A 105,804-nucleotide genomic window follows, 5' to 3' on the forward strand; every position below is an offset into this window, starting at 1 on the left:
GTTTGGTTGACATGGATGGTTTTTAATTTTTTTTTTTTAAATTATCATTCAATATTAGATTGATTGTGCATTGAGCTTTATAATTTATTTTGATTTACTTTTTAAGGGTTTGTCTCAATCTCATAATACAATTTTAGAAAGTTAATATGAGCTTACCCAACTTACTTTTCTAGTTGAATTTTGTTTTCAATTTTATTATTCAATATTGAGATAAATAATTTTTTTTATTTACTTTTTATAGGGTTATCAAGGTCTTCATGATCCGAATAATAAATTTGACAAGTTAACCTGAGTTAATCTAAGTCAATCTAATATATTATTATTTTAATAATTAAAAAATAACATTGTTTTTATTTTTTAGTCAAACTATATTTTTATTAGTCATTCGAATTGTCTTTCAACCTATTAAGTCAACTAGAATACATCAAGTTAATTTTTATATAATTTTAAATTTTTTCTATTAAAAACAAATTAACAACACCGAAATAATTTTTTTTTAATTAAAAAAATTTAATTCAACACCTTACATGGTGCTGATAATTATCTATTTCATGTTCTAAAAGTCTAAAACTATATTATACCTTTAGTAATTTTAACATTTATATCTGTTTGGGCAAGTAAAGAAAAAGAAAGCTAGTGAAATGACGCTGTATGCTGGTCGTTCATTCAATCCACCGCTCAAAAAACATAACGTGATTGCCATAAATAACGTCACTTCAGATGACACCCTGTTTATCAGGGCAATTTATATTAGAATCCCAGACCTTTATTGTACTGTGACCGAATCCGAATCAGTCAAATTTCAATGACCAATCTTTGAGTGGAGTGAAGATCATTTGGCAATCTGAGTCATGGGGTTTTTAGGGTTCATCAAAGGGTTCAGTAGCGTGTACAGAGCTAAACCAAGAATCAGAGTATACCCATCATTTTGCCAATATGGTTACTGCCACATTCAATGCAGAACCTTTTCACACTTTAAAGATCACGACGATTCAGTGCTTCCAGTTTTGATAGTTGGTGCAGGACCAGTCGGTCTCGTTCTCTCCATTCTTCTTACAAAACTAGGTGGATCAATAATTATAATTATAATTATAATAATAATCTACAACTTCAATGCTCTGATATCTCGTGTGTCTTTGTTATTGGCTTCCAGGCTGTGATAAGAAGCGTAGTACAGTAAGTTGTAAAACATATGAAGTTGGCTGTTAGGATGGATCGTTTGGCGGAACATTGTATGTAAATTAAGTGCAGGGTGCAATGATAGGATAGTGTTTGATGCGGGGTTTCTGAGAGGTTATGTTTTTTGTATTCAAAATCTTTGGTTCATTTTTTTTCTTTGAAATGGGATTCTAAATTGCTTAAATAATAGAGGGTTCTTGGTTAGTTTGCTAGCATGGAGAATTCTGTTCTGTGTTCCCTTTTCTTTCTTTCTTTATTTTTCGGCCTTTTTTGTTTTTTTTTTTTTTTCCTGTTGGTAAATTTTTGTTCTTCGAATGCTCTATGCGCGGTAAATGGTTCATGCATTTGCCGTGTTTTTTTTTTTTTTCCTTTTGTTGTTGGCGTAGATGGAATCAGTTTTGCAATATACATTTGCTTGATGGCCTTTTGCAGGGGTAAAATGCTCTGTTTTGGAGAAGAGCAAGTCCTTTTCACACCATCCTCAGGCACACTTCATCAACAATCGGTCTATGGAGGTTGGTTTTTTTATGGAATAGACGGTGAATTGGGTTGCTTAAAAGAATTCAAGATTTATGGCTATGCTTTGGTTGGCAGGTGTTTCGCAAGTTGGATGGCCTTGCGGAGGAGATTCAAAGGTCACAACCACCTGTAGATTTATGGAGGAAGTTCGTATATTGCACTTCTCTCACTGGTCCAGTTCTTGGGTCAGTGGATCATATGCAACCTCAAGGTCTGGCCAATTTTTGCATAAATAGTGTTGCCATGTAACATGCAGCTTTTTAATTATTACATAGTAGGACGACTGCATAGACTTGAGCAGAGGGCATGTTATTCATCACTCCTTGATGGTCACCATATTTATAGCATTTGCTGGTGTTGGAAAACCCCAAGTCATAGGACCAGACCAATGAAGATGATTAATATGCTTTTCATGGCTTTCCTGATTTTTCTTTAAAGGTTTAGAGAGATTGATTGATGTTGTTTGTCAACAGATTTTGAAAAAGTTGTCAGCCCAGTGTCTGTCGCACACTTCTCTCAGTACAAATTAATTGGATTACTGTTAAAGAAGCTAGAAGACCTCAACTTCCATATTTGTAAACCTGAAGGGCTTAATGGTGAGCCCTTCAGGGGTGGGGAATTATTAATGGGGTACGAGTGTGTAAAGATCAATGCCACTGGTCAATCTGTAAATGTAACTGCTTCTCATCTCAAGGAAGGGAAGTACACAGAGAGAAATATTAGCTGCAATATCCTTGTTGGAACAGATGGTGCAGGAAGTACTATACGGAAGCTTGCAGGAATAGAACTGAGAGGTGAAAAAGACCTGCAAAAGCTTGTCAGTGTTCATTTTTTAAGTAGAGACCTTGGACAATACTTACTTAATGAGAGACCTGGAATGTTGTTCTTTATCTTCAATACTGAAGCTATTGGAGTCCTTGTTGCTCATGATCTCATGCAAGGAGAATTCGTATTGCAGGTATACAGGCTCTAGTGAAAGTTTTGAATACGTTTTTGTCAGTTTAAATTGCTTTAATGTGCACAGTGCATTAACATTCTGGTTATTATATCACAGATGCCATTCTATCCACCCCAGCAGAGCCTTGATGATTTCAGCTTCGAGGTAAATGTTAATTCATTTAAGATGGGCTTATGGATGAGATGTTTTCATTGACCTCATTGTTTTCTTAATGAGGTCAAGCATAAAGGAAAATTTAATAACGTTAGTTTGATAATAAGTAGAGCTTCACTATGTTGGTGCTGGACAGCTAGAATGATGCCAGGAGATTAGTTTTTGCGGTAATAATATTTAGGGTGTAATTTCAGGGTGTCTTCTCCATGCCAGTAATACTTCTTTCAAATGTTCAACTTGCAGACATGCAAACACCTCATCTTGAAATTGGTTGGTCAAGAGCTTTCAGACATTGATGTGATTGATATAAAGCCATGGGTGATGCATGCTGAAGTTGCAGAAAAGTTTGTGAGCTGCGACAATCGAATAATACTTGTTGGGGATGCTGCTCATCGATTCCCCCCAGCTGGTGGTTTTGGTGAGTTCCCATATTTTGTGAAGTATACAAATTCAAGTTTTTCACCCTGTAGCTTGTGGTAATCTTGCTTTATGGTACTTTTGTCAGTGGATGAAAGAGTAAAAGACCGCAATCCCTGGCCATAAACTTATCTCTCCTGACACTAGGATGATTGGGAGGCATTAGTTATAATTTCGTGATGCATGTCTTGCTAATAGTGATCAGGAATTAGTACCTGCCAGATTCTTTTTGTGGACATGCACCAGTTATTGTGGTCTAACATACACAGGTTCTTTTGTTTATTGCAGGAATGAATACTGGCATTCAGGATGCTCATAATCTCGCCTGGAAAATAGCTGCTCTTGTAAAGGGTATTGCACCATCTTCGATACTTCATACTTATGAAACAGAACGTAGGCCGGTATTGCTTTTGTCTTTGTACTTCTGTCCCATTATATGTTTATTCTGAACTTTGGAAGGATCCTTGACCTTCATTTTTCTTCTCTCTCAGATTGCAATTTTTAACACAGCACTTAGCGTCCAAAACTTCAGGGCAGCCATGGCAGTTCCTGCTACACTTGGTCTTGACCCAACTGTTGCAAATTCAGGTAACTAGAACAGCTATCCCCTTTTTTCATGTTTGGCATATTAGCAGTGGTATTTGGTCCTTTTGATCAATGTAATGAAAAACATTTTAACGTCCATTCATTTTTACATGATTGACTTGATTTCTTTTCCTCCTTTTTTACAACTCTCTTCAGAAAAAGAAAAAATCATGCTCATTGATGACATATTATTTTTTTTGTACCTTTTTCTGGTTTTGCAGTGCACCAAACCATTACTGATGGAGTTGGTTCCATTTTGCCATCTGGATTACAGAGGGCAATTTTGGATGGAATTTTCACAATAGGTCGTGCACAGCTTTCAGAATTTCTTCTAAATGAGAAAAACCTACTGGGGTCTTCAAGGCTTGCTAAACTAAGGCGTTTATTTGAAGAGGGAAAGAGCCTTCAGCTGCAGTTTCCTGCCGAGGATCTTGGCTTCAGGTATCCCTCATCAATCATCATATCACTATTGAAATTGTAAACTAGATGAAATTTCTAAGTAGATGTGCATTGCAGGTACTTTTATCTCTACCTTATTGTCTTTAAAAGTATTCGAGAATTTCTAAAGTTGACCATATCAGACAAGTTACAAGCTTCACCATTATTTTCCAAATTTTTAACTTTAATATCCTGCCAATTTAATTGACAATTAATGGATGCTTGTTATTTGACGTCATTATTCCATATGGTGAACTTGAAAGATTGATAGTTGGATCATCTTGCTTGTCCCTTGGCCAGTATATATGACCATTGATATAGGCAAAAGACTGACAAACAATTCTCATTTTTCAAAAACTCAAATTTCTTTCATTTCTTATGCCTTTTCTTTTCAGGATAAAATGTATTTAACCAGCCAATTCAACAAAGTTCTTTTTTTACCTGTCTGGGTTCAGGTACCTTGAAGGAGCACTCATTCCTGACAGTGACGGTGTGGGTGCTCAAGAGCAACCAACTGGTCGTCGGAAGGACTATATCCCTTCTTCAGATCCAGGGTCAAGGCTGCCTCATATGAATGTGTGCATGTTGTCCAATTCTTCTAGTGAGGTATGTGCTTCTTTTTGTAATTAGATGCAATTACAATGACACTAGAAATGCAATTTTACTTTGGCATTTCGACTTCCTGCATTCTGTCTTTTTGTGTCTCTGTATAATAATAGTTGCAAATTTAGGAGCTCTGGAACTGTATCCGTTAACCTGAAATAAATTTTTTAGCATGTTTAAGTGTCAGCTTGTATTTGCACAAGTATGTTTGCATCCGCCTTTTTATATGGAAACACATACTGTTTCACATGTGGGTGTCTTAGCATGTCTGCGTGTTTTTGCAGGCATGCATTTCTACACTTGATCTTTTGCCTGGGGACAAAGTTGAGTTTCTACTCTTCATAGCACCACTTGAAAAGTCCTACCACCTTGCTGTTGCTGCCCTGAAGGTGGCTGAGGAATTCAAAGTTTCTGTTAAGGTTTGTATACTGTGGCCTACTGAAACCATTAAAGGAGCTGAAGCGAGGAGTAAGACAGCACTGGCGCCATGGGAGAACTATATAGATGTTGCAGAAGCTAAGAAATCATCAGATTCATCTTCATGGTGGAGCATGTGTCAAATGACTGAGAAAGGAGCAATTTTAGTTAGGCCTGATGAACATATTGCTTGGCGTGCAAAGTCAGGTCTTGATGATGATCCAATTTTAGAAATGAAAAGTATTTTTTCTGCAATATTGAAGGTATAACAACTCAATATATAAGAAACATGCGAAGAAGACATAGGATTTCTGTGCATGTGGGGCGAAGTCCTCCACTTGAAAGCACAATTACACTGGTGCTGTGTATATTTCCCATTGGAATGCTATGTGGTGACCTCCGCTTCTTTATGGAAAGATCCTTTTGAGCAATTGAAGAGACATTGGTTGTATGCAGAATTTGTTATGCCTCCCAAAAAGCTCTCATTAATGAATCTGCCTCAGCATTTTTTGATTTCGGTAAGTTCAGTGTGCAATGTTCTCGATTTTAAGCATCAAGATCTGTCCTAAACCTTGCGGTTTTCTAGAAAGTCTCATGTGCAAATGGACAATAATTGCTCTCACCGTGAAACATGTGTTGGAGTTTGTGCCTCCCTTACAAGAAAACTATGGAGGTAACATATGAAACAAGTAGAAATTAGGGTTTCATTCACACTTTTTCTACCAGAAAGCACTTTGAAATCGGACGGGATTTCAAGTAAAAATTATGGCACCTGGGCATGGCAAACACAAATCTTCGCATGCCTCACTGATATCAACCTAAAAGACAAACCAGTTTACAATTATGTCACCACCGCAACGTGGTGCTTCTTACAAATAAATTGGAATCAACATGAATGAATTGGCGGTGGTCCATGCAGCCCTTCGAACACAAAAACTATTAGCAAACAAGCACTTGTCATCTTTCCATGCAGCTGGAGAAGGTAGCAGAGTCACACAACGTGATTGAAAGATTCACATTATTGTGCAATTGCACTTGGATTCCAGCTTCGGAGGCTTCATACTGTCCATCTCATTGGGAAGCCCAACATTACGCACCATGGATTCAGTGGAATTCTCATCGTTCTCAGTCTCGTTGGCAGAGTGTTTGGCATCTGTTTCTGCCCGCCTCTGCCTGACTTTTTGGGATTTTGAAGTTCGTTTTCCGGCAGGTCTTCCACGAGGATCCTTTCTGTCAGCAGTGGACTTTCCGAGAATTGTAACTGTTGGCCGAGAACCTTCCAATGGTTCTGAACTTTCCTTTTCGATGGCTATAGTTGCAGCATGGTAGGCCAGATCATGAACAACGGAGCTACAGAAAAGTGTTGCATCGGTTACTTCGTCAAGGGACAGGCTTCTTGCCTTGCTCCTTCCTCGACAGTCGACCATTATGGTTGACTCCTCTGTCAAAAGTTAAAAAACTCGTTAGAGAATCAAACAACAACATTCTAGTCCCATCTCAAAGCTGATGTTAGATTAAAATATGTAGAAAACATGTGGAAACTGGAAAATCATTTTGTAAACACAGGAATGGCAACTAACATTGCATTAATGTTTAAACTTTACCAACTGCAGAACATGACTTATATTCTCACCAGAAAACAAACCACTTTACATAAAATGTTTAGATCAGGCTGTTAAAGCAAATAAAAAAGGTCTCAACTTCATCAACTGGAAGAATATTCCGGTCAACTGTGTTCAAACCTACAAACAGATACGTGACCAACGTGAATCACAACACAGGATTAAACATACCTGATATGCCATCTGCATGATCTGGCATGTTGTGTTCCAAAACAGAAGCAGCTGTTTCCTTATCTGAAGATGCTGGGACCGGGTAATCCTGAACTTCATTTATGGTGCTCCTTGATTTTGTCGATATATCACCATTCTCTGACCCAGTACCATAACAATTGTTCTTGGCTTCTATTTCTGATATTGAAGCCAAACGACTATGAGTAGTAACCTCAGTAACATCCAATCTGTCAAGACTAGTATTCAGCATGCTATGTTTGGCTTCAACAGAAGGCTCTAGAGGAATAGCTGATGCTTCTACATCAGAGACATCCCCTGCATTGTTTGGCAAATCTTCACCGTTTTCATATGATACTACTGAATTTTCCTCCAGGTGAATGCCAACTGTATGATGTGGCAAATCTGAGGAAGATATATCAGTTTTCCTATTACTGTCATTTTGCTCAAACAAATCTTCTTCAGGAACCTTTGCACCAGTAAAAAATATACGGGAAACATCCAGTTCTTTATTTTCTGAAGCCGGCAATATCCTTTGAGAAGCTACAGGAGTTTCCTCCAACCTATCATATTTCATATTGCCAACAGTAACCTCAACATGTTCTTCATGTCTGTTTGTTGCAAGACCTAGAGTTTGGTGACCATCACTTAAAGTTCCAGAAAAAGATGACGAAGTGCTTTGAGGTCTTGAGTTTAGGTCATATCTGTAGTTCTCCAGGTCAGATTTCCTGCCACTTAACTGTCGTTGAACACGTGTTTCCACGTGTCTGCCAGAGCTGAAATCAATGGAGGATGATGCAGATGTACTGCCATAACCAATGAAGCTTCTCAAACTGTTTGCACTGTCTCTTGCATAAGACAAATCATCATAAGTAATGGTAGAAGCAACTAAAGTCCTGCCTTGAACAACAGGCCCCTTGCTGCTGCTAGACCTCTTGAGTAATACAGAAATGCCAGCACCTTCTGAAACACCAGCCTTCAAGCTTGGATAGTTATTTGAGTACGGCAGTTGATGATCTCCAGCATCTCCACCAGGAAGGCTATAACCAGCAGGTGGCTGTCCTGTTTCATGATGGCCTGTGGTACCATGTTCACTTCCCTCCATCAAAGACCTAGTGAGAGAACTTTCTCGGGAATAAGATCGCTTTTGCTCATGGTGTGAAGTCTTGCTTTGCTTAACTCTGTCTTCATGCCTGGAAACCCTTGCATCAACCATATCAACAAATTGTGATTCAAAATCATTAACTTGTGGCTGAAATTCAGGCACATCCACCTGGGTATCTGGCTCATCAGATTGCTTGTATTCTTTAGATATCTTGATAGATGGCACTGGGAGGCTCTCATCGGCTACTATTAGTGTGTCTGGAATGGCAGCACCCACAAGACTGTCTTGCCTACAGCAATCAGGACATAGATTTACATCCTTTTCCAGGGTTTCAATAACACGATACCTGCAACCACATTTTGAACAAACTTTTGTGTTTTCTAGACTATCAACTTCTGAAAAATCAGCCTTGACACATATAGTGTCAGAAGCAGAACTGATTTCAATGTCACAGTGTCTGAGCTCCTCACAGTCACCAGGCTCATGTTCAATTGTGGTGTCTCTGTCAAAGTCACGCAGCCGAGAATGAAGACTATCATCTGCATCATGCCTGACATCCTTATTTAATGCATCTGCCTTATCAAAGGCAAAAACCTCTTCCAGAGCATCAGGGTATGGTACCTTGCCACTTTCAGTTGCCATATCTTCCTGGTGGCAGCAACTTCCCTTGGTATCTGGTGCAGCACTGGTACCTTGATCAGAACTCGCATTACTGCTGGTTGTAACAGAAGAGTTCCTCAACATCAAAGAACGATGTGCAGAACTTGCTTTTCCACCATATAAGGTAGTGCTGGGAACACTAGATAAAAGTGGTCTGAACATGTTCTGAGGACTTTTCCGATGATCCTACACAAAAACATTGATGAAATAAAGGATCCATGCACCAGACTTCTAAAGAAACTATGAATGCACAAGAGAGGAGAGTGAAAGCAAGCATGCCTGGATATTTTCACAGGAGCTATAAACTACTCAAGGTTTCTAGGAAAATTCCATAAATAAACTGGCTGAATACACCACTTTAACACATATAATCCGATTCATAAAATACAGTAACTAGTGATTTAACTGTTATATGAATTCATCAATCTATCATCATTGTTAAACTTTTTCTCACTCATCAAACAGGATACTTTATACCTGCATTATCGTAGTAATGATAACAGCACGATCACACCAAAAATGTTTCAACTAATTACATGATTTTAATTAATAAACAAGTTGGTGGGACCATTTCAAACCAGAAAATGCATAATTACAATTGACTCCAAATCTGCAATTTGAAGCATTTATGCTCAGAGTATACAAACAATAAACGCATGCCATTTTATCGCGAAGCATTTATTTCAGTTCTGCGCAGAAGCTGACCACCAAATACAGAGAACATTCTTGTTGTACCGGGCGTGGTTACCAAATATTAAAAAATGAAGAAACAATTTGCCAAACTACCAAGGTAAAAAAGGACATGATACTATTTCGTCATCACAGTTTAACAGGTTTGTTTTTTAATTCATTTGGATAAGATTATAAGAGATCTGTTTTATTCAACATCACTTCAAAATACATTCTCATTTCACCTTTTCTTTTGTTTTGTTGAGGGGGGGGGGTATGCATGCAGAATGGTAAACTCCTATAGGATTGGTTGAAACCTCACATGCTTTTAGGAATTATGATGGCATCCCACATAATTTTAGGCACTAGAAAAGGGTAAATTCTTGATGGTAGGGCTTGTTACTGATAAAAATCTTACAAATTTTAGTTATCGAGATAGGTCATAGAATGGTGTTCATGACAATTTTAAATATTTATAAATCTGAGGAGATTTTTGAGCTTAGCATCATGAGCAATTAGAGATCTTTTTGTATAACCTAACTCTAGAAAAGGCAAATTTGATTTTTCCCAAAACACAATGGCATGTGATTTTGTGAGAATCATGTGAAGTAATGTGTACTGCACCTACACGAGCAATATATTCACTTCCGAACAAAATTCCCTTCTTTTGTGAAAAGAGAAGAAAGGGACCACAAGCAAATGAACTACTTAGTTTTCAAGTGTGAGTTTTACTACAAATTAAATGATCAATATCACACCATTAAGAGCCAAGCATGTTGGGTGCGTATTGTAGGAATATTCACAGAAAATATCATTGGTAAATATTTAACAGAAAAGAGTGTGATTAAGTGAAATAGGCATCGAGATACCATTTGACGAATAGCAGAGTCGGAGAATCTTTTTGGAGCAGAACTTGGGGAAAATATTCTAGTTGAGTTCTTGGAGAATGCAGGAGCTCTATTATTAGGAAAGCCACCAATTCTCTTCGAAGCCAAGCGGTCTAAGCTACCCCCATGAATGGATTGTAGAGAGTCCACATCATCATCACCAGATGATGCCACAGAACCTTTGCTGTGTGAGCTGATTGGGTCTCTATCATGACTGTGTGATGAACTAACACTTCTAGAGCCTGGAGACATTGATTGCCTGCCAAATTTTGAGCCTGAGTCCCTACTATTTTTGGATGCTGGAGAGGAACCCCTTACATATGATGCTGGCCGATCAGCTACAGAAGTGTGAAGATTTGGTGGTGCTTCAGAGGAGAAACCAGGGATATTTGACTGCCATGCCCTTATTTTTGGTGAGGCAGAGTTCCCTCTATTTGTCCTTATGGGCGAAGTTCCCCTCGCCCCTGATCCTGTGCTCATTCTCCCTGGAGTTGAAGACCTAGGAGCAGATGTTGAGGCTTTACTTGGAGGGGGAGATGGCCTTCGTGATGGAGTGGCAGGCTGTTGAGTGGGAGTTGGACTAGAATGAGGTGCTGATGACGGCCTTCCTCTTGACTGAAATGTGCTGTTACCAGAACCCAGGGAAGGGCTTAAGCGATTTGGACTTGCACTGCCCCTACTGCTCCTGTGACTCTTCTCCATCTATATATGGATGCACACATCTCACTTACAGGCAATTGAGAATGGATAGAAATGTATTCTTTATCCAAACCTTAAGGGGTAGTAAAATAAATAAATTGTATTCCATAAAAGCAGTCAATGACTTACTGTCGAAGATCTTGCTATGGAAATGGGTTGACTACGTGGTCTGCCCCTGGATGCAACATTAACTGGTGGCGGCTCATCATCCAAAGAAGGAAAAAGTGGGGTGTCAGGCGGAGTTAATAACCTACAAAATTATTACAACCAAGCAATTCATTAAAACCAAAAACAGCTAAGAGCACTCTCAACAGCTTTAAAGCAAGATGCAAAAGAGAAAATGTGAAATAATTCCTATAAAATTATTGTTTTTCAGCTTGTCTTTGCAAATTAATAATTCAATCAATGGCACTAGTAGCTTGTACATTTAGAAACTAGACTCGTTGTATACCTAGAAAACTTGATACTTTTAGCTATGATAAATTTATCCATATAAATCGAACACGTGAGACATGAGCGGACTGTGACACAAAAACTAGTTTCCCTTTATGAAAACTTAAATGTTTCCTTCTGTTTGCTAGAGAAACAAAAAATTAGGATGATGTGGTAAAATGTTTCCAAATAGGAAACCATAACCCACCAGTCATAGTCATCCTTCTCCCCATCTATATTAAGAAGTTCGCTATTCTCTCCTCGAACAGGGATTGAAACTCCAAGTTTGAAGTCTGAGAAGTACCTCAACTTTGAAGCTGCGTAAAAATATTTAATTCAATCACAAAGCAAGCAGCATGATTAACCACAAGAAACATTTATAATTGGGAAAGGATAACACAATGAACCAAATGAAAGAACAGAGCTTCAACAGAAAATTACAGAACGTGTCTTCAAAGTCACCAGCTGACTGAAGCAAGAAACTCTCTCTTTCTCTAGACCGCATTTCATTGAACAAAGCAAGATCGTCATCTTTCTCTTTGAGGAGCAATCCACCTTCAAGGCTACGCCCTCGCTTATGATTGTCAGCTCTTGGCTCTCTCCCAGGAGAGTATCTCAATGCCGGAGAAGACGGCATCTCCTCCACTACAAATAAACTTCCAGACTAATCACTTCAACCTCTCCTCAACACTAATACCAAAACAACCCCTTTTCCGATCAAATTTCCCATAAACGAACATCCAACGACGAACCAAACAAATGAACTAGCCAAAACTAGCTCCACTTCTAGCAACCCGAGACAACGAAAATCAATCCCCACGCATGCAAATTTAACACCAAATCTTCAGAAACAAATGTCACAGCATAGTATTTACCATCACATTAATTAAAGCAAATGCAACATTCAAAAGTAATTAGCTCAACAACCATATGACAACAAGAATAAAACAGAATCCTTCATCTCGAAATACAATTTCAAAACCCTAGATTTCTTTCCATCATGATCCCAACACACTGATACTACACTCCATCACACTCAAAACCCTCCAATTCAACTCATCCTCCACTTCTAATACCCTTCCACCGAAGAAATAAAGAAAAAACTCACCGTTTCAAGTCAGTGAGGTGGAGCAAACTGAGCAAAGTAGCAGCAGCAGCAGCAGCTTCACTCACCAGAGACTGAAAAAATATATATATATTCAAGTCAAAATTTCTTCAAAGAACTCGAATTCCAAGATTAAATGCCAGTTTACAACGCCTAAAATGCTTCCTTTTCTGGATCTAAACGCATTTTATGCTCCAGGTAATTCACAGCCAGATCGCGCGTCGCTTTCCTTCGAATTTTTCCAGCATTTGAAATTTCATAATAATAATAATAATAATAATAATAATCGTGATTTCTTTTAGGCTGTTGTTGCAGAGCTACTTGGATTTGCTTCTTTCCTTCCTTCCTTCTCTCACCAACACCAAAATTTCACATATATTTTTTTCTCTTTCTTTCTCAGTCAATTCCCTTCGATGGATATTTCCTTTTTTCTTCCTTTCTAAATTATTTATTTCTAATTATTATTTTCTTTATCTGTCTTAGTTCTATTTGTTTTAAGACAGTATAATACAAGAATTCTTAACACACGATTTATTAATTTAAGGATAAATCTAAGTGGTCACTTGCTTTGATAGGCATTTTTTAGTGCTTTAGTTTCACGTATTCTTACCATGATCTTTTTTTTGTTGTTATAAAATTAAATTAATTAATTACATAATTCCTAGGATTTATTTTTTCTCGTATTGTACAGGTAGAATACGTAATAGCTACTAATTGAATCGTTCATTTTTGGGGGCCACGAAAAAATAATAATTAACAACAATAAATTTAATGTGTGATCCCAGATTCTGACGATTGAAACTGTCTAGTGGGACAAATATTTAATTTTCACATTAAATTTTTTATTATTTTAATGTATTAATATAAAAAAAACTATAAAAAAAAACTTTAAAATATAAAAATATACAGTCACGATTTGGGTATTAATAAGAACTGCAAGTAAAATCTTTTTTTTAAAAAAATAATAATAATCGAATGACGTGGACCATTTATTTTAGAAGATACAAACAGTGAATCTTCCAGGGCTAATAAAATAATAAATATAGTAGTTTTTTTATATATTTTATCGGAGCGAATGCATTTTGAAACACGTGGCATGTACAGCGTAGAAGATGATGTATGAAGTCAACACAACGACGAAATTATCACTGGCCATGGCCACTGATGGAAAAGATTGAGAATGATGTCGTTTTAATTGGTAGGTGACAGAGAAGACTTAAAAGGCTTGAGCAATCATGAAAACAACTCTTTACTGCCAAGATTTGGCTGCCACAAGCCTTGCATTCAAGCATTGTCCACATAAAGCAAAGCAAGTTAAATTCTGGTTACCATGGAAGGAGCTGCAGTAAAGCTTTGATGCTCTCATGCTGCCCTTTCTTCTTCTTCTTGGCCATCCCAAGCAGCAAACCCTAGGGCCATGGATCTGGGGAATCTGTGGTATTGATCCTACTGTAGCAAAACCAGTAATCAAACCCTTGTTTTCAGCTCAAGAAATTATCGATCTTACTGGCTGAGCTGCCCACAAGGAGCCACGCCGCAACTTTTTGGCCGAGGAGACGGAGGTGAACGGTGAAGGCCGGAAAAGTTGAAATCTATCTTCGGCTGCGATATTATAACCTAATCAGGTGGTGTTGTGATGGTTAACCCATCACTTTGGATAAGGACCAAGCTTGGTTAGAAGTCAATATCAGAGTTCTTGGCCCCTGATTAACTCGCTTTCTCTACGTTGACTCACCATCTATTACCATTCCCCGATGTATTGATTTTAGAAAAGTCAAACATTTTTTTAAAAAAGAAACTTGAAGAAATTACATCAAAGAGAGGCGATCGGAGAATTGCTAGGTTTGGAGTAAAAAATTATTGGTGTTGAACTCGGTTTAATAAGTTAATTTAATAATTTAAATTATAATTCATTTTAAGTTTTAAATTAAATTAAATTAAAATTAATTTAATATAATCCAATTGATATGGCATGTTAATTCATAAGCTAATAGGTTAATCCATAACTTGATTAACTTAATCAAAATTAAATGTAAACTCTTAAAAAAATTAAAATAATATTATTTTAAATTAATCCATATTAACCTATAATATATAATTGGAGTAAATCTTTCACTTTAATAACTAAGCTAAAAAGCAAATAACTAGGAAGCTATAAAGGAAGGTGAGGACCTTACCTTGGTAATTGATACCCACTGCCCCCCAAAAGGCCGTCCGCCGTCTTAACTTTTTGACACTTGTTTTTTTTCCACCTTTTGTATACAAGCGAGGCCAGTAATAAGTAATAACTGCTCCGTGAGAAATAATGCCGTGATATTAATTAAATAAATCATAAATAGTTAACTATAAATTAATTTCTATAGTTTTCGAAAACGAATTATCTAATCCATCTAGTTTATCAAACCATCCCATGGGCCTGTATAGAAAGGCAAACCCGTGTACCGTAAGATCATAGCCCAATCTGACGTGTCGTGCCAAGCATGGCCCATACCGTGAAGTTCATGGGTGCATCTGTTCCTCTTAAAAGTCAACAAAAAATGGTGGGGAAAAAGGTTAATTATAAATTAGTCCCTTCAGTTTATCAAACAAATTAACTAGCTCTTCTATAACGAAAAATTATTTAATAATTCATTGACCGTTAAATGGATAAAAGATCCGTCAGTTTTAACACCAGTACCCAAACTACTCTTTGTTGCATGGATAATTATTGGCTATTAAGGTGAGAAAAAAACCGATAAACCGAAAAAAAATTGAATTAATCAATTACAAGATCATAAAAATTTTCAAGTTCGGTTTGATTTCTATTTTTAAAGTCTGAAACCGATTAAACAAGCTCAACCAACCAGTACTTAAAAAAAACAAGTATAAATAAAATGTTTTTTAACTTTAAAATAACTTTCAGCCATTAGCTTGTCCCCCTCTTTTCTCTGCATATCCCCCCTTTACTCTCATTTTACTCTTTGCTTTGGTTTTTCTCCTTTTGCTCCATGCTTTGCTTTGATTTTTCTCCCCTCCCTGTACACTCTATAAACCTAAAGTTACAAGCTTTATGAGATGCATGCATGATGTGGGCAAGTGCCAAGTGGTGGAGTTTTTTTCCCTTTCATTCCTTTCCTTTTTTTTCCTATTATGTTTCTTATCTTTTGTTGACTTGCGTGGTTAAGGGTTTGGGCATATTTGTTCATACAAGTTTCAGCTAACAAACATAATATCTTTTCTTTATTGTGCGTAGCATAAGCTTTGGATTTGGAGGTTCTTGTTTTCATTATGACCAATCGGGGCATAGAGCATCAAAAGGCTCAAACAAGAAAGATTTTTAGTTGCCTTCTTTGATGTAGGGATTTTTTTGGGACTGTGAACAAATTGGAATAATTTTAGTTTGAATAGGTTTGAAAGGGAAACAAACCGAATCGAACCGAAATTAATCAGTTTGAATCGGTTTTCAATTCGGTTCAAAAAATAATAAAAAATTTTGATTTGATTGTTTATTTTGGTTCAAAATCAGACCGAACCGAAAATGCTCAGTCCTAATTGGCTAACAACAATTTAAAGATTTCATACAATAAATGGACTAAATAATTTATTTCCATAAACCATAAGGACTAATTTATAAACTAAAAAAACTCACCTCGTGTCGATCGCACCAAGGAAAAGTGGGTGGGAATTAGTTTCCGCGGATCAACCGAATTTGCCGTCGATTAATTGTCAAAAAAAGCGCTCCTGAGGTACCTAATTTAATTGTTTGCCATCGCAAGCCACTGCCAGCGTCATCTTGTCTCCATGGCAATTGAAACATGCTCTCTCACTGGCTTCCTGGTAAATAATGAAAAAAACCATACCCAATTAATCTAGGTAGGGACCAGCAGCAAAAGTCAATCACAGATCAACTAGCTTCGAGTGTATCGCCGCTCTAATAACATTCTCCGGAGCAAACAAAGCAAGGCAAGGGCAAGCCCTCAGCTACAAAACAAACGATCACATTTCTCTATAAAAAGCGAAGCAAATCGTTTTGGTTTCCCTGGCTGTCTTCTACCCTTCCAATTCCTCTTCTTCTATTCTAAGGAGACACTTTGGGCCTCTCATGGCTGCTGCTGCTTCCCTTGCCGGATCCAATGTCGTCGCCTTCAAACCCGCCGCTCATCTCGGCACCTCGGCTGATACCAGAATTGCTCACTTTCGGCCCTTGTCTCCTGTTTCCCGTGGACTCGGGCGTCGCATTTCTCTCCAGTCTGGATCTAGGAGCTCACTCGCTTCTTCTGGTATCTATTTTACTTTTAAAATTAGGGAGACAGGAGTGTGTCGCTGTTATTTATTGAATGGTAATTGATTGATTGTAATGCGTGGCAGGTGTAAGAGCTCAGGTCGCGACTGTTGAAACAGCGAGCGCGGAGGCGGCGCAGAAGGTGGAATCGCCTGTAGTGGTTGTGACTGGAGCCTCTAGAGGTATTGGCAAAGCAATTGCTTTGTCTCTGGGAAAAGCAGGTTGCAAGGTTAGTAAAAAATTCCTCTGTCTAACTTTATTGTATCTTGGAAAATGGTGAATTATAGATATATCTTGTTTGTCTGATATTGCAGGTCTTGGTAAATTATGCTAGGTCATCAAAGGAAGCTGAGGAAGTTTCCAAAGAGGTAGGTGACTGATACTTGCTATAAAACTTAGGAGTTTAAGGTTATCTTAGGAGAACTTCTTGAAAACTTGTATTTATTGATGTGATTTTATTGATATGTATTCGACAACATAAATGTTATCTCTCTGATTTTTGAAATTTTAATACCAAGGCGTTGTTCAGTTTTGCATTTAGTGTCTCATGGTTCGAGGTCTTGATAGTGTTTTTTTTTTTTTTTTTTTTTTTTTTAAGCGTTAGCTGACCTCTGATGATTTCTGGCCATACGAAAATTAATCCTGTTTTTGCTGCCAATCAACTCTTTTCCACTAAGTGTTAAACTGACATACTTTAAAGAGCTCAAAATGTGAATTAGCTCCTTTGTAACCAGATGTGGCTGGCGAATAATGAATCCATTGCTTTCTTTCTTTTGTTGCCGTGCCAAATGTCTACCCTTTTGTTGCATGGCCTATGCTCCATGACCTTTTTGAAATGGAAGTAAATAATTACTAAAAATATAATATGATTTACTTTTTTGAGATGAAATTGTTTGAGATTGTGATGTTTAGTTTAACAACTTCACCAAGTTTGTTCATTTTTTTTTATCACACCTGTAGATTTCAGTTCACTTCCTGCATGTGCAGTTGTCCCTTCTGTTTGCCGGAAATGGAGTTGTTACTAATTCATATTGCATGATTGAAATGACCACTGAGTTTATTTGCTAATTTTGTAGATCGAGGCTTATGGTGGCGAGGCCCTCACTTTTGGGGGTGATGTCTCAAAAGAGGCTGATGTGGAATCAATGATGAAAACTGTGAGCAAATGTTACCTTCTGTTTATTGAATTTAATCATGAATATTATTTATAGTGATGCTAATTATTTGTCACATTTGTAGGCTGTTGATGCATGGGGAACTGTTGATATACTGATAAATAATGCGGGTTAATAATAATTCTATCTTTCCTTATTGCTTTCTGTTTTCATTTTCAGTCCTCATAATGCCACATACCTCTATTTCAGGAATTACACGGGATACATTGTTGATGAGAATGAAGAAATCTCAGTGGCAGGAGGTTATTGATCTGAATCTCACCGGTGTGTTCCTCTGCACGCAGGTGCGTGCATTAAGATCCAACTAGTTTGATTTATCTTATGCTTGCGATTATCTTAATCATGCTGATATTGTGTGCTCTTTGCAGGCGGCAGCCAAAATTATGATGAAAAAGAGAAAGGTAAGCTCATACTCCCATCTTCAAGTTATTTGGTCTACATTGCCCTTTGCTAATTTTGTCCGGTGACATGTTTGTGCCCTTAAATGCCCAATTTGTTACAGTGTTGAGCCTTTTTTCCCTGCAAGTTTAATTTTCTTTCATTCATCATGCACTTCTCTTATTAATAATTCTGCTTCAACAGCATCAGATTGGTGTTGAGAAGCTATCATAGACCGGAATTCCATTTCTTGATAATGAAAGTTGTACCGAGAGCATGTAGTTATGTCTCGAAGTTAAAAATAACTTTAAGACTTGCCACCATAAGTGTTTCCAACGGGTGTATGCGTGCACGCGGACTTCTCGAAGTTTAAGGATACTATCAACTAATTCAGCTCCTTCGTAGCTAATACCTCATATATAATAATTCCCAGAAATTAAATGATAAACAGAATGAGAACATTATACAAGTTCTGGTAAGTAAAATTTTTTAATTTTGCAGGGAAGGATTATTAACATAGCATCAGTTGTTGGTTTGGTTGGCAATGTTGGGCAAGCCAACTATAGTGCTGCAAAGGCAGGTGTTATTGGCCTGACAAAGAGTGTTGCAAAGGAATATGCAAGCAGAAATATTAATGTGAGTTTTCAGGATTTTTTTCTTTTTGTTAAAGTTCTGCACTTTACAAGTTTTTGCATGAAAACCAGGTCTAATTAAGATGATTTTCCAGGTAAATGCTGTTGCCCCGGGGTTCATTGCATCTGATATGACTTCCAAGCTTGGAGATGACATTGAAAAGAAAATCTTGGAAACAATACCCTTGGGTGAGAATATATTTTTCCTAGTGTGTAACTTTTTATCAAGTTTCATATCGATGTTGGCCTTTTAAGTTTCTGCTGCAAATTATTCAAGGCGTTTGAGAAGCATTTGTGTGAAACCCATATGAAAGCCCTCATTATTTTTGCTTTTGGCAATGAGCTAATAAGGCTATGTTACAGAGTTCATCAAATCTATGTTTGTTTCTAGTAGTATATGTGAATATTTATCCAGCTCTATACTTCAATTGAATGACGAGTCAGTATTAGTTTAATCTCCGATTCAACAATTTGAACCTTAATTAGCTGAAAATAATTTCATGAACATCTCATGGAATTTTGTTCGGATGAGACTCATAATGATTGCCATGTTTTCAGGACGTTATGGCCAACCAGAAGAGGTTGCAGGACTAGTGGAATTCCTGGCTCTTAACCCCGCTTCCAGTTACATCACTGGACAGGTTTTGAATCTTTTCTGTTTTGTTTTCCCTTGTTTTGTAAGTTTTAACTTGCTTTTCTAAATTATTATCGGGGCTCTTAACTTGCTTTGTGTAAGCACTTACTTGCCATGCCATGCCATGGCCAAGAACTGACTGTAACGAGTTCCATTGGCTAAAACCAAGTGTTCATAAGAGCTCCGGCATGGCTCGCCTCACCCTGCCTTTGGCATCCATGGCAAGGCTTAGCCGAGGGAAGGTCATCCTGCCCCTGTTCCATTTCCATGGTCGCTAACTTAGATATTACTGTCTTGCAGGTGTTGACTATCGATGGAGGAATGGTGATGTAAGTGACATGCCATGTCTGGCTAAACCGTGAAATCTCTGCACTTTGAAGTTCATACAGGTGGTTTTGGAACCGCGATTCAAGTTAGGGCATGATTAGCTTGGGCAAGACAGTTTGTGGCATAATATAACGGTGTAATAAATGAGCACTCCCGACAAGTTTTGATAGAATCAACCATGAAACGGAAAATTAGAGAACATGCATCAGTTTTCCTAGGCATTGGCTGGCACATGGAAGTGTAATTGCTTTGGTATTAGTACAAAATATGGTGTTTATCAGCGTATGTTAAAAGATAAACCAGTGAACATGATTCGTTTTTTATTGGCTATTTCAGAGAATGAAAACCTTAATCTTGTTTGGTTTTCCGTGTAAGGAACCGTTTTGGGAATGCGACTTGAAATCGTGTTTTCATAAAATTAAAATGTTTTTTTGTTAAAATTTAATATAGTTTTTTATATTTTGGATCGTTTTGATATGCTGATGTTAAAAATAATTTTAAAAAAATAAAAAAATATTAATATATATTTCAGTATGAAAAGTTATTTGAAAAGCAACTCTTAATACTTTGTTAAATATACTTCTAAAAGTATTTTAATTTTAATTTTTTTTAATTTTAATAAGTTTTTAGTATTTTTAAATTATTTTAATTCCTGATGTATAATTATATTTCCACCAAACAGTCAGATAATATTTAAACAGTAATGGGAGTGAATATCTCGGATTGAATGGGGTGGAATTTAGCCATGAGAATTTGGATTTTGGAAAATCTCCTTGTGTCTTGTCTTACTGTTGAGGAAGGCGTTAGGGTTCAATAAGAGTTTCAATTTACTCAATTTCCGATTGATCATCAAGCCCTGCCTAAATTCTAAGAGGTGCAATTCCTACGTGGAAAATATCCGAATATGCTCGAGAGAATAAAGAAGAAGGTAAGGTAGGGCTCATTACACCCTAAGCCAGGCACCGACCTTACTTTACTTTTCCTTGTGGAACACTAACTTTATTCTTCTTATCGCCTGTCCTTTTCCATGTCTAATTCATGACGCCTGTGCTTGCCCTGGTAAAAATCATGGCATCACCCAACCTTGATTGTTGCTTTGTATTTATGGCATGGTAGAAAACTGACAGTGACAGAATTGAATTCAGGGAATACACGCTAAGATATTATTCTAAGATATTATTCACCCTTAAAGAGACTCACACCTCCCTCGTTTCCTTCCCTCGAAGCCCTCCTTCTTCAAAGAATTCCCAGCTCTCTATTTTCTTGTCAGCAAGGATTCTTTGGTGATAGCAGAAGTCTCAAAAAGCATCGATCCTGTGTTAATTACCTGCAACCGGGTGATATGGATGCTCTAGTTCTCGTGTGTCCAACCCTACTCAGATTCTTTGCTGGGTTCATCGCCATGTATTTTTTAGGTTATTCTGTGTTTTTTCGAAACTGGGAACTGAAACATCGAAAGGAAGCTTCAAGCTGCCTCATGTCCCTAGCTCATGGCAGTCCTGCGGTTATTATGGCTGTCCGTGCACTACTACACAGCCAGACCTTAGGTGCCTTTGCTGATCCCGACTCTGCTTTAGAAAACACAGTCCTTGAATTCAGCATGGCTTACTTCTTGGCAGACCTTCTTCACTACATGGTATTCTTCCCTGATGAAACTCTCTTCATACTTCACCATTTAGCAACGTTATATGTGTTTGTCACTTGTCGTTATATGATCCATCATGGAGCACACGGGCTTCTTCTGCTACTCATACTTGCCGAGGTTACAAGTGCTTGCCAGAATGTCTGGAGCATTGCCGGTAGCCGGAAAGCTGATGTTCCTGCCGCTGCAAGATTGCATGAATTTTTGGCGGCTCCGTTCTATGCCCTCTACTCTGTCGTTAGAGGTATTCTCGGTCCTGTCTGTTTGTTTAAGATGGGGGTGTTTTATCTGAATGGAGGAGCTCATGGTTTGATTCCTGCATGGGCTTGGATTTCTTGGATGGTTGTGATTGGAAGTGCAATATTGGTTAGCATATTGTGGGTTTCGAATCTCTGGGCAGAATGGATTAGAGAGAGAAGCCATCGAGCACAGAAGAAAGTTGGGTAGAGCTCGGGGGTTCTCTCGGGGGGTTGCTGTATTGTCTGAATTGGCTTTCGCAATTGTGGGTTTATCATGTGTCACGATGCCCTGCCCTGTAATTTGGGGGTTTGTAATTATACTGATAGGTGAGCTAGGAGGAGATAGAACATTTATCTAATCAATGAAATTGTTTAGCAGACATCAAGTGATTACTAGGATCTGTGTTTGCGTGATTACCTTGATGATCTATTGCAGGGATGAAAGTGGTTGAGATGCTTGACAAAATTATACTTTAAACTTAAGATAACTGCATGGAACATTGAGAGGTGAAGTGGATGAATATAATACAGTATGTATTTATACCAAATATGCTGAGTTTGATTGTTAGAAAAGAACAAGATTGATCCCGGTGGTCATGAATCACTCAACCCATGCAATTAATTTACCAACATGCGGAAATCTTCTATCAAAACGAGTTTCCAGAATCCACTGTTGTTCCAATTAATTGAACATTCGGTGTGTTGGATCTTTAATTCTGATCTTGTGCTCCAGCTGCCATTTCGAGTTTGGGACATCCCTCACTGAGTTTAGGTCCAGTATTTGTATGCCTATAGTAATTGAAGCATTCATCTTGTCAGGACTCCCATGGTACTTGAGCTCAGCAAAGGTGCCACCTCCTTGTCCCTTTGCCTGTGTTCCTGGGTTTATGCAAATGGACTTCCTTTGCTCTTCCCCTTCAACCAGGAAAATCACCTGCGCCAGAGAGCACGCAGTTAAAGGGTTTGAAGAAGATGAATCCATCATCCACCAGCCAGTTACATTTTGGAAACTATTTTGCGTTTTATTTTCTTGAAATTGAGACTAGAACTGTAAAGAATTAGGTATTTGGCATTATGTTTACCTTTATGAAGTACTTCATGTCTTAAGGCAGGACGAGAAAATCTGGAATTGAGGTGATGTGAAGAGCTTCTGGAGACAATTCACCACTTTTTGACTAGTTACCCTTCTCATTATTTCCAGACAAAACAACTCATCAAAGCTCCTGCCTACAGTCCCTTTCTTAATCTCTGAATTTTCAGAATCAAGTAATAGCCCCATCTAAGAACAGCGCCAATAAGTCTGGCGTGATATTTCCAGAGACAGCAAGGAACCCAAGCATGATATTAGATTCAAGAATAGAAAAATCATACTAGTACAAGTAATTAAGGTAACTTTCTGCCTGCGTATGCTTGCAGCTCAGTCAGTTACTTTGATAGATAAGTGGATTATTGTCTAAAGTAGTTAATTAAATCCCATGTTTTCTGTCAAATGCTCTACAATTTTAATCCCATGTAAGTGAATCATCTATACCATCCACGCCAGCAACAGCTATGAAACATGGTATGTGTGTCGTATGATCAAACACAAGAAACAGTGTTATTCTTGTATCCCCGTGTAGTGCAGAAGACAAAGCTACATACAGCTGATATTAATATTGCAAAGATATGGCACACATAATCAGGATTAGCATCTAACAGTCGTCTCTTCCCTGTGACCATCTTCGGATGACAAAAATATCCAAGAACACCTCGTCTGTCAGATCTTTTGACTACAAATCAAGGGATTGGGAAAACTTGGTCCTTCTTTATCCTGGACATAACCCCTTCAGGGGCAAACTTGGCCAAGCAGGGACTTTGGAGAGGCCAATACAGTTATTTTATCACATTGCCTGACACACAGATTTCTCCCGAAGAGACCATATTTCAGACCATCAATTGGCATCGTTGCAGTATTGCTTAAAGATACCAGCAAGTAAATGTACTTGATCATGAAATTCCTAATATACATGTCCCTTCCAAGTTGATTGATGCATATGAATAGCATAAAGGGAGAAGGCCAATAAAAGAAGAGGGTGTAGGAAGAAACCTGGATACAAGAAATACTAACATAATTGATATGTCAGGGTCCCCCGGATACAAGAAATAATAACATAATTGATATGTCAGGGTCCCTATACAGTTATTTATATCCATCAAAGATAAGCAAACCATGGCATTAAATGCTGAAATGATTGTACTCATCTGAATGCGAATAAATACATAAATATCATTAAAGCAAACACCAGCCAAGTTACCTCAACTGTGGGGTCCTTCGGTTCCTCATCAGCCCAGAAGTGAAAAGTGCGGTTGCGTACTTTCTAATCCCATTTTCAAGTGCATTAAACTAAGCAATGAGGAAATTATGTTAGTGCAATACAGGAAAAGTGGAGGTAAGACGAACCACTTTATAGTTTATGCAGTAAGAAGTATCATATACCCTATCTTCAATCCTCTCATACATGAACCTTCAACCAGGATCTGGTAACAATCCATGGACTATCAAGAACACCTCTTGCGAGGGTTAAGCCCTCTTAATAATTTCATCCTCAAGTTTCCCATGGCCATGCTCATCATCATCGATTTCCACATCTGAAAGGTTATCAATGTTGAATTTGACCACAAACTTATCAGTACATCGTCCAAAGGGTGTCACATGTTCTGATGGTTTCCCAAAAGAATAGCCATTTACACAAAATTTGGATGTTGAATTCAGATGGCTCCAAGTAGAGTTTTAGAGATTTGTCTGTTGGAGTGCTGGAGATTTTCTTCTTTCAAATCTTCTTCATCATAATTCAAGATCCTAGACATTTTCAGTCCACGTCGAAACAAATTAATAGCAAAACAAAGAAACAGCAATCAAATAAACCACTCACATGTCCACATCTTTGCTTGGATTAGATATGCAGATTGGGTTCCTCTTTAACAACGGCTTCTTTCAGTTCATTTTGCAAGCGCAACAAAAGCCCATCCATTTCACCATTTTGATCTGTCGATTCATAGAGTTGCCTGCGACGTATTCACATTCCGCTCACACGGTTAAGATTGAAAGAAATTTTAATTGTTTTTACTTATGTGAAAATTAAAAATATAAATAAATAATCATGAAAAATAATAAAGAAGAAAAAACATAGAGGGGGAACAAAAAATCACCTATTGAGATAGTAAATCTCCCAGCTTGAGACGATGGATGATGGCTTCAGATTGTAACTTATACAGTAAGAAAGACCTAATAATAAAAAAAAATATGATCAGGACCTGAACCAGTGGCATTGCAAGAAAATTAAGGGGGAGAATATTTTTTTTTCTATATTTTTTTCTAAATTTTTTCATGTTTTCTCGGATATAAAATGTCAAAGTTTTAAACTTTTAATAAGAGAAAGGAGATTCTCTCTCTCAAGACAAGTTGACGGTTAATGCCTTTCATATGCTTTTAAACTGTGTGTATTTACCTTTGTATGTTAAAAATATTTTTTAATTAAAAAATATTAAATTGATATTATATATATATATATATATATATATATATTTTAAAAACATCAATTTAAAAACATCTGAGGTTCTTTAGGATCAGATGAGAAAGTTTACTTCGAAACAATTTTCACCTACTGTTGTGCTTTTATCATAGATTTATAGAAACACAAGAACTCCACGTTTGTGCTGTTCGTTCCTTTTTTTGTGCATGGTACATGAGCCATACAAGCGATGGACAAACAACCTTGAAACTTTAAGAAAGAAGATCGAGCTACACCTTGAACTTCGAACCAGCTAATCTTGAAAGATCAACACATGGCTAGCTGCAAATCTCATATCAAAATCTATTTTGATGCTTTATGTACAACTTTTTTTGATTTTGTACATAAAATTAAGCAACAAAGTGTTGCTTAGCATAACAGAAAATCACTTCTACTAGACCTAGGCAATGATGGATTTGCATATCATGTTGATGGTTATGAAGAGAAACCCTAACATAAATTCCAGAATTGTTAAATTCGAGTTTCCTGCCAAGGGCACAACCAGCAAAATAATTGTTGATACCCTCTCTCCGAATTTGCCCTGCCCCTGTGATCGCTTTTGGCAAGATGTTCATGAGAAGAATTCGTAGTCCTTGGCTGTAAGGATGATATGCCTTAGGGCACCAATGGGTGACAGTATCATCAAGAGAACGCCAAGGATAACGCAGACCTGGAAAATATTTTTGAATTAAAATCAAATTAATCAGCTCAAGCCTCAAGGTAATATTGTGTTAGGAAAGTTTAGGATGAAAACAAATATGGAGTTGACTTAGAGGTATGTAAACACTATTTTTAAGGTGTTTATTTGTCCCACATAGAGACAACACCTCTAGGATACAACTAAACTCTCTAAACCTCTAAAAGAATGAAAAGATAAGATCAACAAAAAAATATATGTATTTGTTATGTATCTTTTCTTTGTAGTAACATGTTTTTATAGACTTGAAACATAATGATGAAACAATATGATTATTCATCAAATAATATGATTATTGATGAAACAATATGATTGTTCATTAAACAGTATAACTATTCAAATTAAGTTTCAAGTTTCAAATGCTATCTTTTGATATTATAAATACCCATATAATAGCATTAGAAAGCCAAATAGAATAGTTTATCCACCATGGCTTAATTTATTACACAATAGAAACTCAAAACTTAAAAATATTAAGAACATCTTTTCTTTATTCATTTATAAACTACACCAACATATTAATTACTTGTGCGTGAAGCATGCAGTGCAGGTGGTTAGAGATTACATACCCAATTTGCTGTCCAAGAGAAGCTGAACCTCTTCGGTTTGTAGATGGAAAGCCACATGATGCAGGGGAGCTGCAAACAGTAGAGTTTTTCAAGTAATTATAACATAAATATGCAGTAGGGTTGAGAGCTTACAAAGTATGTTGTTGGGGCAAAAGCAAATCCTCCGAAGAAAGAAAGCAGGCCATTGAAGAATGGAATACATATACCAACAAACATTGTGAGCCCTGAAGCAACCAAGTCGAAGAAAAGATTTAGCACCCAAAGTTGCAGATACAGACTTACAGAGGTTTTCAGAACAGTTAGCTTGCTTGCTGACAGAGAAATAGAGTGGCCTGGAAGCTGCTGCACTTACCAACATATACCGTGCGAGTAACAAAGCGAAGCATGAAAGAAGGAGAAAAATGGAGTTTCTTCACCAATGCAGTTTCCAGCAAGTCGAACACTGCAATTGCATATATCTGCAGATTGGAGCATAGAGACGAATATATATATTAAAAAGAACTGATGATTACTAATAATATTAAAAAGAAAGAGCACCTGGTAGCTTCCAATAACATGAATGACAACAAACATGTTAGCAGCTGCAATAAGCCAAGATGGTTTCTGCAGAGAGATTAGAATGTTGTCGTCCACGCTGTTGCCATAACACCAGTATCCAATCAAGGCAACTGGGAAGTAGCAGAAGGCGACGACGAGATATGCAAGGAAAGCTCCTCTCCACATGGGTTTCTTGGAAGGATTCTCTGGAGAAGAAGGGATTGTTGCTTGAATCTCCAAGACCACATTGTGACCAGCATATGCAAAGGCTACATCACCCAGGGCAGTGATGAAGTCAAAGAAAGCTCCTGTTCTAGTTCTTGCTTTGTAGCTGTAGTCGACATCAGGCTGAACCCCCTTGTTGAGCGTGGAAGCCCAAGCAATTGTAGAGTAACTGCAAGCAATCATCATGATATCCAAATTAAGAAGGGTCTTATTGGATTATGCATATAGATCTTAAACGGATGGTAATTTAAGTAATTATGCTTCCATGGGAATTGTAACATTGTTAGAAAGATATTAGTTACAACAGCCATCTGTACGTACCTTAAGGACATGACTGCTGCAGCCAGCGAGATAACACTAATGGAGTTGAGATTGGGAAGATGAGCCAGTACCATCTGAACTGAGGCGAAAATCATGATGAAGTATGTTAGCCTGATGTCTTTGCAGTTGGGGCAAACCACATCATGGAACTTCTTCAATGATTTTCCTCCAGTAACCATGTAGACAATATTTACTCCAACTTGTACAATTAGTTGCTGCGGTACAACAATCCAGAGACCCAGCTTGTCTCCAAACACATGTTGCCCTAGCTCATGGTACCTGTCAAATCGCTTGCCAGGCACCATCTCATGCATTTCGACCATTTGCCACAGAGTGTACAACGTGATCACCCATGACAAAAGAAGTATGGCGATTCCTGGTCCCCTGTAATTTCATTAATGCAGAACAAGGAAGTGTTAGACAATTAGCTCCTACACACACACATATATTGATCTACGTATATATACCGATTAATTAGCAGCCAAATTAATTCAATATCTTTAAAAATGGTCCGATCATGATAGAAAAGCAAGCATATATACCATCCAAGCTGAGCCATGGCATAGGGGAGGCTAAGGACACCAGCACCGACCATGGCAGTAACATTGTGGAAGGTTGAGTACCACCATTTGGCTTTCCTAGAGGAAGTGATTGGAAGCCAATCATCTATGGCCTTCTCTTTTTCTGCTGCATCATTCCGTGACTCGTTGTAAGCCATAATTACAATCAAGCTTGCGAGTTAACTTAACAAAACAAAGTCGCAGAACAGTTGGCTGATCCAAGCAATTGTGTATGAGATGATAGTGTGGAGGATGATGTAATTATCAGACGATCCTTAGAACAAATATGGCAAATTCGTGACAGTTGGTGGCTCAGGATGCTATTTCGCTTCATAACCGGATTTTGAATCCAACTAAGCCATTCGTGGAGGGACATGAGACACCACCGTTAAAAGTACCAACATACCCTTATCCTGTGTGGTACTATATCCACAGGAGGGGCTTCGTTAGGAAATTCGTGCATGTTTGAAAATGGCATGTTGAAACTTTAATTGATACTGATATATATATTAGCCACTAGTTGATCGAAAATTCCTCCAAAAAGCTGGATATAATTAGATCAATAAGCTAGAAAGATGCGTATATGGGGGAGACTGATGTCTTAAGCAGTGCGCAGGGAGTCAGCTATAATTAGATGTCATTGCCATGTTGTTGTCTTGTTTCTTAACTTGTCGCTGAATCAAGTGTTTCAATCAACTTCAACATCAGCTTTATATATCTGCAAGGACATTAAAGCATATGACATAGTACTGTTTTGCAAGCTCACCACTCAACATTATGGTAATCGTTTCTGAATATATGAGTTCGATTCCATAGTCAGTTTTGTTAGAATCAAACAGTTAATACTGAAAAAAGTTCAACTGTGAAATAAGAAATTTAATAGCAGAGTTTCGATATTTATTAATAAAACTCCTTTAAACATTATTCAGACTAAGACAATCAGTATACACACACATACACACAACAAAACTAAAATGTGGAAAGAACACTTTGGATTCCTAAACAAAAATTCTACTCTCCGAGGATCCTGCGAAAACTCCCAAGTCTTTTTACAATCAATTCAGGCTACTAATGGAGTGGCATGCTTGTAGCTCTGATTTGTCCCTGAATCTTCCACTGTTAGGCCTTGTGCACCAAAACAAAAGTACTGGTTCATCAACTTCTTGTTGAAGGATGCTTGCTTATGTTTTAATGGCTGATTTGAGTATGAGGTTCCTGCAATATCGATGTCCTTTTCTTTATCCAATGAAATGGGCGAAGACAGGGATGACCTTGGAAAGGGACTTGAAGGTGAAAAGGCTAAATGTTGTTTTGCCTGAATAACACCATGCATTAGCCCGATGGTAAATTTCTTTCTAGTTAATGGACTTGGAAGACTGCTCCTTCCAGAAAATGTCCTTTTGTTGGTTGAGAAGGAAAACAGTTTTGAGTATCTCTGCCGGAGAGGAATTGGACGGTCTTCCAGGGTTTGGCATAAATTAAATGAGTTCAAAGGGTCGTCATCTTCTAATTCCATAAATGCAGCTTTTTTCTCTTTCCTCCTGGGCAACTGAAGGAGAGACCTGAGACGCCTTGCAGTATTATTTACAGAACCTGATTTTTTGTTGTCCAGTGAGTTACCCATGTCAATATCACTTGGATCGCTAAAGCATGATTTGTCACCAACACTTGTGTCATCACAACTGGCATCAAATGCGTTCTCGATACCAGTGTACAAGAATATCTCTGCATCTGGAATTCTAAAAGAGGTGCCAGGACTCATTCCGATACCATGCCCTTTCAGATGGGAAACCATAGCACTTCTAGCTATGTTATCCTGACAATTAGAGATCCCTCCGGCTGAAATCAGCTGCTTTATTAAGATTTGAGAAGATGCTGATCTCGGTCGTTGCTTGAGGAGATCTAGTGGAGTCATGGCATCTGCATCACGGATATTTAAGTTGATTGATGGTACAGTCATGAGAAGTTCCACCAGATCAGACTGAATATTCTCAATTACAGCCAAATGAAGAACTGTTCTTCCATCATTGTTCTTGACATTGATGACATCTTTGATATTCACAATTTTACCACTCGCTAACTGCTTGATGAGCTCAATCTGCCAATCCACTCTTCGAAAACCAGAGGTTCGAAAACCTGACACTGCCATATGGAGAAAAGTATCTCCATAGTTGTTTGTGAAGGTTGAGAGTGAGGGAGATGCAAGTATCAGAACCTCTGCCACAGTTAAGTAACCCCTGTAAGCAGCCACATGCAGTGCTGTGTTCCCCTGATAATCTTTGGAGGCAATGATATCGAAGGATGTAATAAGATCCTTAACCACCTGCACGAACAGGATAGATTATTCTGTAAGTGTTATTTTTCTTAGGTCCTAAGGATAGGGATATCACCATCAAGAACAAAGTGGATTCGTCCCTGCATGAGCAAAAAATAAAAAATGAAGGGGCAATAGCAACAGAAATGGACTCGCGATAAGTATGCAATTACATGCCAGCAGATGGGCTCTAGATATAAAATATTTCCAATCATGAGATTCCACATGAGTAGATAGGAGCGTTCCTGACATCTGATAGCCAGTCCATCAAACAGAAGTAAAAAAGGAAAGATAACTCCTATAATCTGTTGGCCATTTCTTTCAAGAAGTAAAAAGAGTGGACTCTTACTGTAAGAACCAGCAATATGGGACGTTTGCCAATGTATGTGTTGCGGCTAACAGCAATATGGGAGTCTCTCAGAAAAGGCTTAATACCTATTTGATAAGTCAAGGTTCTTGATTTGAATAAGGCTCATAAAATATGAACTAATGATAAAAATGGCACCTGAACAACAAAAATCCAAATGGTACACCGACAGACATGTTTTTCAAGGATGGCAGGTCTCAGAAATGGAAATTTGGATGGAAATGGCATAATGTAACTGCACTATTCAGGATTTGCAAGTCATAAATATCAACCTATGAAATCCTCCCTACTCCAACTCATATGCATAAGCAAACCTGTGTCTTAACATATTCTAAAATCATAGGTAGAGAAATTCACTTAAAACCAATGAAAGATGTGAACTGTTGAAACAAGGGAGGGAATTAAACCAGGAGCAATCAAGGAGTCTAATCAAAAGCATCACAAACAGGTCCTTTCCTCAAATGGGGGAAATCAATCTTTCTCTACCAGTCATTTAATATTAGATGGCTGCCCTTTCTACATGATAATAACTTAATGCACTTGGAACATGTACTCAGAAAAGAGGAAAGGAATGATAACCATGCACCAGCAAACTAAGATATCAGTAAAGCTTCTGACCATGAAACTAGAAGTACAAGAACGAGTATCTAGAGTTACTGAAAAAGCACAAAACAGAATAGGCCTTACCTCGACCTGCCCCCTCCCTGCGGCAGCATGTAAGACCGTGGACCCTTGAGCATCTCTATAAGCCAGAATATCAGAGCAATCTCCTAGAAGCTCGTTCAAGATCTCCAAATTCCCACCTCTAGCCGCAGCATGGACAGCTCTATTCATCATCTCCCAGTTAAATTCCGAGTGACTCTCACTCTGCTGCTCTACCAACTCTCCTCCAGAGCCAAGGCCACAACGTGGTGAAATAGAGAAATCAAACAAGAGCCTGAAAACCTCAGAGTTCCTGCTCCTGGCCGCGGCATAAAATATGTCAGTAACACCATATTCTCCTTCTCCAAAAACAAGAAGAGGGTCTCTCTCCAACAATTCCTTGACAAAGCTCCCGTCACCAGCTGAGGCAGCAGTGTACAAAAGCCAACCACCATATCCAGCTCTAATGAGAGTGTTGTGACCTCTTTTTGTTTCGCATTCTAGCAGGAGCAGCCTGGCTACATGAGAACGACATTTGGCAACATCATTGAACTGCTCCTCGTCGTCCCAAACAGTTTCTAGCCGACGAATCCGACGAAGGGAAGTGAGTTTGATGAGGAGATTCGTGTCAAGGTAAAGAAGTTCCCTCACCAAGTCATAGTGCCCATTAGCAGCTGCAAAATCGATGGGTGTCGCATACCACCACTGATCTCCAGTGCTTTCCCACCTAAGAGGAAAGTGCGAAGGTGGCATCGTTGCCTATATTCGATGATAAAAACCAGTAATAATTAGTAGAGTTGAGTAAGTACCCAGCAGATGTTTTAATCGAGAAAATGCAGAGAATTCAAGAATCCAGCGGGAAGTTGTGAAAACGAGAGCAAAAGTGGTAAGAGTGAAAGGCCATCAGCTAGCAATGATTGCTAGCTCAACCTTTCAAAGCGGAATTGATTCTTTTTATGTGAGAAAGTTTTTGGGAAAGTTGCAAGGACAAGGAATATTGGAATTCAGGAATAAAAATTAGATCACAGCTCATGGAAGTTAAACGAGGCACAGAGGAAGAAACAGAGAACTATCAAAGTAAACCCACAGCCAACCAGATGATATAGAGGGAACAGGAGGCAAAGAGGGCAACTGTCTCTTAAACGAGGCTACACACGCAATGAACGAAGAAGAGCATCTTGTGAAAGTAGAGGAAATGAAGAAAGGATACACAGGCCAAGCCATAACAGCCTTTCAACTGTTTGCAGAAGATAAAACATAAAGAAAATGACCACTTGATTTTTAGCCTTTTGGGAAATTTCTTTCTTTCTCGTGGTGGAGAAAAGGAGCTTGCTTTAGATTCCTTTTGGCCCGTGAAAAAGAAACTTTTATTCCATTTCCTTCAAGGAAACGAGGGACGGATGGGTCACCACTCTCTCCGAATTCACATAGCATTCGTACCTTTGGCTTTTTGCATCAAATCCTCTGCTATTCAAGGTATTTAACACCCTCCCCTTCTATATTATCATTTTGCATCATGCACTCAAAGCATCCATGGCCTTAACTAATATATGTTCCAGCACTCAGTTCTTAAGTTTGCTTTTCAATAATCATGTGTTTAAGTTTTTTCAGAGCTATTAAAAGCTTGTCTCATTATTAATGTGTGTGTGTCCCCCCAAGCCAGGCCACCAGCTTATCAGAACTCGCATCAGTGGACGAAGAAAGCCAAGCAAGGATGCGCAACTCATTATCCGGTCTGTTAACTATGGTTAAGGACAGTGACAGACAAAGGACATTCATTAATGGCTTCACTCTGCAGTTAATGCAACCGAGAGTTCGTCAGGCTAATGCATCTTTACAACTCCGTTAATAAAAAACCTCCACCGAGTTACTTACAAACCATCAGTCAATCAAATTGATGTTTCATTAATTTTTCCTCTCGCTCTAGGAGTTGCCCCCGTGATTATGTCGCAAGCTCTCTCCTTTCATGCGCTGCTTCCTTGCATTTTAGTGTTCATCCAGCTACAAACTTAGCTGCTTAAGTAGATCCCAGGAAAGTGTCGGTTGTTGATTCTGTTGTCTTAAAATAAAGTGCTTTTAAGAGCAGCACAATCAGGTGGGGGTGGCAGAAAAATTTATGTTTCTTTATTTTTAAAAAATATATTTTTTTTCTTTGAAAATAATTAAATTAATAATTTTTTTTATTTTTATTATGATTTTGATGTATTGATATAAAAAAAAAAAAATATGAATTTTTTTTTAATATATTTATATATAAAATAATTTTAATATAATAATGTTAGAAAAATAAAAAATTAATTTAATATATTTTAAAATAAAAAATACTTTTAAAAAATAGTTGGCATGTATCTGTAACCTTGATTGATTTTGTAGTACAAGCAAATCATATCCTTTGATTGGATAGCTCAAGGAATGATCCAATGGCTGTCAATTTATTGTAAGAGCTGGAAGCGACCATGTGGTTGGTGTAACATGCCGACTGATATTTTCCATTAGAGCAGCAGCAGTTCCATTCACCAGCTTTTGTAATTTAATTTTTATTTTATTAAAAATATATTAAAATACTAATTTTTTATTTTTAAAAATTATTTTTAACATTAATATATCAAAAATAATATAAAAATATAAAAAATATATTTTTTTTTTAATAAAAAACACAGTTTCTCAACCGTGTTTCCCAATAGTATTCCAAAAAGAGGACAACAAATTGGACCGCACAGAAATCACTCCGTCTCTACTTCGAACCAAAAAGAAAAAAACACAATAGCCAATCCAAATTTCACCTCGAGGCACTGCCAGCTCACCAAACCGACCCTCGAATATTTAAACCAGGCCTGTAAATATTGTGCATGCCATTCAACCTATTATTTGGCGTTTTATCAGCCTCTTCTTTTTTCTTTTCTTTTTATTAATATCAATATCTGAACTGGTTTATGTGTACCTCGATTATTTTTATTAGTTCAAAAATTAACAACCACATAAGCTTTCAATGACCCTAAAATTTATGAAACTCAAATTAGTGATTTATAGAAAGCAAACTCAGAATCTGACCAGTTGAGCTAGACTTCTCAGGATTAACTTCATATAGGGTGTTAATTGGTGATCTCTATTTTATATTAACTTGGGTGTCCGAATTAATTTACGTTTATCTCGATTAATCTCATGAGCCCTCAAGTTAACGACTATATAAGCATCTGCTAACTCTAAAATTTATAATATTCAAACTAGTAACGTTTAAAAAACAAACTTAAAATATGATTAATTAAGCTATACCTCGCTTAGATTCTCAGACCAATTTATATGTGTCAATCAAGATTAAATTCCGTTCTGAAATACATGAAGAAAGCATCATCTACGTCAAGACTTCTTTTCTATGAAAGCAACTTAAATGAATTCTCCATCAATCAGTTTGAGTTCTTCCATGTATAGACAGGAGGAGGATTTGCTACGGGAGGAAGATGCTTTCAAGAACAGTAAGAAAGTTTACCTGATAAAATACTCGAAAACTGGCCCCTATTGCACATGGTTGGCTTCATGTTCTCCGAGGACATCCTCGTGAAAGCAATTCCATGGCCCATCGAGTCACTTCTTGTTTTTGTTTTACTTCTCGTCACCTGTCACCAACATTGGATCTCGAGATATGGTTTTCCTACAATTATTTAAGAGTTATCTGATCACACAGACAAGATCATGTGACGATGCATCTTCGATGGGCACCAAAGAGTCAAATCAGCTGATAATGATATGTACTAGATTGCAAGCACAAAACAGCAAAGATCTCAAGTTAGTAATCTACCAAATCATTCGAAACTCGATGGATTCAAAGAGAAGAGACAAGCTATGTCATCTGGGATCTTTAGTTGAGTGTATGAGCTCCACTGACGTTTAACCTTAAAACTAAAAACAGGAATTGGATTGTAAGATCATAACGGAGAGTTGTCGCGGACCAACCTCTCTTAGTAGAACCAAAACGAAGGGCAAAACCACAGTATCAAATCCAAAACTAGCAACTCAAATCACGCAGAGGGGAAATTGAATTATTATCTTCAATCCACTGCCATATGATCCACTATTTCAGGAAAAATCAGCAGTGGTCATTAGCATGTTACGTGTTCATGGGAAATCTTGCCTTCAAAACATTTTTGGTTAGGGTATTCTCAACGAGGCCAAAAGGACCGAAATCGTGCTAAGAATCGGTGAATTCAGAATATAAAATATAGCTGACAAGTCCTCTTCTCATCACCCAACCATCACAAGTTACTAGAAAGAATAAACCATGGGCATTATAGAACTAAAACCAGAGGTGCGTTGAATATCAAACTTAAGAACTCGAGTAGGCAGCTTAATGTACCGAGCACGCCATCAATGGTAGTAATACAACCCCTTTGGCTTTCATCATCCACCATTGGCGCTGTGCATTAACCCCCACACAACGGGTTGCCCCAAATTACCTCAATATCTTATTAAACTTGAAGTAAATACCTTCTAAATTTGAACTATCATGCTCTGATAAGGGTGTCGAAACATTCACAACATGTTTTTGGATGGAAGCCATGGGAGGGCCTATTGATAGTTTTTCGAAAGAAGATAGTCAATGAATAGTTGGAGGTATTTAAATAAAGCAAATTAAAGGTCAAGAGCTAGGTTCAATTCAACCCGTTCAAGATAATTTTGGGTAATTTAGCCTTTTGAATTTGTCTACAAATCCTGTGACTCATTGATTTATATGATTCATTATCAGGAACATGTCTTTGTAATCGTGATCCAAACCTTGATTTGATTAACAGTTCAAGTGCAGAAACATGAACTAAATCTACCAAACACCAGTTTTTTCTTTAATGAACGAAGAAGCCAAAAAAAAAAAAAACAAGAAAGAAAGAAAAAAGGCTATCAGTAAAGGCATCCTAAATTGATCAAAAACAGCAGCAGCATGCTAAAATTTCATGTATCAGTATACCACATTCTATGGGAGAAAAATAAGTTTATGAAGAAGAAAAGATTCGAAGATGTTCACCATGGATTAGGGAAGCTTGTGCCATGCATTTATAATTTTTTCATGAAATCTTCAATTTTCTCAGCAGTATCATACATATTCTTTAGTTTGACCTCCTCCAAAAGCAAATGACATGTTTGATATTCTGGTACTACATTTTACCGATCATTTCCTTGAACAGATGGCAAGCCCACTAACATTTGTTTGCTCTGCAAAGGCCATGAATTAAAAGAGCATAGACTGATCTATCAAGACTTAGCTGATGCCTTTTCACCGTGTCATCCATTAATTGAATCAACAAATTCATGTCTCCCATTCTAAAGCATGCCTTAAGCAATGGGTAGAACGCCTGGCCATCAAGCTTGAAACGTGCCAACGTTTCCATCTCCTTGAGAAGAGCAAGGGCCTTTGATACTTGACCATCATGACAGAGCAGAGCAATCATGGAGTTATAGGTAGATGTCATATCAGGTTTACACTCAGCTGACTTCATCCTCTGAGCTCGTTGTAAAGCCTCCTCAAAATTTTGTGACATGGCCAGAAAAACAGTGGTGGTGGTGGTAACAGCATATGGCGGGCACCCCTGTGCTTCCATTTCATCAAGGAGCTCATAAACCTTGTAAAAGTTGTAATGGCGGCAATAGAATAAGATGAAGGTGGAGTAACTGATTACACAAGGGTGACGAGCATACCCTTGCTCATCTCTTGGAGAGTCCAGAGTGCTTCGTCAACCCGATTGGCTTTACCAACCATGAATAAAAATGTTAAATGTGGGAGCATTAGGTTAAATATGCGACTTAAGCTCCAGGAAGATAGCGCGGGCCTGCTCAACATAGCCCTCTTTGCAAAGGGTGTCAAGCAACAAGTTCATAGAATCCGTGTTCTTCTCCAACCAGAAAATTCCCAACTCATCAAACATCCTCACAGATTGATCAAATTGTCCACCATCATATCATACGCCTTGGGTCTGTGTTTATAGCCAGAGCGTAATCTAGCCCATCTAAAAACACCCAATGCAGATTTCCGATCATCCTTAAAGCGGAAGAGCAATTTGTCAACAAGGCTATTAGACACTTTATCGAGCGCCCAAGACAGAAGAATCTCATCAGGACTGCTTCCCACACGAACTTTAGCAGCGACTAAGTTAGCACTCGACTGATTTCTAGGGTCTAGACGCTTTTCTTGATGATAAAATGTAGTGCTTGTAAACAGGGAAGATGATTGTGGAGAATAAACACAAGAAGAACGACTAAAAAGATGACGGGCGTTTCTAAGACAGCTTCTTAGTATTGGCACCATGTTCATTTGTCTTGGATTTTTAATAAAATTCCTACAGCTATAAACAATTAGAATAAAATAGATACCTGAAATATTGCAGAGCTGAACCGCCAGTAACACCATAGCTAGCTTCTGCGGAGAAACTCCGGCGCTTCTTTGTGGTGTTGGACTATGATGGTATTAGGCTGCAGCAACCGGCGAGCAAGAGCTTGGGCTTATTGGATAAGCTTTACAGACTTTTTTTTTTAAAAAAAAAAGAAAAGAAATCAATCATGTTTGAGAAGTTTTTATTCCAAGATATTAAATAAAATAAAAAATATTAAAATAAAATTTCCTAAAAAAGGATATGAAAATAAATTGATTAAATAAGAATTTTCTCAAGGAATCACAAATTAAAGGAATTGAAGTAAATAATAAGATTAATATATTTTCAAATACATGTTTAGTCTAAAATCTGACAATAAATCATAAACATTTCTTTCTCGTAATGTTGGGTGGGCAAATAAATGAATAGTCTCATAAATTTAGTACAAAAGTCCTCTTCAGCATCTTGCTGCAGCCTCTCTGTTCATGATCCAAACATTTTAATGCCATCATCAAAATAAGAAAGCAAACCAGCAGAGGGAAGGAGAGTGCGAGAAAAACAAATGAGAAACAAGAAAACAAACCATCTGATGCTTGTATTTCAAGAGCTTTGGTATGGCTTTGAAAGCCCTTGCTTAATATCCAGAACCAACATCAGAAGACACAGACACAGACTCAATTCTTATTTTATTTTCCAAACATTCGAGACATAATCTATAATAACCTTGTACTCATGAACCACATTACAGAAAAAAGAGCCTCAAATCTTCATTCTTGCTTCAGCTTCAAGCTCGAGTCTTGGCCATGTGAACGATCAAGTCAATCACACGTGCACTGCGAGAATGGAAATCATGTATCAGTTGCTGCAAATCCTTCAAACCCTTTGGAGGAGACAATTGCAAAGGGAGCATGAATGCTAAATCGGGAAACGAAGAAAGAGATGTACCTGTAGCCCCATTCGTTGTCATACCAAGACACAATTTTGACGAAGTTGTCGTTCAAAGCGATTCCGGCCTTGGCATCAAATATGCTTGACCTGCAGCGTGAAACACAACCATTGGAGCAAATATAAAGAAAGATATCAAGTGTTCTGACCAGCACAATCCATGTAGTCTACGAAGACAACATTACAGTCGTTTCTTTTACCTGCTATCACCAATGAAGTCTGTAGACACCACATCATCTTCAATGTAACCCAAGATACCCTTGAGGTTAGTCTCAGACTCCTCCCTGAAGATCATCAAAGTAAACGAATAAAATCATAATATAGATAAGCTTAAAGATTTTGACTAGAAGATCATCCTCACAAGCGCCTTACTTGATAGCAGATTTGATATCCTCATATGTTGCCTTCTTCTCAAGCCTGACAGTGAGGTCAACAACGGAGACATCAGCGGTGGGAACGCGGAAGGACATTCCAGTCAACTTCCCATCAAGTTCTGGCAGAACCTTTCCAACAGCCTGTGGGATTGACAAGGCACGAAGCAGAATAAGGTCCGTCAGAGCATTGATTACGCAATAAACTATAAGCGAACAATGATCTCCCCCCAAAAAAATCCTTACCTTGGCAGCTCCGGTGCTGCTGGGAATGATATTAAAGGAAGCAGCCCTTCCACCTCTCCAGTCCTTCTTTGATGGACCATCAACAGTTTTCTGGGTAGCTGAATTTATATGGATATAGAGCATCGGAGCGATAATATTTTCAAACCCAAATGCCAAACCAACAAGATAAATCAGGATATATATAACTTGTAGGTAAGCTCACCAGTAATCGCGTGAACTGTCGACATGAGACCCTCAACAATTCCAAACCTCTCATGGATAACCTGTAAATCATGGGGCAAAGATGATGATTGTTAAATAAGTAGCCCATTACCTATGGTTGGTTACAAATAAATGAACTCGTCGAGATAGATAAATACCTTGGCCAAGGTGGCAAGGCAGTTGGTAGTGCAGCTAGCATTGGAGACGATGTCAAGATCCGGTGTGTACTGCTTCTCATTGACACCCACAACAAACATGGGCGCATCCTTGCTGACGGCGGTGATAACAACCTTCTTGGCACCTCCCTGAACCAACAAATTTTGTTTAAGGTGAAAAACAAATACTATAATTATAGTTCAGATTCTAATTCAATACATTCTGGATGATTCTGTCTTAAATTAAAGCAGAAAAAGAAAAAGAAAAGACAAGAAACCTTCAAGTGAGCAGCAGCCTTGCCCTTGTCAGTGAAAGCTCCGGTGGACTCAACAACAAACTCAGCACCAGCTTGAGCCCATGGGATCTCCTCTGGGTTTCTACCGATCAGAAATAGGAATAAACATTAAAAAAAAAAAATCCAAGTAAAAAAGAAGAAGAAGAAGAAAACAGCAAGATAAATAAATTTTACTATTAATATTTACAGTATTGTTTTTATTTTTACCTGACGCCAAAAACAGTGACTGCCTTCTCACCAAAGAGAAGGGTCTTCTCGTCCTTCACCTTGAGTTCACTGTGCTTCCAGTGACCATGAACTGTATCATACTTGAACATGTATGTCTACGACCAAAAGAAAAACAAAACATTTTATTAACAAACAAAAAAAAAAAAAACCGAGAAACAGGGATTTTTCTCCAAATTTTAAAGTATGTTTATTTTTTTGCATTCAAAATATATTTTTAAATTTTTTATTTTAAATTATTTTTTATAATTTTAAATCATTTTAATATACTAATATTAAAAAATAAAAAATATATTATTTTGATATATTTTCAAGAATTTTTTTTTTTAAAAAAAAACAATTGTTATCTATCTACTACAATCCAAAACACTATCTAAATGTATGTTTGATATTATGTTGTGCGATATTTTTTTAAAAATATATTTTATTTAAAATATATTAAAAATAATATTTTTTTATTTTTAATATCAGTACATCAAAATTATTAAAAAATACACACAAAAATATTTAAAATATTTTAATAATTTTTTAAGTGAGACGCATTTTTAAAACAAACTCAAATAAAATTTTAAATGCAAAACTATGCCAATCATAATAGATGTTAAGTTTGAGAAAATAGTATTTCTGAAAAAAGATTTTGAAAAATAGTAATTATAATATTTAAAAAATATAATGTTGAAAATTACATCATATTTAGAAGGTATTAGATACTCTTTTTTTCATTAAAAAATGCTTTAAAATAATATCTTTTTTATTTTTTTTATTAATACATTAAAACAATAAAATAACATTAAAAAAATAATTAATAAAAAATTCAATTTTTTTTTTTAAGAAACATCTTTGAAACGCAGTTCGAAATTGCCATTAAAAGAAAACACATTTACAGCAAAAAATAAGATTTTACCATGTAGTCAGTAGTGATAAAAGGATCATTAACAGCGACAAGTTCCACGTCATCTCTTCGAAGAGCAATTCTTGCAACCAAACGGCCGATCCTTCCAAATCCTATCCACATTTTATTTTATTTTATGTTTAATAAATTAATGCATGTTAAAAAAAAAAAAAAACATGTTAGAAAGATGAAGAAAAATACCGTTGATACCGATCTTAATCTTCTTGTCGGATGCTGTTGTGTTAAAGAAAACAAAAAAAAAATTAAATCCAAAGAAAATTAAAATTAAAACAACATGAGAAAATCAAACGAGAAATTGCGGGGTGAAGAGGGCATTGTTCTTACCCATTGTTGTTAGTAGAAAAGGAAAACAGTTGAGAGATTTTTACAAGAAACAGAGCTTTAAAGGTGCATGAGAGAGTTGCGTTTACGTTACGTTAACGGTTTCTTCTTCTTCTTCTTCTTCTGAATTTCAACTTATGTTTTATTAAAATTTAATTTTTTGAATTGTTTTAGTATATTAATATTAAAAATAAATTTTAAAAAAATAAAAAATTTATATTATTTTAACACTTTTGAAATCAATAACGAACACCTCCTCCTCTTTCTGTCGTGGGCGGCACGAAAGTAACTTCACGCGATTTGTGCTGTCTGAAGTTAGTTTTGAGTGGTTCAGGAGGGAGGTGTATTGCACATCCCTTGATGAGAGTGGGAGTTTTAGTGTTCGAGAAGGGGGACTGTTGGGAGTGATGTCTGGCGGCTCAAAGATGGCGGCCCCCGATCAAAAGAGAGTTCTGGTCGTGGACAGCTGGAGCTCTCTGCTGCTTGCTGATATCAGCTTTCATGAGCCTCAGCTTGCGTAGTGACTGGGTAAACAAGCTGGAATTTACTACTCCCTCCTGCCATGGCACGAGTTTCCATGCTTTTCTACCGTTACTCTGTAGCATGATTCGGAGGACAATCTCGGTGATTCCAAAAAAAATATTTGTTGACTATTTTTTACGTCCAGAGAAAAATTACTTTATCTATCGACACGTGTTAGATAAATCAATAAAGCGGGTTTGATTATTTTTTAATGATAGCGTGGTTATTTTTTAAATAATTTTTTAAATTAAAATATATGTTATAAATATTTTTTAATTATTTTTGATATTAGCATATTAAAATAATTTAAAAATACTAAAAATATATTAATTTAAAATTAATAAAAAATTTAAATTTTTTAAAACACAGAAATTAATGATAAATAAGTAATGAAATAATAAATATCGACTTCATGCAAGAATTGAATTCTTATTATCATTTAATACATAATTAAATATAAAAAAATTAAATCCTATAAAAAAAATATAAAATATTTAACAAGTAAATACAACAATCCATAATATTCTAAAATCTAAAGTGTTTATAAATATATTTTTTAGTGGTTGTATTGTGTGTTAATTACATGTTTTAGTAAAATAATATATTCTTCATTGTTTAGGAACTTGTAGCTTTATATAGAGAGCCTGAAATCTGCAAAGCAATCTTTTTTAGTAAGAGTTTGGAATCATCGCATGATAAAATCATTAATCTTTAAGTAAGTGGTTACAATAAATGAAAAAATAGGTATTTATTCTTGAGAACAAAAGTATTTGTTCTTAGTTTTGATACAATAAATGCTATAAAATTAAAAATATATTTTTATTGAGAATAAAAATTATAAACTCTTTACCTATGTGATTTTAGGAGTATTTATACTTTTCAAATAATGTAAAAAAGATATTTCTTAAGGGTTTAAGAGGTCTTTCTACCCTTATAACACTTATTGTGATAAATATATGTGACATTAACATTAATATGCATTGACATATCCCTAATATTAATTTTAATAGAGGATTAGATATTCATAACATTAATATCAATGGGGGAAAACAGACAAATATCTCTGGCATTAGCATTTTATATTAAATTCATAAAAATAAGTAAATGGAGCTTTATCGTCTAACATGGAGCCTATAATGATTTCCAAGTCTTTATCCCTTCGTACTTGGCGCAAAGCTAAGCCTCTGAGCAACGAGTATGATAGCGAATCAAACCCTTACTCATTTAAGCTTAGCACATGGTTGAGTTCAAGAACAGATCTATGTCCAATTGGCTTGCTACGTAGCCAGACCTCAAGTTGGCAAATCAAGAAGATTATTGGAACCTTACTTGATTAGGTTTGGCGCTCAACCAAGCCTAAATGAGATGAGTTTACTAAATCGCTAGACATATGTCCAATTATACTCAGCGCGCAACCACACACAAGGATGCTAAGTGTGATAACTTACTAGCCCTACACCCACTTAAGCTTGGTATGGTGCCAATGCACAAGAATGGTTAGTATGGCAACTTGCCAGATCTTTGTCCACTTGGACTCGACAGGCACTCAGACGTAAGAGCATTACGTTTGACAACTCGTTAGGTTTATTCTCTCTTGTGGTCCTCTCGTGGCTATATTTAATAGCAATGGTCTTGAAAATAAATTAGACTCATGTCATCTCAACTTGATATTACGTAACATCTAAGGATGTAGGGTATCAACATAAACCCCACCTAGGATAAATGAGCTATAAACATGTATTATAAATGAGTTATAAACATGTATTTGAACCTTATAATAAATAACTTAGGTTTAAAATTTATTTTTCATTATGAGATAAATTTTGAGTCATTCAGACCAATAACTTAAGAAATACACTCAACTATAAATAAAAAATCACACGCACACATACGCTCTCTGAGCTCACACACACGGGGTATATTTCTTATTTTTGTCCTCATTATTGAAACATTGCAATAAGTTCAAATCAAATATTTTTTTTCCCACCTTTTTTATATATATATTTTTTTCCAAAATGACTCATAAATTTTATTTCAGAAATTAAACAATAAGCTACCAATTTTTCAAGAGAAAGTTGAAAATTATCCAATAAAAAGAATTATTTCATTATTCTGCTAAACAAAGACTTGAAATTCTTTTAAACATTTACGAATTGATCGATTCAAAAAGCGATATAATTCTTGGTAGTTGATGGTCCACCTTATAGTGTGTTTGTTTTTGCTTTTGTGGTTGAGGTTGTGGTTGGGTACAACCCATTTATGAACAAACCTCAACCACAAAAAGCTATTTTTTCTTGTTTTTTCTTGTTTTTTAATGGGTTCCACACCTAAACCTCAACCTTCACCTCAAATACAAACACACACTTAGGATTATATCTTGAACTCAAGTTATATTCTATTTGAGGTACAAAGCTAAGATCAACTCAAAAGATCCTAAATTTTTAAAAACTAAACTTTTTAAGGCTTTTTTTGACACATAAACAATTCTTCAGAACAAGAAGAATAGTCAGCACAATGTTTTTTTTTTTTGCTCCGTTTATTTAAAATTGTGTTTATAAAAAAAATATTTTTTTAATATTTTTTATGTAAGAAATCATTTTTATAAAATAAAAATATATTATTTTGAGACTCCTAAATACCTTTAAGTTAAAAAATTAAAAATAAAATGAACTTTGGCGTCGCCCGGGTTCGAACCGGAGACCTTCAGTGTGTTAGACTGACGTGATAACCAACTACACCACGACACCACTTTTGTTATGTTTGGAGATACCATTTACTTATTATTAATTAAATATGCCGGTATGAAAGCAAATCGAGAAGGGTGCGGCGTTCTTGGTCAGCGAGGAGTGAATGGAGAGAATATTCGGGGAGACAGAGAGGCGGTGCATGTGGACTTGAAACGCCAGGCTATGAAGTAAAGGAAAAGAGAAGGCAAGTAATTTCTTTAATGGCAGGTGGGTTTTTGCTGATCAACATTGACCTGTCCCTTTTCCTTTTCCTTTCCTCTCACCTCACGCACTTTATTCCATCTCTTGAATTTTAGGCCGTTTCTCTCAAACACAAAAATCTCTTAATATCACAAATAACTTCCCTTTCAGACTCTCCTATTGTTGTTTTATCCTTCTCTCGAAGCTTAACTATCTTGGAGAAGAGGGGTTCTCTTTTTGTCATCTCCTGCCGTCACTCTACCATGGCTTCCTCGAGATGGATTAGGCCTGAGGTATGCTTTCCAACCGTAACATTGCAGTCATGTTTCTATTCTACTCTACTCTTTAATTAATTTTGATCATCAGAAATAATAAATAAAAAGAAGACACTAAAACGTTCCATATGAAATGAAAACTCTTGCACTTGATTTTATTCATTACATTTTTTAAGGTCTGAGGGTTTTTAGATAAAGATCCATCGATTTTCTTTTGATGAACATGTAATAGGTGTTTCCACTCTTCGCATCTGTTGGCGTGGCAGTTGGGATTTGTGCGATGCAACTTGTGAGGAATATATGCACCAACCCTGAAGTGAGGTAATGCTGGTTGGATGTTGATGAATCTCAGGAATTATTGAGTGTGTGGTTTTGCTGATTATATTGTATATTGAAATGAATCGGTGGCTCAGGGTAACCAAAGAGAACAGGGCTGCAGGAGTGCTCGACAACTTTAAGGAGGGTGAGAACTATGCAGAACATGGTCTGAGGAAGTTTGTCCGAAACAAAACCCCCCAGATCATGCCATCTATCAACGGTTTCTTCTCAGACCCAGATCTTCCAACTAACTAAAACCGTTGGCATCTTTCTCGTCCGAGATTTGAAGAAAGAAGAGCGATGCAAATATTATTTGTTTCCTCTTCGTTTTACTACAGATTTTTTATGTGATACTTTTTTTTACTATCATTAAAACATTATTGAATAATTACTATTGTTCATCTTCAGATTTCTTTTCTTCTGAATTAATAATTTTAGCTTTATTCTTTCGTATACTTCTAGTTCTTGTGCGATAATTGATTCTCGATTTCGATTACTGATTGTTAGTCTTAGTCCAGTACAAGATTTAACACTTGTTTCTACGGGGTTTAAAATCCTTTCACCTGCTGAGAGCAAATTTGCCTAGCTGATCCAGAAAGATGCTGGTGTGGGTTGATGATAGCCACTGTATCAATTCGTTCTCCGCATACATGTATTTTTCATAATCTCTCATTGTCTGAAATTGTTACACCAGCTTGCTAAGAAGATTGCCAATGAGGATCGATATCCTCCACCTCCAAATTTAATTACACCAAGTACTACTGAATCCCGTTCTCATAGATTAAACAAACAGGCTATAAGAAGAGAAGTGGAAATTACTGATACAAATTTCTTGAAACAGAAATCATGCCATGATGAACAACCCGATGACTTTTGGTGTTGCTTTTCAGCATTGCATCCTCAATTACTTTCAGGAAAAAACACGGCTCTTAATTTATTTTTAATTTACATGAATAATATGTGCTTAGAGGACAGAGGTTTCCAGTTTATTCTTCTGCCTCTGCACTTGGGACATGATCCGCTTCATGCTCTCTGCTGAAAGCCTGTGATGAATATATCTTTGTTCATGGCTAGCATTCCAAACGCTCAGAAGGCGTGCTTGGAAGTCTTGGATCATGATTGATTTGAGCAGCCATGGAAATGCCCTGTATGAGATGAGAGCAACAAATCAAACAAGGAAATAAACGGAAATTCAAAGATCAGCAAATCTGCACTCGAATTTGAAGTGAAAGGAGTGGGAATGTGCTTCAGTGATCTTCGAAACTTCTGTTAATTTCCGCTGCTGAAGCTTTCACTCTATCTTTTCGTTGAAAAATCCCTTCAAACTTCTGTTTGGAACAAGTGTCTTTTGTAGCTAGAGAGCAAGTATCTTTTCAACTTTAGGATTCCATGATCTAATTTCTCATTATGGTAGAGGTTTCCGTGGTTCTTCAGACCTTTGCCCACTTCTCCAGCTAGAACTTCTCAGGGTTCGATTGCCATGTTAATTGATCGTATAGTATCCCCCAACGAAATATATGACCGGGCTCTAACCTGTGGCTGAGGACAAAAACACTGAGGTGCTTAATCTCCACTGCTTTCAAGATAGATCCTTACGGTAGTTACTCTTGGATTGATCTCCTCAAGAATTCTATGACCAACTTCGAAAATGAAGAAGAGTTGTCCTTGAGCAACTTCACTGGGGAATCATACTCTACAACCTTGCCTATATTAATCAAGAAATTGGCAGAAATATAGTCAAATGATTTAAGGAATATAAAAGAAGTACATGCTGCCTATTGATGATTTGCTATGCTACTTTATGTCATCTAAATTCTAATGTTAATGATGGAGTTTGTGGAAATAGAGCATCTTGGTATTCTTATTTCCGTTTTTCCTTTTCATTCCTGACAGACACTGTAATCTTCTCTCAGCATGTAATATTTCGTTATTGCGTTTCGAGGCCAAAATCAAGAAAATAATTGCTCTCGAGTTTTCAGATCCATGTGTTTCCCATTTAATAGAATTAGAAGGCCATTAAACTGTAGACATGGTAGCAAACACCTTAAACTCTTGGAAGTGAGTTTAATCTATTGCTAGAGGCACAGGAATTTATAATGTTGGAAAAGTTCGCCTTACCATCTTCCAGAACCAAAATCAAGTCATTGTCAATGACAGTGGGTATTCGATGTGCCACAGTGATGACTGTGCATCTACTTGTTTCTTCTCGTATCGTGCCTTGAATGATATTATCTGTTTCTATATCAATGGAAGCTGTGGCTTCATCTAACACCAAAATTCTCCTCTTCTTTAGCAGCACCCTAGCCAGGCAAACAAGCTGCCTTTGTCCAACACTCCAGTTTTCTCCATCTTCAGAAACTGATCCATTCCCAGATTCCAGCATTCAGTACCCAAGAAATTGAATATAAAAAACTGAAAATGAAAGAAAAACGACTAAAAGGTTCGTTACATGAATGGTATATGTACCTGGTGCATCAAGAAGTCTTTTGTCTCGTTTCACTATATCTGCAAGGCGGCATTTGTTGAGAACCTGTAAAGGCAAATTGGCTGAGTGAACAACGTATATTGAAATCCTATTTCAGTGAGAAAGAGTTTTGATTCTACCTCCCAGATTTCTTGATCTGAATGTTTCTCCAAAGGATCCAAATTAGTTCTTACGGTTCCTTGAAACAATGTGGGATCCTGAGGAATTATACCAAGCCTGGACCTCAAGTCCTGCAAACCTATCTTGGAAATATCCAGTCCATCAATAAGAATCTGTCCTCCTGAGGGCTCGATCACTCGAAAGAGAGCTTGAATCAGAGTAGACTTTCCGCTTCCTGTCCTGCCCACAACACCGATTTTCTTTCCTCCAGGGAAGGTGCAAGTTATCCCTTTGAGAACCTTTGGGAGAGAAGGACTATATTGAACATCAAGGCCTATAAGTTCAACTCTTCCATCCACTGGCCATTCAGGCTTCGGCCGACAATCTTCAATCACTAGAGGAGCTTCACTAGGTATGTTAGTGAATTGTAGAATTCTTTCAACTGAAATCATTTTGTTTTCAACGTTGCATAAGTTCCATATAACCCAAGCCTGAAGAACACTCAAGTTCAGACCATAGGTAGCTGCGAGCCCTGCCAAGCCTGAGATCCATTCAACCATCCATTAAACTAAAAGAATAAAATTGTTTACGTTTCAGCTTCTATGAAAGAACTGGAAATGAGTGAAAGTTGTAAATATGCTTCTACTGGTCTATATTTCCATGTTCTATCAACAATCAACCACAACTATGCTTAGGGATTATTACAACAGTAAGCAATTGATCACAAGCAATAGCATCGTCTTTGATTTGTTTTCTTGTTTTCACTTCTCAGTGAAAAATAAATATACTACAGATGGTTGATTCAAATATGTGCTACTAGACAAATTTCATTATTCCATTTCTTCTCTTCTCTGAAGCTTCCTTAATAGAATCTAGTAGGTGAAGTTAGTTCTGTTTTCAAGTTTTGTCAGTATCTGCCCTTCCATCATTTACTAGACATGGCACTATTTGTGATATTCATTTACAAAGTTCCAAATATTCATGGTTGCGCATTGGTGTGCATAGTTTCTCGTGATGTTGGATCACTAAAGATGTGAGATAAGAGGAGCTCACTGGGATCAATGGCTGACTTAGGAAGGTTGACCAAGATGATCAGAACAAGAAAGAACCCAAGGTTGAAGAGAAAGTTGATCCGAATGCACAGCCATTCCATGGTGCCTGAGTTGTGAAAGACAATGCGAGAATAATCATCAATTATGCTAAGGCTTCTCATCAGAAAGCGTTCTTCTTGATTGAAACAGCGAATTGTCGCTGCTCCTGTTATAGATTCTGAAAAATGATGCAAGATAGGAGCCTTTCTGATTCCAACCATCCTGGCTAATTCTCTAGCAGTTGAAATATAATAAGCCTGCAGAAAATTTTGATTAAGCACCTCAATGTTTAGATATGAGTTGAATGGGATGAATCATCTAAGGTCTGGACTAAAAATATTCGTGCATTTTCTCGTTGGCCGGTGCGGCATAAATGATAAGGAACTGTTCTTGTATTTAAGTGGATTTTGGCTATGGAGATCACCCAAATAAGAAATTAATGCAAATTATATTTATGTTTCTCCACATGATACTGCCAAGCTGCCAAATATCTCTTCATGGGGATGATATGGTTTAATTTAATGAAAAAATGATAAGAAGTTGAAGCAGAATTTTCGCTTTACCTGATACCAGATGGAGATTCCTAGTATGACAAGAAAGATAGGGAAGACCTGCCAAGCCACCTGAGACATAAGGATAACGATGCATAACAGCTGAATTAGGGCAAACGCCAATCCAGCCAATCTGTAGGGGATGTCTGTATCTACTGTGCTTTGATCTGTAGACGACTGCTAGCACAAAAACACAAGAAAAATGTTTTTTTCTCGGAAGCATGTAAAGATGGTGGACAAAGCAAAGAGTATTGAACTTGGAATAAAAAAAACACTAACCCTGCTGAGGATCCTACTTGAAGGTGTAGCATCAAAGAATGAGATAGTAGCTCGAAAAATAGACGAGATCATTCCATGGAAAAGACGCTGAGCAGTCTCAACAGCAATTGTTGCCAGCAAAACTGCTCTTCCCAATATAAAGATGGAGCTTCCAGCAGACAACAAGACGAACACGCCAATCAGCTTCTCTCTGGTGACGTTGTGACTCTTCTCTGTCGCCCATGCAATCCAATAATTGCTTCCCATCTGTAGTCCCTGGAAAAGGACTTGACACAGAAGGATGATTGGAACAAGGGCTCCTTTGTAAGCTGAAGTAATGAAGGTTGAATAAACGCTCCATTTCACTCTGCCAGTTTCAGATGCTTCCTCTTGCGTTTTCCTTGAAAATCTATCAGTACCAGTTGGCCCTTCAAATTTTTCTTCTGTGACTTCATTTTTATTTAACTGAGATGATCCACCTGTTAATGGGTTATCTTCTTGGGGTGGATTCACTTGGTTTAATGATCTTCTATGGGCAGCCATTTGTCTAACAAGTTCACCAGTGGGATCTGCAATCAAATCTTCATATTTTCCTGACTGGACAATCACACCATCTTTCATCACCTATAAATACACATTTAAAAGTAATGGATAAAGAAGCTTGAGATGGCTAAATTCTTGATATATTTGAATATCTGATTGAAGTTTCAGGTTATGTACCAGAACAAGGTCTGCAGCATCTAAAAATTCCAGTTGATGGGTAGCATATATAACAGTCTTCTGAGACAAGAGTTGCATGAGACATTTCTGCACAAAAATATTCCAAATATGAAGAAAACAAGATGGGAATACCGACAAGGAAGTAAAGTTGCACGAGAGATAAATAAAAAGCAGAAAAATATTAGGAAGATCCTTGCCTTGAACAGATGTGTTCCAGTATGTGCATCTACAGCGCTAAAAGGATCGTCTAGGATATAAACATCTGAATTGCTATAGACAGCTCTTGCAAGTTGAATTCTCTGCTTTTGTCCTCCACTCAAATTCATCCCTCTCTCTCCCACCACTGTCAAATCTCCATCAGCCCATATCCCAATATCCTGGTTCAAAGCACACCCTTCCAAAACATCCTCGTAGATTTCCTTACTCATATCCTTGCCGAACAACACGTTGTCTCTCACAGTTCCTGTTTGAATCCATGCGCTCTGGGGAACATAAGCTTTTGTTCCATGAACCTTGACTCCTGCCCCAGAAATCATGGGAATCTCTCCAAGTATGCTGCAGAGTAGGCTTGATTTTCCAGACCCAACTGATCCACAAACTGCAACCTTGTAACCCTTCATTATTTTCATGTTTTTGGTAATTTTGATGATAGGTTTCGTTGAGTTTTGATCAATTGTTTCCCAGGCATATTCTCCACACTTCATTTCGATAGTAATGTCTGATGCTTGAGGAGTTTGGTAAGGAATCTGCTTCTTTTGATCATCCTCACTTAGAAAATCTTGGATGCGATCAATCGAGACCTTAGTTTGAGCAATCATGGAAATAAGCTCCGGCAGGTTGTAGATGGGCTCTTGCAGAATTCGGAATGTTGCAAGAGCTGAGAGGACTGTCCCTGTTGTTAAAGGCGTTTTCAATAAAATACAGACACTGAAAGTGACAACAGAAACTAGTGTTGGTGAAGCCCAAAACAGAAAGGCTATTGCTGAACTAGTATAGAGGTATTTCCTCAGCCAGTTTCTCTCAGTCTCTCTAAGTTGAAGAAGCTTCTTCAAAAATGTTGGTTCCCATGAATACAGTTTTAAGACTCTCATGCTTTTGAGAGTCTCTGAAGTTGCTTTGATTCTTGAGTCCTTAGATTCCATGATCCTGGAGTGGAGCCTTTCTTGCTTACTGGCCAAAGGAGTGTTGCTCACCATCACCAGAATTGTGGAAGAGAGAGCAGCAATTGAGGGGGCAGCACCAAGGTTTATATACAGGATAACAAGGGCTAAAAACACCTGGAATGGTAGCAGCCAAACCCCATGGATGTTCCAACAGAAGTCACCTATTCTCTCTACATCAACATTAATCATATTTATAATTTTGCCATTGCTTGATCTTGCAAACTTCACTGACAAAGATTTCTTGTAAACCAGTACTGAGAGAGCTGCCCTTACTCGTATGCCAATACGCTGAGTACCAAAGTACCATTGCCGCTGAGTTACGGACTCAACTGTCTTTGAGAAAAAGAAGATGAATGCAAGAACCAACCCATGGATGTGGCCTGAATCATCATGATTCTCCGACAAAAAATTAACAAAGTTGGTGATCAAAAGAGGACCCGTATAGGAGGCAATTGTGTTTACTCCTGCAGAAGATGAACAGAATTAAGCACCTCAAACCTTTTAAACAGAATCTATAGATTGATGCAAGATTAAGCAAAGAGATACCTGCGAAAACTCCATTTATAGTCAGGGATTTCCAAACAGCATATGCTATGGCTTTTGGCAAATTCAAAGTCTCTTTTTTATTTTTTCCAAACGAATCTTCAAGCAATGAGGAAGCATACTTTGCTGTTTCTGATGCAGGAATTGGAGGAACATGAGATAGCTCAAGTTTTTCTATCCTTCCGCTACTAAACAGCGGGTTTAGCCATTTAAAAGTAAGTTTGCTCCAAATTCCAGCATTCCCATAACAAGTTGAATCTTTGAACAAACTCTCATGCTTTTCTTGGAGCAATGGGGTTTCAAGGTCATCATGTGTCTTGGTACTACAACTGAATGTTACAGCATTGAAACAAAGCAGTACTAACAGTGGAAAGGAAGCAAAATCAGCAATATTAGCTTCAGGCCAGGGATAAGGTAATTCTATGGAACTGAAACGGGTAATCAAATGAATGGAAACAGAGAGTGAATCAAAAATGCAGTAAAAGACCCACCAAAGAATAATGACCAAGGGCAACCTGTTGTCTTCTCTAAGAGTTCTGTTTTTGGAATAGCAAGCAACTAGAGTAGCTAAAATCCAGGTTATAGATAAGAAAACAGATTTAGAAGTGATAATTCTTAGTTCCCAATACTCATAAAATCCAAAACCAAGGTACAAGATCGAGATTATGACGTTAGGAAGAACAGTGAATGCAGTAAACAGCACTGTAAATTGTTTCACTGCTTCGAGTTCTCTGCAGCGTAAATCACCACCACCTCTCCTTCGTTTCAAGATGTTTATCAGCAACCATGCCACTAACAGCAAAGAAAATGCTGCATAGACAATCTCTACAGAAATCTCCATTCTAGTCCCCGGCTCAAAAATCCACATTTCAACTAAATTCTCACCCAAACTAAATCAAAGACAAAAGCTGAAAAAAGGCAGCCCAGAAAGAAAACGACCACAGAGAGTCTAGGCAATGTTTAAGACCTGCAAAGACATCCTGCTCTGTGTTATCGATAAAAACAATGACAACCCAGTTGGGACACGAAGACAGAGACAACAAAACAACAGAAATGATACTAAAAATCTCCTCTCCGAAATTAGAAGGAAGAAATGGACCCGTTTCTTTAAGTCTCGAAAAAAAGCAACCCTGCCTGCCAAAGCATGTAAGAAGCACGTGTACCTTTAAGGGTGGTGATGACTTGGGTGGAAGGAGTCAAGTGGTGTCAGATATGGTGGCGGGTCTTAAGATTCGTGAAAATAAACATTAAAAAAAAAAAAAAAGTCACAATCATGGCATCATTACAATCTTTGTCTAGGGAATATGTCTTGATCATAAACTTAATAGGACCAGAACAACAATGTGGCCAGAATCTAAATACTCTCTGCTCTGTTTCATTAAAAATTTCTAGATAATTCGCTTTCATTAAGACAGACAATTATTTATTCATTTTCTTAAGTGTCAGGAATCAGGATCTCTTAAATTACGTTGCCATTTGAAGGACATAAGTTTTGTTTCTCCCTGCTTCCTTTAAACGTAATTCTTTAATCCCACCATAGAATAATCTACTTGACGATAAGATTCCTGAATTTCATTTTTCGTTTTGCCGATGTGATGACAGGTGTGGTTTACGCAGACATAAAAGCACTACCAGTTTTCTTTCTTTTTATATATATATATTTCCCATTACAAATATGTTATTTTTTCAATCATTTTATTCGTGATGGCGGAGTATCAAGAGTGTTTTTTCAACAGCAATATCCACTCGAGAAGATTTTTTCCTTCTTTTTTATGGTTTTTTTTTTATTTTTACATGGCTTTTTTTTGCGAGTTTATGGCAGCCCTTCACGCAAACAACAATGATAAGCACCAGTCAACCATCACGGTTCTTGTCCTATCTGAGTAAGGAAGCATATCCAGATCATCAGAATTTGTCCAGTCCACTCATGTTGATTAAATTAGTCGTCTGCAGTCTTTGTGGCCCGATTAGTGTTTGTATGAACAATCCACTTGTAATTCAATTCCTCCCGCTCCTCTACCTTTACTCGAAACATCCAAGAAGCAGGGCCTCTCTCTATTACAAATACATTGCAGGTTGGCTTCTTACTTTCTGGGAAACCGGGATATTGCAGCCTGTTTTCTATGACTATGATACTGATATCAGTCTTCTTCTCCGTTGAATCTTCTTGATGGGACACATACAGTTCAAACTCAAACTACAATTATGAAACACGTTTTCTTTTTCCCTCATCAATCACCAACGTCTTAAACAGCAAATTGTGATGAGAGATGGTTGGTAAACCCGTGCTGTGAACCCCCACACGCCTAGGAATCCATTGACCTGACATTATGCCCACAGAATCCATTTACTTTATCGGGGAATATATTAGTAAGGCTTCAGAAAGCACAGAGATGATCAAGTGAATCTGAGGCCGTTGATCAGCTAGTGGTCTTGAATGGGGTTCACATTCTATACGGCTATGGTTTTGTCAGCAAGGATTCTCCTCTCTCATAGACTCGTGGCTCACCTCATGCCAGTTAAATCCTCCATCTTTTTACCTCAGCAAGGCATGTGCTGGGTAGCCGTAGGCGTGTGGAGAGTAAACGCAGTGACTCTGTAGCCGTGCGCGCTGCTCGTGTTAGCGTTGGGTAGCGATGACTGATAATTATTTGGTTAGTGTTAAGTTTTCTTTTAAGTGAAAATATTGTATACATTTTTTCATTTAACAATTTTAATTTCTCAATTTAGGGTTTTTGTTAGAATTCCTTCACATTACCTAGCATCAAATATTAATTTTTTTTTTTATCAAATATTACAATTTAGACAGAATTCTTAATCAAATATAAATACAAAAGTTTAATCGAATATTCACATAAATTATTTATGTATTTGATATTGTGATAGTTTTTATGACTGTAATTTTGAAAAATATATGCTTGATTAAAAATATTATGATATAGATTTTTATATGTAAAATAAATGATAAGCATGATTTTATAAATAAAAAAATATATTGTTTTTGTTTTTACAAAATCAATATTTAAAATATAATTATATGAAGGACCACGGGGAAAAACAAAAGTTATTTAATTAACTAAATAATCTTTTCTCTATCATTGAATAAAAAACAAAAGTTGCACAAAGTACATGGAAATGTTGTTGTTAAATTAACACGTGGCAGGCTTACATGTATTCCAAGTGTATAAAAACAATTCATTTTATTTCTAATCGAGTTTATGTATTTTTTTATTTTAATTTGAATATATTTTTTAATGTTTTTGTTATATGAGTTTCTTATTTTAAAAACATATTAATGGAGTGTTTTCAATTTTAAAAGTCAATAAATAACCAATTTATATAATTATATCCAAAAATCTTTATAGTGTTTAAGCTATAATTAATAACATTTTATAAGTTACAGTTTAATATAATTAACTAATATGTTATATCCAATGTGTATTATCAAAATTTTTAATTATGATAATTGAAGGTTTATATAGTCTTTAATTTTTAAATTTATGAAATTAATTAAAATACATGTAAATTGATTCGGATATTCATGTTAATAAAAAAAATATAATTAATCACATTTTATAAATTACAGTTTTATAAAAAAAAAATTAATATTATAACAATAGTTAAAACTGCTCAGTGTTTTACTGTGCAAGTCCACAGTGAACGCTGAGCTGGTTTGGTGTTTTTTTTTTTTTCCTTTTTTCTTCTTTATTTTTTTAAGCTGTTTTTTTCATTTTTTTTTAATTATTTTTTTTAATGTTAAATTTTTTTCTATTTAGTTATCAAATTTTTATGATACAGGTTTTGGGTTTGAAGGGTTAACCTGGATTTTTTTTTTTTATTAATTTTTTCGAGTGTAATCCACATTGAAATGATTAACTGTCTTTTTTTTTTTTTTTTGCTTTGTTTTTTAAGGTTTTTTTTCTTTGTTTTTTAAGCTGTTTTGTTTTCTTTGTTTTTTTAATGAATATTTTTTTGTTTAATTTTTTTTTGTTAATATTTAATTTTTTTCTATTTAGTTATCAAACTTTCATTACATGAGTTTCCGGGTTTGATGCGTTAACCCAGATTTTTTTCTGGTTTTTCTTTTGAATTAATTTTTTCGTTTAATTTAGTTTATTAATGTTAAATTTTTTTTTATTTAGTTATCAAACTTTCATGACACGGAGGTTTGACGGGTTAAACCATCTATTTCTGGATTAACCCGTAAATTTTTTTTTTCCTATTCAGTTATCAAACTTTCATAACACAAATCCCAGATTTGACGGGTTAACCTGATTTGAAGGATTAACCCAGTTAATTTAGATTTTTTTTTCTTTTTCTTCATTAGTTTTTTTCTTCGTGAAGGTTTTTTTTTTAATTAATATTTTTTTGTTTAGTATTTTTTTTTTTGCTTTTTAATTAATTTTTTAAAATTTAGTTTGTTAATATTAAGTTTTTTTTTCTATTTAGTTATCAAACTTTCATGACACGAATCCCAGGTTTGATGAATTAACCTTATTTGACGGGTTAACCCAATTAATTTAGAATTTCTTTTTTCTTTTTCTTCATTAGTTTTTTTTCTTCCTTGTAGGTTTTTTTCCTTTGTTTTTGTTCTTTTTAATTAATCTTTTTTTTAGTTCATTTTAGTTTATTAATGTTAATTTTTTTCTATTTAATTATCACACTCTGATGACACGAATCTTAGTTTGACGAGGTTAACCTATTTGATTCATATTTTTTTTTCTTTTTCTTTATTATTTTTTTTTCCAATTTCATCTTTAAATATTGTAATTAACTATAACTAAAAGACATCAATCTTTTTTCTTCCAATTTTATGACACGAATCCTAAGTTTGACGAGTTAAACCAGTTGATTAAGATTTTTTTTTTCTTAAGTAGTTTTTTTTTTTTCTTTTGATTTCATCTTTTTAATATCGATTTGATTAAGAATTAAACTTTATGATTTGTTTTGTATACTGGTCATTAAATTATTGTGATCTTATGAGGGGAATTTTACTATACCCCTGCTTGCAAAGCACTGTTCATCGGAATAATGCTTTGTTTTATTATTTTTTTCTTTTCAATTAATCTTTTTTTTTTAATTTCATTCTGTAATATTAATTTTTTTTTTCTTTTTAATTATCACACTTTTATAACAAAACCTTGCAACCAGACTCATATCAAAGGCTCTAGGTTTAACATTGCAACAAACTTACTTAAACTTGGGTTATACAAGTTTAATATTATTATTAATATTATAAATATAACTTTTGGATCATGAGTAATAGATAGACCCAATGCTTTTAGATATAACTTTATAAAAAAACCTAACACTTTTAAATTTTAACTTTTTAAAATATTTTTTATATAAAAAATTTAACTTGAAGCGTAGCGCACCACATTTCTAGTAATTAACTAATAAGGCTCGAGAGTGAAATAGAACCTTGAGTTTCATTTTCATATAAACCCGTAATATATAAACATATATTCTAGCCTACATCTTTAGACAGAGCTTTGGCTAATTGCTATTTGATACAATTTAAAATAATAATAATTAAAATGCAACACAAAGATATATTATTTTAATATTATTATATCAAAATCCTCCAAAAATACCTAAAATTTTAAAATAAAAAGTAATTTATAAAAAAGTTTTTAATTCAAAAACAAACATTTATTAATTCTTACCCAACCCTCCAGCCTCCACCTTTTAGGTTGTTCAATATAAATTTTGTTTTTATTTTTAGATGTTCTTTTAAAAGTAATTCTATTATAAAAAAAATATTAAATTGATGTTTTTTTATTATTTTTTAATAGTTTGGATGTGCTAATATCAAAACTCTAAAAAGAAAATTATTTAATATAATTTTAAATAAAAATTTATTTTAAAAAATATCATGCACCATAATTTCAAATAATTTTAGAGGATATTTGAAAGTGTGGTAGCGATTATTTTTCAAAATATTTTTCACTCGAAAATATATTAAAATAATATTTTTATTATTTTTTATAAATAATTTTTAATAGCAGTATGTCATAAAATTCAAAAAAAAATAATTCTAAATAAAAAAATTATTTTTAAAAAAACACAGTCTTTGTACAATGTAGCCGCTTCACCAAGCGACATGGCGTCCGAGACAATCCCTACGACCGCACTGTCGCAACATTTGAAAGAAAAATAATATCAACAAAAAGCCAATCCCATTTTGCTACCGTTGAAGGCGCACTTTAAAATGGTGCCGTTGCTGTCAGCCTCGAGACCCAGAGGAAAACTAGCCGTTACTTGCCCTAACGTCTTTACATTACATTTCATCACTAATCTATTACTCGCTCACCAAACCCTGATTTCTTGCAATCAATTCTCAAATAAACAAAAACCCATTTTTCTTTGTACTTTGATCCCCCCAAATCACCCATTTGTCTTTCATTTCTTGTTTTCAGAAAATCAAAAGCCCGCCAGATTATTTTTTTTTACAGTAAAAGCAAAGTACAAGAGAAAGAGAATCATGGCATCAAGAACGGTTGCAAAAGACATAATCACTCTCCGTGGCTCTGCAGCGATTGTTAGTGAGTTCTTTGGTATGTGATAGTCTCAATCTCCCCTTTTGATTCCTTTCTTGAATTCAATTTGTTAATTTATTCGTTGAATCTTTATCAAGAACTTTGGCTGATATTTTGTTTTTAATCCTTGATCCCCTTTTCAGGTTATGCAGCAAACAGGTAAATTTTATAGAATTTAATTTCTGTTTTCTTGTTTGTTTTTGTTATTTGTTTTGCAATTAATATTGATTGGCTGATTGTTGATTAGTATACTTTACAATCGAGCGGTTTATCCAGAAGAAAGTTTTGTGAAAGTGAAGAAATATGGGCTCCCAATGCTGCTTACTCAAGATGAAGGTGTTAGATCCTTTATTTCTAACTTGAATGCTCAGTTATCAGGTAATTGATGGTTTGATTCTAAATGAATTTCGTGTACAAGTTTTGTGCTCTTTTCCCAAAATTGATGCCTTTTTATGTGTTGTTGTTGATCACTGAAATGGTTGATTTTGAATTCTGTAAAGAATGGCTGGAAGCTGGAAAATTACAGAGGGTTGTTCTGGTGATCATGAGTAAGGCCACCAATGAGGTCCTGGAGAGGTGGAATTTCAGTATCGAGACTGATGGTGAGGTTGTTGAGAAAGGGTAATAACTTTGTCTAGAGTCCAAACTCCTTTTTCCTTATGATACAAAATAATATCTTCTGAAGTCTTGGGTTGATTTGTTGCATTATGATTTCAGAGTGTCAAGGGAAAAGAGTGACAAAGAAATTATGAGAGAGATCCAGGCAATCATGCGTCAGATTGCATCAAGCATTACTTACTTGCCATGCCTTGATGAATCTTGTAAGAATCATTTACTGATTCCTGATCAATGAATTGAGTTATGTTTTGATGATTTCTCGGTTACAATTATCGAAATTTGTTTGTTTCTTGCTTTAGGTGTTTTTGATGTGTTAGCATACACTGATAAAGATGTTGCAGTCCCATTCACCTGGATTGAGAGTGACCCCAAACTTATTGCCAATCCACAAATGGTGAAATTGCATTCATTTGACACCAAGGTGAGTTTGGAAATCAAGTTATTCTTTATTATGATTTTCTTTTTGATGGATAATGACAGAATATATGGTAAACTACAAGCTGACTTGGTTGTTGGATTATGCAGATACACAAGGTTGACACTCTGGTTTCGTACAAGAATGATGAATGGGATGAACAGTAGAGGTGGCTCATCTTTTGTGAACTGTTTGTGGATTTCTGCTCCGGTGTCTGTCACTGTGAATCTTTTATTCACTTGTTCTAAGATCGGCACAAAAACATTGCTAGAAAAGTATGTACCGATTGCAATCGTTCATGTCTGTTTTTGTTGAAGTTGAAATGAAGGAGCAAATCTAGGCCTTGCTTCCCTGTTTTACTTGTAATGAATGCAAGTACATCTGAATCCACAATGAAGGAACTTTAGCTATGATCTTTTGTACATTTCCTTTATAGCATTATCTATTTTTCGAATCTGAATCCACAATGAACGAACTTTATCACTTTAGCTATGATCTTTTGTACATTTCCTTTATAGCATTATCTATTTTTCGAATCTGAATCCAAAATGAACAAACGTTATCTGTGATCTTTTGATTGCCTTTTCCTTTCAAGCAAGATCTATTCTTCTTATCGCCAGGGCTGGCAGAAAATGCACCCCAGAAACAGGATCTTGGAATCCTCTGATTTTTTCCAGGGAAACTGGAATTTACTGAAAAGGACTGTATCAACAGCCGATCGGGCTGGGAATTGATTTGCTTGGCATTGCAACTATCTTTTGTACATTTCCTTTCCTTTCTCGCATTATCTATTTTTCGAATCTGAAATCACAATGAAGGAACTTTAGTTTCCTTCTCCTTTCCCGCATTTTCTATTCTTCTTATCGCCAGGGGTGGCAGATAATACACCCCAGAAACAGGATCTTGTAATCCTTTGATTTTCCAGGGAAACTGGAATTCACTGAAAAAAACACAATATCAACAGCAATGAACTAATTCTACCCTACTCACCTGGTTCGTTGATCATTTTGAATTCTGAACACTTACATTTTTCAACAGTCAAAAGGTTGAATATAAGTTCCCACCTGGGAGAACAGAAACAAAAATCATCCCACCTGGGGGGAGAACAGAAACAAAAAGGGTGCGCTTATATAAAGTAGAGGGCGACGATTAAAAAAGGTGGTAAAATCTGATGCCAGTGAAATAAATGATACTTTTTTGTCAATGAAAACACATATTTACAAACACTGGATGTCCATGGATTAAGAGAAACTTTATCTAGTCTCCTACCATTCAACAAAATTACAGCATGCTGTACAATTGTGTAATACAGTTCCCCGGCTATGGCATAACGGCAACTTTATGGTGGCAAAGTGAGCAATTAAAGAGGAGAAGTAGCAGGTGTGAGATGCTTCAACTCACGCCCCGGTATATTGCATCATGCCGAAGATCATCCATACTATCAATGTTTCTATAGCCATCAAACTCCCTTAGACAAGTCCAGCCCCGGTGAGAAAGAAAATCACGGTAGTCATCTTCAGTATAGAAGATTTTCTCTTCAGTGTGCACTGGCATGTGGTCTGACTGATCATACAGACAAACTTTGATAGCTAGCCCTGAATAGACGATATACATTAGTGTTTAACAAAAATTCTGCAATTTTTATTCTGAACGTCCAAGAATTGGGTCGAAACGGTGAAGGTACTTGGCCTAATAATGCTACAATTGCTTTTTCCTTTTGATCGCTGCTATGCCTGTAATATAAATGCTCTAAATAACCTTCGCAATGTGAAAGCAAACAATTACTGTCCTAGTAAAGAAACAATAATTGGACTGATATGGATCATTTTTTGCTTTACACACCCTGCACAATTAACAAAAGTCTTCAAAAAACAAGATTATTCAAGGTAACTACTAAACTAAGTAGGTACAGAATTTCACAATCTAGAAAACTATTAAGGGTATCATGCAGGTTTAACAATCCTTAGTCAGGCAGTTAAAAACATAGAGGAAAGATTTTATAAGAATATGACAGTAGATTCATAAATTACCTTCATCAAGGTGAAGAGTGTAATTCCCTAAAGGCATGTCCCTGTCAAGAGCACGAATTATCTGGTCTTCATCCTCCAACCAGAATGCTCGCTTAGTTCTCAATCTGAAAGCAGACTTGATTGCCTCCCTAATGGCATCTGTGGTGCCATCAATGCCAATCCTTCTTGTGTAGTCCCCAGATTTGACTGATATCACCCTCCCACCATATGATTGACTCTCAGCACCTGATATTAGAGAGGTAATATCAAAGTTGACATAAAATCTCCATCATCTCAATCAAAACGATTGGGAGCAAGTGGCTCAGGATCACAAGGAGCTTGGAAAAAATTCATCCAGCCAAGTCATTAAGGAAATTTTACATTTTGAGCAGAAATAAGTTTTATAGGTTCTGATCTTAGTAAACTTTACCATTCCCAGGGGTCTCCCTCCAATTCCAAGGAGGAACTCCACTTGCAGCAACTGCATCAGCCGCGGTGATGGCAAGGGGATGTCCATCGTGATCCAGACGTCTTTCCAAATTGAGTGTTGGCCTAGCACTGGCTGCGCAGCAAAGAACTTAAATGAGGAAAATGAATATCTATTTTCAGAGAAAATCAATAGGAAAAGGAAAGTAAAATGATAACAATAACAAGTAGAATGGTAAAGTGGCCAACTGAACTTGAAACAGCACATAAGAAAACATCTGAACTTATTTTGTGATAAAAATCGGTAACTTGTTTGAGAATGCTGTGGGACAAATTTTTTTAATTTATCCTTTTAAGGAACTATTCAAAAGATCTCTTTATTCACCATTTTTCATGTTTGAACTTTGATCATCACTATGCTTCCTATCTTTCTTCTTCAAAATGAGAACAATGTTGCACTTACAATTTTGTTATGATAATATTAGCAAACTGTAATTTTTTTTATCTTCTACCATATCCTTCAAAATGGATAATCAAAGTAACACATCACTACAATATCTTTGACAGAATTTTCTTGAAATGAACTACCATTGATAAACTTATGAGTGGTACATATAGGTGAGTGGGTGAGTAACATAGTAATTGTAGCTGCAAGTCTCTGGAGGATAAAAGCCCTTGAAGATTGTTGTCAGGCTAGGTGAAAACTTCAAGGCTAAAATTATGAGGTACAGAGCGGGGAAAGAACTTATTTCTGGTATTGCAGGTTCCCAGTTCTATGTTGATATTTGAGCTAAGTGATTCAGGAGGGATCTGAAGAAACCTTGTGACACTCTAGTGGCATATACTACTATAATAAGGCACCTTCCTGATGCCAATTCTGAGAAGCTCTTGTGGTGTTGTGTTGATACAAAGCAGGGTCACATATAAAATGATTTTGATTCCTAATAGAAAGAGAATATTGAGATTTGAGATCCAGTAGTTGGTTACTGCAGAATATCAAAAGTATATCTAATCCGTGCAGGACACATTTCTCAAAGCTTTGATTCAGAACAAGCAGAGCAATGATTTGTTTTACTACCAAGAGGATGACAATCACCTTCATTGCTGTATAAGAGAATAGGATAGACAATTACATTTCAGCTTCTTTGAAAAGCCTTTTTGGGAAACAATTGCACTGTTCAGTCAAGGCTTTCCAATAAGCTGAAAGCTGTATAAAGCTAAAAATATTTTTTTTTCATCATTTAAATTTGGGGCATAAAGAAAGAGGTTGTATCTCCCTGGCCACGGTACAGCCAGGATCTAGTTTGCTGCTTCTGGGATGGCCACGCACATTGCAAAGGATAGTTTTGACAATTGGCTTTCTATGCAAGAACAGGTTTGATCTTTGAAGTTTTGTATGCAAGAACAGATTCGACCTTTGAAGCTATGCTAAATTAATTTCATGATCAAAAGGGTAGCATCTTGACTTGTTGACCTTCTAGACCACTTCAATATTTGCTTGAGGTTGATTCAGATGAGAGCTACTTGATATGCATTCACTAACCCCACCCACACATGAACACACAGCAGTAACCGAAAAAGATCCATGTCTTCAACAAAAACATAAATAGGCAGCAAACAAACAAACACACACAGAACTAACTACAATGATTAGAAATCAGTAAAGGTGATTTACCTTCCACTGGTCCAAATGATATACTTGTATCTTCAAAGCCTGCGTAAGCCAAACAGATGGTATGATGAATACCCAATCATAGACAGAACCAAAAGTTCTGTATAAGTTGTGAATTATAAATTAAGTATCTTGACGGTCATTGGAACAAGAAATGTCATATGGCAATAAATTTATCAGAAGCAAGGGAGGCTAGAAAAGATAAAAGTACACTAGCAAAGATAGTGGACAGAGATGCTGGAATATTTTTGCCCAATTTCCCATCACTAAAAGTGGCGCCTCTGGCAACAATTAGTGGTTAGATAGGAAAGTGTGCAGTTACGAAAAGATAAACTGTACAGTTTTGCTCTCAGGTCCCACCTAAGATAAATAAATAGGAGAAAGTAACCCACACCATTGCCCCTCGAAACAAACAAACAAAAAAATAAAATCAATAAATTTATCGAGCATGACAATCATGACTTCCTAACATCTGCATATGAATCCTCAGAAATCTATTTTTGGTGTGAAGTTATGCAGTTCAGATGTCATCCAAAATAAAAGCATAAAAGGTTACCAGATAACAGGTTTTCAGTCAAAATCTAATGATTATCAAAACAAGCATTCTGGAAAAAGAACTCTCACGCAGATTTATGCATACAAAAGTTAGAAAGCATGTTCTTCAATCATTTGCTTAACTTCTTAGATCAGTATCCACCATCTGGTTTGCAATGGGGAGAAATCATGCAAGTGGCACGGGAGTTAGAAACACCTAATAAAGAATTGCATAACCATGAAAATCAACATGTTCATATTACTCACAGGCCCACAAGCCCCAGTCATTACATCACCAGTCTCAGAGTGTCAGTAACACAATAAACCAAATTTGGGCAGCTTGCAGAAGGACACAGCGCTATACTTTCTATCATGACCCCAAGAGCCACACGACTTCTATAATTGTCACAGAAAGTTGGTTCACATGGTGTATGCTGATTCCACAACCCTCAGTTTCAAGTCAAACATGGAATCACTAGAACACCTACATTAAGTACTGATCTCACTCATGAAAACTTGACTTTTCTAGTTCCTCACATTATAAGCCAAACCTTGGTCTTTCCTCGTGCCAATCATAAACCCATAACTATGTTTTGATAACCCATTGGCCAGTATCCAGCAACCTAGCTGCCATAACAAATGCCACCTACCCTAGCTCTCCTCAAATCATACACCCTAAATACATTCCACCGTCTAGAAATTCAAAACTATGAAACAAAACATTTTAACATGCCCCCAAGACATGGGCTAATTCTAGATAACGTTTTGCTCTATTTTCGCTAGTTATGTCCTATATCACATCAAACATATCACACGGTAATCTAGTTTCCAGAAAGCAGAAACCAACCAAAAATATCAATTTCCAGAACAAAATTTCAAAGCAACACTAGATAACACTCTATTTTAAGAAATTCATTACCAAACACCCAAAAATAGAAATCCACACAATCAAAACTATCCAGTAGTTGCTGTCTCAGTTTGCAGCATAGAAAAGGAAATCCAACACCAAACTAAACAGCCCAATTCCAATTGGAACCAAAATTAGGAAAAAATGGAAACTCAAAGCCAAAAAATACCTTTGTCAGAAAATTGCATGTAAGAATCAACTTTAGGAGTAGGGCACTTATACTGAGAATTCTTATTCCTTCCCCTCAAAATCTCATCAATCTCCTTGTAATACGACATTTTAGCAGACCCACTTCCCCTATCTTGATGCCTCGCCTTCTTGAACTCTTTCAACAAGTTCCTCCACTTGTCGGTGCACATAGTCGGCGATCGATCGAAGCCTTTCTCCCTCATTTTAGTAGAAATTTGCTCCCACAGGTGCTTATTTGACTTGGAAGTATTGAAGAGACCATCCATTTCTCTGCGAAACCCGATCAGACTTCGGGTTTCGTCTTGAACCCATGTCTCAGCTCGCTTCTTGGGTGCTTTGACTTCGTGGTTGTCATCGCCGCTGCTTTCGCCGAGAATCATCTGGTGTGGGTTGGTAGCAGCGGTGATGGGGTGAAGATGAAGAGGTGGCAAATCGCCGTTGGAAGAGACAACTTCGATAATCATGTTGTCTCTAGAAGACGATGGCCCTACTTCTTCTTTGTAGAAATCGAGAGGGCGAGGCTTCTCTGACAAGTACATGTTCGGTCTCTTTATTTTTTTTCAAAAGGTTTAGGAAGGAAAGGGAGGGTTTTGTTTATAGTAAGAGGAGAGAAATGGGGATTGGAAGAGAGTGGCAAGGAGAGAAGAAGACGAACAGGGCATTCTGTCTGTTGTCTCGGAGGAGGTTTGGATTTAATAATGGAATTTTATTTTTTTTTACACTTTTTGGAAGACTGTAAGAAAAGATGTTTAAGCAAGGAATTTTTATTTTATTTTATTTTAACGAAAGGTTTTAAGGTAGAAGAGATTGAGTGCGTGCGTGACGTAAAAGCGAGTTTTAATATTTTTTAAAGCTGAATAAATAATTTCTAAATTAATATAGTAATCGATACGGGAAAGTATATAGACAATGAGGAGTGTTGCACACGTGTAAAACCAACAAATTTCAATCCAAGTTTTTGCTCTCTTAAATAATTCACTCATGCAAGAGTCAATATGTTTTTTTATATATAAATTCAATGGCATGAAATAAATCAAAATAATTTAATGGCCAGAAAAAAAAAATGACAGGGCTAAAATAAAAACAAGAGATCAGATATGAAAAAACAAATGTCAAAAATTACATCATATAATATTATTAAAAAATATATAAATTCATAGAAACTATAAAAAATTAATTTTAAAATCAACAATCAATCACACGTGCAGTCTAAAATTAACTATATGCTTATTTTGATAAAAACATTAGTATTATAAAAAAATCTTAATTAGATAAATCAAACATATCTTATCTTAGAAAGCCATTTGATAATGAGTAACCCACTTACTGATTGTTTAAATTTAGCTTATATATATTATACAGTTAACGTGGGTGTTTTGTGGAAGTTAACGACTATGTGAACCTGAGATCTTTTTTTTTTATTATTAAACTTATTTCTTGAATATTTTTTATGTGTATAATATTAAAAATAAAATTTAAAAATAAAAAAAATTATTTTAATATATTTTCAAAATAAAAATATTTTAAAAAACAAATTCAACTTTACGATTTATCTGGCATTTCCGGCTGTCACGCCCAAACTCATTTATACTGTTGCCAGTGGTTTTGTCATACCCAGGAAAAGTTAATGGGCGATAATACATGAGATTTTACAGGAATTTTGGTCCAAAATGCGATTCCTGATAGGAAAGCTATGTTGCATGGGAGTGAAGAGGAGGAGGTCAAGTCATATATGCAAGCCAGTAACAGACAGGACTTGTCATCGTTAAGAGCTTGAAGTTAGCTATGGAGTCCAAATCCCTGTGCAGGGAGATTGCAGGTCCTGTTGAAGTTTTTAGGTGATGGAGTCCTAAATTATATACTGCAATTTATCACTCCTACATATATAAGCTGCTTGACCATGCTGAGAGACCGCCCTTGTTGCTATTTTCTTCTATAACTCTTCTCCTCTCCTTCTCTCGATTAATCTTCTTAATTTTCACTGCCCAATCCCCAAAGAAGCGTGATGGATTCTCGATACATGACAGTTTCCTTCTGTCCCTTTCTTCTTCTACTCTTAAGTTACTGTTGGCAAGAGTTTCGTCACCATTCCCAACTTTGCTTTGCTCACAAGTGGAACAAACTCCTTTTATAAGATGGACAGTGCATGATGTTCAAAGGATTTGCGGCACTTGGAGTCCATGAACGAGAGAAACGAGGATGAACAACTGGAGGAGCAGCAGGATGAAATAGGTAAGAGAGAAGGTTGTGAATTGGCTATGAAATATCTAACACCAATGCCACTGTTAGTACTGAATAAGAATCTATTCTTAAGATATAAACACACAATACAGGTGTGAGTGTGAGATAGCCTTCATCTCTACTCTAGAGATGGACAGTCAGATTCATGGGCAGCTTGTCCCCTGAATGACAGCTTTTTGAGCATGATACCCTTGTCAAGTGCAAGAAGGTGGCCACCATAATGGATGTGGGAAAAAATTAAACAGCAATATTGAGCTAAAAAAGGCAAATGGCGGTTGAGAGAGCTTTCAAAAACTGTTTGAGCCAAGATAAGTAACATGCACCCCACTAACTCCTCCACTCAAATGAGACGCAGTTGAGTCTCTAACTTTTAAACCTTTTTGCTTTCATTCAATCAGACTGGTACACCTTCATAATTAATTTATGGTAGGATATCTCCAGTAACTCTTAATGTTAGGCAATTTCTTTTGTTCGTTTTCTGATAAATTGCCAGGAATGCTGGCTCCAGGTTCGATTGCAAGTGTTTGCAATATGTTGTCTCATCTCCTAATTCAGTTTAACTTTATGTTAGACAATATCTTTGGTTCGTCTTCGGACATAATGTGTGGAATGCTTGCTCCAGTCTGATTGCAAGTGTGTGCTGTATGCTGCCACCTTCTATCTGTGACACCCTCAATGTTTAGTGAGAAGCACTGACTGCTGAACCATATGTTTCAAATGACATTCAACTTCCTTCTTCTCATCCATGGTTTAATTTCCAAATGTAAGGATTATAGTGACATGGGGAAGTGCAAGTAAGCTCAACCGATAATAGTCAAGTGGTAAGAAATTAATTAGAAAAAAACATTTTTTATTTTAATTCTATTATATTTGTATTTCTCAAAATATGTAAATGTGCGATCGATTAGGGATCTTGAATTGACGGACTCTCTTCAATGATTTGACTTTTAAGAGTGACTATCTACTCGTGAATTGTATCCTGAGTATGTCCATTATATATATATATATTATTCTTATTTGAATACTACTATTTACATTTCTCAAGACGTGTAATTGTGTAATCGACTATGGATAAAAGACTCAATTTTGTAATTCGGCGCTTGAAAATAACTATCCACCCGGGAGTCGTTTCTGTAAAAAATTAACATAGGGAAGTGCACAGCTGAATCTACCCTTATCCATTTATGTCTAAAAGTAGGTGGGCGTTATTTCTAATATCCAGTTATTATAATGATTTTAAAAAAAAAATCATTTGAACAATCCGCTAGCAGTGCAGCAATCACAAAAATACACTGCATTAATGGATTGAATGCCTAACGAAAACATGCAGTATTGCTGTGTTAATACTCTTCGGCAGTAAATTGATGTCCAAACCCTGCCCTGTGATGAGGTGATGTGGTACTTCCTTTAAGAAACTCTTACCTCTGGCTTTTCATCTGTTCATAGTTTCTGTCAGAAAATTAAGCTTAACTATCACATCACCTTGAGATTGTCACATTCACTAGTTAATTAGTTATAATTACAAGAACTTTGATTCTAATATTCAACTACAAGCACCAAAAGCTAGCTGCGTACTGCAATCTTGAACCTGTACCCCGATAGCAACATTGCTTAGAGGGATGAGGCTTCAAGTTCAAATTCTATACTATCAATCATAATTAATCGCAGGCAACCAATAAAGAAAGAAGAAATCGCATAAAAGAGAACAAGAGCAGGCCAGACAACAGAAGAATATTGCTGCTGCTGCAATCTTGGACTTTGATGAGGGATGCCCAAAAAGAATATCTTGCTACTTTCAACATATGATTTAAAAGCACCACTAGAAGCATATATTCAACGCAGACTCCTTTATTTTTAATTGAAAAGGGGAAGCAACAGTTTGACACCCATAGTTGGCCACATAAAATCTTACAATCCCCCTAGTATCAATGTTAATACATGACCACCATGGTAGGGGAAAACAGATTTTGTTCGTTTATTCTACAGACAAGGAAGCAGGCTAGGAGCAAAGAATAAGATCACAACAGAAACTAGTAATCTATCAGTACTAAAAGTAGTAGATCTCATACTCCCAGTCCAAGCTGAAAACGCCTGCAAAATAAGGATTGGATTGATACTGCACACAGCATATACCAATAACGGCTAGACAGAGGTCAGCATCACATGAAATCCTACACGGCAGGACAGCAAACCACTCTATTCAGGCGACAGAGAGATCATGCAAGTTTATTCCGAACAATGGCCAATCTCACAGTACAACATGCCATTTCCAAACATCGTCAACAAATACATATGACACTGACAGTACTCAATATACCACACCCCACTTCCATGCAGGTACACATGCCAGCACTGTACGTCACACACAGGTGAAACCGATCCTCTCTTCCCTGGAATTGATTGCGTGTGATAATAAAAGAAAAACTGGAGACAAGAGAGATATGCTTAGCTGCCAACAGTGCACGGAGTACTAATCAACCACTCAAAATCCATTGCTATCTGTTCTCTTTTATGTTTTCTGCAGTGCCTTTTTTTTGTTGTTGTTGCTTCTCCTTTCAACAGAAAAAAAAAATCAGGTATACTATTGAAAATTCCCCTATCCCAACTTGAAGTCTAACAGCTGCACCATAGAGGCTCACCGGACTTGGAGGGAAAAACAAGATAGGAAGGAACCTTTATCCTAAAAGGCTGCATCGATTTTTCTTTTTAGATTCTCAATCATCAATTCTGGAATAGTCAACAGAACACAAGAGCAGGCATATCTGTCTCTAGCCATGAAGACGAAGGCTGCAGGAAGATTCTTGGAGCTCAGGAAACCTGAGCGGACCAATCTTCCTATCTTGCTTCTCTTGACATTTCAGCGGCTGCTTCCAACAATCTGAACAAAGCAACTCAAGACAAAAAGTTTCCTCGTATTCACTGTCATTAATACAACGGCCACAATGGGCACACCGTGCAATGCAAAGGGTGCAAGCCCTGCAAGCCCGAGTGGGATGCTCGTTTCCCCGGCAACCCTCTGCAGGGCAATCATAAACTAGTCTCAGGTTCTGGCATCTTGGGCACATTTCAATATCAATTGCACGATCATCCTCACATGACAGATAAAAATCTGCCCTGTGATAAAAATGTGGCTGGCGAGCATTCTGCTGGGTGTGGCTATCTTGGCCCAACAAGAGCGTCAACTCTTCAAAATGCTTCTGTGTCACACCATAGACCCCGCCAATGCATAAATGCTTCACTCCCTGAGCTCCTGTAGTCTTGAATGCCTTTAAGCTGGTCACAATGCCCTCAATGCTGAGTCTTGTACATCCAGGCACACTCAACTGCGGATAAAAAAGAGATGGAAAGAAATATTAGCATCTAATCAATCAAAAAGGCAATAGACAAAACAGGGAAAACTGGCACAAAAATATCAAGAGCTCTTAAGAAAAATTGCCCAAAACTTTTCTTCCTTTAGCTGTGATTGTGCTTCTGAATTCACTATGAAAAATTTTCTTCCATGTCTATATTCAAGCGCAGAACTCTCTTAAAACAACGTCGAGAGAATAATTAGCACAAGCAGTAAATAACAAATAATCAAAGGTAGTACACCAACCAAAAGTGTTCAGCCATGCAAATAGAAATTTTAAAACAAAGAAAGCAGAGCAAAGCGTGATCTTATTTGGGTCAAACAATGAAAATAAATATAAGGCAATTAATTGAATTACAATGGGAAAATGAGCACATTTTCCAAAGTCCCAACAAACAATGATAAAGATTGAGGAATCAATGCAAGAACAGAGTAAGATGAACATGAACTCACCTTGGTCAGCCTTGGATTACTTTTGAGCACCTGCTTCAACCCATCATCAGTAATCCTAGGACACTTCACTAGGCTCAGACATTGCAAGTTACCTTGAGCCCTATCAGTTAACTGCAAAAGAACATCTTCAGTGATCTTCTCATTCAATGGTTGATCTATGTGGATGCTCCTCCATAGAAGTGGGTCACTTCGAACAGTATAACGAAGGGATCTGCAAACAGTTTCAACAAGAAGAAGATCCCGCACTCCCAGATAACCAAGAGCAAAAGCAAACGCTGGATGAGGAGCTCCATCAGAAAAAACCACATGACCCTTTTGGAATTCTCCACTGCTCTCATCCACGACCCCAGCATTCTTATCCATTTCATTCCCCAGACTCAAAACATCCTTCATGTCACAATCTGAGTCAGAAGCCTCGTGAACAGATGCATTCTCCACTTCTATCCCCTCTAGACACTCATCACCAAACCCACCCACTAAATTAGATTTACAACTAAACTCCACATTCCCTGGAAATGCTTGAAACCTCATAGCATTATTCCAAATATAATTCAAGCCAGCAAACAACTGATAATTCCCATCACTCGTGGAAACCTGATCACTACCACAAGCACCATAATCCACCTCCAAATCCTCAAGCCACCCCGTGATAGCAGTAAAAGTGGTACTTATATCCATGTCAAAAGGATCCGATGGCAAAAGATCAATAATATCCTTATGCACCAATTCCTGTGAGCCACTCCTATCCCTTCCATAATCAAAACGATCCTCAACTCTCTCCTGTATAGAAATCCTCATGGGCGAAACCACATTATCCTCGGAAATACGAGGAAAGAGAGGTCGATGCGAAAAATTCAACGCCATTCTACGCTAACCTAATCCCAATTTTTTTCCCCTTCTTTTCTGTGTATTTTTACAAGATATATTTAGGAAACCCACAAGGCAAAAAAAATTTTAAAAAAAAATGACCAAAGAAAAATCAAAGCTAGAAAGGAGAAGATTGAGAAAAGAGATCTAGCAAGAAAACCCTCGATTCCGGATAGCAAACTAAAACGACGCAACCAAAAATTTCACAGAGTTTCTTGCTACACGTACAAAACCTATAATGAAAATTTTCTACCAGCGAAACGACGCTGTTTTATCTATACAGAACAAAGAATCAACCAATCAATTTTTTTTGTTATCAATTAGGGTTTACAATAAATAGAATTTAAAACAAAATGACAGATCAATCAGGAAACGAAATTAAAGAGAAAATAACCTGAACAAGAACGATAATCGAGAGGAAATTAAAGAAGCAAAACCCTGATTGGTTTCTCCGAGAACGCAATCGACAGTCTCTTGGTATCGAATCCTCGATTGAAGACAGAAAGACGGGACTTTTCTTTTATTTTCTTTTTTATGCGAAATTAAAAATTGAAAAATAGACTAATTTTTTTGTGCTTTTGAAGGGTTTTTGTTTTTTTTATTTTTCTGGTGGAGAATTCGTTCCAGAGAGGAAGAGAAAGAGGGGGGGGGGGGGAGCCTGTCGACGGAGCCACTCAGGAGAGAGGAGAGGAGAGGAGAGAGGATTTTTACAAAGAACAGAAGGGGAAAATATAAAAATCGAGGGAGTGAAAGGTAACGGTGAAAGTGTCCCCGTTTTAGGGGAGAAAGAGAGAGATAGAGTGGTGAACTTGACACATGTGTACGTGGTAATTTTTATTGGCGACGGTAAATTAATGTTTTGCTCTTTCTTCGCACGCAGTGTTCGTGGCGGGATATGCAGTTATGCACTTGTTCCACGCGTCTTCCCTCGTGTTAATTTTACTTTGTTTTCAAAGGGTTTATCAAATTAGTCCAGGGTGTTTTTTTTTTTAATAGTTTTTTATTTGAAATTTATTAATACAATTTTTTAACATCAGTTTACTAAAATTATTAAAAAAAATTTCAAAGATTAATTTAATGTTATTTTAAATCAAAAATATTTAAAAAAATACTTAAAAGCAAAAGTAAAAACACCACTTATAATATTATTTGTTTGGGAGTGTGATTGTGATTGCTTTTCAAAGTGTTTTTTTGTGCCGAAATGCATCAAAATAATATTTTTTTTATTTTTTTAAAAAATTATTTTCGAGATCAACGCATTAAAATAATATAAAATACATAATTTACTTTTTTTAAATAGTTTATTGAATGAGAAATAATATAATTGATAGATCCATTCTGACTTGAGAAAATTTATATTAGATTTTTAATTAAACTAAATAATACATTAATCATATGAAATTTAGTTAAAATAATCCAACTCCATCTAAATCCGACCACTCAATGTAAATCTAAATAGGTTAACATCAATAAATAAATAAATAAAACACTATTTTTTTTATTAGAAAAATTAATTTAAGGTAACTCGGGTATTACAAATTAACTCAATAATTCAATTATATAACACTTTCACTCTCAATTTAAACTGTCATTTTAGCATAGGCTGGTAAAAATAGATGTCAGGCTAGTGAATAATGATAGATAAAAGATATTTTTACTATGAAAGAGCAGTGATTTTTTTTTTTTTTTTTTCATGTCATTAAAGCGAGGTTAAAAGAAGAAAATAACTGCAATTGAGAGTCTAGCTCAGTGGTCAACTGCAAGGTTTGTCTTATAACTATTTCAAGTTCAATCCTTTTTGTGCACCAGCTTGTCATCCTCGCGGTGCCTTACTTGCTTACTGGGTTTGTAGGATGTTCAGTAGGTCCGGAGATTAGTCGTGGTGCGCGTAAACTGACCCGGACACCTCGGATTACCAAAAAAAAAAAAATAAGAAGAAAATCATTGTTGCTACACTCTAATAAAATTTAATTAAAATAAATAATTTTTAAAAAAACACAAAAATGCTTAAAAAACACACCTACGAAAGAAAATGGTTTCATCACTCTCGAATACTATCTTTTTATTATTATTTTGATCTCTTCATTGTTTTTATTTTCTAGAAAAAAAAATTAATTTTGAATTTTGAATTATGAATTTTGAATTTTGAATTTTTTTTTCAAAATACTCAATCTTATAAAATTAATACAGGTGGCCAGTCTCTCAAATCACTAGCGTGGATGGAGGGGTAGCACTCAACAAATAATTGAAAGCATAAGGTTTGATGTGATCAAGATTGATGATCCCATTTTACCCGTGATCTGTTAGCATTGCACTTCATGGTTTTGTGGCCGTTGGATCCAGATTGGAGGGGACGGTGAATATGGGTTCTAGGTTTGACTAGTGGTTAAGATGGGTGAGGGTGTGTCATCCGTACCTGATAGAATATGGATTGTATGGGCCCACATTGTCAGGTGGCACAGCGTGGTTGGTGCTCTCGTATGATTCTTGTGATAATGGGATTAGAAGAATTTTAGTTGGAGGCTGGAGAGTGTGCTCTCCTGCTTTTAATTTTATAATAAATTTTTCTTCACAGAATTCGCTATATTGACGGACAAATGTTTCGACCGATAAATATAGAATTTATTTGTTTTTGTGTGTAGAAAATATTTTTAATTGTTTTGATGGGATAATATCTAAATTAATTTTTAAAACAATTAAAATAATATTATTTTAATATATTTTTAAATAAAAAAATATTTTAAAAATCAATCCCTACAAGAACTGTAAATAATACTACAGTGGTTTTTTTTAGTAAAAGTTATTCCAAAAAGAAATTTATCCCTCTATTATACAATTAACATTTATACATGGTGAATGATGCATTCAAAATAAAAAACAATGATACTTAGAAAAGTTTTTTTCTTTTTAAAAAATAACCTTTTTATATATAAAAAAAGTTTAAATTTTTTCACATACTTCGAACCAATTCTTCCAAGAAATAGATGTACGGATGGGTTTATAGAGCAAATATATTTAATGGTGTTATAATTATAAATTAGTATTAAATAAATAATAAAAACTAAATATATAATGAATCCGTCCAATGAATAATAAAAATCCAAAATATAATACAGCCAATATTACACGAAATGAATAAAAACTTGGAGATTGAAGAATCAGTTGTGTGTGAAAAATTTTTGATATTGCAAATACATTATAAGAGCAAAGACCTGTCTGATTGGAGGAGATTGATTGTTTAATTGAATCATTGAGTGAACTAGGTAATGCCACTAGCTGGGATCAATTTCCTACATCTGATGATCTACTTGTATGTATAATATTTTTTTTTTTTTATTGGGACAGCACATGATTTAAAGAAATATATAATAAATTGTAATGTAAATTGTGAGGGATAATCTCTTAGGCCTGTTGTTTGTTGAGAAATAATATTTTTTTTAAAAAAATTAAATTTTGGAAAATTAAATTTCAGAAAAGGGAATTATTTTTTGATATTTGGTATTGTAATGAAAAATAAGTTAGAAAATAATTTTCAGTGTTTGGTTATGTCATAAAAAATAAGCTGGAAAATAATTTATTAATATTTTATTTTTTTCAAGTTTATTAAAATAACGAGGAACAAATCTTACAAAATTAAAAAGCTGAATGAGAATAAAATTGAAAAAAATATATAATTTCATAAATTATCTAAAATAAAATAAATAATAATAAAAATAATAGAAATCAAATCTAAAAAATAAAAAAAATAAAAGATGAATAAATTAAAATAATAATAATTAACATTTCATAAATTATTTCAAAAAAAATAACAATTAAAAGAATGATGATCAAATTTAATAGATAAAAAATTTCAATTAAAAAATGACAAAGAAAAAGTAAATAACAATTATAAAAATAAGGAACAAAGTTAATATAAAAATTAAATTTTAAAGATGAAATTGAAAAATAAATATTCAAAACAAAATATATATACATAGCAATTAAAAGTTTAAAGACTAAATTTAATGTAATCAGCAAATAATATGATATTTTCAATTTTTTCACAATTTTCAAAAAGTATTTTTTGCTCAAAATAAAAATAAAAAAAACACTTTTTGAAAAACCAAACCAAATTTTTCTTTGACTGTAAAATTTTTTTCATTGAATAATTTTTTTAATAAAAAATAAATACAAAAAAAATAAAAAAGTGAATTTTCCAAAAAATAAACACACCGTTAATACCCTTCCAAAATTTAAAATTCAAACCTCAAAGGAAAAATCTCATAATTTAACCAATTAACTAAGGGCACTTGTCCCTCGACGGTGAGATTGTAATCCGAGTATCCACCTCACAGAATACGCATGAGTTTTACCGATTGTTTTAAAATTCGGAGCAATCTAGTGGATTGAATTAAAATTTAAAACAATTCGGGGTAAATAAAAAATTAAAAAAAAATGATTAAATTGGTCAAAACCTAACCGTCGACTCATTATTTTTTTATTAAGATTTGTTTTATCAACACAATGTTGTTTTTATTTAAGAAAAAATAAATAAGATGGACCTGAATACCCTCCCATCCTAGTGGACTGTAGATCATGTTTCAAGACCATGGTTTCACCTGACCAGCGACCATGGGAATTGACACGCATGGAACGCATTTTTTTAGGGTTTCCCATGTGTTTTTGTTTGTATTTCTTCCCCTGCTTTATGAGCTTTATTTTTAGGTATTTTTTATATTACTATGTATTTTTTATCTGCATTTAATTATGTATTTTTTATATTGATTTGGTATATTTAAATAATTTGTTTTTTCTGATTTTAAAATTTAAATTTACAAATTTTAAAAGTAGAATATACCTCTATATTCATTAATCTAAGCCCTTGGATGGTTTTAAATGAAAGAGGAAAGGATTTAAATGTTGATTTGAATGGAGGTTTTACCTTTTAAGGCTTGGACGGCGGAGGGGACGGAGCAGGGTGAATCCGGAAGGAAATGGCGGTGAACTTCCGTCAGCTGACTTTTATCCATGCAGATACAATGCATAGAAAAATTTGCAAAAAATAAAAAAATAAATAAAATATTTATTTAGAAATATACAGGGATATTTATTTAGAAAAAATTGCATAAAAGATATAAAATAAATAAAATATTTTTTTTTTGTCTTGATTTGTGCTAAGTATGGAAAAACAACAGTGCCCTCCATTTGAACTTTGAAGTTAATAGAACGCTCAAGAAAAATAAATTCACAGGCAAGATCACGACGGACGTCCATGGCTACAAGAAACTATATATTTATCTACCAAAGCTGGAAGATACCGAAGGAATCCTTCACCGCTAAGTGTTTAGTCAAAAGCATCCTCTTTCCAAAGCATCACAAATCCCTGAAAGAAAGCTAAAGCTACCAACCTTGGTGTTGTTCGAGGAGTGGTTTTATACCTGTTTTTTTATTATTAAAAATTATATTTTTATATTTTTTGAATTGTTTTGATAATTTATGTGAAAAATAATTTTTTTAAAAAATAAAAAATATATATTTTTAATAAACATCAATTACCACATTTATAAATCTTTTTTATATTGGAAAGACCCACAGCAAAAGGGATCTCTCTTGATGAAAACACGGTTACAAGCCTCCCGGCACACGTTTTGATCCAATCCAAGGCTTGGATTGAGTCCATCTTTTATATTAATTTAATATTTTTTATTAAAATAATATTTTGATTTAAAAAAAATTAAACAATAATATTTAATATAAAAAACCCAGTTTGAAATAATATTTCAAATCATATTCTAAAGAGGTGATGCGTGTTGCAATTATGATTAATTTGAGTTTTACTATTATTATTATTTGACAAATATTACATTTTTGTATTAAAAAAAAAATTCCTTGCAAATTTCCTAAAATCAACCCTTTTCTAATTTGGAAATTTGATTTAAAAATAAGGAAACTTGTCGGCTCTTTCGAAAAACACTTTCTGAAAACTTTTCCTGGAAAGTTGGCCAACTTTTCTACTGGCAAACAACATAGTCATTAGACTTGGAACTTGTGTAGCAACATGGAAATTCCTTGTAATTGATTTTATGTTTTGCTGCTTGCTTGCTTGCTATTGGAATGGAATCTGGAATGATTTTATTTATTTATTATTATATTAATATTAATATTAATATTAATATTAATGTAAGTGTTGTAGTAGCTTGCGTGTATTAATTAATTTTATGAGTCTTAAAATTAACAAATGATGTAAGCTTCAATGGCTATTATATTATTAATTATAGGGTTCGAACTTGAGACTATACGAGAAATAAATCTTTTGATTCAAAACTTTTATGCTGGTCATCTATTAAATAATTAAAAGTTATTTTTCCTCTTTTTTTTTATTATCGAAAGTAAAATGTCCACAATTATCTAATGATTTTTTGCATGATGGACATGGGAAATTTCGTTGACAAATGAAAATAACTTGAACAAGGGGCGTGGCTGAAAATGGAAGGAAGCTGATGCTTCAAATTAATATCCTTAATGGCTGGAAATCTTGAAAAATAACATCAACTTGTAGTGATAAGATTGCATTTATTTTTGTGTTTTTAAAAATATTTTTTATTTTAAATTATTTTTTTATTTTCAGATTTTTTTTATTTTTTAATGTTAAAAATAAATTAAAAATATATATTATTTTAATACATTTTAAAATAAAAAAAATATTTTAAAAACAAACACCACAAAAAAACAAAAAACCTGATTTGGGCCATGATGGAGGGCTGTGCTTGGGCCTTGAAACGCACCGAATGTTTGGTAATGATAATTTTAGTGGCGGGCTCTCGTTGATCTCCGTTTCGGAGCTTCTCAGCTTTTTTAGTGTGTTTTGTGTTTGTTTATTATTTCGTGTAGTATTAATAAGTGAAAAATATATATGAAAAAAACTAAGTATTTTTACCATGTAGATTACAATTTTGGTGCATTGTTTTAATAATTTCAATACAAAGCCAGTCTCAATAATATTTTTAACACAATCATTTTTGATAATATAAAAATATCTAAAGAGTAATTTAAACTTAAAAATAATTTTAATTTTTTAAAAAAAACACAATTAAACCGCATTACTAAACTGATAATAAAACAAGCACACATATTAAGTTTAAGTTTATATGTATTAAATTCTTGATAATTTATTGATTTTGGGACTTAGTTTTTTTAAGTTACATTTGGAATGTAATAAAATAAATAAAAAATGCAAAAAATATGCATGATTAGAGAAATAAAAATATAAATATTTTTTTTATAATAGTTTTAAAATAATAGAACTGATATCTTTTATTTTAATTGTTTTTATATCTTTTTGGCACCATACAAAACTAAACTCAGTTTTTTTAAGGTAATGTTTAATATTATGATTGTGATTATTTTTTTAAGTATTTTTTATTTAAAAATATGTTAAAATAATATATATATATATATATATATATTTTTTAAAAAATTTTTAATTTTAATATCAGTATATTAAAAAATGTAAAAATATATAAAATTTTTAATTTAAAAAAAATAAATTAAAACACGCTGAACATCCATTGCCTAGCAAAGAGTGTCAGCTTTGATTCATTAAAAGAATAGAAAAGGAATAAACAGTGCCCATCTGCAAAGATTTAGCGGCCTTGAATGGTGGTTTAGTTCGGCCGGTCCTAAATAAGGCATATTAAAATATATTTGAGATTCCTATGCATATTAAATTTTTTTAAAAAATATTAAAATTAATATTTTTCAAAGTAAAATATATTTTCAACAGAAATTTAGTACAAGAAAACTGAAATAAAAATCAAGATGATATCAATAATCAGATTCAAATCCTGTAATTAAATTGTTAATATAATGATCACCGAAAATTTATATAATTATTAATTTTAAAATTTATAAAATTAATTAAGGTGTGTAAGTCGGTCCGAACACTAACATTAACCATCTAGATGGTGGTCCAGTGGTAAGAGTTTAGAACAAAGAGGTTTACTCCCTCTGTGGTCTCAGGTTTGAGCCCTAGGTTGCTCATATGATGGCCACTGGAGGCTTACATGGTTGTTAACTTCAGGGTCCGTGGAATTAGTCAAGGTACGTGTAAGCTGACCAGGACAGCCACGTTAAACTAAAAAAAACTAAAAAAATTAATATATCATAATTGTAATTATTTAATTCCTTACCTACCCTGTCAAGATCAAAGAACATATCAAAAAGCAACCATCAATTTAATATAGACCTGGCCAGTCATCGCACACCATGCTGACTTAACTATCCGATAACCACAGCAACGTGTGTTTCCATGACTTTTTATCCTCGGAATCGCTCTTTCCATTCCCATTTTACCCCTGAGAATATCATTAAGAACTTCGTGCACTATGCTTTTTTCCTTAAAGCTCGACGCCATGCTTTGCTGTCCTTCCTTTCCTTGCCTTGTGACCCGCGCTCTGCTTTAGCTTATGCGAGCAGTTAACCTTTCTTTCCCATGTAATTTCCTTCATTTATTTAGAAAATATTAAAATAATATATATATTTATTATTTTTTAAAACTTTTTTTTTCATATTAACACAATTTAAACAATTTAAAAATATAAAAAACATACCCAACATGCTAATGGAGATTTAACAATAAAATTACAGAATTTGTGCCTGTCCTAGAGATTTACCAATATTAAAATAATATATATATATATATATATATATATATATATATCCTAGTTTTGTACTTATAATTTAATTTTAAAAATACTATCAAATTTTATGTAATTTTTTTTTATTAGAATTAAACGCTCTAGGTTGATCTATTGACTATTATATTATATATCTTTTTCAATAAAATAACCAGCGAATTTCATTTATTATGCATATATCTATTTAATTTCAAGCTATTACATGTCTCTCCACTGCGAATAGTAATTCTTTCTAGCAATTTACTTTTTTTTTCTTAAAGATGAATAGAGAGAGACAGAAAAAGTTGCCTTGGATCATTTCTCAAAACGACATGGCACCGAGACGTTTTATTCGGAGAGACAGGCAATGGGTTTTGAAATCCAGTGACTGCGTTTGTATTTTTTTTCTTCTTAATTGGGTATTCTCGTATCTTAAAAGGTCGTGTCAGGCATTTCATTTTTTAAGTACTTTTAAAAAATATTAATTTTTTTTTATTTTAAATTAATATATTTTTGATGTTTTCACTTCATTTTAATATATTGATGTTAAAACTAATTTTTAAAAAATAAAAAAAATATTATTTTAATATATTTTAGAATGAAAAACACTTTGAAAAACAACCGTAACTATAATTTCAAACACGTTTATTTGTGTTTGTTTTAGTGGTGGAGGTTGAATTTTGGGTGTCAGTCCACAAAAAAACTTAAAAAAAATAAGAAAAATTAGATTTTATGCATAATTAGATTGTATCTAACTACAACCTTAACCATAAAAACTAAAATAAACACCTTGTTTTTTTTAAAGATCGAATTTGTATTCTTATCTTTATAGGGATATAACAATACTTTAATCACTAGACCAATCCTTTATTAGTATTTTTACTTGGGTTTGATCTTATGTTAACTAATTTTTACTAAAAAAATATATTAAAATAATATATATTTTTTAATTTATTAAATTAATTTTTAATATCATTATGTTAAATAAATACAAAAATATTAAAAATTAATTAAAAATAAAAAAATTAATTTTTTTAAAAACGATATTATGCCCCCCAAAACAAATAAGGTATTCATTTCTCAAAGTAGTAAAATACAAATAAAATACCATAGTCAGTGAAAAAAGTTAATTAATAAAGAGATTAAAAATAAATTAAATACACACATCTAATCTAATAACAATAATAAAAAAAAAAAAGTAGGAAATTTTCCAAGTCAACAAACAACATCGAGGAAATCAAGAAGAAAATTTTGTCATTCTTCTGACCCTGTGAGTTGATTCTGTCTGCATCTTTATTTAGTTTCTTAGATTAGGATTCTCCTTTTCTCTTCACTGCAACTCTCTTTTGCACTTGAATTTTGCTCAGTTTTCATTCAAAAGCAGAACACTGATTTTTTGCGTTTAATTCAGGGTTGAAGTTTATAATTTGATGAGGGATTGTGCTGAATATGCTTTGTAGTCTTCACCTTTTCTAGTAGAAAAAGAAATACGTACAGAGAAGAAAAGGGTTCCTTTTGTTTTTCTTTTCTTTTCCTTTCTCGAGTTCAATTTAGAAAGTTGCTCCTCCTCCCCTGTTGTTAGAGCTACTTTACATAGTAGTACAAAGTTTTTGATTTTTGGTGAAGAGAGAGAAGGAGGGGTTCTCAGATCTTTGGAGAAGTAAAAAGTGGAAGAAATAAGAGGTTTTGAATTGGTTGATTGAGATTGGAGAATTAGAGGATTTTTTTTTGTGTTTGCTTTTGATTTTGTGAACAAGGGAGGGGTTTTCGTCTCTTTTCTTTGCTTGACTTTTTGGAAGTCTAGATTGGAGATAGAGTTGCCTTTAGTTGGGCACAGCACCTTGGTTTTGTTTCTGTAGCTTATCTTGAAATGGTTTATTTTTTTTTTATTCCAGGGAATGGGGATTTTTGTTTCAGTTGATGAATTCTGGTAATTTGGATTGGATATTTGGGGAAACATTGCTGTTGTTCTGTTAGGGTGGGGTGGTGTTTTATTTTGTATATATAAATTATGCTCAAACAATTACTTGGTAAGCTTCCACGAAAGTCATCTAAGTCGACTGCAAATCGCGATCATGGTGGAAACCATGCCGCCAACTCAAATGCTTCTACTGGCTCAAGAAGTAGTAATGGCAAGTCTGCGAATTCAAACATCTCATCCGTAGCAGCGAATAATTCTGCTCCAGATGTATCACAAAACCTTGGTAACAAGATTCATCAAGGTGTGAATCCGAAGATGAATGGCGATCTAGGGTTTTCTCAGTACGAAGGACTTCCTGGATTCAAGGATGTTCCGAGCTCTGAGAAGCAGAGCTTGTTTATTAGAAAGTTGAACATGTGTTGTGTTGTATTTGACTTTACTGAGCCAATGAAGAACCTCAAGGAAAAGGAGATAAAGCGACAGACATTGCAGGAGTTGGTGGATTATGTAACTTCCGTGAGTGGGAAATTCTCCGAAGCTGCTATGCAAGAAGTTATGAAAATGGTGTCTGCAAATTTGTTTCGGACATTCACTCCTCAACCACGTGAGAACAAAGTTGTAGATGGTGTTGATTTGGAGGAGGATGAGCCTTCTATGGATTCTGCGTGGCCACACTTGCAAATCGTGTATGAAGTTTTCTTGAGGTTTGTATCATCAGCCGAGACCGATGCAAAATTGGCTAAAAGATACATCGATCAACCCTTCATTCTGAAGTTGCTGGATTTATTTGACTCCGAAGATCCCAGAGAAAGGGAATACTTGAAAACAATTCTTCACCGCATTTATGGAAAATTCATGGTGCATCGTCCATTTATCAGGAAAGCTATCAATAACATTTTCTATCAGTTTATTTTTGAGACTGAGAAGTACAATGGTATTGCTGAGCTTTTAGAAATTTTAGGCAGTATCATTAATGGGTTTGCTCTGCCATTAAAAGAAGAACATAAAATGTTTCTTGTTCGTGCCATGATTCCTCTGCACAAGCCAAGGTGCTTAGCAATGTACCACCAACCATTATCTTACTGCATCATACAGTTTGTGGAGAAAGACTGCAAACTTGCTGATACCGTCATACGAGGATTGTTAAAGTACTGGCCCATCACTAATAGTTCAAAGGAAGTCATGTTCCTAAATGAGCTGGAGGAGGTTTTAGAAGCAACCCAGCTACCGGAATTCCAGCGCTGCATGGTGCCCCTGTTTCAGCAGCTTGCTCGGTGTTTGAACAGTTCACACTTTCAGGTAATAAGATTCCAAAAATCTTGTACTTCTTTGCTTCAGTATACATGCACAACTCACTTCACTATTATAACATGCTTCTCATTATTTATTTATGGAAAAATATGAAAATTTCTTCCGTGGATATGCTTCATATCTGCAAGATGGAATGTTATTGTCCTCGCTTTGCTTTATTCATTCTTATAGTGAAGAAATCTCTGTACCAATTTCTCTCCTCTTTGTTAGTAAGTCGGTTGGTATTGTTACAAATCATCCTCTCTAGTCTCATCTACTTGGAGCTTGTATATTGCTCTTGTTATGTTATTCTTTCAGCATTCATATTTTAAAATTATCTTCACCTGCTAAATTGGCTGGGAAGATATAATAAGAGACAGTCGTAATGGTTTCTTCGGATTTCTGTAAGAGAAAAGGTGCTGAAAAAGATGCTGGACATGAGTGTTCCAACAGGAATGTTATTTGAAAAGAAGAACAGAAGTATAGAGGGTTACTGGATATAAAAAGTTTGGTGCTTAGCCATCCATTGAATCAACTGATGGCTAATATCTTGGTAGTAGGTGGTTCAAAGTAGGCCTATGTCGAAGTAACAATTGCTGGAGAGTATCAAAGCGGGTCAATGCTAAATCTTGTTAATTCTATATGTTCTTATCGAAGAAGAACTCAGATGATGAAGCTACATTTTAGTTGACTGTGATCCGTTTGTCAAAAGCAATATAGGTTCTGGAGCTTTATTATGTTTTTTGGTTCATAATAGATTGCTGAGTATCTCTGAGAAATCAAGCAATTTTTATTGGTCTACATTTTATAAAATTAAAGTGTGTTCTTTTTTGCTTGAATGAAAGATCCTCAATGGCCACATATACTTGATGGTAATCATTCGGTTGGTTCTAATTCGGAGTATGGCAACCTGCATTTTCATGTATGATGACATTCTGTTTCAAGTTGCTGCAGCATTGTTGTTTTACCACCATCTTTTCCGTTGTTCCTTTTTTAGGTTAAAGTAGAAGGAAGATAAAGGATAGATAAGTTTTAGTATTGGAATTGATTGGGGCCTTTACATTTCTTGAGTAACATAGTTTTTTTTTTTTGCAATTACAATGATTAGAATTACTCCTTGATGTAAGTAGCGAGATATTGTATTTTAAAAGTGATAAATTACTGCTGTTTGAGTGCCTGTTTGTCCTAGGGTGACGCACATGGTAATATGTCATGTTTAGTTCTTCATACCAGACATGAAATGTTGAAATAAAACCATGGCCTGATCTTTTGAAAAAAGTCCCAGCCATTAAGAAGAACTTGCCATCAGTCCTTTCGAAGCTGTTCAGGATTGAATCACCAAATTTATTGTGGAAACATCTTCCATATAAGTGAATGGGTTTCCGTTAGTCCATGGTGTTTAGTTTTTCACTGAAGAACTTGTTGAGATGATAGCTTCTATTCTTTGCTCTTTCCATTGTTAAAATCAGTGTATGGAACTGATGATTTGCAGGTAGCAGAGAGAGCATTGTTCTTGTGGAACAATGATCCCATTGAGAACTTGATCATACAAAATCGCAAGGTTATACTACCCATCATCTTTCCTGCTCTGGAGAAAAATGCTAGAAACCACTGGAATCAAGCTGTCCGTAGCTTGACTTTAAATGTACGCAAGATCTTCGAAGATCTTGATCATGAACTGTTCAACGAATGCCTACTAAAGTTTCAGGAGGATGAAAAGAAGGAAGTTGAGATCAAAGCAAGAAGTGAAGCCGCATGGAAGCGATTGGAAGAGATTGCCACGCAGAAGGCTGCAAGTGATGCCATGGTGGTTGCGCCACGCAAAGCACTCACTTGCAGCGCTTCAGGTTAGCTGTTAGCAGAAGCATGGATGTTTGTTGGTGTCACCATGGACTATCTATTTTTGATTGAGATGGATTCATTATATTGATAATTTTTCTTTTAGGTGTTTGATATGGTTTAAAATTTGCTTAACTGCCTAATAAAATATTTTGTAAATTGATCCTTCTATGCGTACAAGTATTAGAGACATTGGAGATGCTAAATGAAGAGCTAAAAATTAATAAAAAATAATATTATTTAAGTGGATCGCTGAACAAAATGCTATTTTACTATTTTTTTTATAAAAAGAAGCTATCTTTACATGTCTTTTGAAAATACAAAAACATTATTTATTTAATAATAGTTTTCTTTTCCCATTATCTATTCTGATTTTCTTAAGCTTAAAAAAGTCAAACCCAATCTTGTCAAGCAGATAAAATTAGGAAAGATAAGAAGACCACTTCTGGTGCAAGGAGTGATCATCATGATTCATGACAGTGAAGTAGCGAGCCTATAGTGAAGTAAGTAGAGTGGCAATGATGTAAATTCCACCATATGACACTAGGAATCATCATCCTTTGTGTTATTCACAGACTGAAGTCACACACCGAAATGGGTAAATAAATTCCATTTCATGACTCGTGATGATGTTGATCTTGACTCCTTGATATTTGATTGCACACGAACATGGAACCATTCCTCGAAGCTTCACCATGACGTAGCAGATGGAGCTAGCTTCCATTGTTATGGGTAAATTAGAGATCTTCAAATTTTGATTATAAAGAAAATACGATAAGATTGTCCCCCCTAAGATCCTACTTGCCTTGGTTAAAACCAATTACAAGCAAACCAGTATGATCTTGAAACTACTTTAGATTCCTGACCTGCTTTGTTTAATTTGAACAGCATCAGTAAAAGTTAAGCAAGCTTCTTTAACTTGAATAAAAGAATCCTCAGAACGAGGATAGTTAAAGATGTCTGAAACATAAAGCAAGTTTTGAACTTTGAGTTGAATCATGCATCTCTGATTATAAGTACACTTTGTATATACAGCATGGATCCAAACTAGTAGCCAAGCTTCTCGTTGTTGATTGAATTGTCTAGAGCCTTAATTTTTAAAAATTATCTTGAAAAAAAAGAGTCAAAAAACAAAATAGAAAAGAAGAACACGATGGAAAGCGGCTTGTGATGTAGATGGTTTTCCAAATTTATCATGGTCCCCTGGATTAATTTTATGGTAATTGCCTCGTTTAACCAAGTTTGTGTTCCCTCAAGAACATTGTTGATTTTTTTTAATAACTAAGAAACTATTCCGAACCTTAATCATGTTTAATAGATAGGTTCTAGACATTAAGCCTTACGATAAATAGTTTTTAATAAAAAGTATTGAAAAACACACCTAAATATTTTATTATTAATGTTAATAATATTATTAATTATCATTAAAACCACTGTTCGGATGGATACAAGATTCGAAACTGTGATTGTTAAGGGCTGGTTTGGTCACTTTGATCTCCCCAAGCCACTTTGTGTTTGGTCACTTCGGTCTCTCTGTGTTTGTCTCATCTCTGGCCCAAAGTAATCGAGGAAAAAGAAAAAAAAAAAAAAGGAAAAGCTTTTTTCATACCTGTGCTTTTTGTTGAAGTCACTGCTGCTTCTGTAAGTAGCATCAAACATTCTTCTTCTTTTTGTTTTTCTGTTTACTTTCCATCCCCTTAATGTTTGGATTTTGATTTTGTCAAATATTATAATAAATGCTACTTTGTTGTTTGTGATCGAACCCAGATGATATGTCTGATTCAGCTATTTTTCGCTCTGCAAGAATTCAACAGAGGAGTTACTAATGATGTGTCTGTGTGTATTCATATGATTTTCCATAGCTTCACTCTCTGCATCTGCTTTCTTTAATTATTATTTTTTTGAATTTCAAGTCAAATGGTCTCTCTCGATTCCCATTTTTGGATTTCCTTTTGTCTTTTTAAAGAGCCATAAAGGACAGACAACCGAGTCGATGATGTGATTTCTCTAATAAAAAATGCTTCCGGGTTTTGTTTAATTTATGATAGAAATACTGGGTTTGGTTTCTTCTGTGGTTTCCTTTGATATGGATTCCTTGCATCTGGCTGCTCTTCTCTGATTTTGAGGTTAGGTTTGTACTGTCCTTTAATGTACTGAAACCTGCTTCAGAGGACAATCTGTATACACCTGGGTTTAGCGGCAACTTTGATCTATCACAACTAACAATACCACATAATGATTCATTTACTTGTGTTAATCTATCACATTTTTCAAGCAAATTATTATTTTCAGTTTTCAAATTTTCATGCATCTTTTCCAAGTTTTTGTATTAATCTTTCTATACATCTTGCTCTTTTTATGTAAGGCTTCACATAAGTTAATTAAGTCATCAAAACTCCCATCAACATCTTCATCTTGTTCAATGAAGTTTGAGCTAGGTGAGTCTATATTATCTTCATCTACTATTGTTCTAGAAAATCTAATTCATTAAAGTCGATGATGTCTAATTCTAAGATGGTAAAGTTCTATAGTAAGAGCACAAGCTCTGATACTAATTATTGGACCCTATTACAAAATCTTGATTGTCGAAGTCGATAACCATTATATTTAGAAGTTCTTCGTTCTTGACCTTTGTGAATCATTTCCTTGCTTGTTTGATGATTTCTTGAACATTGTAAACTTATCTAAATCATCACAAGGGTGTGTGCAACATATAATATACATATTGTTTGTACCCTATGCTTAGTGGGGGGCACTACTGGTTATTAGTTCAGACCATTCTTGCAGGTTAGGATTGTTTTTTTCTCATTTCCTAGGGAGGTCATGCTGCAAGTGTCTTTAGGGCACTTCTCTCACAGATACTCAAAAGAATGTCCTTGATTTTGTGTTTTTTATCCTTGGTTAGCTGGATTGGATGATGCCTTGTGCGCCAATAATCTTTTGTACACTTCTTTCTATAAAATCTTCTCTTTTCATATAAATATTAGTTCAGGCTGAAGGTTAGTACTAAGTGCATCTTTATTTGACAAACCTTGAAAATTAAATGGCATCGCCCTGCACCAAGGGGATTCTTTCTTTCATGATTGGACGGATGACTGCAATTTTATAGAGAGAAAAAAATGACAAATCAAGTAGCTCGAGAGTTTGAGGTTTGCAGAGAACAATGAAAAATAAAAAACCCTTCCACTGTGCTTCAATTTTCAGGATCAAGCCTTCTTTCTTGGAATGCTTTGGCAGTTAAGATCTGTATGTGAAGTCTCATTTTTGCTTCTGTTTCCTGGCCCTTGTCTGGATTTTGCCACATTTACTTCTTTCAACAGTGGGCCATGTGTGATTATAAGTTCCATATCAGTGGTAGCCTTGAAACTAGACTTGGGAAAAAATGATGGTATGTGTGCCAATTATGGTATTATGAGTGATAACAACGATGGTATCACATGGGAGTAGTTCTTAATTTGGTGGCTCTAGGTGTTGTTAGGGTGATTGAGTGGTGAGTGGCAACTAGGGTATGTGCTGGCATGTGGAGATTGGTTACATTGTCATGTAAACTAGTTTCTGTGGAACTGTTTTTGATCATCTCTTAGGTTTGGGAAATGCTTTATAAGTGGCAGGGTCACCTTTTTCTGGGATTAATTTCCTCTCAGCGGAGGCTTCTTCTTGAGGCTCTGTAATGATGTCTGCTCTAATTGTAAAGTCATTGATTATCTTCTGTTACCATTTTCTTCTCAAATAAAACTATTCTGATTTTGGTCGACCCCGCATCATTCACAGCAATGGTTTCCTAATTCAAAGGTGAGCTTACTGGTTCTTGCTCTTACAGGTGGCCGAAAGGGCTTGTACTTGTGGAACAATGATCATATCGAGAACTTAATCAGACAGAACAGCAAAGCTAGACTCCCCATTATCTTCCCTGCCCTGGAGAAAAATGGACGTAACCACTGGAATCAGGTGGTGCAGAGCTTGACAGTTAATGCTCGCAAGATTTTTGCTGATACTGACCCCGAGCTGTTCGAGGAGTGCTTGCGCCAGTTTCAAGAACATGAAGCAGAGGCAGAGGAGTTCAAAACAAAACAAGAAGCCACCTGGAAGCGCTTGGAAGAGATCGCCGCAACTAAAGCTGCGAGCAGTGAAGCAGTCCTTGTTCCCCGTGCTATACCCACCTCAACATCGTCCAGCTAGATATCAATCCATATGTATAAATTGTTCAATTCCATTGATTGGTCTGGGAGCAGCAAGATGGTCATTATGCTCATGAGTTTGATATCCTCATGGATCCAAGCCCGATTTCTTTGTTGCCCCACCAATTTTTTATCTGGTAGCCAGTGTCAAGGTTGTCAAATAACCATCTCAATCTAATAGCTTAAGCTTTTAAGTGAGATTTTAAATATAATTTATATTATTTTTTAATACACTTCTTCAAGTGAAAGCTCTTTACGCTTGAAACTTACACAAGTCTATATTATTTTGTGCATAATTTTTATCAAATAAATAGGGATAGTGAGATTTGAACTCGTGACCGCTTGGTCATTAAGGCTTTAATATCATGTTAAAGAACTATCTTAATCCAGTAGCTTAAGCTTTTAAATAAAATCTCCAGATATAATTTATATTATTTTCTAATACACTCCTTCAAGTGAAAGCTCTTTAGACTTGAAACTTACACAAGTCTATATTATCTTGTGCATAATTTTTATCAAATAAATAGGGATGGTGAGATTTGAACTTGTGATCGTTTGGTTATTAAGGTTTTGATATTACGTTAAAGAACTATCTTAACCTAATAGCTTAAACTTTTAAATAAAATCTAAAGATATAATTTATATTATTTTTTAATAAAAATGTTTAGGCGGTGATATCTTTGCCCAGTAATGTAGCTGGCAACTCTGCCATTTGCACGGGGACTGTATGCTGGATCAGACCAGGAGTTAGTAGCTGGACTCACGTTGATGATGAAGGGAGGATAAAACTAGTTATTTTGTTAGTTCTCGCTGTAACTCATGAAGGAGCTATAGATCACAGGTGATCTAAGAGCTGTCTTGATTTTAGCCCACGTCTTGTGTATCTACCAAGGACTTTGATCTCATTTCTTTTTTGTATGTATTTTATTGTGTAAAAGTGGAACCTTCTGCGGGTGTGGATTGTGCTTAATTGTGTTTTTTTCGTTTAAAAAATATTTATAAAAAAATATTTTTTTTTATTTTTTTATAAATTTAGATAATAAATTTTAAAAAATAATAAAATAATATTATTTTAATATATATTTTCAAATAAAAGATATTATCATAATCATAAATATTACCTAATATAATAAAATTGAATTGGGTTAATTGGAATCAGATCATTTAGGACCTTGAATTTTTATTTTGAAATGATAAAAATTTATTTTATAAATATATTTATTTAATGTTTTTGTTTTTATTTGATTGACTAATTATATTTTTATTTTTATTTTTATTTTTTGTTTTAAAACATTAACTAAACATAACCTTGGAGTTTTTATATATATATAAAGCCAGAAAGTGGGATATTTTTAAAGACATAAATAGAAAAAAAAAAACCTTTCTTGACATAATTTTACTTTAATGAAATTAAATGAAAGATATCAGATGCAAACAAGTTATTCTACCACAAGAATATTTTTACCATTTCACAAAATTCTTCTCATGGGACAACTAGCAGCATAGAAACTTTTTACATTATCCTTTGGAGTCCAAATCCATATACTCTTTCTCAATTGCATCCTAAACTATAAATTTCATCAATTAAGTCTATAATATTTCCTATATTTCTCAAATATGCTTTTTAGTCAATTTAAACTGTTGGTGATTTCCAGTTAAATTCTATAATCGAATCACGTCATCAAACAAGTTTGAAAAGTGTTGTCAACCGTAGCTTTTGATATTGGGTTTAAAATAATATTTACTTAAAATTTAAGATTTATTTTACTTAAAATTAAATTATTTTTATTATTTTTAAATCATTTTAACATGTTAATGTTAAAAAAAATTTAAAAATCAAAAATATTATTTTAATATATTTATAAATAAAAAATAATATTTACTACAAACAGTCATCCATCTCAAATAAAAAAAATTAACATAGATTAATACATCGTAAAATTAATTGGTTAATTTAAGAGAAAGATAATAAAATTATTTAATTAATTTTTAGAGACAAAACTAACGTGTGCATACTAAAATGGAGTAAATTTAAAGATTAAGGGTAAAATAGTTGATAAACGCTAACATTTTCAGTCTAATGTACATATTTGTCCTAGTATTAATTTGAAAATAAAATTTGACAAATTGTTAAAAAAAATCTTAATTAAAAAAAAAATATACGATTCAGAGTTTTTTGAAAACGATTGGAATCTAATTAACAAAACTTGCAGGTTTTCCTATCCTTCTCTATTTGTCTGCTATTGATTCCAACCTTCAAAAAAGTCCGCTATCAATCAATCTCTACTTGGAACAAACTCGTGGTTTAATGAACTTCCACTGACAACCCGCTTGATTTTGAGGCATCATCGCTTTATTTAGCAATTGGGAGCAAGCAAGTTGCTGAAACCCAGAATCTTTATTTCCCACCTTGCAAAAGCTGACCTCCATTGTTTCTATTTTATATTTCTTGTAAGTTACAGTTAAAGCATCCATGCCCATTTCCTTGTATGAAGCAACGCTAACTTAACTTGACTCGTATTGAAGATACAAAGATGGGTTTTTCAATTGGGTGTTCACTGGGTTCTCATGTTTTGGTGAGGAATACTGGAAAGTTTCCACCTTTATGTAGAAAAGAGAGGCTTAATCTTAGCACTATGTGCTCAGAATTTAATAAGCCTTGCAAAATAAGAGTTTCACTCTGCAAGAGTGAATTGGTTGACTTTGATGAGAGAACAAGCCCAACCGAGGTAATCCCACTTTCTAATTGCTCTCTTGTACATTTTTCCTCCACAAGTGTTCTGCTTCTGCTTGAGGGTCTTTGGCCTTTCAGTTTGTGTCATTTATTAGTATATTGCAAATGCTTAATAAATTTGTAATGAACTTCTCTTTATTCTCTTCGACTGTTTTCTAGGTAGTAGATTGTGGTTGCTTTATAGAGTGTGGATAGTGAGGCGGTTTACTATGGTTAGTAGAAGCAATAGAAGATAGGTAACCAACATAGAAATGGAGAACTTTGACAGAGAGAGAATGAAAATGATTTGGAGATTTCTTGGACTTGTTTTGGGATACAAAATATGCGACACGAAGGTTGTAGTTTTCCAGCTAGTGCTGGTGTTGGAAATTGAGTGATGGAAATGGAGTTTAAGTATGGAAATAGTAAAGTGACTATTTTGAGCAGACGATGCTTGATTATTAAAGTATTGGAGGCAATGACAATGCTTTCTGCAATTGGAGGACTTGATTTTAAACAGTAGGGTTTGTTCTAACATAAGCTGTTGCTTCTTTTGTAGATTTTTTTAGAAACTGTGGACATCCAAATTATTTGGCAATGTAAGCATTAATGGATAAGGAAACTCGTTCTAAGTTCCCAGGAGTTGATATTCTTGCAGCAAACTTGTTTATTTGTCAAGATTTAATTTAGGGAGCTATCAAAAAATCTTAATGTGGCTACTAGTTTAGCTTGATTCAGCACTTCAGTGAGTGCATTTATTTCAAAATTTTGGTTTCTGCTACCTTGCTTAATCCGTTGAAGCTAATGTTATGACAAGTTACTGATTCTCCCTGTGAATCTGTCTGTAAAATAATTATGCAAGGCTTAAGCACTATGCTTATTGCTCATAAGTTCCGTTAGTCTTTGGTGGTCCCTTTCTTTGATAACCACGATCCACGAAATACTTCTACTGGCCACTTTAAGTTATCTGAAGATGTCTCATTTATAGCTGCTATAGAAGTTCACGTGGGCTCTGCAGTTGCAGTTTCTGTCCAGGTCAGTTGGTGAAGCAAAATCCACAGTATTCCAAGTTCTATTATTGAAAAGCTTTCCTTCAACTCAGCCTATCTGGCATCCAAGTTTCATGCTGTTTGTATAACAAAATGATTTTCCTGCTGGACTATCTCTTGGGAATATCAGGAATATAGCCTATGGTGTCTCATTGATATGATTTGCGATCATCCCTTGTCTGGCCATATTCTTTCTACTGTGGGCATTTCTATGGAAGTTTTACTATCCAACAGAACATATTTGTTGGATTCTCCTTAAAAAATACTTCGATTTGGTTACAGAGGTCAATCTTGTGCTCCTGGTTACTGCTGTTTGCTATATTGACTAGCTGACCATTTACTTGATTGTATGAAGTTGTGAAAAAATGTTAAATGTTTGTTTGATAATTTGGCTTTCGTGTTTGAAGATCAGAAAAGAGATAGGGAGATGCTATGAACTCATACATAGGCTTGGAAGGGGAGTTGTTTATTTGGGTTCTTCAAGAATGGGACCTGATCATCCACATTATTCGCAAGCACTAGAGTTGGGTAGAGAGGTAATATCAATTCTTGTCCTGCTTGTCGTGTTCCTTTATATTTTTATAGAGCATACATTAATATGCATAATTATTGGCCTTAAACATTTTCAAGAAACACCTTGGATGAAATTTCCATAATGGGTTTTAATGACTTTTATTACATGTGTAATTTGCAGGTTGCAAATCTTTTGGACTGCACATCATGGACTGGGGCTGGTCCAGGCCTAATGGATGCTGCTACTAAAGGCGCACTTGAAGCAGGAAAGCCTGTAGGTGGATTTAAGATAGCTAAAGAAGCTGGCGAATGGACGGCCTCAAATTTTCATTCTTACCTACCATCAGAAACTTATCTTACATGCAGGTAAATGTTGCAGTTGCTGGACACATGATCATCATAGTTTTGGTGACTGAACAATTGCATGAACCATTCTGAATAAAATGTAGGTTTTTTTCTGCAAGAAAGCATGGTTTGGTGGATGCTGCTGTTAGGAGTAGTTGCTCAGATAGGACTGCTGTAGTTGCTCTTCCTGGTGGAATTGGTACTTTAGATGAGATGTTTGAGATTTTAACACTGATTCAACTACAAAGAATTGGATCAGAGCTTCCAGTTCCCTTCCTTGTGATGAACTATGACTCATACTACCAGAAGCTCTTAGATTTTCTTGGTGATTGTGAGAATTGGGGTACTGTCTCCAAAGGAGAGGTTGCATCCCTGTGGAAAATTTGTGAAAACAACTCGGAAGCTCTGGCCTACTTGGCAGATTTCTATGGCCTCCCTTCTAGCGGTGAAGAGAGACATGAAGTAAGCTTACACGTGAAAATCGAATAATCTCTTGATAAAAAGTTTAGATGCAATTGATTGTCTGAGGTTTATGTTACCTGTTTAAATTATATGCGCAAAATAAAGGGGTGAAATTGAAAATGTTGTACGATTATGATCGATCATGCACTTTAAAATGCATGTCTTAGCATAGTTCATACTATGAATTTGATCATAATTTTTTTTGTTTTTTTTGAGAAGCTGGACATAATCTTGAATCTGTTGGAAATGTTCACCAAAATCATTCCTGTTTTATGTACTATTATCAATAAGTCAACTGGCCATAGTGCATCAGCAAAACAGGTTTAGATTCGAGCAGGAAGAATTGTTAAAGGGGCTGCAGATGTTGTTTACTGCCCAGATTTTGTTGCAAGCACATGTACTCTCCGACGCCCCTTCTACTGCTTCTCTTTTAGCCAAGGAATTATGGTGATCAGGATCACCTTGTCAAAGCCGCTGCTACTTAAGAACTCACTGTCTCAAACCTCAACTCATTTTTGTCCGCCCGCAGGCGCAGACTCAAAGGCAGTTCTTCCATCGAATGTAATGATCACGGGGCTGAATATGTTGAGGCTCGAATCAAATGCGTCCTCTCTGACGTTTTAAAAATCCTGATACAGAAATGTTAAAACAATTCCTGCCTGCAGCTATAGAATCCAGGCAAGTTTCTTTGATTGTAGTGGCTTGGCAAATGGGCATGGCTTGTTTTGATTCCTTTTTTAACAGAGTTTTGTGTTTTCTTAGCAAAATTCCACTGTAACCTTATAAAAAAACATTAATATTTTTTATTTTTTTATCATTTTAATATGTTGATATTAAAAATAAAAAATATTATTTTAATATATTTTTAAATAAAAAATACTTAAAAAAACAAAAAAGTCACTACAAACACATCAAAACCTCAAAACAATAAAATAAGTGGAAGCTAACGAAACTCCTATTTTTTATTCAAAAATATTTTTGCTCTGATATTTTTTCCGTTGTTGCAGGCTTGCAGCTCTGGCAGACAATTCAAATACTAATTTAATGAGCTGATATTTTGCATAAGGGATTAGTAGCTTTCAAAGTCAAAGAAATGCATGTAAGTATAATTGTAGTTATTTTTTAAAATATTTTTTTAATTTAAAAAGTATATTAATAATATTTTTTTATTTTTAAAATTAATATATATTAAAATAATTTGAAAATATCAAAAATATATTAATAAAAAATAAAAAAAAAATTAATTTTTTTAAAAACGTTTTCCAAACATACTGTCAAACACCCTATGAAAAGCTGGCAAGTGACCTTGATATATGGATTATAATTAAAATTAAAAAAAAAAAACCTAAAAATCATTATAGTGTACTGGAAAATGTAACAATAAAATAATTATTTTTCCATTAAAAAAATACTAATTTTTTTTATATAGAATTAATTGGTTATTTCCAAATATATTTTTATAAAATCACTTATCATATTTTTTAACATAATTAAATAACTTAATTATTCTTAAAAATAAAAATATTAAACTTGTTTAAATGGATTTTTTATCTTTTCAATTTTTTTAATACAATGAGACTACTAAATTATTGTTAAAATAATAATAATTAAATAAAATATGATTTTTCATTGTAATAAAATTTATTTAGAAGTTACCTGATGATTTAATAAATATAAATATTGTTAAAAAAGTAATTGGTTACACGTCCATTTCACACGTGATTGCATGGTCGGGCCGTGCAGTTCCGTGTGGAAACCAAACGTGGCCCAAAAAGATTTGTATTTGATGGTTCAGAGATTACTGCTCTCATGGCTAAAGCCGCCAGTACAAGCCACCGCGCGTGGAATCTGCATAAGCGCTCATTTGGAAATGTGGATTTTCTTGTATTATATAAAATCAATTTATCATTTTAGATTTTTTTTTTCAACTTTATTCTTTTTAATTTATTTATATATTAAATTTGGTTTTTATTTTTTTTTAGAATTATTTTTTATTTATTAAATTTGTTTCTTATTTTTTAATATTTTTTATTTTATTTAGAATAATTTAAAAAATTAATTATTTTTTCTGTGATTTCATTCTTTTTTATTTTTTTATATGAGATTTATTTCTCATTCTATTTATTATTATTTTATAATTTGATAAAAATTTTAAGATATTTTTTTTTATTTCATCTGTCAACATTAAATTTAGCTGAAAATTAAGTTTTTTCATTAAGCTCAAATTAAGATTTCACGGGTTGTGATTTTGTGAGATTAACCTAAGCTTAAAAGATTTGTCCAAGTTTGTTTTTTCTTTATTTCTTTTTTAAACTTATTTTTTTTTTTAATTTCATCATTCTATATTTTTTAACTGGAAATTATTAGGTAATTAAGCTTCATAATTTTATTTAATTCACTTTTGATTAGATTATACCCTAATATCACAACTAAGTTATAAATTTTGTGTGGTAACCCAGGTGGAATAACGTTAGGGTTTTTATTTTATTTTATTTTTTTGAATTATATATTTTTTTTAATTTCATCTTTCAATATTTTTCTTGTTAGAAATTGAGATCTAATTTTTTTTTTCCATTTTAATTTCTACAAGGCTACCATATTCTCATTTAATTTTTATTTTTCTTCGTTGTTGGATAAGATTCTTTAACATTTGATTTTTTTTAAAAGTTAATTTTTTATTTTAATTTTATCCTTTAATATTTGTTTGATTGAAAATCAGCCTTCATGTTTTTATTTTTATTTTTATTTTTATTTTTTTATATGAAATTATCATAATCTTATATTGAATAATAAATACTATTTATAATAAATGGTATAAATATTTAAATTAGTTACTTATTAAGTAATCAGTATAATATAAATAAAATAAAAACCTGACTAGTAGTTGCACATTCACAACCTAATAATTTGATGGCATCTTCTTGAAAGTTATTATTTTTCAAGTAATTTTCAAAGCTATAAAAGCGAGGACATCCATGCTCTATATTTTTAGCTAAATTTAGTTAAAAAAGCTAAAAAAAATCATTCTAGCTAGCTTTTTTTTTTAAAATATTATCATGCATATCCACTGTCGATCCGTGAACGTCTCAAAGTTATTCTTGAACAAACCTGCCTGCTTAATTAATTAACCATGGTATCTTTACAACTTTTTTATAATTTGATAATTTTACAAGTATATTTTTTTAGAGTATTTTTTTTATTTAAATATATATAAAATAACTATTTTAATAACAGCATATCAAAATTAATATAAAAATATAAATAAAATTAAATTTTTTTTTAATTATTTTTCTTGCATCGTCATTAGGTTTTGTTTATTTTGCAGGCAAAGGATGAAGAAGACATAAGTTGTCATTCCTGCTGCTGCTGCTGCTGTAAGCAAAATAACGTAAACTCATCTCGAAATCTGTAGATGACCTCCCTGAAATTGACAGGTTAGCTGTTCCCTAATATGCATATAATGATTAATTATTAATTATTCCTTGTTCTTTAACTTTCATCGTCACATTAGTCATTAGGTATACGTTGTTATCTTGAGCTGGCAAACCGGATCAGAACCCAGGCTGCGCACCTTATCCCTTTTTATTTCTCCCTGCCTTCAACGCAGAGTGAGAAAATTAGTACTGCCTTCTGTTGGGAAGCTGTAGGAGAACAAGATGGATGTCGAGATAATTACGAGAGAAGCCGTAAAGCCATCCTCTCCAACCCCTGGTCACCTAAGAGAGTTCAACCTTTGCCTTCTGGATCAGCTTGCTCCTGTGGCATACGAACCTCTGGTTCTCTTCTACTCAAGCTTCCAGCAGAAATTCACGGTTGCTCACCAATCCGAGAGGCTAAAGAGATCACTGTCCGAAACCTTATCCCGATTCTACCCACTTGCTGGCAGAATCAAAGATGATGCCTCTATTGAATGCAACGATTTTGGAGCTGTTTTTGTTGAAGCACGAGTCAGCTGTCTTCTGTCCGAGTTTCTTGAAAAGCCTGATGCTGGGGTGATAAGAAAATTCATTCCTATTGGGATTGAGTCGCCAGAGGAACTCACGGGAAGTCTAGTGCTTGTTCAAGCAAATTTCTTTGCCTGCGGCGGGTTGGCGATAGGAGTTTGCATCTCTCACAAGGTAGCTGATCCGGTAACCTTTAGCACATTCATGGAGGATTGGGCAGCTGCGGCTTTTCGTTCTGGCGACAGTACCGTACTTCCTTTGTTCAACGCATCACTCGTATTTCCTCCTCAAAATATATCGCTTTCAAAGCCTGCAGCTCTCGAATTTATGCGTGACAGATGCGTTACAAAGAGAGTTGTCCTTGATGCCTCAAAGGTTGCTGCTCTTCAGGTTAAAGCTGTCAGTGAAAGCGTGACATGTCCGACAAGAGTTGAAGCTGTAACAGCCCTGATTTGGAAATGCGCAATGAACGCCGCAAGATCGAACTCAGAGCATTTAAGATATTCTATTCTCTCACAATCGGTGAATTTACGCAAGAAAACGGTGCCTCCTTTGCCTGAACACACTATTGGAAACCTCGAGGGTTACTTCGCTTCATGTGCTACAGAATGCGAGGTTCAATTGCAAAGCCTGGTTCGTCAGCTAAGGAAAGGGTTGCAAGATTTTGGTGAGAAATACCTGAAGAAACTTGGAAAAGATAAGGCTTCCATGGCTATTTGTGAATCATTCCAAGAGGCAGCAAGCATGCTTCCAGAAGGTAATGTAGACTTTTATGTAAGCACCAGTTTCTGCAGGCTCCCGTTTTACGGCATCGATTTTGGGTGGGGAAAGCCCACCTGGGTAACCATTCCTGCCGGGGATTACAAGAATGTGGTTTCAATTATGGACGCTAAAGATGGTAAAGGAATCGAGGCTTGGGTGACTTTAACTGAAGACGACATGGCCTTTTTTGAACGTGATCGAGAGCTGCTCACAGCTGCTTCTTTTGATCCAGCTGCCTCGGACCTCATCATGCCCATGTCTTCTCTGTAAATATCTCAAAATAGGCTTTTGATTTCTTCTTGTCTATGGTGGTTTTCAGTCTGTGTAATCATGGATACTAATCGTCTCCTCTCTTTTGCGTGTGTATTTGTGTATGATTGGTTGGTTTCTTGGGATGAGACTGGCGAGTAGTTGAAGATTTGTCGTTGCAACTACTAGTCATTGGCCAACGAGCATTGTCAACAATCTGTTTAATAATACTAAGAACAATACTTTTATTATGACCATGTCAGGAGGCTGACTGGATTACTTCTTTTATATATATATATTATTTTAGGTTCAGAATTAAATTTTTAATTTGTTTTTTTATAAACTTATTAAAGTTTTATAATTTGGGTTATAAATTTTACATGTTAATCTAGGTAGATTGAGATTATTTTATTATGTTAATTTTTTATTTTTTTTTAATTTAATCATTTTAATAATAAGTTTACTGTGAATTGAGTTTTATAATTTATTTTAATCCATTTTTTATAAGATTATATTAATCTCATGATCTGAGTCACAATTTAACAAGTTAACCCACGTTAATCCAAGTCATTTTGTTTTGCTTACTTTTTTATAAGGTTTTTTTATTTTATGAGCTGAGTCGCAAGTTTAACAAGTTAACTCATATGTTAATCCAAGTCATTTCTTTTATTTACTTTTTATAAGGTTTTTCTTTATCTCATGACTTAGGTTATGAGTTTGTCATGTTAATTCAGGTTAAGTTGGGTCTATTTATTATGTTTTTTTTTATATATATATAAATTTTAACCTTTAATATTAGATTAAATGGAAATTAGGCTTTATAATTTGTTTTGGTTTATTTTCTATGGGGTTATTCTGGCCTTATAACTTAGGTTACTTATTATTATTATATATATATAATTTAAGGTGAAGAATTAAACTTTTTAATTAATTTGTTTTTTATAAAATTATTAAAATTTTGGGTTATAGATTTTACATGTTTATTTAGGTAGATCCTGATTATTTTATTGTGTTAATTTTTCAAATTTATTTTTTTAATTTAATCATTCAATAATAAGTTTTATTTTAACTGAGTTTTATAATTTGTTTTAATCCATTTTTTATAGGATTATCTTAATTTCATGGCTTGAGTTGCAAGTTTAACAAGTTAATTCAGGTTAATCCAAGTCATTTCTTTTGTTTACTTTTTATAAAGTTTTTCTTATCTCATGACTTATGTTATGAGTTTGTCATGTTAATTTGGGTTAAGTTGAGTTTGTTTATTATGTTTTTTTTTTTAATTTTATCCTTTAATATTGGATTAAATAAAAATTAGGCTTTATAATTTGTATTGATTTACTTTCTATGGGGTTATTCTGACCTTATAACTTGGGTTGTTGGTTTGGTAGGTTGACTCGGTTCATTTGTTTGAGGTCTTTTTTTTATTTTTTTATTTAATATTAAGTTGATTAGGAATTAAAATTTATAATTTATTTTAATTTGTTTTTTATAGAATTATTACGATTTAATAACCTTGAGTCAATTCAATATGTTTTCATCTCTATATTTTTTTTTTTTTAAAAAAAGTTATTTTGAATTTTTGTGAGTCAGACTAAAACTATATTTTTATTGACAATCTAATTTATCTTTGTACCCATCAAGTTATATCTCTATTTATTTTTTTTATTAAAAAATATTAATAATATCTAGATATTTTTTTTTATCTTTTACAAAAATATCTATTTAATCCGCAGCCTAACGCATAAAAGGGATGCAGTGAAAACTAAAATTGAACATACAAGGATACGAGGGTATTTTAGACATAAAAATATATTTTTGTAATTTTTTTTTTTTTTGAATACGGAGAAGCTTTCGATCAAATCACCAAAGTTTTGGAATTTTCTATTTCTTGATTTGTTTTTCATAACTTTATAGTTTATGAATTCCAGAGTGTTTTTTTCTTAATTATTTTAAAAATATTTTAAAAAAATACAATCGCTAAGAATTTCCAAAACTTTCTGGTTTGAGTGTTTCAAACAACAAAATTATTCCTGAAACGTTTTAAAAAACTAACGGCTAATATTTTTCAAGATATTTTAATTATATTTTTTTTACTAAAAAAATTAATAAATGGGTTATTTATAATTTATTTTTATTTAACGGATATTCTTCAGACGTTTTTATGTTTTCTAAAAAACACCTATTTTTAAATCCCTTGAGCATTTTTAAAAATGCTAGTTACGAAGAAATTTTCAATTATTTTTCCTGAGGTTAAAAATCATAAATATTTTAAATGTTATTATCTTCAAATAAGATAGAATATAAAATAATACCAATATATTTTATTTAAAAATTTAATTGCCATGTGGAAACAAAATAAAAAAAAGTACTCTATTAATTAAATTTTATAAGTATAGTTGCTTAAATGAAAAACAAAAATAAGTGAAGGGTCTAAAAAAATCACAAAATATTAAAGAACTCTAAAAGGCGTGGGAAAGCACTGTAGCTTCCCCACGCCTTTTAATTATACTTATATATAATAATAATAATAATAATAATTATTATTATTATATAATAATAATATATTATTATATTATATATATATATTATTTTTCGTTTTCATTTTTTTTCTGTATTTTTTTTGGCTTTTTTATGGGTTTTTTTTAGCTTCTTTCTTAGTTTTTTTTCCTTTTAATTTTTTTTGTTTAATTTAGTTTGTTAATTGATCCCGAATTTGACGGGTTAGCCTGATTTGACGAGTTAACTTAGACATTTTTTTTTAATTAATTTTTTTCATTTAGTTTAGTTTGTTAGTGTTAAATTTTTTCTATTTAATTATCACACTTTCATGACACATATTCCAAACTTGACCGGTTAACTCGTCAATTTTTTTTTTTCTATTTAGTTATTAAAATTTCATGACGCAAATCTAAGGTTTGACGGGTTATCTTGATTTGAAAGGTTAACCCAGTTAATTCAAATTTTTTTTCTTTTTCTTCATTAGTTTTTTTCTTTATGTTGGTTTTTTTTTTCTTTTTAATTAATCTATTTAATTATCACACTTTTATGACACGACCTTACAACCAAACCCACATTTAAGGCTCTTGAGTCTGGTGTTACAACCAGACTCACTTAAACTTAAGTCATGTAAGTTTAATATTATTATAAATATTACTCTTAGATCAAGCGTTGCAGTTAGACCAAAAGTTCTTGGGTATATCTTTGCAAAAAAACATAACACTCTTAGATCTTCGTATTTTTTGATTTTTTTTATGCAAGAAAAAAAAATAACCCGTGGCGTATGCCTTTGTTTTGTTTTTTTTTATTTTTCCTTTTCCTTTTTAAACCTTTTATTGTGGATTGCACAATGCAGCCCTTAGTGAAAAAACTGATGTCTTTATTTTTTTTTTTTTATCTTTTTTTCTTCTTCCTTTTGTTTTGTAATTATTCTTTTAATTTAGTTTTTTAATATTAAATTTTTTGTGTTTAATTAATAGACTTTCATGACACGGATCCCAAGTTTGTCGGGTTAACCAAGTTAATTCAGATTATTTTTCTTTTTCCTCATTAGTTTTGTTCTTTCGATTTCATCTTTTAATATTGTATGTAATTCAAGGTGAAAAAGCTGATGTCTTTAATTATTATTTTTTCTTTTTTCTTTCTCTTTATGCCTTTCATTGTGGACTGCATAGTACAGTCCACGAAAATGTTGATGCCTTCTTTTTTTTAATTAACTTTTTTTTATTTAGTTTGTTGATATTAAATTTTTTTTCTATTTAGTTATCAGATTTCATGACACTAATCTCGGGTTTGATGGGTTAACCCAGTTAATTCAGATTTTTTTTTCATGTTGGTTTTTTTATTTGTTTTTTTTTTTTAATTAATCTATTTAAGTATTACACTTTTATGACACAACTTTACAACTAGACTCATATCCAAGACTATTAGGTTAGGTATTGCAATCAGACCCACTTAAACTTGGGTCTTTCAAGTTTAATGTTATTATAAATATCACGTTTGTGTTAGGCGTTGTAGTTAAACTTAAAACTCTTAAATATAATTTTGTAAAAAAACCTAATACATTTAAATCTTAGTTTTTTTTTAATATTTTTTATGTAAAAAAATTGATAGCGGCATCGCTTGGGTAATGTAACTAGCGAATAATTTATATATCGTTATTTTAAAAATAATAATAACATAGGACAAAATGAAGCATTAAAAGACAAATACTTTATTAAAAGAATTCAGAATGGGTCCTTCATTTAAGTTCATAAACAATACTTTATTTATCCGGCCACCATTGCTGAGAAGACTCGATTGCGTGATGAAATTAGCCTGACCCGCATGTCTTTCCCAACACCAATTGTCAGGATCCTATCTATGGCCCACCAAATAAGAAAAAGTTAGCAACTTTTTGCCCTCATTGATTGAAAAATCCAAAATAAAATTCCACCTAGTACGATTGCTTTGTTCCCGGGACTCTTTGATATATATTTTTATATTTTTATATATATTTTTTATATATATCAAAATAATTTAAAATTTTAAAAAAATAAAAAATATTTCAAATTTTATAGAAACACTGTTTTTACGGAAAAAACAAACTTGCATTTAGCGTTAATTTGTGTGTTTAATATTGTGTGGTGTTATGTTTTTAAAAATATATTGAAATGAATGTTTTTAATTTTTTTAATATTAGTAAATTAAAATTATCTAAAAACACTAAATTGGTTTTTTAAAAGTGAAATGTATTTTTAAAACTCTTAAAAAACAGAAGTTATTTCATTCTCAAAATTGCAATAATATTGTAATAGTTTTGTTGTTGCTATTTAAAAAAAAATTAAAAAAGTTATAAATTACCTCCTTTTAATCCAATTTTTTTAACCTAATTTAAGATAAAAAAAATAAATGTAAACAACAAAAATCAAACCATATGCTTAAAAGCATTTTCAACCTCACTTGTTTGTCTAAAAATGTGTTTGATATTATTGTTGAATTTATTTTTTAAAAATATATTTT

The 105,804-nt window shown here is 34.5% G+C and overlaps 15 protein-coding genes, 2 non-coding genes and 2 pseudogenes across 25 annotated transcripts; 9 read left to right on the forward strand and 10 right to left on the reverse strand.

The window, feature by feature from the left end:
• The first annotated feature begins 660 nt into the window (after positions 1-660).
• On the forward strand, positions 661-5,688 carry LOC118053404 (uncharacterized). Its single transcript, XM_035064658.2, has 11 exons — positions 661-1,065; positions 1,612-1,694; positions 1,774-1,909; positions 2,172-2,656; positions 2,753-2,800; positions 3,053-3,227; positions 3,515-3,627; positions 3,718-3,814; positions 4,033-4,252; positions 4,705-4,855; positions 5,137-5,688. The coding sequence occupies exons 1-11, from the start codon at positions 852-854 to the stop codon at positions 5,536-5,538; spliced, it is 2,124 nt and encodes a 707-aa protein (XP_034920549.1). The 5' UTR covers positions 661-851; the 3' UTR covers positions 5,539-5,688.
• Positions 5,689-6,103: 415 nt separating this feature from the next.
• On the reverse strand, positions 6,104-13,078 carry LOC118053415 (uncharacterized). Its single transcript, XM_035064668.2, has 6 exons — positions 11,953-13,078; positions 11,720-11,828; positions 11,209-11,329; positions 10,363-11,082; positions 7,063-9,010; positions 6,104-6,710 (listed from the first exon to the last, which is right to left on the reverse strand). Exons 1-6 carry the CDS (start codon positions 12,146-12,148, stop codon positions 6,283-6,285), a joined length of 3,522 nt encoding a protein of 1,173 aa, XP_034920559.1. The 5' UTR covers positions 12,149-13,078; the 3' UTR covers positions 6,104-6,282.
• Positions 13,079-16,390: 3,312 nt separating this feature from the next.
• LOC118053425 (3-oxoacyl-[acyl-carrier-protein] reductase 4) lies at positions 16,391-20,388 on the forward strand. The gene is made up of 11 exons (XM_035064680.2): positions 16,391-16,875; positions 16,964-17,106; positions 17,192-17,245; positions 17,954-18,034; positions 18,117-18,162; positions 18,242-18,336; positions 18,421-18,453; positions 18,932-19,066; positions 19,158-19,251; positions 19,621-19,703; positions 19,997-20,388. The coding sequence occupies exons 1-11, from the start codon at positions 16,698-16,700 to the stop codon at positions 20,027-20,029; spliced, it is 975 nt and encodes a 324-aa protein (XP_034920571.1). The 5' UTR covers positions 16,391-16,697; the 3' UTR covers positions 20,030-20,388.
• Positions 20,389-21,281: 893 nt separating this feature from the next.
• Positions 21,282-25,367, reverse strand: LOC118053442 (uncharacterized; annotated as a pseudogene).
• On the forward strand, positions 21,366-22,305 carry LOC118053433 (TLC domain-containing protein At5g14285-like). Its single transcript, XM_035064691.2, has one exon. It carries the CDS (start codon positions 21,366-21,368, stop codon positions 22,110-22,112), a length of 747 nt encoding a protein of 248 aa, XP_034920582.1. The 3' UTR covers positions 22,113-22,305.
• A 223-nt stretch (positions 25,368-25,590) lies between the features above and the next one.
• On the reverse strand, positions 25,591-28,678 carry LOC118053461 (lysine histidine transporter 2). Its single transcript, XM_035064726.2, has 7 exons — positions 28,347-28,678; positions 27,805-28,188; positions 27,259-27,652; positions 27,074-27,179; positions 26,854-26,945; positions 26,722-26,790; positions 25,591-26,125 (listed from the first exon to the last, which is right to left on the reverse strand). The coding sequence occupies exons 1-7, from the start codon at positions 28,520-28,522 to the stop codon at positions 26,027-26,029; spliced, it is 1,320 nt and encodes a 439-aa protein (XP_034920617.1). The 5' UTR covers positions 28,523-28,678; the 3' UTR covers positions 25,591-26,026.
• Positions 28,679-29,227: 549 nt separating this feature from the next.
• Positions 29,228-35,336, reverse strand: LOC118053469 (uncharacterized). 2 transcript variants are annotated; one of them, XM_035064747.2, is made up of 3 exons: positions 35,175-35,336; positions 31,733-32,446; positions 29,228-30,687 (listed from the first exon to the last, which is right to left on the reverse strand). In XM_035064747.2, the coding sequence occupies exons 2-3, from the start codon at positions 32,438-32,440 to the stop codon at positions 29,425-29,427; spliced, it is 1,971 nt and encodes a 656-aa protein (XP_034920638.1). In that variant the 5' UTR covers positions 32,441-32,446; positions 35,175-35,336; the 3' UTR covers positions 29,228-29,424. The 2 variants fall into 2 exon arrangements, with proteins under 2 accessions (XP_034920638.1, XP_034920630.1); XM_035064739.2 differs by lacking the exon at positions 35,175-35,336 and having other exon boundaries at positions 31,733-32,935.
• On the reverse strand, positions 35,322-38,081 carry LOC118053483 (pentatricopeptide repeat-containing protein At3g04130, mitochondrial-like; annotated as a pseudogene).
• LOC118053494 (glyceraldehyde-3-phosphate dehydrogenase GAPC1, cytosolic) lies at positions 38,070-41,795 on the reverse strand. 4 transcript variants are annotated; one of them, XR_012170478.1, is made up of 13 exons: positions 41,720-41,795; positions 41,576-41,608; positions 41,387-41,487; positions 40,465-40,580; positions 40,240-40,339; positions 39,965-40,111; positions 39,808-39,868; positions 39,606-39,703; positions 39,361-39,503; positions 39,189-39,272; positions 38,989-39,078; positions 38,767-38,876; positions 38,070-38,194 (listed from the first exon to the last, which is right to left on the reverse strand). XR_012170478.1 is itself a non-coding variant. In XM_035064779.2 (12 exons), the coding sequence occupies exons 1-12, from the start codon at positions 41,721-41,723 to the stop codon at positions 38,828-38,830; spliced, it is 1,026 nt and encodes a 341-aa protein (XP_034920670.1). In that variant the 5' UTR covers positions 41,724-41,795; the 3' UTR covers positions 38,612-38,827. The 4 variants fall into 4 exon arrangements, 1 of the variants encoding a protein (XP_034920670.1); XR_012170479.1 differs by lacking the exon at positions 38,070-38,194 and adding an exon at positions 38,482-38,522; XR_012170477.1 differs by lacking the exon at positions 38,070-38,194 and adding an exon at positions 38,482-38,522 and having other exon boundaries at positions 38,627-38,876.
• A 3,116-nt stretch (positions 41,796-44,911) lies between these two features.
• TRNAV-AAC (transfer RNA valine (anticodon AAC)) lies at positions 44,912-44,985 on the reverse strand. Its single transcript has one exon. It is a non-coding gene; the product is annotated as a tRNA-Val (tRNA).
• A 134-nt stretch (positions 44,986-45,119) lies between these two features.
• LOC118053503 (uncharacterized) lies at positions 45,120-46,165 on the forward strand. The gene is made up of 3 exons (XM_035064791.2): positions 45,120-45,458; positions 45,673-45,761; positions 45,854-46,165. The coding sequence occupies exons 1-3, from the start codon at positions 45,429-45,431 to the stop codon at positions 46,011-46,013; spliced, it is 279 nt and encodes a 92-aa protein (XP_034920682.1). The 5' UTR covers positions 45,120-45,428; the 3' UTR covers positions 46,014-46,165.
• A 392-nt stretch (positions 46,166-46,557) lies between these two features.
• LOC118054082 (putative ABC transporter C family member 15) lies at positions 46,558-53,733 on the reverse strand. 2 transcript variants are annotated; one of them, XM_073411188.1, is made up of 10 exons: positions 52,672-53,733; positions 51,160-52,589; positions 50,963-51,049; positions 50,264-50,839; positions 49,997-50,161; positions 49,396-49,690; positions 48,363-48,883; positions 48,225-48,288; positions 47,877-48,116; positions 46,558-47,463 (listed from the first exon to the last, which is right to left on the reverse strand). In XM_073411188.1, exons 1-10 carry the CDS (start codon positions 53,534-53,536, stop codon positions 47,360-47,362), a joined length of 4,347 nt encoding a protein of 1,448 aa, XP_073267289.1. In that variant the 5' UTR covers positions 53,537-53,733; the 3' UTR covers positions 46,558-47,359. The 2 variants fall into 2 exon arrangements, with proteins under 2 accessions (XP_073267289.1, XP_034921420.1); XM_035065529.2 differs by having other exon boundaries at positions 50,264-50,866.
• Positions 53,734-58,859: 5,126 nt separating this feature from the next.
• LOC118053531 (mitotic spindle checkpoint protein MAD2) lies at positions 58,860-60,664 on the forward strand. The gene is made up of 7 exons (XM_035064816.2): positions 58,860-59,225; positions 59,351-59,366; positions 59,455-59,585; positions 59,708-59,828; positions 59,925-60,028; positions 60,125-60,246; positions 60,351-60,664. Exons 1-7 carry the CDS (start codon positions 58,880-58,882, stop codon positions 60,405-60,407), a joined length of 897 nt encoding a protein of 298 aa, XP_034920707.1. The 5' UTR covers positions 58,860-58,879; the 3' UTR covers positions 60,408-60,664.
• Positions 60,665-61,389: 725 nt separating this feature from the next.
• Positions 61,390-66,719, reverse strand: LOC118053512 (trihelix transcription factor GT-4). 2 transcript variants are annotated; one of them, XM_035064796.2, is made up of 5 exons: positions 65,958-66,714; positions 64,351-64,389; positions 62,680-62,811; positions 62,271-62,495; positions 61,390-61,835 (listed from the first exon to the last, which is right to left on the reverse strand). In XM_035064796.2, exons 1-5 carry the CDS (start codon positions 66,514-66,516, stop codon positions 61,633-61,635), a joined length of 1,158 nt encoding a protein of 385 aa, XP_034920687.1. In that variant the 5' UTR covers positions 66,517-66,714; the 3' UTR covers positions 61,390-61,632. The 2 variants fall into 2 exon arrangements, with proteins under 2 accessions (XP_034920687.1, XP_034920692.1); XM_035064801.2 differs by having other exon boundaries at positions 61,692-62,083; positions 65,958-66,719.
• Positions 66,720-70,048: 3,329 nt separating this feature from the next.
• LOC118053540 (F-box protein SKIP14) lies at positions 70,049-73,573 on the reverse strand. The gene is made up of 3 exons (XM_035064837.2): positions 73,282-73,573; positions 72,021-72,923; positions 70,049-71,541 (listed from the first exon to the last, which is right to left on the reverse strand). The coding sequence occupies exons 2-3, from the start codon at positions 72,882-72,884 to the stop codon at positions 70,987-70,989; spliced, it is 1,419 nt and encodes a 472-aa protein (XP_034920728.1). The 5' UTR covers positions 72,885-72,923; positions 73,282-73,573; the 3' UTR covers positions 70,049-70,986.
• Positions 73,574-82,677: 9,104 nt separating this feature from the next.
• On the forward strand, positions 82,678-86,757 carry LOC118053551 (serine/threonine protein phosphatase 2A 59 kDa regulatory subunit B' eta isoform). Of its 2 annotated transcripts, none has more exons than XM_035064849.2 (3): positions 82,678-82,811; positions 82,953-84,761; positions 86,245-86,757. In XM_035064849.2, the coding sequence occupies exons 2-3, from the start codon at positions 83,553-83,555 to the stop codon at positions 86,602-86,604; spliced, it is 1,569 nt and encodes a 522-aa protein (XP_034920740.1). In that variant the 5' UTR covers positions 82,678-82,811; positions 82,953-83,552; the 3' UTR covers positions 86,605-86,757. The 2 variants fall into 2 exon arrangements, with proteins under 2 accessions (XP_034920740.1, XP_034920751.1); XM_035064860.2 differs by having other exon boundaries at positions 82,702-82,811; positions 83,437-84,761.
• A 2,278-nt stretch (positions 86,758-89,035) lies between these two features.
• LOC118053558 (uncharacterized) lies at positions 89,036-90,998 on the forward strand. The gene is made up of 2 exons (XR_012170513.1): positions 89,036-90,279; positions 90,412-90,998. It is a non-coding gene; the product is annotated as an uncharacterized protein (transcript).
• Positions 90,999-92,940: 1,942 nt separating this feature from the next.
• On the forward strand, positions 92,941-96,113 carry LOC118053569 (probable cytokinin riboside 5'-monophosphate phosphoribohydrolase LOGL10). 2 transcript variants are annotated; one of them, XM_035064883.2, is made up of 4 exons: positions 92,941-93,498; positions 94,939-95,067; positions 95,226-95,410; positions 95,494-96,113. In XM_035064883.2, exons 1-4 carry the CDS (start codon positions 93,304-93,306, stop codon positions 95,876-95,878), a joined length of 894 nt encoding a protein of 297 aa, XP_034920774.1. In that variant the 5' UTR covers positions 92,941-93,303; the 3' UTR covers positions 95,879-96,113. The 2 variants fall into 2 exon arrangements, with proteins under 2 accessions (XP_034920774.1, XP_034920782.1); XM_035064891.2 differs by having other exon boundaries at positions 93,359-93,498; positions 94,944-95,067.
• A 3,092-nt stretch (positions 96,114-99,205) lies between these two features.
• On the forward strand, positions 99,206-101,063 carry LOC118053581 (epi-neemfruitin B 7-O-acetyltransferse L7AT). The gene is made up of 2 exons (XM_073410678.1): positions 99,206-99,285; positions 99,370-101,063. Exon 2 carries the CDS (start codon positions 99,508-99,510, stop codon positions 100,825-100,827), a length of 1,320 nt encoding a protein of 439 aa, XP_073266779.1. The 5' UTR covers positions 99,206-99,285; positions 99,370-99,507; the 3' UTR covers positions 100,828-101,063.
• The last annotated feature ends 4,741 nt before the right edge of the window (positions 101,064-105,804 follow it).

This window comes from Populus alba, chromosome 8 (assembly GCF_005239225.2).
Source record: "Populus alba chromosome 8, ASM523922v2, whole genome shotgun sequence".
In the NCBI taxonomy this organism is placed as follows: Eukaryota; Viridiplantae; Streptophyta; class Magnoliopsida; order Malpighiales; family Salicaceae; genus Populus; species Populus alba.

Bases quoted from the DNA above. Each gene is read 5' to 3' on its own strand.
- LOC118053404 (XM_035064658.2), top strand. From the start codon at position 852: ATGGGGTTTTTAGGGTTCATCAAAGGGTTCAGTAGCGTGTACAGAGCT. The intron at 1,066-1,611 runs GTGGATCAATAA...GGCCTTTTGCAG, and splicing joins CATTCTTCTTACAAAACTAG to GGGTAAAATGCTCTGTTTTG. The intron at 1,695-1,773 runs GTTGGTTTTTTT...TTTGGTTGGCAG, and splicing joins TCAACAATCGGTCTATGGAG to GTGTTTCGCAAGTTGGATGG.
- LOC118053415 (XM_035064668.2), bottom strand. From the start codon at position 12,148: ATGCCGTCTTCTCCGGCATTGAGATACTCTCCTGGGAGAGAGCCAAGA. The intron at 11,829-11,952 runs GTAATTTTCTGT...ATTTTTACGCAG, and splicing joins TGACTTTGAAGACACGTTCT to CTTCAAAGTTGAGGTACTTC. The intron at 9,011-10,362 runs GTATCTCGATGC...GTTTTTGTGTAG, and splicing joins ACTCTGCTATTCGTCAAATG to GATCATCGGAAAAGTCCTCA.
- LOC118053425 (XM_035064680.2), top strand. From the start codon at position 16,698: ATGGCTGCTGCTGCTTCCCTTGCCGGATCCAATGTCGTCGCCTTCAAA. The intron at 18,035-18,116 runs GTGAGCAAATGT...TCACATTTGTAG, and splicing joins TGGAATCAATGATGAAAACT to GCTGTTGATGCATGGGGAAC. The intron at 18,337-18,420 runs GTGCGTGCATTA...TGCTCTTTGCAG, and splicing joins GTGTGTTCCTCTGCACGCAG to GCGGCAGCCAAAATTATGAT.
- LOC118053433 (XM_035064691.2), top strand. From the start codon at position 21,366: ATGGATGCTCTAGTTCTCGTGTGTCCAACCCTACTCAGATTCTTTGCT.
- LOC118053461 (XM_035064726.2), bottom strand. From the start codon at position 28,522: ATGGCTTACAACGAGTCACGGAATGATGCAGCAGAAAAAGAGAAGGCC. The intron at 26,946-27,073 runs GTAAGTGCAGCA...TGGTTGCTTCAG, and splicing joins TACTCGCACGGTATATGTTG to GGCTCACAATGTTTGTTGGT. The intron at 26,126-26,721 runs GTATGTAATCTC...AATATTTTCCAG, and splicing joins TCTCTTGGACAGCAAATTGG to GTCTGCGTTATCCTTGGCGT.
- LOC118053469 (XM_035064747.2), bottom strand. From the start codon at position 32,440: ATGCCACCTTCGCACTTTCCTCTTAGGTGGGAAAGCACTGGAGATCAG. The intron at 30,688-31,732 runs GTAAGGCCTATT...CTGTTCGTGCAG, and splicing joins CAGGGAGGGGGCAGGTCGAG to GTGGTTAAGGATCTTATTAC.
- LOC118053494 (XM_035064779.2), bottom strand. The intron at 40,340-40,464 runs GTAAAAATAAAA...TCTGATCGGTAG, and splicing joins GTCACTGTTTTTGGCGTCAG to AAACCCAGAGGAGATCCCAT. The intron at 38,877-38,988 runs GTACATCTCTTT...CCATTCTCGCAG, and splicing joins GACAACGAATGGGGCTACAG to TGCACGTGTGATTGACTTGA.
- LOC118053503 (XM_035064791.2), top strand. From the start codon at position 45,429: ATGGCTTCCTCGAGATGGATTAGGCCTGAG. The intron at 45,459-45,672 runs GTATGCTTTCCA...AACATGTAATAG, and splicing joins CGAGATGGATTAGGCCTGAG to GTGTTTCCACTCTTCGCATC. The intron at 45,762-45,853 runs GTAATGCTGGTT...TCGGTGGCTCAG, and splicing joins TGCACCAACCCTGAAGTGAG to GGTAACCAAAGAGAACAGGG.
- LOC118054082 (XM_035065529.2), bottom strand. From the start codon at position 53,536: ATGTGGATTTTTGAGCCGGGGACTAGAATGGAGATTTCTGTAGAGATT. The intron at 50,162-50,263 runs GTTAGTGTTTTT...TTGTGCTAGCAG, and splicing joins CAAGTAGGATCCTCAGCAGG to TCGTCTACAGATCAAAGCAC. The intron at 47,464-47,876 runs GTAAGGCGAACT...TGATTAATATAG, and splicing joins GATTTTGGTTCTGGAAGATG to GCAAGGTTGTAGAGTATGAT.
- LOC118053531 (XM_035064816.2), top strand. From the start codon at position 58,880: ATGGTGCCGTTGCTGTCAGCCTCGAGACCCAGAGGAAAACTAGCCGTT. The intron at 59,586-59,707 runs GTAATTGATGGT...AATTCTGTAAAG, and splicing joins CTTGAATGCTCAGTTATCAG to AATGGCTGGAAGCTGGAAAA. The intron at 60,029-60,124 runs GTAAGAATCATT...TTCTTGCTTTAG, and splicing joins GCCATGCCTTGATGAATCTT to GTGTTTTTGATGTGTTAGCA.
- LOC118053512 (XM_035064796.2), bottom strand. From the start codon at position 66,516: ATGTACTTGTCAGAGAAGCCTCGCCCTCTCGATTTCTACAAAGAAGAA. The intron at 62,812-64,350 runs GTAAATCACCTT...TTTGCTGCGCAG, and splicing joins ATCATTTGGACCAGTGGAAG to CCAGTGCTAGGCCAACACTC. The intron at 62,496-62,679 runs GTAAAGTTTACT...CTCTAATATCAG, and splicing joins GAGGGAGACCCCTGGGAATG to GTGCTGAGAGTCAATCATAT.
- LOC118053540 (XM_035064837.2), bottom strand. From the start codon at position 72,884: ATGGCGTTGAATTTTTCGCATCGACCTCTCTTTCCTCGTATTTCCGAG. The intron at 71,542-72,020 runs GTGAGTTCATGT...TTTTATCCGCAG, and splicing joins GTAATCCAAGGCTGACCAAG to TTGAGTGTGCCTGGATGTAC.
- LOC118053551 (XM_035064849.2), top strand. From the start codon at position 83,553: ATGCTCAAACAATTACTTGGTAAGCTTCCACGAAAGTCATCTAAGTCG. The intron at 84,762-86,244 runs GTAATAAGATTC...GATGATTTGCAG, and splicing joins TGAACAGTTCACACTTTCAG to GTAGCAGAGAGAGCATTGTT.
- LOC118053569 (XM_035064883.2), top strand. From the start codon at position 93,304: ATGGGTTTTTCAATTGGGTGTTCACTGGGTTCTCATGTTTTGGTGAGG. The intron at 93,499-94,938 runs GTAATCCCACTT...TCGTGTTTGAAG, and splicing joins AGAGAACAAGCCCAACCGAG to ATCAGAAAAGAGATAGGGAG. The intron at 95,411-95,493 runs GTAAATGTTGCA...AATAAAATGTAG, and splicing joins GAAACTTATCTTACATGCAG to GTTTTTTTCTGCAAGAAAGC.
- LOC118053581 (XM_073410678.1), top strand. From the start codon at position 99,508: ATGGATGTCGAGATAATTACGAGAGAAGCCGTAAAGCCATCCTCTCCA.